The sequence below is a fragment of the Oncorhynchus tshawytscha genome, linkage group LG04 (genome assembly GCF_018296145.1).
Source record: "Oncorhynchus tshawytscha isolate Ot180627B linkage group LG04, Otsh_v2.0, whole genome shotgun sequence".
Lineage (NCBI taxonomy): Eukaryota > Metazoa > Chordata > Actinopteri > Salmoniformes > Salmonidae > Oncorhynchus > Oncorhynchus tshawytscha.
The window spans coordinates 62,504,742-62,648,920 of NC_056432.1; the positions used below are offsets into that span (position 1 = coordinate 62,504,742).

Consider the following 144,179-nt stretch of genomic DNA (forward strand, 5'->3'; position numbering starts at 1 on the left):
TTATTTATTTATCTTGCTCCTTTGCACCCCAGTATCTCTACTTGCACATTCATCTTCTGCACATCTACCATTCCAGTGTTTAATTGCTATATTGTAATTACTTTGCCACCATGGCCTAATTATTGCCTTACTACCTCCCTTATCCTACCTCATTTGCAGACACTGTCTATAGACTTTTTGTACTGTATTATTGACTGTATGTTTGTTTATTCCATATGTACCTCTGTGTTGTTGTATGTGTCGAACTGCTTTGCTTTATCTTGGCCAGGTCGCAGTTGTAAATGAGAACTTGTTCTCAACTAGCCTAACTGGTTAAATAAAGGTGAAATAAAAAATAAAATACAAATCTTGATGATCAAATATATTTAAATAACAATGCCCTCTATGTTCAAATGTGATATGATTCTAATGGGATTATAAATGAATACATTTGATATCAAATGATAAGCAGATGGTACATCTTCTAATTGTGTTTGCATAATGTCTTCCCCTACTGATCCTTACAAATTCCCCATCAACGCAATTGTTAAAGCTTTTTAATTCCCAGAGATGCTGAGGCTGCTTGGTGCTCTCTACTTGTGGCATCCTCTCTCTAATCAAGTTTGTAATCAAGGCCAGCCACACAGGCGGCCAGTAATTCATTCTGTTCTGAAGAGGCATGAACTGTGAGTGTCCCACAACGAAGGTTGAGGGGGCAACTGCCACCTCCCTGCTGTGGCATAAATATGTTGGTCAAACTCCTTAAGCAGTGCAGACGTCTGTCAGGGGCAAAGAACTGTCATAATTATCCGCCTTTAATCCGGTGTTGAAAACACAACTGGCCTGCTGGGGCAACATTCCCTGCCTCTCTTTCATCACATCTATTGTGAGTCTGGCCCTGCTGCAATCTTTGACTGGTGCTTGTGATGACTAAGACACTGAGTGCCAATGACCCTCTAGCTCTCCTTCAGATCATATTGAGAAATATAGTTTTTGGTTGGATGCTGATACCAGACTTTGATACTGCCATTTATGCCCATTAGGAATCCCGAGGGAGAGGAGGCTGAGAAACTTTAGCAATAGGGAGCTACCACAAAAGTCATATTCTGGTCACACTGCAACAAACCTCACAAGAGGACCATGGGGCCAGCAGGATTTATGAATACAACGTATAGAGTGGACTGACCTGTAAAAAGGTAAAAAGGTATAAATTAGTTCCTCTTGATTGGCGACAGGAAAAGGCGGGTTGGAAGCTGCTCGTATCAGAGGAACAGTTGAGGCATTACACAGAGATCTGTCATCTCTAAAAGCAGCCAGCATGAAGAGGGAATCAGAATGGGTTTTGGGGACATTTTGTTCCAACAGGTACACAACAGAAAATCCATTGGCCCCACTGCACCAAGAACATTATATTCCAGAAGATATGAGAATTACAGCATGATGCTTTGGACTGAGATTTTTACAAAAACCTCTCCACTCTGACTAGGTTCTGCGGAATAAGCCTGGCTTTCTGCTGTGCCCCTTAATTGAGTCTCCATTCTCTCCCACAGCTGCAGTGTGCTTGGCACTTACAAAACTGCCACTGAAGCCATTCACAAAGGGCCTGCACTCTAAGCAGATGCAAATACCAATTTTCCAAATTAAAGTTTCATACGACTAGACGATTTGAATTCCATTAACGGCGTCACAACAAAAGGGAGGCCCAGAAAGGAAATTAGTGTACAGTGGGGCATGTCATTCAGGTTCAAGTCCAGGTTCTGGCTGGGCCACTCAAGGACATTCAGAGACTTGTCCCGAAGCTACTCCTGTGTTGTCTTGGCTGTGTGCCTAGGGTCGTTGTCCTGTTGGAAGGTGAACCTTTGCCCCCAGTCTGAGGTCCTGAGTTCTCTGGAGCAGGTTTTTTATCAACGATCTCTCTGTACTTTGCTCCGTACATCTTTTCCTCGATCCTGACTAGTCTCCCAGTCCCTGCCGCTGAAAAACATCCCCACAGCATGATGCTGCCACCACCATGCTTCAACGTAGGGATGGTGCCAGCTTTCCTCCAGACATGACGCTTGGCATTCAGGCCAAAGAGTTAAATCTTGGTTTCATCAGACCAGAGAATCTTGTTTGTCATGGTCTGAGAGTCTTTAGGTCCCTTTTTGGCAAACTCCAAGCGGGCTGTCATGTGCTTTATACTGAGGAGTGGCTTCCGTCTGGCCACTCCACCATAAAGGCCTGATTGGTGGAGTGCTGCAGAGATGGCGGTCCTTCTGGAAGGTTCTCCCATCTCCACAGAGGAACTCTGGAGCTCTTTCAGAGTGAACATCAGGTTCTTGGTCACCTCCCTGACCAAGTCCCTTCTCTCCCGATTGCTCAGTTTGGCCGGGCGGCCAGCTCTAGGAAGAGTCTTGGTGGTTCCAAACTTCTTCCATTTAAGAAGGATGGGGGCCACTGTGTTCTTGGGAACATTAAATTCTGCCTAATTGTTTTTGTACCATTCCCCAGATTTGTGCCTAGAAACAATACGGTCTCGGAGCTCTAGCACAATTCCTTCAACCTCGTGGCTTGGTTTTTGCTCTGACATGCACTTTCCACTGTGGGACCTTATATAGACAGATGTGTGTCTTTCCAAATCATGTCCAATCAATTGAATTTACCACAGGTATACTCTAATCAAGTTGTAGAAACATCTCAAGGATGATCAATGGAAACAGGAATCAGAAAGCACCTGAGCTCAATTTCAAGTCTCATAGCAAAGGGTCTGAATACTTATGTAAATAAGGTATTTCTGTTTTTTATTTGTAATAAATGAGCAAACATTTCTAAAACCCTGTTTCGCTTTTACATTATGGGGTACTGTGTGTAGATTCATTTTTATTGAATCCATTTTAGAATAAGACTGTAACGTAACAAAATGTGGAAAAAGTCAAGGGGTCTGAATACTTTCAGAATGCAGTGTCTATAGAAAAAGACATTGCAAAATCATGCGTCAATGAATCATTGTGGTGCTGAATATGTTATCTTTGCTTTACTGTGAATCCATTACTTTACAAAATAATGACACCATATCGTTCAAGCACTGAATCACTCGTTAGAGGGGAGGAAATAATGGCTTGCACCAGCACATTTGCATCCCTACGAGGCATAAAGTCAAAGTCTCAATGTCCCACTGAACTCACGCTAGCATCAGAGATCAATAGCCTTCTCAACATTACAATATAATATTGTATATCCATCTTCCATGATGCCCCCCATTGAGCGGCTGTTGAGATGTTTCAGTGCTTATTACCGTTTTCAGGCCTGCAGGGGTGAAATCATTTTTAGGCCTGAGGGGTGACATTTCTCTCATGCTTTCATGTTCCAGAGGAATACAGGGGGAGAGGGATCAGGCCCTGTCTGATATGCACACAGCAGGAGCAACTGGGCACACTGAGTTCCCTCCAGAAGGAGCCACTGTGCATGATGGGGTCAGTTCTAAGACCACTGATGGAAGGACTGGGCTAAATGCTTTCACCATGGTCCCTACCCAAACAGTTGTAGCCTGTTTCAAGTAGGCTTCTCACTCAGGGACACCTAAATGCACACAGCAAATATTGATTTCTGTGCCATTGTGCAATTAAGTATGTTGCTGTGCATGCAAGGATAATGTGTATTCTAAGCGACTTTGATTATAATAATAATGATGACGATGAGGATGAAAATGGGAATGTGTTTCAGCACCTTATTGTTTTGTTTGGCCGTCTGTTTGTCTACTTCACTGTGTCCTCACATAGCGTACCTGTGATGATCAATCGAAATGTAGTAATTGGGTTGTCCAGTGTTCCTCCCTTTGGATAGAGAATAGACTTAATCTACGAGCAACAAGCAGGACACTGTTATGAGATAAACGTGTTCATTTTCTAACACTAACCTCTCCGGTCGAACTGATGAAGTAGTGTGAACAAACACTTATAATACACCTTGTCATTTAGGTCCCAGTGTCTCTATCTTGTGGCTTAATTAAGTATTGCTAGTGATCTCTCATGCTCAGTGCTTCATCCATTGGAAACAAAGTTGAATGTTCAATTTGCAGGGAGAGACACTATAAAAAAAATAGGTCAATCATTTATTTGGATACAGAAACCATTAGGTGTCAACAATTACCATAAGCAAAATGGGGATACTTTTATCACAAGTTCATGACATACCAACTGATTCCACTTTTCAACATGAGGAGTGCTTTCTCCAAGCCAGTCAGTCTGATTGTCAGTAATGGTGGCAATATTTAATATGCGGTCATCTCTAGGATACGTTTACTAGGCCTACTCTTAGTATGTGACAGGTTGTAGATGACAAGAATGCATGTGACAATAAATAAGTATTTGACAAGAATGTAAACGTCACATTTCGCTATATAAATTGTAGCCTAGGTTTAATATTTTCCTTGATTGGAAAACAGTAAAGTCAAACTTGAATCATTGTATGACTTCTTGGACTGTACAGCAGCCTACCTTTATGTCAAAATAGGAAAATATTGAAACAATTACAGTTAATAATTGCTGCGACATTGTAAACGAGCAATTACTATCTATTAATTATTAGCACAATTGAAAACGTTCACAATAAAACCCTCCCACATTCTAATCTAAATGGATAATTGTGGAAATGAATGCACAGTAGCCTATTACACAATTTCACTATCGTATCTCATTGGACAGCGGTTGAACGTATGTTCCACACGCTTTCTGTCGGTCGGTGAAATCGCGACTGGTGTGGATTTGCAAATTAAGCGAAATAGGGAACGTTCGTCACCAAGGCAATCAACTTTACTTTCCAACAACTGAGATATTTTTTAAATCTTTGACCTACCTATTTGGATTAAATCATAGCCTTCTGCGTGTGAAGACACAGTGCGGTTATTGGCTCCGTTGCCCGCGTTTGCAGAACGAATTGCAACGTTGTGGAGTTGTTGTAATTTATCCAGGTTGCTCTCAAGTGACGCGCATAGCACATTCTATGATTTTGGTGGGCGACAGTCGCACTTGTCCTCTGGTATACTGAATTTCGTTGGCTGTATGGAGGGATGTCGGGATGGCTTGCACCAGGAGAACCAAAACTTTGGTGTCTACATGCGTGATCTTGAGTGGCATGACCAACATCGTGTGTCTCCTCTATGTTGGATGGGTCACTAATTATATCGCGAATGTTTACATCAAAGTCCCTATGCCTGTCCCAGAGAAAAAGTTAGAAGGCGACAAGAAGGGGGAAACCCTACGGATCATAGAACGACTTGATCGACTTGAGAATGTGGTCAACCAGCACATACAAGGTAAAGTAACCACTATATTGAACAAGTATCCTTTAATTGGCATTTGATAGATTCTGAGTTGCATATGTTTAATTGCATTGAATGCATGGTTTGTGATTTATTCATGATATAGGCTCGTTCACAGGTCGATATCTCCAAACGCAGCAAATAATGACATTGTTGATTTATAACATAAGATGACCATAACATTGTCCTTTTTGAATAATGTGACCGCCATTTGTCACCTCCTTACTTCGAATGGTCTGCCTGTCTGGACCATGTGACAGAAAGGGAAAAGGACAATGAGATCATTGCAAAGGCCATTGATACTCTGGGGGCAAAATTCCTAGTAGTCTATGGATTATAATTTGAACAGTGTTGGTGACCATAATAGCTTCTCCCACCATGTGAAATATACATATAATAAATGTATAGCTGCAGTTATACCCAACCTTACTGTTCAGTTTGCTGTCTCTCACATGCTGAAGCTTAAAACCTTTTTCAAAACCCAAGTACGTCTCCTTATACATTTTGGCACAATTGTCTATTTTTTTGCATCTGCTCATCAGGTTTATTATGAAACTCTTGAAGTTTGTTTTTCTGTTAGGCCAATAGTAGAAAACGGTCTAATTCTCTGACTGTCTCAAGACTGTCTACAGTTTGTAGTGTAGAATGTGAAAACTAGCCCAGCATACTGAATGTATCTGCTACAATGTCATCTATTTTGAGCTATAAACTCAATGTCAAATGTACTGGGACTACATTTTGAAGGATGTTATGTCAATGTAATACGGCACACACAGTATAAACTGTACCCAAACAGACGTTGGTCTGTCTTCCCCAGACATAGCATTGGAGACACTGTTGAACTTGCAACAAGTGAATTTCCACAGACAATTATTTTTATACTGTACTTTATAGTATTATCTCACAAGCTCAAATACAACAGAATGGTGCCATTAATTCAGTTAATCTAATGGGGAAGCTGATATAACATTTTTTTTTTTTGTAGACCATATTGAATATCCTTTTGACTTTGGATTACTCTTGTGTTCTAGGGAATGTCTGGAATTCCCTTCTCAAATTCCTTCAGGCTTTGCCCCTCGCTACAGCATTACTCCATACTCCTACTGTAATTCTCTCCCTCCCTTTCTGTGTCATGATTTGAGCTTTACTATTGTCAACTTGAGAATAATGTTACCCAGGCTCTGATTTGAAGCGAGGACAGGTAGAGTATGAGTTACAGGGAGGCACCCATCCCTAGGTCACGGGCAGAGGTGGACTTCACTGAGCTGTGAGGCACCGTACATAGTCAAGCCTGGCTGGTCAGTTGAGTAAACATTCTTTGTGGTGCCAAGACTACGTTTCACTGTTTGGCACTGACAGAGAGCAGCCTGTTGAACAGCGCTCTGTACGTTTTCTGTGTAAGAGTGTCTGCCTAACTGTCCTATCTCCTCAGGAAATGTTTTGACTATTTGTGTTACTCAAAAGGGGAAATTAGGTCAGATTGTAAAGATCAATTCAATGTGGTATAGAACACGGCTGGAAGGACAGAATGCCCTCTGTCTATAGCACTATACTGTATGGATGGATGGAGGGTGGACTGATAAAACATTCACTGTAACTCAGCTGTACATACATTCCAAATCAACATGCATCATCAATCAGCCAATTAGAGGTGGGCCTCAGGTTTGAGAGAGGTTTGAAGACACGGCTTGGGCAGGCATAAAATATTTTGATTCATTTTGTAGAGTAGTAAACTAGGAAGACTACTACTCAGAACACATCTAGAGTTCTGTTTATCTTGCCAATGTAAGTGCCAAGAATGAAAACATTTCTAGTTTGCGTAGCTGACAAGTCCACACACGCCCACCATAAGTGCTGTTACTGCACTCTATGGCTTTCCTCGTACTCCCAAAAGGCTTCATACTGTTAATGCATGTGTGTGAGGGTGCTGCTGTACTAAACGGACAACAACTTACACAGTCCTCTATTAATAAATGCGCTGCCATGACACTTGTTTACCCTGAACAAATGACTATCGTTCTAAACCATTTAGTATGTGACAACCAAATATGGACGGAGTGTTCTTGTACAGAGACATAGAAATGTGTCTTGCACTGTATAACACTGGGCATCATTCAGGCATCAACCACTCCGAATGATGGTGTTTGTCTTGTAAGTGTGAAGTGTCTTTCCTCCTGCAGTGTGTTTACCTGGCTTTTTATGTGCATACCAGCGCTCACATTTTGAGCCACTCCGAGTGCTCCTCTACACAGGTAACTGCGAATTCACCCGAGAGGTCTTCTTGAGTCATCAAAAACTGAATATGAATTTAGACATGACAGAACTCCAAAGGAGTTTTCTTCCATAGAGTACTGCTGTGCCTCAGACTTTTAATTTTTTTTTACTATAGATCTCCCCTCTGAACATGAGGAAAGAAAAGACAGAGTATGGGTCTTATTTAATGGTGATTGTTTTTGTGAGAAGGCAGTGGTCCTCTGGTTGATTTAACCTCAGGGGCTGTATATTACCCCTGGGGATAACTAATTATATGGTGCTGATTCAGTGGGAGATGATGATGATGTTGATGCCTCAATCAAATCAACCTGTCAAATCAATTGAAAAGCCTTCTAAATCATAATGAGTGTCTACTCTTGAGAAGAGGAGTGGGAGAGTGTGTGTGTGTTATACACTTCTTGCTGGAGGGCCAGTAATACATGTTGTATAATGGAACAAGAAATGTATATCCGATGGTATTATCTTTTTGCATGGTTTTGGCTACAGAGCACTTATCTGCCTTGTTGCTTCCACTAAAATATCACTCCACATAATCTGCCATGCCAAGTCAGTTTTCCCCTATATCCTTTCAATGAAATATTGAATGACACATAACTACTGCAAGAGGCTGTAGGCGTTGACCAAGTGTCATAATAATACATAATGGTTTACTTGCTGAATATAGGTTCAATATGGATGGCAAACAAGTGGTTCTCTTGATCTAACATTGGCGCTGAACCGGTCGTGTTCCACTGATCTGCTGACGGTTGGGAAGCTGCCCAAAATATTAATCAAATTATTGGCGATGCCAGGTTACTTTTAGATATTTAGTTAAGTACCCTGCTTCCTTTCACTGACAGTCTTTATGTAGCCTACTCTTCAGAGACCAATGAATATCCTCATTTCAGAGCAGAATGCAGATATGCTGTAACCCTTTTCCCTCAAAGGGAAGTGGAGATACAGTATCTCATTCTCCCATACTTCCTTTTTTTGTCTCAGAATTCCTCTTAGCAACTCTCACAACTCCCTTAGCAGGTTGTGGATTGGTAGAATGTGGGTGTCAGGGTAACATTAGTGCCACGATAATCAAGTAGACATGTTGTCATTTCTCTACAGCGTGTCTGTTCTTTACAGAGCACAGCCTCAATGTATGTAGTGGTTTTGGGATTGTAAACTTACTGGAATGACAAAGATCTACCAATCCTAAGTGAATGTGGTGTCAGTGAAAGTGTGCTGAAGCAGAGCTGAAGTGTGACAGTGGGGAAAGGGAGTCTCCAGAATGTTGATTTCCTTTACCGGTAATGGAACGATTTATTGAATTACAGTTAAACAAATGCACAGGAGGACGATTGCTAATGAAAACAATTAATTACCATGAATCCAGAGGGCAAAAGCATCATGAAGAAAATCTGAATAAATTAGAAATTGTAACCTCCCTTGCAAGTATTTCAGTTCAGAGTTTCCCCTGACAATTTACTCTAAACAGGAAAATATCTATGGCACTTCTTCAAGGCTACTGTTCCTTGTTTATTTGAATTAAATGATAAAATAGTATCTTCATGTAATTGTTGTTAGTCACTACTCTGATTCTGAGGTAGGTTCATGTCTCATTGCTGGAGAAGTGTAAGGAAGGGGTTATTTTTACGGTTTACTCCGTATCTGCTATAATATCTAGAAAGCAACGTCCAGATAATTCAGGACAGCGTTTAGAAGTGTCTCACTGAAACAAAAGCGTTTGACAGCCCTCTCTGGCTTTACCTTGATTAAGATGGTCCCAATGCAGACTCTTCCTCCTCTATACCCCACCATCATCCAAAGCAATTTGTCTCAGTCCCTCATTTCTGCCCGGTCTATTTGCTAAGTGCACACATGGGCATAAAGACAGCTTGTGTTCCACCAGACAGGCTTTTTAGGGAAGGCTCATCTCCATGTGGCGAAACGAGGAAGGTGACAGTAACTTAGACAAATTGGAGTGCTTTGTTTTTACATGCTAGATTGTCTACCCATATTCATCTGCCATCCTATATACTTCATAATTCATGCCTCTAAGTAAGAAAGCAACCTTTTGGTTTGAGCAAAAAATACCGTATTATTTCTGGAGTTCTACAGTCGTTCTAGTTTTCTAATACCCTATTAGTCTTTGTTGTATTAATTTATGAGTAGGAATGTTTTCTCATAGAGCAGGAAACATACCAGGATGTACTACACAGGGGAAATGCACAAACACATTTTCTTATTTAGGAATTCGTATTTTATTTTACCTTTTATTTAACCAGGTAGGCAAGTTGAGAACAAGTATAGAAACTCCCTGACAAGCATGAAGGAAGGGTTGGCACAGTGGTGCAAATCGAGGTCATGCGGAGCACAGTACAGTCTGGCTGCATTCAAAAACGGGTCTGGAGATATTTACATATGTAGGATCTTTAATTTGAGCCATTTCGCTACAGCAGGAAAATAATCCTGCAGCAACAGGAAATGTGAAGTATTATGTGGATTATCATGAATGGACATCTTTCTAGGGGTTGATGCAAATTTTCAAAGGGAATAAAGGGAAATTCCAAACTTCAGAATCCTTTTTAAACCTTAAATACACTACACGTTTTACATTTTCTGCATTTCAGGAAGGTTCTCCTGCAACACAGTGATCAAATTAAGATCCTGTATCTGTAATGAAGATATTATTCCGTAGGTAGTGTCTGCAGGTTAAGACATTTAAGGTAGGGTATTGCTGGAGTTTATTGGCAAAGAGGAAAAGAAGAGTTGTTCTTTATTGCATGCCTAATTTCTGAGCCTCTCCCTTGTGAATCAGCAGACTACAGATGTAGGATCTTAATTTGATCACCCTGTTGCAGGTGAACTTTCAAATGTAGTGTATTTGAGGTTTAAAAGGGCTTCTGAAGTTTGACATTTTCACATAGACATTTGACTGAATTTACCCTTATGAAAAATGTATCAACCTCTACAAAAATGTCTTAATTATAATCCACATTTCCTGTTGCTGCAGGATATTTTAACCACTGTAGCAAACTGGCTCAAATTTAAGATCCTACATCTGTATCCTGCTGAATGTTGGTGTAAACTGTGGATTGATAACCCAGAGACTGAAGGAAGAGATGACAGGAAGGAGGATGCGCGGAAGGAGGATGCGCGGAAGGAGGATGCGCGGAAGGAGGATGCGCGGAAGGAGGATGCGCAGCAGGAGGCTGCGTCACCAGTGACCTGCCCGGGGATTCATCGCTGTTAACCCTAATTGGGATGTTAATCAAAACGCGTATGTCTCATCATGTCCCCTGCTCACTGGCTCCCAGGGCTCATAAAACAACAATAATAATCCATCACTGATCCAGAAGTGAACCGAATGGACCTAACTAACTGTTATACTGTGGGTCATTGTGTGTTATTCTATGATAGTTATTCATTGGCACATGTGTAGCTGTGAGACTATTGAGGTTGTTGCTATGTCGTTTTTGAACAGTCAGTGAGTGAAACAACTCCCTCCTGCGTCAGTCTTCTTATTACGGAGTGTACTGAGTATAAGTTAGAAAGCCTCTCCACTAACTATTGAGTGTATGACGCAGCCAATTACAGAGAAGCCACTTTTTTGCTCCCATATCTTGGGCAGGGGATTCTAATTAGCGGCAATGGGACCTAATTGCTGGTTAATTAGAGGGAATGAGGAACCTGTGAGTAGCTGTGAGTATCGGCCCAATCAGCCAGAGTTGAACATTCCCTGATCCTGACAGAAATTAGCGCTCCACTGCAGACAGGCATTTGTGCTGATGTATTGCAAGAGAGTGCTACTAAGGCATCTCATACCCACAGGATGTTGAAAATCAGCCTCAATTATCACCATGTCTCATTTGATCATTTTTACCCTGGAACTAAATTACTTAGTGCTGCTAAATTCTCCTGTTATCTAATTGTTTTTCAGTATTCCTCACAAAACACCTGAAGGCAACACCCACACCACACAGGTTTATTTTCAGATGTTTATTAAAATCGCTATAGCAATTAGCATCTGGCCACTTTTGTCCACTGGGCTGAAACACGTCCTGTTATTCATAATAGTTATTACCAATCCATATAATCACAGTCTGCCCTGTGCGCATTAAAGACGTGCCTCATTCATGCTGTTGTGTTTTCTTATAGTGCACATTATTCCTACCAATAATAGACTACACATTACTATCATTATATTGAACATGTTCCAAGTAGGGCTGTGGGGGTCATGACATTTTGTCAGTCGGTGATTGTCAAGCAAATAACTGCCGGTCTCACGGCAATTTACTGTTAATTAACATAAACACGTTTAGCATCTCCTGGCTTCCACGCATAGCCTACAAGCCACTGATGCAACCTTTGGAACATCTACATTTTAAAAAGTTGAATCAATCCATTTAATATAGCCTACACATCACAATAAATCCATGATTTAATTTTAGCCCGGTCTAAAGAAACATGATATGAAGAAAATGTAGTCTTTCAGAAGAACAGTACAGCACTCTGAGTTGTCATATATTAGCCATATACCATATGGCTGTGGGCTACACTAGTTCATTTAGCAGACAAGAGTTGCTTAGATTCCACAGTATTTTTATACTATGGAGAATACAATTGAACATAGCTGAATAAAAATGAAAGGATATTTTCTCCAAATGCTTTCCAAAGAAGTGCACGCTATTCTGTGTTAACAAAGAAACAGGTCCTGATATCTGATTAATATTGAGTTATTTATGTAACTTTAGTTGTGATATAAACGTTGGGCTATATGTTTAGATTTAGGCATGAGCTCTGATTTGTTTGTTCTGCAGGCTGCACAAACTTCGTCAATCACTCATTCACAATTTGACAAGCATTTGATAATATTCTCAACAGCCCATTGTTCCAATAGCAGTGTTTTGTCTTGTCCCATGTATATATCATTTCGTCATATACATTTCGTAAATATTTTTAATCTCAATTTCCATCTATGGACTGAACATACTCTCCTGCAACCCGCCTCACCCAATGTGGTACGGATCTGCTATTTTTTTTTTTTTAAATACTTTAGAACCGGAACCCCCATCAGAAGCTAGCCAGCTAACTAGCTAGTAGTCAGTTAGCCACTGCTAGTGGTCATCACCGTTAACTCTGACATCAGCCAGCCTCAGTCCGGTCAATTCCTGCCAGTCTGCACAGTGTGATATCAACCCAGAGCATATCGGATTGCTTTTTCTCTACTATCGCTCCGGATTCCTACTGCAAGCTCTGGACCTTTACACCGGATCATCGCAGCTAGCTAGCTCCTATCAGAGTGGCTACACCTGGCTGACGTCTCTGTCCCGAAGCAAGCACCAGTTAGCCTAGAGCTAGCCTCAACTAGGCCCATCTCCCGGCTAGCCGAAGAGGTCCATCAGCCAATTCTTGGGCTACAATACCTCTTTTGCCAATTTGCCTGGACCCCGTTGCTGCCGACACGGAGCCCAATCCATCATGACTGGTCCACCAACGTAACCGTCCGAGGTGGTTTCAACAGGCTCTTCCGTTGCGACGTCCCCTGTTTTGGTTAGTGATTGTCTTCTTTCACTGTAGAGCCTCCAGCCCTGCTCAATATGCCTTAGCTAGTCCTTCTGTTCCACCCCCCCACACATGCGGTGACCACCTGGCTTATATGGTGCCTCCTAGAGACACAACCTCTCTCATCACTCAATGCCTATGTTTACCTCCACTGTACTCGCATCCTACCATACCCTTGTCTGTACATTATGCCTTGAATCTATTCTTGCGTGCCCAGAAATCTGCTCCTTTTATTCTCTGTTCCGAACGCACTAGACGACCAGTTCTTATAGCTTTTAGCCGTACCCTTATCCTACTCCTCCTCTGTTCCTCTGGTGATGTAGAGGTTAACCCAGCCCCCAGCACCACTCCCATTCCCCAGGCACTCTCATTTGTTGACTTCTGTAATCGTAAAAGCCTTGGTTTCATGTATGTTAACAGTAGAAGCCTCATCCCTAAGTTTGTTTTATTCACTGCTTCAGCACACTCCGCCAACCCGGATGTCCTAGCCGTGTCTGAATCCTGGCTTAGGAAGGCCACCAAAAATCCTGATATTTCCATCCCTATAACATTTTCTGACAAGATAGAACTGCCAAAGGGGGCTGAGTTGCAATCTACTGCAGAGAGAGCCTGCAGAGTTCTGTCATACTATCCAGGTCAGTGGCCAAACAATTTGAGCTTCTACTTTTTAAAAATCCACCTTTCCAGAAACAAGTCTCTCACTGTTGCCGCTTGTTATAGGCCCCTTTCAGCCCCCAGCTGTACCCTGGACACCATATGTGAAATGATTGCCGCCCCCCCCCCTGTCTATCTTCAGAGTTTGTACTGTTAGGTGACATAAACTGGGACATGCTTAACACCTCGGCCATCCTACAATCAAGCTAGATGCCCAAAATGATCAAGGAACCTACCAGGTACAACCCTACATCTGTAACTATGGGCACCCTCTTAGATATCATCCTGACCAACTTGCCCTCTTAATACACCTCTGCTGTCTTCAACCAGGATCTCAGCGATCACGATCTCATTGCCTGCATGCGTCAACCGCTCCCTAAAACACTTCAGCGAGCAGGCCTTTCTAATCGACCTAGCCCCGGGTATCCTGGAAGGATATTGACCTCATCCCATCAGTAGAGGATGCCTGGTTACTCTTTTAAATGTGCTTTCCTCACCATCTTAAATAAGCATGCCCCATTCAAAAAATGTAGAGCTAAGAACAGCATTTTATTGATCACCTACCAACCAGTAAGAATTCCGGCTCTCACAGACCTGTTAGTTTTTCTTTCAAATGCAAATTAATTACTTAAACCATACAATGTGATTTTCTGGATTTTTGTTTTAGATTCCATCTCTCACAGTTGAAGTGTACCTATGATAAAAATTACAGACCTCTACATGCTTTAAGTAGGAAAACTTGCAAAATTGGCAGTGTATTATCAAATACTTGTTCTCCCCACTGTGTGTGTGTGTGTGTGTGTGTGTGTGTGTGTGTGTGTGTGTGTGTGTGTATATATATATGTGTATGTCAGGAAAGTAAAGGATAGCTTTTTCAAACAGAAATTTGCATCCTGTAGCACTAATTACAAAATGTTTTGAGACACTAAAGTCCATGGAGAATAAGAGCACCTCCTCCCAGCTGCCCAATGCACTGAGGACAGGAAACATTGTCACCACTGATAAATCTACGATAATCGATAATTTCAATAAGCATTTTTCTACAGCTGGCCATGCTTTCCACCTGGCTACCCCTACCCCATCCAACACCTCTGCACCATCTGCAGCAACTTGCCCAAGCCTCCCCCTGCTTTTCCTTCACCAAGATCCAGACAGCTGATGTTCTGAAAGAGCTGCAAAATTAGGATCCCTACAAATCAGTTGGGCTAGACAATCTGGACCCTCTCTTTCAAAAATGTCTGCTGAAATTGTTGCAACCCCTACTACTAGCCTCTCGTATCGTCTGAGATCCCCAAAGCTGCCGCGGTCACACCCCCCTTCAAAGGGGGAGACACTCTAGACCCAAACTGTTATAGACCTATATCAATCCTGCCCTTTTAACTTGGCTTTTGAAGATTTTAGAAAGGCAGATCACCGACCATTTCGAATCCCACCGTACCTTCTCCACTATGCAATCTGGTTTCCGAGCTGCTCATGGGTGCACCTGAGCCACGCTCAAGGTCCTAAATGATATCATAACCGCCATCAATAAAAGACAGTACTTTGCAGCCGTCTTCATCGTCTTGGCCAAGGCTTTCGACTCTGTCAATCACCGCATTCTTAGCCTTGGCTTCTCAAATGACTGCCTCGCCTGGTACACCAACTACTTCTCAGAGTTCAGTGTGTCAAATTGTAGGGCCTGTTGTCCAGACCTCTGGCAGTTTCTATGGGGGTGCCACAGGGGTCAATTCTCGGGCCGACTCTTTTCTCTGTATATGTCAATGATGTCGCTCTTGCTGCTGGTGATTCTTGATCCACCTCTACACAGACGACATCATTCTGTATACATCTGGCCCTTCTTTGGACACTGTGCTAACAAACCTTCAAACGAGCTTCAATGCCATACAACACTCCTTCCGTGGCCTCCAACTGCTTTTCAATGCAAGTAAAACTAAGTGCATGCTCTTCAACCGATTGCTGTACGCGCCCGCCCGAATAGCATCACTACTCTGGATGGTTCTGACTTAGAATATGTGGACAACTACAAATTCTTAGGTGTCTGGCTAGACTGTAAACTCTCCTTCCAGACTCGCATTAAGCATCTCCAATCCAAAATTAAATCTAGAATCGGCTTCCTATTTCGCAACAAACCTTCCTTCACTCATGCTGCCAAACATACCCTCGTAAAACTGACTATCCTACCGATCCTTGACTTCGGCGATGTAATTTACAAAATATCCTCCCACCGTCTACTCAGCAAATTGGATGCAGTCTATCACAGTGCCATTCGTTTTGTCACCAAAGCCCCATATACTACCCACCACTGTGACCTGTATGCTCTAGTTGCCAAACCCACTGGCTCCAGGTCGTCTAAGTCTTTGCTAGGTAAAGCCCCGCGCCTTATCTCAGCACACTGGTCAGCATAGCAACATCCACCCGTAGGACGCGTTCCAGCAGGTATATTTCACTGGTCATCCCCAAAGCCAACACTTCATTTGGTCGCCTTTCCTTCCAGTTCTCTGCTGCCAATGACTGGAATGAATTGCAAAAATCGCTGAAGCTGGAGTCTTATATCTCCCTCTCTAACTTTAAGCATCAGCTGTCAGAGCAGTTTACCGATCACCGTGCCTGTACACAGCCACTGTAAATAGCACACCCAACTACCTCATCCTGATATTGTTACTTATCCTCTTGCTCTTTTCCACCCCAGTATCTCTACTTGCACATCATCATCTGCACATCTATCACTCCAGTATTAATGCTATATTGTAATTATTTTGCCTCTATGGCCTATTTATTGCCTTTTACCTCCCTACTCTTCTACATTTTGTCAGGTAGCCTAGTGGTTAGAGCGTTGAACTAGTAACTGAAAGGTTGCAAGATCAAGTCCCCGAGCTGACAAGGTAAAACTCTGTCGTTTTGCCCCTGAACAAGGCACTGTTCCTAGGCCGTCATTGAAAATAAGAATTTGTAATTAACTGACTTGCCTAGTTAAATAATGGTAAAATAAAATTTGCACACACTGTACATAGATTTTTCTATTGTGTTATTGACTGTACGTTTGTTTGTTTAACTCTGTGGTATTTTTGTTGCACTGCTTTGCTTTATCTTGGCCAGGTCACAGTTGTAAACTGGCCTACCTGGTTAAATAAAGGTGAAATAAAAAAATTAATTTCCCAATGGCATCCCCCTTGTGTGGCCATAATGCCACCTAAAAAATCCATGCCTTTTGCATTGGCCGTTGTGCTCTTGGGATGAATATAACAATTATAATTCCCTCCTCCTGGCTGTGGCACTCTAAAACGCCTCTTACTCACATGGCTCTCTCGGATATCTAAATTCTTATTAACCAATGCCCTTCACGTGATCAGGTCCGACTCCGGGATGCTGGCCTTCTAGGCAGAGTTCCTCTGTCCAGTGTCTGTGTTCTTTTGCCCATCTTAATCTTTTCATTTTATTGGCCAGTCTGAGATATGGCTTTTTCTTTTCAACTCCCAATCCTCTTTCTATTCTGGTTAGAGCTGGTTTGCACTGTTCTGTGAGGGGAGTAGTACACAGCATTGTACAAGATCTTCAGTTTCTTGGCAATTTCTCGCATGGAATAGCCTTAATTTCTCAGAACAAGAATAGACTGACAAATTTCAGAAGAAAGGTCTTTGTTTCTGGCCATTTTGAGCCTGTAATCGAACCCACAAATCCTGATGCTCCAGGCCAGTTTTATTGCTTCTTTAATCAGAACAGTTTTTAGCTGTGCTAACATAATTGCAAAAGGGTTTTCTAATGAACAATTAGCCTTTTAAAATGAAACATGGATTAGCTAACACAACGTGCCATTGGAACACAGGAGAGATGGTTGCTGATATTGCGCCTCTGTATGCCTATGTAGATATTCCATAAAAAATCTGCCGTATTAAAGTTTATTTGTCACGTGCGCCGAATACAACACCTTACAGTGAAATGCTTACTTACAGGCTCTAACCAATAGTGCAAAAGAGGTATTAGGTGAACAATAGGTAAGTATAGAAATAAAAACTACAGTAAAAAGTCAGTGAAAAACCGTAGCGAGGCTACATACACTGGTTAGTCAGGCTGATTTGAGGTAGTATGTACATGTAGATATGGTTAAAGTGACTATGCATATATGATGAACAGAGAGTAGCAGTAGCGTAAAGAGGGGTTGGTAGGTGGTGGGACACAATGCAGATAGCCCAGTTAGCCAATGTGCGGGAGCACTGCTTGGTCGGGCCAATTGAGGTAGTATGTACATGAATGTATAGTTAAAGTGACTGTGCATATATGATAAATCCGAGAGAAGCAGCAGCATAAAAGAGGGGTTGGGCAGGGCACACAATGCAAATAGTCCGGGTAGCTATTTGATTACCTGTTCAGGAGTCTTATGGCTTGGGGGTAAAAACTATTGAAGCCTTTTTGTCCTAGACATGGCACTCTGGTACCGCTTGCCATGCGGTAGTAGAGAGAACAGTCTATGACTGGGGTGGCTGGGGTCTTTGACAATTTTTAGGGCCTTCCTCTGACACCGCCTGGTGTAGAGGTCCTGGATGGCAGGCAGCTTAGCCCCAGTGATGTACTGGGCCGTACGCACTACCCTATGTAGTGCCTTGCGGTCGGAGGCCGATCAATTGCCGTACCAAGCAGTGATGCAACCAGTCATGCTCTCGATGTTGCAGCTGTAGAGCCGTTTGAGGATCTGAGGACCCATGACAAATCTTTTTAGTTTCCTGAGGGGGAATAGGCTTGGTCGTGCCCTCTTCACGACTGTCTTGGTGTGTTTGGACCATTCAAGTTTGTTGGTGATGTGAATACCAAGAATCTTGAAGCGCTCAACCTGCTCCACTACAGCCCCGTCGATGAGAATGAGGGCGTGCTCGGTCCTCCTTTTCCTGTAGTCCACAATCATCTCCTTAGTCTTTGTTACGTTGAGGGATAGGTTGTTGTTCTGGCACCACTTGGTCAGGTCTCTGACCTCCTCCCTATAGGCTGTCTTGTTGTTGTCGGTGATCAGCCTATCACTGTTGTGTCATCTGCAAACATATTGATGGTGTTGGAGTCGTGGGTGAACAGGGAGTACAGGAGGGGACTGAGCACGCACCCCTATGGGGCTCCAGTGTTGAGGATCAGCGTGGCAGATGTGTTGCTACCTAACCTCACCACCTGGGGGTGACCCGTCAGGAAGTCCAGGATCCAGTTGCAGAGGGAGGTGTTTCGTCCCAGGATCCTTAGCTTAGTGATTAACTTTGAGGGCAATATGGTGTTGACTACAGCTCAGCATGCAATGAATGGTATTCTCACATTGATGTTCATTTTGTTCACGTGGGAAAGGGCAGTGTGGAGTGCAATAGAGTGCATCATCTGTGGATCTGTTTGGGCGGTATACAAATTGGAGTGGGTCTAGGGTTTCTGGGATAATGGTGTTTATGAGCCAGCCTTTCACTAGCACTTCATTGCTACGGATGTGAGTGCTATGGGTCTGTAGTCATTTAGGCAGGTTGCCTTTGTGTTCTTGGGCACAGGGACTATGGTGGTCTGCTTGAAACATGTTGGTATTACAGACTCAATCAGGGATATGTTGAAAATGTCAGTGAAGACTCCTGCCAGTTGGTCAGCACATGCCTGGAGCACACGTCCTGGTAATCCGTGTGGCCCCGCAGCCTTGTGTATGTTGACCTGTTTTAAAGGTCTTACTCACCTCTGCTACTGAGAGCGTGATCACAGTCGTCCGGAACAGCTGATACTCTCATGCGTGTCTCAGTGTTGCTTGCCTCGACGCGAGCATAGAAGTGATTTAGCTCGTCTGGTAGGCTCGTGTCACTGGGCAGCTCGCAGTTGTGCTTCCGTTTATAGTTTGCAAGCCCTGCCACATAAGATGAGCATCGGAGTCTGTGTGGTATGATTCAATCTTAGCCCTGTTTTGACGCTTTGCCTGTTTGATGGTTCAGGGCATAGCAGGATTTCTTGAAAGCTTCCGGGTTAGTGGCAGCTCTGCCCTTTTTTAGTTCTGTGCAAATGTTGCCTGTAATCCATGGCTTCTGGTTGGGGTATGTACAGTCACTGTGGGGATGACGTCCTCGATGCACTTATTGATAAAGTCAGTGACTGATGTGGTGTACTCCTCAATGCCATTGGAAGAATCCCGGAACATGTTCCAGTCTGTGATAGCAAAACAGTCCTGTAGTTTATCATCTGCTTCATCTGACCACTTTTTTTTTTTAGACCGAGTCACAGGTGCTTCCTGATTTTAATTTTTGATTGTAAGCAGGAATCAGGAGGACGGAGTTGTGGCCGGATTTACCAAATGGAGGGAGAGCTTTGTACGCGTCTGTGTATGGAGTACATGTGATCTAGAATGTTCCTCCCTCTGATTGGACATTTAACAGGTTGATGGAAATTAGGTAGAACTGATTTAAGTTTCCCTGCATTAAAGTCTCCGGCCACTAGGAGCGCCACATTTGGGTGAGTGGTTTCCTGTTAGCTTATTTCCTTCATTTGCTGACTGAGTGAGGTCTTAGTGCCAGCATCTGTCTGTGGTGGTAAATAAACAGCCACTAAAAGTATAGCTGAAAACTCTCTAGGCAAGTAGTGTGGGCTGCAATTTATATCAATATACTTCAGGTGAGCAAAATCTAGAAACTTCCTCAGATTTCGTGCACCAGCTGTTATTTACAAATGTGCACAGACCGCCCCGCCTCGAGTGTGCTGTTCTATCTTGCCGGTACAGCGTATATACCACTAGCTGAATATCCATGTCGTAATTCAGCCACGATTCTGTGAAACAGGATGTTAGTTTTTTATGTCCCGTTGGTAGGATATTCGTAATCGTACCTCATCAAATTTATTGTACAATGATTGCATGTTGGCGAGTAATATTGATGGTAACGGCAGCTTTCCTACTCACCTTCTGCGGGTCCACTCGAGGCATCCCACTCTGTCTCCTGTACCTGCGTTTCTGCCTCTTGCAAATTTTAATTTTAATTTAATTTATTTCACCTTTATTTAACCAGGTAGGCAAGTTGAGAACAAGTTCTCATTTACAATTGTGACCTGGCCAAGATAAAGCAAAGCAGTTCGACACACAACGACACAGAGTTACACATGGAGTAAAACAAACATACAGTCAATAATACAGTATAAACAAGTCTATATACGATGTGAGCAAATGAGGTGAGATAAGGGAGGTAAAGGCAAAAAAAAGGGCATGGTGGCAAAGTAAATACAATATAGCAAGTAAAACACGAATGGTAGATTTGCAGAAGATGAATGTGCAAAGTAGAAATACAAATAATGGGGTGCAAAGGAGCAAAATAAATTAATTAAATACAGTAGGGAAAGAGGTAGTTGTTTGGGTTAAATTATAGGTGGGCTATGTACAGGTGCAGTAATATGTGAGCTGCTCTGACAGTTGGTGCTTAAAGCTAGTGAGGGAGATAAGTGTTTCCAGTTCCAGAGATTTTTGTAGTTCGTTCCAGTCATTGGCAGCAGAGAACTGGAAGGAGAGGCGGCCAAAGAAAGAATTGGGTTTTGGGGGTGAATAGAGAGAGATACCTGCTGGAGCGTGTGCTACAGGTGGGAGATGCTATGGTGACCAGCGAGCTGAGATAAGGGGGGACTTTACCCAGCAGGGTCTTGTAGGTGACATGGAGCCAGTGGGTTTGGCGACGAGTATGAAGCGAGGGCCAGCCAACGAGAGCGTACAGGTCGCAATTGTGGGTAGTATATGGGGCTTTGGTGACAAAACGGATTGCACTGTGATAGACTGCATCCAATTTGTTGAGTAGGGTATTGGAGGCTATTTTGTAAATGACATCGCCAAAGTCGAGGATTGGTAGGATGGTCAGTTTTACAAGGGTATGTTTGGCAGCATGAGTGAAGGATGCTTTGTTGCGAAATAGGAAGCCAATTCTAGATTTAACTTTGGATTGGAGATGTTTGATATGGGTCTGGAAGGAGAGTTTACAGTCTAACCAGACACCCAAGTATTTGTAGTTGTCCACGTATTCTAAGTCAGAGCCGTCCAGAGTAGTGATGTTGGACAGGCGGGCAAATAACGGGGATGTTGGCCCTGTCCTGTGCCTCTTGCTTGTTGAAGAAAAAATCTTTGTCTAATCCGAGGTGAGTGATCGCTGTCCTGAAATCCAGAAGCTCTTTTTTTGCCGTAAGATACGGTTGCAGAAACATTATGTACAAAATAAGTTACAAATAACATGAAAACAAAACATAATAGCACGATTGATTGGGCGCCTGTAAAACTGCTACCATTTCTTCCGACGCCATTTTACTACAATAGTCATTTACAACATCTACACTGTATTTCTGATTAATTTGATGTTATTTTAATGGACAAAAATGTGCTTTTCTTTCAAAAACAAGGACATTTTTAAGTGACCGATCCTGATTTGTTTTGAAGCCAGAGCAACGTGCACGGTTCCGTTGAAGCCCATTGAGTGTACCTGCTGTTGTTGTTTTTTGTTGTAAACCACAGATGACTCAAAAGACTGACTTTGAACAGATGTTATTATGAGGGGGAAATCATCCATGCCTGCACGATCAAACCTCTCCATTCTGGCCAGTGGGCGGAGGGCAGCGGTTTAGTCATCTCTGTCTCATAGATTGACTCATCTCGTAAGGAAGAACCGAGCTGTAGAAGCTAACAGAGACTCAAATTCAGCGTAGCTCACTCAAGAGACTATTGTCTTGAAACAAAACATTGGATTAGGTTTAATATTCGTGTTTTAAAGATTTTTAAAGCAGTTTCCTAGGAACGGTTCAGGTAGGCTTCAAGGCAAGCTCCTAATCTGCTCTGCTCAGAAAGAAGACGCAATGATATGTAAACTTTCCCACTGTGTTAACTTTGCCACCTGTGTCGGTATGTTTCGCCTCTGGCATTACCATGCGTCTTGTAACCTTTTGAATCGAGATAAAATTGCTTCAAAGAATATCGACCACTCTCATTATCCCATCCTGTTTTGATTACTTCATTCACCTTACATCAAAGATAAACCCTAATTATTTTAACTTTAAGTTGTGACATTAGCACGAAAGAGCCTTAAATTCTTATTTTAAGAGAATGATAATCTATTTAGCTTTCAAGTTCAACTCACTCTTCCTCTTCTCTCCAGTTGAAATTGAAAGCCCTTGTGACATTGGCATTTGCGTACGTCAGATGTGAGGACAGATAGCAGCCTGTTCCTCTGCTGTTTCAGTAAACTCTTACACTTGGGGTGTTGGTGTCAGATGCCTCATGTTGAAGAGCACAGACCACAGGGCTGGAGGAGGAGAGCCCTTTATACGTCTGTTTTCACAGGTAACCAATACAGAGACGACTCTGTTACTGTAGGACGTGATGCTAGGTGAAGTTATCAGGCCCTGTTGCTCAGAGCTTGCACCTGAATTGCATCAGTGTCACAGGGGACATCTTCCACATTTGACTACAGCAGGTGCATCAGGCAGAAACCATTTGGGGGTATTTATCATACACAATATTCAGGAGTATCAAATGTTTTCTGTTTTAAATGTTGTCTGAAAAGGTCTCTTCAACTTGTCAACTTAACACTGGTTAAGTCCTATCCACCTTTCTAGAGATGTCACTGCAGGCCATACCTCAAGGAATGCCCAGCGAGATGAGTGGTGTTCTGAAACATGTTGTCTCTACTCCTGAAATAGTCTGACATTTTACTTGTTCCAATAAATGCGTCTGGCACACAGGCATCACACATGTGTTTCTCAATCAGCATGAGGTTTTGCACATTTGAGAGGTATGGATCTGTAAACCTCATTACTGATATCTTTAGCATGTGTGGTTTCTATATTATACATCCTTATGAAACCTGCTTCTGCTGGCATTCTTTTTGAGCTGCTATTCTTTCTATTGATTTTGAATCTCTCCTATGTTCATCAAGGCCATCTGCCTCTATAGAAAAGTAGCCTACGCCAGTCAGAGGTTGAAGTGGAGCCAGAAACTTTGGTCAGAAGAGGAGTTTATGCCTGGAGTGCTCTGCTCTGCTCTGCCAGCCTCTCTCCTCTGCCTCTCTGTTCCGCCTCCTCACTGCACAAGTGCAAGCCATCAAATATTCACTGCTGCCTTTAGAATGCAAAGTGTAAAAATAGATCCAATATGTTTTAAGGTGGTGATACTGGAAGGAATGAGTCCTGAATTGTGTGCGGAACTCTAATGAACTCCGGCTGAGCATTCCAACAGCGGTAGTGTTTGCTCGCTGCAGTCTGATTCTGTTGGACCCACAAAAGGCTCCTTTAAATGGTAGTGGTGCATTCATCAAAGAGGATAGCCTGAAGTGTAAGATGTGCATCTGCTAGTACTTTGCGCACACATGACATGACCCCTCAGACCTCAGGTCTCAGGTTCAGGTTCAGCCTCATTAGCTACTCCCGCTCTCTATCTGTTATTTAATAAATTCCCTAAACTGCAATTATTCAGATAAATATCTATGTGAAGACAAATAGCACGGTGTGGAGAAGGTTAGAGGAATGTTAACAACAAACCTGATGCAGGTATTACATTCTAAAGTTAGTTCCACAACAGTGTATTGTATTTACTTATTACAGGTTTGTCAACTCTGACGAGAATTTCCCATTTGTAGAAAGGATAGTACTGTACTGCTCTGTAATAAAATAACAATTTGTCAGTTACATCTGCCACAGAGGGACAAGAGTGAGCCTTGGAGATGAAAGTGCTAAAAACAAATTAGCTCCCTACTTTAAAAATGAGATGGGAGAACAAGCTATGAAGGAAAATACTGGAGTTTTGGTGCAGATTCGGCCAACTAGTGCAAAAATAATATTGCGACATATTCAAACTGATATGATACAATATATTGTAAAAAATAATATCCTGACATGCTTTAATCCTTAACTGTATACATGTTTTCGCTATCTCTAGTAATAACTCTACAGCAGGCATGCTGCACAATGCAAATAATGCCTATTTAGTACCCAGATATTCATTCTTCGGTCACAGCGTTGAATGTCTTCATGCTATGGTTGGAGAATATTGTCCAGCCACCAGCAGCTTGAGAAGAATAGAAAAGAGAATGGTCTTGATTTGAAAGGCTATAGGGCATTGTGTTTTACTTCTGAGCTCTAGATGGATACTTCTGAGCTGCCTTTCATAAAAACCCAGTTTGAAGCTTTGGAAAACAGATATTCTGACAAAACGTGATAGGAGTAATATAGCCACCAGGCAGCGCTTTGTCAGTCTGGCACAGAGGGCAATGGCAGCCGTCAGCGGCCAACCACTCTGTCTGACCTAAGGGGTTAGCGAAGCAGCACAGCGAAAACCTTCCCTCTCATGTGCTTTAGTGGATTTCTGCAGGGTGGTGATAAGGAGTGGACTGTTTAATTTTTTCCCCCCTCACTGCAGACAGTTTCGAGTCAATTAAATCTCTCATAGCACTTTTTAGAATTTTAAGTTAGGGAAATTGTTTGGTTCAGAATTTGCAACCCCAGTTGTGATAGAACATGTTGTAAAATGATAGCTGGGTCTATTGTCATAAACCCCTCCAACAGTAAGGTTAGCATGGATGTGCTTTACTCTGATTACAGAATTATTGAACATCTAAGCATTTCTTCCTCTCACTGTGCTGCATATGCCAGGAGACTGCAATTTTCTTTGAATTAGAGCTACAGTTTAAACTTAATCTTATTGCATCTGAGTATCAGTGTTACTGCCAATTTCACATCCCCTAGTCAATTTCAATTCATCAAGTTCACCTCACATGGGAGTTTTACTCCATTTTAATGATTTGAAGGTAACATTTCCTTCTGTAAATATTTTGAAGAATGATGGCTCTAGTGTTTTCTATGCCAGGAGACAGAAACAGCATAGACGTGCGTGATGTAGAATGCTTTATTCTCCAAAATGCAGAGACTTCCAGGGACTACATACTATCGAAAGTTTCTTCAATTAATTAAAATGTAAACCATAGGTGATGTCAACAATTGAAATGTCTTTTCTTCCATGGTTATCTATTGCTTTCTTGAGACGTAGTAGGCTGTGTATGAATATAAGTTTGTTGTTTTCATAACTGTTAACACTCAAACTCTTCAGCACTCCCATAATCTAATGCCCCGTTCATGTGCTAGTCGTAACGCGTCCAACCAGTTAGCAAGTAGAACTTCCGACTAGCACATGAACGCGGCATTAACTGGTGGTCCATGCAGCTGCCGTTCACTGTTGTGATTCACTTTAAAGAATGTGTTTGTCTGAGAGAAACTTTGCTCAGGAGATAGGTCAAACCCTCCAGCTTTGAGATGAAAAAAAGTTGTCTGCTGTAGCAAGGTTGGTGAAATGGTAATTATCACAAATGAGAACGCTTTTACCTTTCCATAAATATTTAGAGAGGAAAAACATCCATGAAAAAAATATAAGACATCTGAATGCGCATCTTTGTAGCCTCATTGAGTAGCCTTCCACCCCAGGCAAACAAAGCGTAACGTTGTTTGTCTGGTACATACAATGCAGATTCAGCCAAGCACTTCTCCCTCTGAGAGGAGCCTTAAAGCTCCCTGCTGGATGTCTGTCTCTGCAGCACACAGACTGAGCACACTCAGCAGCACTGAGCCCCCCCAGTCAGTCAGGCCCTGTTTAAAGAACAGTCTCATCCAGTCACCCCTAGCCTCCTCCCCCTTTATTCCTGCTTCAGCCACTTCCTCCTTGCTCCAGCCTTCCCCAGTCTCCTCCAGCCTCCTTCGGTGTCCTGCTCCTTCTGGTTAGAGAGCTAATAGCTTCTGGAAGAGGGGATCTGGGCCTCATTGAGAAGGACGGGCCTTTTCATTTGGGGGAAGTGTAAGTGCTGTGTCCATTGGTCCTGTCACGGCGTTTCCATAGTCACCAGAAAGTTCATTAACCTCTTTGGAATATGTGGGTAGCGTCCCACCTCGCCAACAGCCAGTGAAAGTGCAGGGCGCCAAATTCAAAACAACAAAAATCTCAGTTAAAATTCCTCAAGCATACAAGTATTTTACACCATTTTAAAGATAGAATTCTCATTAATCCAGCCACAGTGTCTGATTTCAAAAATGCTTTACAGCGAAAGCACCACAAACGATTGTTAGGTCACCACCAACTCACAGAAACATTTTTCCAGACATTTTTCCAGCCAAAGAGAGGAGGCACAAATAGAGATCAAATTAATCACTAACCTTTGATCTTCATCAGATTACACTCATAGGACTTCATGTTACACAATACGTGTGTTTTTGTTTGATAAAATTCATATTTATATCAAAAAATCTCATTTTACATTGGTGCATTACGTTCAGTTCTAAAACATGCGGTGATTGTGCAGAGAGCCACATCTATTTACAGAAATACTCATTATAAATGTTGATGAAAATACAAGTGTTATTATACATGGAATTAGAAATGTACTACTCCTTAATGCAACCGCTGTGTCAGATTTCAATTTTTTTTTTACAGAAAAAGCAAACCATGCAATAATCTGAGTACAGCGTTCAGACAAGCAGCCAAAAAGATATCCGCCATATTGGGTAGTCAACATTAGTCATAAATAGCATTTATAAATATTCACTTAAGAGTGTTTTCTATCCAATACTACTAATTATATGCATATATTAGCAACTGGGACAGAGTAGCAGGCAGTTTACTCTGGGCAGCTTATTCATCCATGCTACTCAATACTGCCCCCTGTCACCAAGAAGTTAGTGGCTCTGTGGTAGAGGAGCGGGCAGGTTCAGTTGGAGAGGGGTAACCATTTTAAATTCTGCTTTCCTTATGCCCATATTACTCCCTCTGAGAGAGTGGGAGGAGGTGGAGACAGGACTCAAGAGAGCTGTTTATTTTCAGACTGCATGCACCCTTATGGGTGCACCCTTATGGGAGACTTCTTGGGCTCTGGGGCTTGTTTTCCACCTTCAATGGCTGACACATTCAGCCTGCTGGTTCAGTTAAGGAGGCTCTGCTATTAAACAACATCAACACTACTACCTCAGGCTATCATTCCACCCATCCCATCTCTCCTTGATGCAGCAAACCTGTTCACAACGGCAGCAGAACAGAGGAGGCTGGTTCAGTAGAGCTGGGTTAGCAGAATATAATGCCAGACAAATCACACGCTTACTGTACTTCCATCAACTCTGTGCTTTGGTGAAGCAGGGTGGTGTACGTGTGATCCTAGCCTCTGCCATCTAGGAACGTATGTTCCTAGCCAAAAGCCAAGCACCAAGAGAGCAGCAGTTCGTCTGATTTGAAGTAATTGCAAAAGGCGCAGTCTGGACTGACCTGTACCAGATTCCCATCAACATTCCCTCAGTAAAAATCTGAGCTCTCCCAACTTGAATAATTAATTGAAAACCTGGAATAACTGATGTTATGTTGATGAGAGATCCCAGTGATTGGGCCTGCAATCCAAATCCATGTGGACCTAGTGTTCTAGTATATAGGCCAGTGAAGTCTGTTTTTAGTTGCAGTGAGAAACGACTCCAGCTCAGGAGCACATCACAAGTGGTTGGTGTGACATCTGTAGAATGGCTGTTTTAAAGACAGCAGTCTGTTAATGAAATATTTTAACACAGCAGATAGAAACCTTTCAGTTGTCTCAAGTTCCTTTACACTTTACCTACTGGTGTCTAAATGAGTCTTCTCCAGTTCCTTTTTTACTTTATCTACTGGTGTCTTCATGGATTGGTACAGGTAAAGGAATAGGTCATGGTGGAGCATGACTTGAATTCTAGATATGTGTTTTTTGTTCTTTCTGTTCAAAGTTTTCTTTATAAAATATTATGTCTCATTTGCTTGATACAATAATTAAGATTTAGATATGGTTTAGATTAGAGGTCGGAATGGCCGATTTTAAATAGGGCCAATTTCAAGTTTTCATAACAATTGGTAATCAGCATTGTTGGATACCGATTATGGCCGATTACATTGCACTCAACAAGGAGACTGCATGGCAGGCTGACCACCTGTTACGCGAGTGCAGCAAGGAGCCTAGCTAGCATTGATTGTTTTTTTAATAAAAAGATAAGTTTACTCTTAACTAGTGATTATGTTAACTACACATGGTTGATATTACTAGTTTAACTAGCTTGTCCTGCATTGCAAATAATCATTGTGGTGCCTGTTCATTTCTCATCGAATCACAGCCTACTTCGCCAAACGGGTGATGATTTAACAAGCGCATTCACGAAAAAAGCACTGTCGTTGCACCAATGTATACCTAACCATAAACATCAATGCCTTTCTTAAAATCAATACACAAGTATATATTTTTAAACCTGCATATTTAGTTAAAATAAATTAATGTTAGCAGGCAATATTAACTAGGTTGTGCAATGGAACAGCAATATTTAGACTTATGGATGCCACCTATTCAATAAAATACTGAACAGTTCTGTATTTCACTGAAAGAATAAATGTTATGTTTTTTGAAATGTTAGTTTCTGGATTTTACTATGTTAATGACCTAAGGCTTGTATTTCTGTGTGTTCATTATGTTATAATTAAGTCTATGATTTGATAGAGCAGTCTGACTGAGTGGTGGTAGGCAGCATCAGGCTCGTAAGCATTCATTCAAACAGCACTTTTCTGCTTTTGCCTGCAGCTTTTCGCAATGCTTGAAACACAGCGCTGTTTATGACTTCAAGTTTATCAACTCCCGAGAATAGGCTGGCAATACTAAAGTGCCTATAAGAACATCCAATAGTCAAAGGTATATGAAATACAAATGGTATAGAGAGAAATAGTCCTATAACTACAACCTAAAACTTCTTAACTGGGAATATTGAAGACTCATGTTAAATGGAACCACCAGCTTTCATATGTTCTCATGTTCTGAGCAAAGAACTTAAACTTTAGCTTTTTTACATGGCACATACAGTTGAAGTCGGAAGTTTACATACACTTAGGTTGGAGTCATTAACTCATTATTCAATCACTCCACACATTTTTTGTTAAACTATAGTTTTGGCAAGTCGTTTAGGACATCTACTTTGCATGACACAAGTAATTTTTCCAACAATTGTTTACACACAAATGATTTCACTTAAAATTCACTATCACAATTCCAGTGGGTCAGAAGTTTACATACACTAAGCTGACTGTGCCTTTAAACACCTTGGAAAATTCAAAAAAATGACGTAATGGCTTTAGAATCTTCTGATAGGCTAATTGACATCATATGAGTGTACCTGTGGATGTATTTCAAGGCCTACCTTCAAACTCAGTGCCTCTTTGCTTGACATCATGGGAAAATCAAAAGAAATCAGCCAAGACTTCAGAAAAATATTGTAGACCTCCACATGTCTGGTTCATCCTTGGGAGCAATTTCCAAATGCCTGAAGGTACCATGTTCATCTGTACAAACAATAGTACGCAAGTATAAACGCCATGGGACCACGCAGCCATCATACCGCTCAGGAAGGAGACACGTTCTGTCTCCTAGAGATGAACGTACTTGGGTGCAAAAAGTGCAAATCAATCCCAGAACAACAGCAAAGGACCTTGTGAAGATGCTGGAGGAAACTGGTACAAAATTATCTATATCCAAAGTAAAACAAGTCCTATATCGACATAACCTGAAAGGCCGCTCAGCAAGGAAGAAGCCACTGCTCTAAAACCGCCATAAAATAGCCAGACTACGGTTTGCAACTGCACATTGGGACAAAGATCGTACTTTTTGGAGAAATGTCCTCTGGTCTGATGGAACAAAAATATAACTGTTTGGCCATAATGACCATTTATGTTTGGAGGAAAAAGGGGAGGCTTGCAAGCTGAAGAACACCATCCCAACCGTGAAGCACGGGGGTGGCAGCATCATGCTGTGGGGGTGCTTTGCTGCAGGAGAGACTGGTGCACTTCACAAAATAGATGGCATCATAAGGTAGGGAAATGATGTGGATATATTGAAGCAACATCTCAAGACATCAGTCATGAAGTTAAAGCTTGGTTGCAAATGGGTCTTCCAAATAGACAATAATGCCAAGCATAATTCCAAAGTTGTGGCAAAATGGCTTAACGACAACAAAGTCGAGGTATTGGAGTGGCCATCACAAAGCCCTGACCTCCATCCTATAGAGAACTTGTGGGCAGAACTGAAAAAATGTTTTTACGAGCAAGGAGGCCTACAAACCTGACTCAGTTACACCAGCTCCTTCACGAGGAATGGGCCAAAATTCACCCAACTTATTGTGGAAGTCTACCCAAAACGTTTGACCCAAGTTAAACAATTTAAAGGAAATGCCACCAAGTACTAATTGAGTGTATGTAAACTTCTGACCCACTGGGAATGTGATGAAAGAAATAAAAGCTGAAATGAATCGTTCTCTCTATTTCACATTCTTAAAATAAAGTGGTGCTCCTAACTGACCTAAGACAAGGAATTTTTACTAGGATTAAATATCAGGAATTGTGAAACTGAGTTTAAATGTATCTGGCTAAGGTTTATGTGAATTTCCGACTTGAACTGTATTGCACTTTTACTTACTTCTCCAACACTATTTTTGCATTATTTAAACCAAATTGAACATGTTTCGTAATTTTTTAGACTAAATTAACTTTTTATGTAAAGTGTTCATAAAGTATTGTTGTAATTGTCATTATTACAAATAAATATATAACAATCGTCCGATTTAATCGTTATCGGCTTTTTTTGGTTCTCCAATAATTGGAATCAGTATCGGCATTGAAAAATCTATCAATCGACCTCTAGTTTAGATATCATAGCAGACCTGCAGACACATTATTTGAACAATGTCACTCTCGCAAAAAGTTGTCTTGCTCTTAGATGAACTTTTCTTAAGCAGGATCCTTTGCAAAATATTTGTATTATCTTAACTCTGTGATATAAATATCTAACTTATTAACCTGCAGGGCTTTGATCCAAGTTAGTGGAAATTCATGTTCAGTAATGGATCAAGCACCATAATTCTGTACTTATAATAGATTTTGACCACATAACTCTCTATTATCATCAGACAGATCTTGGCAGCTTTAGCCGCCTTGATCTCATTTCATTTGGCTCAGCCAAGTATTTATTTCCTGAATCTTGTGATCCAATCTAAAAGTTAGGAGGAGAAATGTTATGGGCATGAAAGTCATTTTCTGCCTCTTTCCAGCTTCAGAGTCTTATTACCATATTGGAAAATATTCAAAAGGTTTAGGGAGGCGAATCTCTCGCTCTCGCTTGCTCTCTCGTGCATTAAAAACATTCAAGTATGCTTTGTTATTGGGTGTCTTTATCCTCTTATCCTCCCAGCATTATATTACTTTGATTAATTGGCTATTATTGAAACTTTGATTAAAAGTTGTGACATTCAGATTTATGTTCTCAATTTTGAAAACGTGTTTTGATTTCCATTATAATACTTAATTTGTGGCAGAGGAGAAACATTTTTGATGAGGTTTAGGTGGTGAGCAATCAAGGCAAGTAATAGCTTACTGGAAATCAATGTAGTCAAACATTAAGGTGCACATACTAGAACTTAATTTGATACAAAGTAAATGTGAGCCATGTTGACTTTTTATAGGTCTTTCATTGAGGAATATTGTGTGTCCCTAGAGCTTATTGTATGTCATTGGTGTATTTGCTCTAGCCCTGCCAAACTTCTTAGCTGAGTGATGCGCTGTGAGTCAGACTGTCTGGCAACTGAGGACATTAAATCCGTTAGATGATTCCCAATAGGCTAGTATAGATCTGAGCAAATGAGACACAGGATCATTTACATAAGAAATTAGACTTTTGGGGGATATGCCTGTCCCATAAAGTTAGCAGTGTTTCTTGATACCCCTCTAGGTTTGCAGTTTTGTGTTGGAAATGAGTTTAAAGTGTAACCACACCTCCATGCTAATTTACACTCACTAAAGCATGCTCAGTGCTCTCCATCTGTGACCATGTGACATTTAATCAAATGAATGACTCAAGGAGATATAAATAGCACCAGTGCAACAGATTTTTAACAACGCCCACACACATTATCCCACACTATCCATATTTCATTTACATTTTCAATGTACTTCTTTTAAATGTTCTTTTATATTTCGTAGGTAGTAGTTTGTACCATACTCAACTCCTCGTCTCTCAGAAAACAAGATTAGACATAGATTTTGGGGTTCTAAACTTGAGGCCGGCCCTCTGAAACTGCTGAACATTTCTGAGGGTGTATGAAGGTTTTGTATCAATTTAAAACTGGTCAAATGGTGAAGAAATAGTTGACTGATTATTTCCTGAAGAATGCATCTGTCGCTGTATTTCCTGGTCTTTGTCCTAGAATAAACATGTATCGATCTGAAATACATTTCTTTGTTTGAAAAAATATCACCCGTTGTTGATTTCTATACAAACATTGATCAAGGGTTTTTACTGAAAAAATCTTTGCTTAAGTGGCTGCTCTACCATCGAAAACAGACGAGAGGCAATCATCAATGGTACTTGAGACATGTACTGTAAAGATGCCTGTGATGCCTCATCTTTTCGGTAAGAAGAAGCACAGTATTTTCATATTGATTCCTGACTGTCTTTGCATGCCTTTGGCAACTACTGTTGTTCAGCCACTGTAATGTGTTGCTGTGAAATGTTTTGATTTGTTTCCTGCAGTGGTGAGTTTGTTTCTGAGCAGAGGCCATACCCTACACTGAAAATAGAAACCCTTCATGAGAAATCATGCTCAGAGCGCTGTGCAGATGAGACTCACAAAGCAAAAACAGAATCTCTTTTAAAAATCTCCCCTCTTCAGAGAGTGAGCACTAATCCACAGGCGCCAAGTGTAGTGGGAGTCAGATCAACATGATAGGAGGCAACAGGAGACGCAACTCCACTGACTGGTTTAATAGAGTGACACATCTAACATCTAGTCTCTCAAAGACTGCTGTCTACTTCATTGAAGAGACTGGAAAAATGTACACAAACATAAGAAACCAATGTTTTTGTGCTGTTTTTTTTTAACATGTACTTTGCATTGGGGAGAGAAATGTCCCCTTCTGATCTGTTTATTTTTACATTATTTTTCATTTTGTAGCCTGGAATTGTTAGAATAGGTCATATCTATCATCCGTGAACCACCCATTGGTTTCCTAAGGGATGTCCGGGATGGAAATGTGAGTGCCTTCCTGAAGGGCCTTGTGATTGTAATACTTTAATGAGCAGAAAGTAAGAAGGAGCAGGGTAAACAATAGTTTGTGGGGAGCAGAGACAACCCTACATCCAAACTCTGCCAGTGTGTATTTCCCCCCTCAGGAATAAACCCAGAGAGTAGGCCTACTCCCCACCACATCGGAAGAAATGGTGCCGAAAGAAATAGCCGCAGTTTTACTGGCGCCCAACCAATTGTGCTATTATGTGGGGTGGGGGGGTGGGAGGGGGAACAGTGTGTGAAAACCTTGTGAAGACTTACAGAAAACGTTTGACCTCTGTCATTGTCAACAAAAGGTATATAACAAAGTATTGAGAAACTTTTGTTATTGACCAAATACTTTTTGTCCACCATAATTTGCAAATAAATTAATAAAAAATCCTATGTGATTTTATGGATTTTTTTTGTCATTTTGTCTGTCATAGTTGAAGTGTACCTATGATGATAAATTACAGGCTTCATCTTTTTAAGTGGGAGAACTTGCACAATTGGTGGCTGACTAAATACTTTTTTGCCCCACTGTACATACTACCACAATTGGCCCGACCAACCAGTGCCCCCCGCACATTGGCTATCTGCATTGTGTCCCACCACCCGCCAACCCTTTTATTTATGCTACTGCTACTCTCTGTTTATCATGTATGCATAGTCACTTTAACCATATCTACATATACATACTACCTCAATCAGCCCAACTAACCGGTGCCTGTATGTAGCCTCACTACTTTTATATCCTCGTTACTGTATGTAGCCTCACTACTTTTATATCCTCGTTACTGTATGTAGCCTCACTACTTTTATATCCTCGTTACTGTATGTAGCCTCACTACTTTTATATCCTCGTTACTGTATGTAGCCTCACTACTTTTATATCCTCGTTACTGCATGTAGCCTCGTTACTGCATGTAGCCTCGCTACTGTTATTTTTCACCTTTTTACACTTTTTATTTCTTTACATTATTCACCTAATACCTTTTTTGCACTGTTGGTTAGAGCCTGTAAGTAAGCATTTCACTAATGTCTACACCTGTTTATTTCAGCGCACGTGAAAAACTTTGATTTGATTCTTCCTCCCCTACTCTCAGAGAAAGAACAATGTCAGGAAGATGTGTCAGCTGCTGATGTGTTCTAATGAGAGTGTGCCCCTTTTACAGACCCAGTCAGAGAACTTCATCAGTCTCCACTGGGGCCCAGTATGACAGAGTACACAGCCTCCCAACCTGTGAGCACGTTAATTGGCTATTTGCTGTAGAAATGTGCTTTCAAGCTAGCGGGCTCTGGCACCAACCAAACTACAGTCGTTGAGAGAGAAGTGATACAGTATGTCACGGCACTGAGCTGAGCCGTGTGGAGTTGGAGTGTAAGCTAATTGTGCATTTATTTTCACAGGAGAAGTCTTGTTCTGTGAAGATGTGAGTGGTAAAGGGCTTTGACTGTTGAAGAGGGGGGTTGATAGCTGGATTGGAGTTATGTAACCTTGTAGCATGAATAGATGATGAGCGGTAGAAGTAGCGGCTTGGTACACACAGGGAATAACAACAGTACTCCACCTCCTTATCCCACACATACTAGAGTTTTCCATGTCAATACATGATTATGCAGTACATTAAATTAGCAGCACCATTGGTTCTTTATTTAAGCATCAATTTAGCATGTCGAAGGTAATGTTTGTGTTCTGGTCCACGTTTTTTTTGGTAATAATTCCTGGCAGTGTGCATAAGCCAAAGTATTCCATCTGTCTGTCCACACGGTATGCTGACGCTGTTCAATGGGCCAGGTGCCCCTCTTGTTTCAGTAGCACACTAGTGTCTTTTCAACACCCCAGCTCACCTGAACACCTGCACAGCCAAACACTCATATTAAATGAAAAATCCACCAAATAACACGAATTCCTTTAATTGAGAGTGTTATTTAACATTTAATATGTACACATGTTTAATTTTGGTATTACAATAAGGTTGGTAGCAACATGGAAAATGGTTTTGGGAATCTGTTGTAGCTTAAGTTGACTACAAAATCCACAAATCAAATCACATTTTATACATCAGGTGTAGTCCTTACTGTCAAATGCTTAATTACAAGCCCTTAACCAACAATGCAGTTCAAGAAAGAGTTAAAATATTTACAAAATAAACTAAAGTAAAAAAGAAAAGTAACACTATACAATAACGAGGCTATATACAGGGGGCACTGGTCCCGAATCAATGTGTGGGGGTACAGGTTATTCAAGATAATTCGTCCATGTAGGTAGGGATAAAGTAACTATGCATAGATAATAAACAGTGAGTAGCAGTAGTGTAAAAACAAAGGAGGGGGGTGTCAATGTAAATAGTCTGGGTGGCCATTTAATTATTCAGCAGTTTTATGGCTTGGGGGTAGAAGCTGTTATGCAGCCTTTTGGACCTAGACTTGGCGCTCTGGTACCACCTGCCGTGTGCTAGCAGAGAGAACAATCAATGTAGCGCCTTACCGTCTGATGCCGAGCAGTTGGTCAGGATGCTCTCGATTGTACAGCTGTAGAACTTTTTTGGACGATCTGAGGTCCCATGCCAAACATTTTCAGTCTGCTGAGGGGGAAAAGGTGCTGGAGTTGTGCTTGGCCATGCAGTCGTGGGTGAGCAGGGAGTACATGAGGGGACTAAGCACGCACCTCCAGTGTTGAGGATCAGCGTGGCAGATGTGTTGTTACTTACCCTTACCACCTGAGAAGTCCAGGATCCAGTTGCGGAGGGAAGTGTTTAGTCCCAGGGTCCTTCGCTTAATGATGAGCATTGTGGGCACTATGGTGTTGAACACTGAGCTGTAGGTGTTCCTTTTGTCCAGGTGGGAAAGGGCAGTGTGGAGGAGTGCGATTTGAAATTGTGTCATCTGTTGGGGCGGTATGTGAATGGAGTGGATCTAGGTTTTCCGGGATGATGGTGTTGATGTGAGTCATGACCAGCCTTTCAAACGTGAGTGCTACAGGGTGTTAGTCATTTAGGCAGGTTCTTTGCTTTCGTGGGCACATGGACTATGGTGGTCTGCTTGAAACATGTAGGTATTAGACTCGGTCAAGGAGAGGTTAAAAATGTCAGTGAAGTCACTTGCCAGTGTGTGCGCACATCCTCTGAGTACACGTCTTGGTAATCCATCTGTCCCCGCGGCCTTGTGAATGTTGACATGTTTTAAAGGTCTTGCTCACATCAGCTACGGAGAGTGTGATCATACAGTCGTCTGGAACAGCTGGTGCTCTCATGCATGCTTCAGTGTTTCTTCCCCCGAAGCCAGCATAAAAGGCATTTAGCTCATCTGGTAGGCTCGCTTCGCTGGGCAGCTCGCAGCTGGATTTGCCTTTGTAGTCCGTAATAGTTTGCAAGCCCTGCCACATCCGACAAGTGTCAGAGCCGGTGTAGTAGGAATTCAATCTTAGTCCTATATTAACGCTTTGCCTGTATGAGGGTTTGTCTGTTTGATGGGTTGTCTGAGAGCATAGCGGGATTTCTTATAAGCGTCCGGATTAGTGTCCCTCTCCTCTGTGTGTAGAGTAAAGCAATGCAATGCTCTCTCTATGGACTGGCTGGTGGCTAGCTAGTTAGCAAACTACACACAATAATACCAAAGACAATATCAGCATGTAACGTAGCTAGTTAGCTGTAAAATTGCCAAAACAAATTACACTATCAATTTAGTCTACAATCGCATCATGTTCAACCTGCAGATCGATGTGCCTCACAGAGGTGGGTCAACATGTGCAGCAGCAGATATACTTTTGAGAAGATGGGAAACGTTGCCCATGCTATGTCAATGAGCAGCACGGTGCATTCTGGGTAATTCTGGGACAAGGAGCGCTCTCCTTCAAGGAGTGAATGGGAGTCTATTGGGCGCTAGCTCATAAACCCAACATTAGCACGAATTTTGGCAACAAGAAGTACATTATAAATATTTTCAGAGATGTGAAATTAATTTGTAATCTGTATAATCGTGTAGTTTTGGAATCATGCCATAAGGGACTTTGGAGGAAAATAGGCACATTTCTCGACATATACACTGACTTTGAGAAGGGATTGTGTGACCATTAGCTTAGCAACTGCGTGACACAGCATAACAACATGAGCACAATTGGTTGACAGTATGCTGGGTGGGGCATTATAAGGTCCATCATTCAATGGATCCCTGTCTATAATATCCCTGGCAACGGCAACATGCAATGCACCCTGGTCTAAAGAGGCAGACAAATAGGGAAAATGCCCTAAGCCCTCCATTAAATTACACATTTCTCGAGGTTGGAATATCGCAGAAATATGACCAATGGGTCATTCGAGAGAAGACATCCTCCAATTATGGCATCGGCTCGTGTTGAAATCTGAGGTGCGAAAACGTTTATCATAATCTAAAAGTCGTATTCCTATTAAGTTCTAGTGTGATAAACTCGCTCTCACTACAGTGTCTCGTCATACCGGATGGATTTCTGGGTAATAAAGTTACACACAAGGGCAATTTATGAGGGCCTAATGTGTGTACTGACGGTGTACATTTTCCTTCTTTTTTCTCGACAGGTAAAGATTTACAGTGTTTTTGTCAACACAACTTCGCCTCAGTGAGTTACATTGTGTGCAGGGCCTCACGTTGAAGGTGTCAAAGACAAACGGTTCCTGGTTGAAATATGTTCCCCCTGCGAGGCCACCGGGAGTTGTAATGTGATTTCTTCACTTTATCTCTCTTCATCATCTTCAGAGTACTCTTATCACAGTGATTTCATCAGATAGGATACTGTTAGTGTTTTGTGGGGAAAATGTAATTGAAAATGATGGCTTGATATGATAGCGTTAAAATATAATAATGATTTAATTGGGTTGGAAAGGGGGTTCATGTAAACCTTCAGTGTGTTTTCTTCCTTCTGTCTCTGCTGACCTCCCCTCACTCTGCTCGAGAGCAGCTTTAATCCATCATCATGTATATCATCTGATAGTGTTTGATATGGTGTCTCGTGGTACAGCAGCACAGATGAGAGCTGTTGAGTCTTAATTGCCTATTATACCCCAGACGAGACATTCATCTCACTGAACAACTGGGGGGAACAGTGATCGGCAGGCAAGAGCGGAGCTCTGGTGCAATATCTTATTGTTCTGAAATCCCTGTTTTCCCATAATACAGCAGAAATCCTCCCTCCGTACGGTTCGCCCTGGGTTGATTCTGTGTGTTCTGTCATGGAGGTTAGCATAGGGAACACGTTTTGCTTCAGCGTACAGACCTGCTCACTGTATCTAACTTTGTCTCCCTCTGCGGTGGACCTCCTTTTGTAAACCTTCCCCTCGCCTCTCGTTGCCATAATCCCTTCGCTATATTGTGCCGTTTGCCTTCCTGAACCAGGAATAAAGGCACTTTGTGTGTCCTGTTTCCCTCTTCATGTTGTCTCTCAGCCTTCCTCCTCTGTGGATGTGCCACAGTAAGCACATGGCCCTAACTGACTTGTCCCGATGTACACACAATGGAGCGCACTGACTGACTCACTTCACCAGGCTGGGCTGCTGCTGATAAGGTCTGGGCCTATGTTGCTGCTCTCTGTGTCTGGACCAGAGCCATCACAGTTTAAAGCAAAACCCCGCTGGGTCCCCCTTCCTGAGCCCTTCAGAACCCACCACATACACACAGACACACACTCCCACCCACAGAGAAACAAGCCAGGAGCGAGAGACCGGCAGGGTGTTTCTCTTCCTTTACAGGAGTTGCAGTTGTAGGCTACTTAAATGGAACCGCTCAGTATTTGCGATTTGCTATCAACATCATTGAGCCACCATCAGTCTACTTGTTAAAATGTAAATTCTGAAAACGCTTACTTGTATCTGTTTGTCCTGTACAACTGTGGTCCTTCCACTGTGTGCTTTAAATTCATGCCTTTAATAACTTTTATTGAGTACAACCACCAACTTCTTCCTCATTTGTGTTACTCATCACAGTGTGAATGCGCTTGGTAACTCAATGTTGTTGCTAGCAAATCGTGCGACATGCTATCAAAACTCAGCATTCCATAGCTAGACATGTATTGACATGCATCCTCCTTTCCTTCTACTCTCCCTCTTCTCCTACTGAAACATCAGTTTATCTGCTTCGTGTCATGTTTTTGAGATATACATTTCTTCTGCCTTCTACATTTTTTAACGTCTTGTTTTGATGCCAGAGTGCTATGAGTTGTTGAACTGTGATTGGGAACCGGCCGTGACCGGGAGGTCCGTGGGGCGACGCACAATTGGCCTAGCGTCATCTGGGTTTGGCCGGTAGGGAAATCCTTGTCTCATCGCGCACCAGCGGCGACTCTGGCGGGCCGGTCGCAGTGCGCGCTAACCAAGGTTGCTAGGTGCACGGTCCTCCGACAATTTGGTGTGGCTGGCTTCCGGGTTGGGTGGCGCTGTGTTAAGAAGTAGTGCGGCTTGGTTGGGTTGTGTATCGGAGGACGCATGACTTTCAACCTTCGTCTCTCCCGAGCCCGTACAGGAGTTGTAGCGATGAGACAAGATAGTAGCTACTAAACAATTGGATACCACGAAATTGGTGAGAAAAAGGGGTAAAAAAAGTGGGATAATATGACTAGCAATAAGCGTTTAGAAATATATGAATTCATTACACAGACTTGGTTCATAGTATCAAACTCAGTAACACTATCTTTTGTCTTTGAGGCGCTCATCACTGAATTGCTGTCCCATTTTTTTATTTTTTTTGTCAGAGCACTGAGCATGCAGTAGTTGAGTTCATCTACTGTGTTCAATGGGCATGAGAGGCTGCCTACATGTTTTAGGGGTTTCTGAGTTCTTGTCCCAACAAAAGAGCCTTTGGGATGACACACTGCCCAGACTAAGCCAGTACAAGTTGCCTAGGTTACCCTGTCTGCAAAACATCAACCCCCTTACCCAGCCGGGTCTCTAGGCTTCACTCCTGAGGAGAGTGTCTCAGAAGGCCTAATTAATCACCAACACAAGTGGTCACATGAATGAGCCTGGAGGCATGTTTGCTGGGATTGGCAGACTTTTAGAACCTCATCCCTGTCTGAGCCTAATCACGGTGTTCTTCTCCCATCAAGAATGGAGGCATTCCCTTGTTCATCAAAGCAAGCGAAATGTTCAATGCTGCATGTTTAACTTACGGTACACAGCTCCAGGCATTATAGTGCCCTCATCTAATATTGGCACCCTTGGTAAATAATAGCAAAACCTTTTTTTTATCCTCTTGGTCTTTCATTCAAAATATTCACAACAAATCTAACCTTTTTAATTAGTCAAATAATTGAAAGACAGAACATTCTTATCATAAAACAAATATTTTTCTCACTTTTGAAATATTTCCAAAAATTTCTATTTTGGTCTCATTTGACCATAGAACCGGGCCCATTGAAAGTTCCAGTAACGTTTGGTAAACTGTAGGCGCTTGGGTTTGTTTGACAGCACAGGCTTTTTATGGCAACCCTCCCAAACAACTTGTGGTTATGTAGGTAGCGTCAGAGACCTTCTGACCCCAAGACCCAACTAACTTCTACAATTATCCAGCTGCGATCCTTTTAGATTTTTTTGGGGCAACTCAAACCATCCTCCTCACTGTGTGTGGGTGGGGTCAATATAGACACACGTCCTCTTCCAGGCCGATTGTTAACATCTCCAATTGCTTTAAACTTCTTAATTATTGCCCTGATAGTGGACATTTTCAACCGTTTTCTTATAGCCATTTCCTGATTTGTGCAGCACCACAACCTTTGGTCTCACATCATTACTGTTCTCGGACCTTTCCCATAGTGATGAATGACTATGGGAACTTGGCCTGTGTGTCAACTTTATTTACACTACCGGTCAAAAGTTTGGACACACCTACTCATTCAAGGGTTTTTATTTATTTGTACTATTTCTTTTACATTGTAGAAGTGGTGAACACATCAAAACTATGAAACAACACAATGCCAAGTGTGCAAAGCTACTTGAAGAATCTAAAATATATTTTTATTTGTTTAACACTTTTGGTTACTACAGGATACCATTTGTGTTATTTCATAGTTTTGATGTCTTCAAGATTATTCTACAATGTAGAAAATAGTAAAAAATAAAGGAAAACCCTTGAATGAGTAGGTGTTCTAAAACCTTTTACAGGTAGTATATACCCCAATGACAGAGGGGGCGAGGGAAGAATGAATGAATTTTAAATGGACCGCCTGGAAATTTGTCATTTGTTCGTCCCACAGTTGTGTTTTCAGTCATCATGGAACCGCTGGTGTGTGTGTGTGCTTTGTATGCGCTACAGTCAATTATGATTACATTTCATATCTTGGCTAGAAGCCAACGCATCCGCAGACATCGAACACTATCCGACGATATCAAGTAAATCGAAAATTACAATGTATTACTGTTGATGGCAGGGAAAGTTGTATGAGCTAGCTAACATACAAAAAAATAAACATTACTTTTACAAAGTGTTTGCCATCGTGCATTCGTAGCAATTTCTAACTTTTTAAAAATGTATTTTTTACTTAACACTTGTATGTTGATTGTTTAATAATTAAAAGAAATTGGTAGACTTTTCTTAGCGAATGTACAATTATTGCAAATTGAATTATGGGCCGTTTCTGGCCCTGGAGTGAACAGAATTGTACACTCGCACACTTGATCTCAAACTAGGGCTGAGGGGCTTACATGCTGACCAACCCAGACGTGTGTGTGTGTGAACCATCGCACGCACGTTGATCTTGTTCACCCACACCAGAAGCGATCAGGGCACGCAGGTTGAAATATCAAAACAAACTCTGAACCAATTATATGAATTTGGGTAAGGTCAAAAAGCAATAAACATTTATGGCAATTTAGCTAGCTAGCTAATTTGTCCTGGCATAGAAATATTGTCTTATTTTAGCTAAAATGCACAAGGTCCTCTTCTCCGACAATTAATCCACAGATAAAACGGTAAACCGAATTAGTTTTTCGTCATCTCTCCTCCTTCCTTCAGGCTTCTTTTTCTTCTTTGGACTTTATATGGGGGTTGGCAACCAACTTCACAGCATTACTACAACCTACTGGAGTATGTTCCTAAGTTAATCTTTCAATCACCCACGTGGGTATATTCTCCTGAAAACCAATGAGGAGATGGCACGTGGGTATATGCTCCTAAAAACCAATGAGGATATGGGAGAGGCCGGACCTGCAGGCGTTGGGCGTCAGAAATAGAACCAATTTCTGTTTTAGTGCCTGGCCACGCAGATGCTCGCTGAGGCGCACGAGCAGTGTGGGTGCAATAATTTGAATAACATGTATGTGTACATTTTATTTTGCAATGCTCGCACACGCAACGCGAGCAGTGTCATCAACATGATGTGTTGCCAACTTCCCTTGCTTGGCTAATTGTTTGGACTGACAGCAAAGATGGCCACGGGGATTCCACCAAGGGCATAAGGCCAGGGTAAGTGGAGGAGGGGTGTGTCTTTTATGAGTTTGAAACGCAGTTAATAACTAGGTTGTTTGTTTCATAGGAAAGTCCAATGCCGCTCTGCACACTGACTCAAGTAATACGATTAAATGCTATACTTTCACTATAGCAGGCTAGCAAGGGCAGAGATGCTGCACTGATTTTATAAGGCAGCACTGTGTTCCTGATGGAGACCTTTACCTACAGATAGACAGACCATTGGAGGTACTGTTTTCTGTCTCTGGAAGTATACCATTCAATCTGAGGTAAACAATAATCAACCATCTGCTATGTTTATTTTGAGTTTTCGATAATTCATTAAAAGCACATTTCCTTCTGAATTTGTTGGATGTATAACTTTAGCATTACTTGTTAATGTTTATCTATTCTTGGTTTGGAAAACACATTTGATACCTGGAAAATAAATGGAAGTGTTTTTTTTCCCCCACTGTCAAGCTTAATTTTTGTTTTAACCAGTAACAGTGGGTTTCTGTGAAAGGGTAATGGTTCATTGTCACGCAGTCATCAAACAGATTCTCATAGTGCTGCTGTTTCAAGTCTAATTCTCACCCCATTTTTTTTTAAATGACCTCATGTTAGGGGAAATGTAATTTGTCTTGTCAAAGCAATTCTTTTAGCCTGCTGAGTTCATCTGGAAATAGCTGGAGGCAATCTAGATTCATTGGCCCCTTGACATTTTGTTTGGTTTCATGTTCTCATCTTTTTCTTTACAGTATGTTGTTACCCAGGTTTCTGAAGAAAGAAAACACTGTATAATAGTTAAATTTGCATATGAATTACCTTGTTTTTCTTCATGTAGTGCATCCTATCACATGCCCACATCTAACAGACCAGTTTTCATTCAGCCCAGGGACCTCCCTGACCCCTCAGTCTCAGCGTCCTGACCGGTGCTTCTGGAGCTGCTCTCCCTTACTGTTACAATGGCCGTGCACACTCTGCCTTGTTTTGTGTAGAGAAACCAATGACTACTCAGTGACATTCCCACCTCACCCTGTGTTACAAGGTATTGGCTAAACCCCTTAAACAAAGACTGTCCTCCTGCTAAACTTGAGCACCACTGTGGTCACCATGTGAGATGTGTATTTGACAAGAAATGGGAGACCTTGTAGGCTTAAGGTCATCACAGCAGCCAAAACAAAATGAACAGATTGAAAACCTACAGCTCTTCAGCTTGATTTTCTGCAGTTTTCTCTAGGATCATTCTGGATCCATTGAAAGCTCCTAGATAGACACACTACACTGAACCATCGTAACAACCTTTTCCACTGATCCCCTTTAAAGTAATTTATGATGTAGCGACATTCAAGATTTGCACAAATGTATTGAGTCTTTTTTTTTTTCCTTGTCTTCACAGCGATTCATAAATGTCATCGAGCTGTACAACAATGTCACATTCAAATCACACTGCAGCGTTCAGCATTACATTGCTTTCAGATGTATCCTTCTGTCCTCACTCTAATGTAGAATCCCTCCACACTGGGATTTAAAGGAACGGGTGCATTAAATGACAGCCCTGGGGCACTCGCAGTGTGGCTGTGAGAGTCATAGAGGAAGACGCAGGATCTATTTAAATTCAATTGGATTCCAGGAGTAAACACTGTAATCACACGTACCAACACCGAGTCTGTTTGACAGCTTTAATGTTTCACTTTATCACGCTCACTGGAGCCTTCATTTTTGTCGACTTGGTTAAATGTGTCTTTTGGTTTACAAACCCCTAGCCCGTGGCTGCGTTCTGCGAGGGCTCATCACAATGCTTGACTACATCTTTCTCAGTGACCATGGAAATCTATCTTGAAAAGCTGTATAAATGGATACAGTCTATTTTCTATCATTGTATACGAATATAATACTATACAATTATTTACTCAACATTCGGAACTGTATATTGATATGAGTATTGTTACTGCTTTCTAAGGTGTGATAGCTGTGTCGACATAAGCAGTGTAACATCAATTCATTTATTAATGTAAGAGCTCTACTAAGTGTTCGAAGGGCAGTTACACCTTGTTATTGAAGCATTCCTCTCACCCTCAGTAACAGGCAGGGTCTATATGTGGCTGGCTTATACAAATATTATATTTTTTTTTTCTCTCTCTCTCTGGCACCCACAGAAACCCCCCTGAAAGGAGAGGATGTTCTAGGAGACAAATCGTTTTCTGACTCGTCCCTGTTTGCCCACTGGGGTCAGGAGCTGAGCGCTGACAGCCGCAGGGTGGCCCTGAAGATGTTTCAGTACTACGGTTACAACGGCTACCTCAGCGACCGCCTCTCCCTGGACAGAGCCATCCCAGACCTCAGACCTGATGGGTACGCTGAACTATCTGAATAGAGCACAGAAAACCACTGAGAATATCACCCACTTAAACTTCTGCTGTCCCCCATCCAAGTCATACCAGTAGCCCAGGGGCTAACAGGACCTTCATATCCAGACTGTCTGATTTCACTATGGTCTGACTATAACACACTAGTTGTGATCGTTTTGGATACAGACTATACGGAAGAGCACACATTAGTCCCCACTTGTTTGACTGTAGAGAGCATAAAAAACAAAGCTGCCTAGTGGGTTTTCATGTTGAGAATATGCCTCTGCATTTGACTCAAGCCTTCACTGTTTTGACAGGCAACAGAGGAGGAAAGTGTTACTTCAAAACAGCGGGGTGCAATTTTATCTCCCATGATTACCAACTCTTGTCTACCCAGTAGGAGCATAAAAGACCCTCACTCCCCCTCTCTGTCTATCTGTGGTTCTCACACTATAAAGTTACATTGTGAAAAGTGTCATCTTATCCCATTGTTTGCTTCACAGATGCTTTTATCTGGATCACACTGAAATACACATTGTATTGTTGCTGTCACATCTGCTGTTGCATTTGGAGGTCTGCCAGGGACATTAACATAACAACCACCTCAACATTGAGACTACAAATTGCCGAAGTGTCTGAGAAACAGACAAATCTTTTTAATATAGCTAGAATGTTATTGCTATGAATGTCCACTTCTCTAAATCAGGTCCCTTCTTTCCACACTCTGCTCACAATAGGTCTGTTTTCTCCCCAGGTGTAAAAACATCACGTATCCATCTAACCTCCCTCAAGTTAGCATTGTGTTTATCTTTGTGAACGAGGCCTTGTCCGTCATCCTGCGTTCCATCCACTCTGCCATGCACAGGACCCCCTCCCACCTCCTCAAAGAGATCATCCTGGTTGATGACAACAGTGACAACGGTGAGCATCATTAGACTATAGAACTGAAATGACCCATGATGAAAGTGTATTGCAACCAAGTGTTTCTGAAGCAGCTGTAGCTTGCCCATATTTTGTTTGATTGCCTTTTCCTTTGAGAACTTGAGCAGTGGTACTTTTCTTTCGCTCTGGGCCTTGGCTCTGTTGGCCTCCAGTTTCTGTGGGAATCTTCTAGTCTTAGTAATTACCCCTTTGTTTCCTGTAGACTATCTCTAATCTAGCTCTTTAATGTCCTTAATTATGGGCTGTGCTCACTGGATTTAAAGGATAGGTGAAAGAATACTAATTAGCAGGAAAAGCAGGGAGATCTGCCTGATGGTAGATTACCATCCAAAGAGGTAATTTAAGTATTTTGAATTGTATTATGGCCTCCCAGCTGTGTGAGTCCACTGGTTCTGAGCTCTGCCTCAAACTGTGCCTGGTTTTTAAAACACCAGCTGATCCGATGGAGTCTCACCACAAGCACAGTCTTTTAAAACAGTGCAGCCGTATCGATGAGCGGCCTGTGTCTGTTACTAATGACCATCACACAGACTGGTGTGGAGGGGAAGGCTGATTAAAGATGAAGCCAGCTGTGAGATGTAGGCAAACCTCCTGCTGTTGTAGAGTTTGTGCAGGACGACATCACTAAAAGTCAATAATGCCAGCTATCAGTTGGTGCAGACTGCTGATTGGAAAGAATGCTGTTGGGTGGGTCAGTGGGTTGGGTCAGCCAGAAGAACCTCATACTCTCCCTGCTGGGATAAGAACTAATTTAAAGATATCCCTCTTTCCTTTTCTCCCTTGTCTCTTTTCTCCTCTATCCTGCTGTGCACTCAACCTCCTGCACCCTTCTGCTAATCCATAGGTACCTGAGGCACACTTTATTGCCTCTGCGAGTTGACAGCCTCCTGGGACAGTCCATTATTACCTGGGTATGGGGGGTAGGCTGAGTGCCCCTGTCTGGAGATGCCATCTGTTGAAGTGAGGTGAAATTCCAAAGGTTGTTGCCATCCTCTCTCAGCTCAAGTGGATTACCGTGTCCCATGGAGTCTTTGATTTTATCACGTAATTGGGAGGCAGAGAGCAGCCCCTGAGGTCCCTCAGGAAAGCTAGTCACGCTGTAACATTTTACTAATGGCATTGCAACCTGTTTGCCAGATAATTCTGTCAGATTCACTCTGATAGATTTACCCTTATCATTATCGTCATGATTTCTAATCTTCTCTCTACTAAACGTTGTCAGCCTGTTGACCCCTGGTGCTGCCGAGGTCGTTTCAGGGGGTCACCATCTAGCTGCGGTCCTCCAGCACCAGGAGCATCATAATGGGAATCTCTGTCTGCAGAGCGAGTTCACCTCCACCCAGCATTAGCATGCAGGAGACACTGACCGTTGAGGGGAAGAAGGGCCAATTTGCCTGGCTGATTGGATGATGTACCCTGCCTGAGGAAGACATGTCTCCATGCCACAGGGACTCTGACAGGTGTCCAATCATCTGACTGATTGGAGGAAGGTTCAAGATTTCATTGGAAGCCATGCAGGATTTGGATTGGCTGCCAATGACTCCTCAGTGTTTCAACATTGAGCTACACACTACTGTATTTACGGATAATTGTTAACAGCAGAACTTATATTGTTTGGCATGTTGTCAGTCCTTAGTTGAACCTGTGATCTTGTGTATTTCTCTGTATTCAAATTAGCATGAGGTCATCTGACAGGGTTGTATCACAGAGTGAGTTTCTAAATGATTATCATTACGAACAGGCAATGAGAGGTACATCCTAACAGACAGAGTAGAATATCTATGAGGGTGTCATGCCTTGTTATCCAGCTACTCTCCATTGTAGGGAGAAAGGCCTTATATCACAGGGCAAGAGCAAGAAGCATGAAGGAGGATCCATCTTTGTCCATCTACTCTCTCTGTCGCTCTCTGGTCCCTCATCTTCCCTCAGACTCCATACATCAGTCCTCTCTCGCACTCGCACTCTCTCGCTTTCTTTTCTCTTTCCCTCGGTCTGGGCGGAGTGACGAGGATTTGTTCATGTATTACATTCACAGCCCTGACAGAGTTGCCAACCCAGGCTCATTTTGAGTGATGGATGGCAGCCTCTGTCTCGCCAACTCCCAGCTTTTAGCTACAGAACATACAGAAACTTTGACTCAACAACAAGGATTGGGTCCATCCCCCCCTGGATTATAAACTCCTCAACTGTGCCCAATTTAGAAAGACACATTTGGAATATAGGAAATGGCTTAACAGTGAGTTCCAAAAGTATTGGGAGAGTGACAAATGTGTGGTTGTTTTGGCTCTGTACTCCAGTACTTTGGATTTTAAATAATACAATGACTATAAGGTTAAAGTGTCTGCTTTTATTTGAGGGTATTTTCATCAGCATACTAAACAAGCTGACAGTCTGCACTTTAACCTCACGGTCATTTTATAATTTCAAATCCAAAGTGCTGGAGTACAGAGCCAAAGCAACAACAGTCAGTCCCAATACTTTTGGAGCTCACTGTATATCATCACCTATTCATTATGCTTCAGGCTTAGGATCTTAATTTGAGCCAGTTTGCTACAGCAGGAAAATAATCCTGCAGCAACAGGAAATGTGAATTATGATGTGTATTGTAATTAATTGATCTTTTGTAGGGGTTAATACATTTTTCGTAAGAGAAAAATCAAGTCTGAAATTGAGGTGGAAATTACAAACTTAGTAGACTTTTTAAACCTCAACACGTTTTAAAGGAAAGTTATCCTGCGACAGGGTGATCAAATTAAGATCCCACATCTGTACTGTGCATTTGCTTTTATAGCAACCTATTATGTCCATGATTCTGCAGTTGTCTTCATTAGCTTTTTCCACAAATTTACAAAACAGAATATTTATCAAAGGAACTTTGAATCTATATGAAAAACACTTTGCACTTGATGACTTCACAAATTGAGAGGATGTTGCCGTTTTGCGCAGCTGGGTACTCCCACAGCTCTAACTGTAGGACTGTGCCTATTACATTCAAACATGAGAATTTCATAGGGAGCTTCAGTTAGGGTATCAGTCATAAAAGATTGATATTCTTGGTCATCAGCCGTTCCCATGGTAATGAACCTGTAACTCCATGTGCTTTATTATGATTCATTAGAAACCATTACACTTCATCATTATTCTTCTCAATTCACACACATCTGAATCTCTTAATTATTAATTGTATAAAACAAATGACTTAAGGCGGCTGATGAAACATCATCAGCACGTGCCCATAAGGTGCCTATTGCTTTCCTGAGGAGACTGATAAAGGGAATGATCTGAACAGAGAATGTCATTTAGCTACTCCCCATTCCATCACTGAACTGATATGTGCCACTCTGAAAGCATTAACACAATTTGTGAAACATCTAGCAGCTTGTAACCAACGCTCATTTTCTGAAATGGAACAGCCCCACCATTCACAGCACGTCCAGTTGGGCTATTGAACTTTCCCCAAAGATCGATGAGGGACAAATTTTGCTCAAGGATAAACAAAACGCTAGTGCGCTCAGCCAAAAAGAACAACTATTTCAAGGGCAAGGTGTTGTGCTTCAAGGCAGCAAACAAGGTTCTCTCAGAACACAATCTACTTGACCTGAACTGGGACTGCATGGTGCTGGAGTGGTTATTAGAAATACATGTACCATTGTATTATAAAATAATCTAATTCAGTCATGTACTTTTTCAAATTCTGCTGCATGTATTATATTTGCTGAAAAATGTATCTTAGGTCTAGTAGAGATCTCATGTGCTTTTTTTATTCAGTGAGATTCTATAGTACCTGGATGGGTACTGGGATAGGTCCCAGTACCTGGATGGGTACTGGGATAGGTCCCAGTACCTGGGAAACCTAATGAGAATGTGTGGTGGTTGTTAGATGTTTTAGTGAATGTTAGGAGAACATTCCCAGGATATTTCATCAAAAACATTTTGAATGAATGCTTTTGGGATGTTATCATCCGAATGTTCCCAGTTTGCTGGATCGCTACAAATGCTTTCTCAAAGGTTCTTCTGTCGGTGGAGCGCAATCCCCATAGCGTTGTGTTGTAATGTGTGTACTGACTGAAAAGGGAACCACCCAGAAATTGTAGGCAGGGAGGCCTTCTGTCCCTTTCTCTGTGGATCCATTAGTGTTTACAGTAAGTCATTACTCCCAGGTGGACTGTTTAGTATGGTGAAATGTGTGATTATTGGATTATGGCTGCCAGCCATACACAGCACAGTAGTTGTAGTGCTTAGGGGTCCCTCTGTTCCTGGCCTGTAGTCATACCATCTGGTGAACATTGTGAGAGATGACTGATAGCACGTCAGATGCAACCAAGCAGGTGCCTGGTGGTGGTGTGCAGAGTCATTTACCACATATTTCGACTTTATAATGATGCAGCAGAATGCTGAGACTTGAACAAGGGCACGTTGGAAGAGTATCTTCATACTGTAGGCATTTCTCTGGAAGTTTACACAACACAGCTCATTAAAGTGTATTTAATATTCTTTGTAATTGACTGAAATTAATCTGCTGCTGGCATTTCATCTGCTGCTATTCCCCAATGTGTGATTACTCTGAATGTAAAGATTTCCTGTCCTGTAGAGTGAATTGTAATGTTTCAGGTTAAGTCAGTGGTACCTCAAAGTTGTGTGGCTGCACAGTTACATGCTATACATGACGTCAGAGCTCAGGGTCTTTACAACTCATTATGGGTTTTGAATGACTACCGTTCTGAATTTGAGCTCCGCGGACGACAAATGTTTTTCTTCTCATTAACAAAAGTTGAAGGAGAGGCAGCGTGACAACATTTCAGTTGACATATTATTTATATTCACTTTTCAATTCACATCAGCAACGGAATGTCATGTGCCGCAAGAGTGTTTTTTTACCGTAAATATTCCTCTGAACTATCCCAGTAGACTATAGCCACAACCAGTATGCTTCAACTATGCAAGCAAGTTTCATCTTAACCAGATTACACGTTTGAAAACTGGAACCAAACCACATTATACTCTTGAATAAGGCAACAAGCATGTGCAGACAATAAGTTGGGCCAGTAACCGAAAGGCTGCTGGTTCAACTCCTCGAGCCGGTAAGGTGGAAAATGCAAGGCAGTTAACCCCCAGCAAAAACAGCTCCCCCGGGCACCGATGATGTGGACGTTGGTTAAGGCAACTCTTCACAGATGAAAGCCGGTTCACACTGAGCACGTGACCGAGTCTGGAGATGTCGTGGAGAACGTTCTGCTGCATGCAACATCCTCCAGCATGACCGGTTTGGCAGTGGGTCAGTCATGGTGTGGGGTGGCATTTCTTTGGGGGGCTGCACAGCCCTCCATGTGCTCGCCAGAGGTAGCCTGACTGCCATTAGGTACCGAGATGAGATCCTCAGACCCCTTGTGAGACCATATGCTGGTGCGGTTGGCCCTGGGTTCCTCCTAATGCAAGACAATGCTAGACCTCATGTGACTGGAGCGTGTCAGCAGTTCCTGCAAGAGGAAGGCATTGATGCTATGGACTGGCCCGCTCCTGTTCCCCAGACCTGAATCCAATTGAGCACATCTGGGACATCATGTCTCGCTCCATCCACCAACGCCATGTTTCACCACAGACTGTCCAGGAGTTGGCGAATGCTTTAGTCCATGTCTGGGAGGAGATCCCTCTGGAGACCATCCGCCACCTCATCAGGAGCATGCCCAGGCGTTGTAGGGAGGTCATACAGGCACGAGGAGGCCACACACACTACTGAGCCTCATTTTGACTTGTTTTAAGGACATTACATCAAAGTTGGATCAGCCCGTAGTGTGGTTTTCCACTTTAATTTTGAGTGTGACTCCAAATCCAGACCTCCATGGGTTGATCAATTTGATTTCCATTGATCATTTTTCTGTGAGTTTGTTGTCATCACATTCAACTCTGTAAAGAAAAAAGTATTTAATAAGAATATCTCATTCATTCAGATCTAGGATGTGTTATTTTAATGTTCCCTTTATTTTTTTGAGCAGTGTATATATGACGTTACCGCTTCGTTTTCCCTGACCAGCCCAGATTTAGGCTATCTGCAGCTGGTGGTGTTCTAGGCTGTAGTTGATAAGCATGAGTTGGAAAATCATGAGGCATATCAATGCATTTCTTTTTTGGGGTGGTGGGTATGGGGTCCATATAAAACAGCTCATCGCAACTCCCCAGTGAATTTGCTTATATAGTTTACTCACGTTTACAGTCATAATTTGCTTTTATTTATTTGTATGTATGTATGTATGTATGTATGTATGTATGTATGTATGTATGTATCGTCACTAAAGTCCCGGGTTCGAATCAAGGCTGTATCACATCTGGCCCTGATTGGGAGTCCCATAGTGCGGCGCATGATTGGCCCACTGTCGTTCGGGTTTGGCCGGGGTAGGCTGTCTTTGTAAATAAGTATATGTTCTTAACTGACTTGCCTAGTTAAATAAAGCTTAAATTTAAAAAAAATTGAATAAAAAATGTCTCTGCTTGACACTCACCATTAAGGAGATTGGGGGTAAGGCCCTGCTATAGACTAGTGTGCTGTCCAAGGGGTTTACTTGTACATCAAGCTGCCTCATGCTACAGAAACAGGAGATGGCACATAGGAGCCTGTTCCAGCTTGCACAAGCCAAGGCTACTTAATTACTTTACTCCGGGACCTGTGATGCCACCTCTGAAATCACCACACAATGTTAAAAATGTATATATCCTTTTTGTATGATCTACTATTGACAGTATACATTTATTTTGGTGGTGGGTAGTTGGTAGTTTTACGTGGCTCAGTGCAGGTAAAAACTCTATCAGTCTCAAATATTAGGAAAATGTCTACATTTTAGCGGTTTCAAAAGTATTGCTCTAGGAGTGTTGGGCTGAACAAAGAAATTCTGAACAAAGAAACACTGCCTTGCTTCAAGGGGGGCAACTGTCAGGTGAGTGTTGTGCGTTCCCTCTGAAGGTAGATGTAGAATATTTGCAAGTTCACATGATTAAAAACAGTATAACCAAGGGTATTCTCTCAACCTCTAGAGAATCTGTCGAGGTGTGAAAAGGGTCAAAGTTGCCCCCACCACTCCTGCTAATAGGGCAACTTTTTTTGTAACTTTTTTGTTGTTTGAGTGATGGAAATGGTGTGTGCATATGAGGACTCAATGTATTTTGAAAGATGAGATTGAGGATTACAATAAATACTGCTTTGATGTCATACAAGCAAGCCAAATGTGCACTTCACATTTCCATATCATAAAACTCATGTAATATACAGGGGTTTATGATCAGTTGCAAGATGCCATGGCATTATACACTGGGCTGTCCTAAACAGAATGAGCCTATGTATGTTGTATTGTGAATACATTTTTTTCCACAGACCACACACAGAATGGAGTCATGCACTTATGACTCCATTCTATGTGCACACAAATGACCAATCTGCTTCTCTGAATTGCCTTGTGAACACTAAGATCATATTTTATAATTTAGCTAGTCATGCTGGCAATAGAACAAGCTTTCAAATTATGCCCACCCTAACTCAGCTTCTGATTTGTAATGGATCGTTTTTGAATTGAGTAAACAGCAGTATTTGTGTGATGGCGGGGATGCAGGTCTGTGTTCCAAACAAAACAACTACAAGTGTGCTTGCTCTAGTTCCTCAACGGCACATCTAGGAGAGCAATAAAAAGCACCTTGTAGTTGAAGACTCTTCTTTGAGGCATAAAAGTGCATTGAAATAACTTAGGAACTGTGCAGACTTTGGAGAGGTGTGTGGCCATTTTGAGACACCAGATAGACCTCTTACTCAAACCCTTGTAATTATGTTGCATCTACCCCAAATTTCCTATGAATATTCTTATCATATTACTGAATGTATCCAGAGTATTTACAGATTTTGTTATTGATAAATGCGGCAAAAAATCCAGTAAATAAAATCAACAGTGTAGTGTTTGGATTGAGTCTTGTGTCAGGTGAACTGTTGTGTCCTCACCTTTAGTGACTAACACTAATTTCCCCATAATCTCCAAATTGTTCACTTTTAATTGCTACCATGGTTATGCATACAGTATGCTTTCCATGTTTCTTCTGTAAGAAACATTTTAATTTAGCCCTATAGGCCAATACCCATGAGTGTTTTCCTCTAACCCCTTACAGTCTTTGGTTGACCTCTATGGCAACACTTCACAAGCCGTGGCACTATGCCACCATCTTTCTTTAGGCCTATTAGTTTCCATAAACCTACAGTTTGTGACTCAAGCCTAATGTTGAACTGATGATGTAGTGACTTGTTGGTTTGTCAAAAAGTTAAATACTCTACTGAGGCCAAAAGCACCAACTGTGCCCAATTCCTGCTTTTACTTTCACTCTTTTGCTAGAATTGCGGTTTGATTCTTCAGGATTGCAATATCCCCTCATGCACAGCGAGCCCTATGGAGCCCTACAACTGGAGGCAAGTTCTTTGGTCTAGTGATCAAAGCAGTGGAGCATGAGTGCTTTTGGCTGCCTCCCCCTACCCTTAAATACCCCAAGGTGGATAAGATGGAGTCTATTGGGTGTGGTGTAGGCTATGTATCATCAGTAGCCTTTCTTTCTTACCTCAGCAGAGATTGAGGAAACTCAAGGTTTAACACATTATTGTGTGCATATGTGTGTTTGCGTGTGTGTGTGCCTAATCATGTGTGTTTGCGTGCATTCATGCCTTGTGTCTGTGTGTGTCCTTTTCAGATGAGCTGAAGGAGAAGCTACAGGACTTTGTGTCTGAGACCAACAGCCAACGTCCCGGCTTCATCAAGGTGGTGCGTCATGATAAACAGGAGGGTCTGATCCGCTCCAGGGTGAGTGGGTGGAGGGCGGCCACCGCTCCGGTTGTGGCCCTGTTCGACGCCCACGTGGAGTTCAACATAGGCTGGTGAGTCACATGAGACACACACAGTACATTAACACACTTCCTTACACTGATTTGTGAAGCATATGGGTTCTCAGCTACAGCACTCTATGGCCATGCTCAAAGCCACATTTGATCGAAGACTCTTTAAAAAGATATATATAAAGAATGTTCACCTTTATTTAACCAGGTAGGCCAGTTGAGAAAAAGTTCTCATTTACAACTGCGACCAGGCCAAGACGAAGCAAACCAGTGCGACAAAAACAACAGAGTTACACATGGGATAAACAGTCGTACAGTCAATAACAAAATAGAAAAATCTGTATACAGTGTGTGGAAATGAAGTAAGGCAATAAATAGGCCAATAGTGCTGAAATAATTACAATTTAGCAATTTACACTGGAGTGATGTATGTGCAGATGAGGATGTGCAAGTAGAAATACTGGTGGGCAAAAGAGCAGAAAAACAAATATGGGGATGAGTTAGGTAGGTGGTTGGTTGGGCTATTTACAGATGGTCTGAGTACAGCTGCAGCGATCGGTGAGCTGCTCTGACATCTGACGCGTGAAGTTAGTTGGGGAGATATGTCTCCAACTTCAGTGATTTATTTTTTATTATTATTTTTATTTTATTTTTGCAATTCGTTCCAGTCATTTGCAGCAGAAAACTGTAAGGAAAGGCGGCCAAAGCAGTTGTTGGCTTTGGGGATGACCAGTGAAATATACCTGCTGGAGCGTGTGCTACGGGTGGGTGTTGCTATGGTGACCAGTGAGCTGAGATAAGGCAGAGCTTTACCTAGCAAAGACTTATAGATGACCTGAAGCCAGTGGGTTTGGCGACGAATATGTAACGAGGACCAGCCAACGAGAGCATACAGGTCGCAGTGGTGGGTAATATATGGGGCTTTGGTGACAAAACGGAGAGTGGGGCTATTTTGTAAATGACATCGCTGAAGTCAAGGATCGGTAGGATGGTCAGTTTTATGAGGGTATGTTTGGCAGCGTGTGTGGAGGAGGCGTTGTTGCGAAATAGGAAGCTGATTCTAGATTTAATTTTGGATTGGAGATGCTTAATGTGAGTCGAAGGAGAGTTTACAGTCTAGCCAGACACCTAGGTATTTATAGTTGTCCACATATTCTAAGTTGGAACAGTCCAGAGTAGTGATGCTAGTCGGGCAGGCGGGTGCAGGCAGCGATCGGTTGAAGAGCATGCATTTCATTTTACTTTTGCCTCCTGAGGTATAGCTAAGAGTTGCCAGTGTGGTGGCATGACATGTCTTTTTTTTTTAAATGTTATTTAACCAGGTAGGCTAGTTGAGAACAAGTTCTCATTTGCAACTGCGACCTGGCCAAGATAAAGCATAGCAGTGTGAACAGACAACACAGGGTTACACATGGAGTAAACAATTAACAAGTCAATAACACAGTAGGAAAAAAAGAGTCTATACACATTGTGTGCAAAAGGCATGAGGAGGTAGGCGAATAATTACAATTTTGCAGATTAACACTGGAGTGATAAATGATCAGATGGTCATGTACAGGTAGAGATATTGGTGTGCAAAAGAGCAGAAAAGTAAATAAATAAAAACAGTATGGGGATGAGGTAGATAAAAATGGGTGGGCTATTTACCGATAGACTATGTACAGCTGCAGCGATCGGTTAGCTGCTCAGATAGCAGATGTTTGAAGTTGGTGAGGGAGATAAGTCTCCAACTTCAGCGATTTTTGCAATTCGTTCCAGTCACAGGCAGCAGAGAACTGGAACGAAAGGCGGCCAAATGAGGTGTTGGCTTTAGGGATGATCAGTGAGATACACCTGCTGGAGCTCGTGCTACGGATGGGTGTTGCCATCGTGACCAGTGAACTGAGATAAGGCAGAGCTTTATCTAGCATGGACTTGTAGATGACCTGGAGCCAATGTCTATGATGACAGTGTGTGAGGCTTACTGTAGGCCCTACACATACTTCCCTGGGGTACAACGATCATTGCTCTGACAGAGTTCTCATACCGTCGAATTGTGGTCTCAACAGCCTGACCCAAATCTGTCAGGGCCGTTTGAACAGCATCCAAAATATTTCTGTTTTTAATCTGTGCTGATTCGGTATTAGACCTACATAGCACAAATGGCATCCCTCAGGAATGCTTTTACCTAGATGTGCACTTGCTACAGGCCGATTCATTGTTTCTGTCTGAATACTTGGCAGGTGTGCCTACGCACACGGTTTGTTCAGAATACAATAGATTCATTTTCCAAATCAGCTTCTACAAACTAATCTGTTTTTAGTGTCATACACTGCGGTGCAGTGAAATGTGTTGTTTTACAGGGCCAGCCACAGTAGTACAGCATCCCTGGAGCAAACTAGGGTTAAATGCCTTGCTCAAGGGCACATCAACAGATTGTTCACTTTCTTGGCTCAAGTATTGGAACCAGCAACCTTTGGTTTACTGGCCCAATGCTCTAACCGCTAGGCTACCTGCCACCCTGTCTCTACTTGTAACTATTGGTATGTAGCTAATCCAAGCCTTTACTGAGCATGATTGCACAACTATTGTATACTGTTTGCATTGTTTTTTGTGCTCATTTGGAGAAGTGAATCATTAACACATCTATGCTCTATTCTCACATTTCTGTTTTTCCCAGTGGCTTAAACTTTACATATATACATTTTAGTAATTTAGCAGACACTCCTATCCAGAGCGACTTATAATTAGTGCATTCATCTTAAACTAGCTGGGTGAGACAACCACATATTACAGTCATCGCAAATACATTTTTCCTCTAAAGTAGTTATCAGCAAAGTCAGTGATAGTAAGATAATACACATGTTTATATTTTACATTTTTGGACCCTTAGTTACAATGGACCCTGGATCTTTTTTAGGGGTTGTTACAGAAAGTTAATTGCAGAGTTTTTATATATTGCACATGGTCCTCATTTACATGTGTAGGGTAGGTAATTGAGCTTCTCATGTACTCAAACTTAATTGCATTCTACTATGTGTTTGAAGGGCTGAGCCTGTTCTCATGAGAATTCAGGAGGACAGAACACGCATAATCTCTCCGTCGTTTGATAACATCAAATACGACACGTTTGAGATTGAAGAGTACCCACTGTCTGCTCAGGGCTTCGACTGGGAGCTGTGGTGCCGCTACCTCAACCCACCCAAGTCCTGGTGGCACCAGGCCAACAACAGTGCTCCAATTAGGTGGGTAGAAATATGGGGACTTATGAATATATATTCTTTCAGCTCTTTTGTATGCAGGCAGAATGTGATGGTTGTGTTGTTTCATAACACCTGTTAAAACATGCAGTGTGTTTTCTGATTTACAAGGCAAATGCATACATACAGTATACATGCCAATTAAGTATCCAGGTATATTAGAATATACTATAAGTAATGGGAACACAATATTATTTTGATATATACATTTTATTTGGGGTAACAGTTTGTACAAATGAAAAAATACAGTATTTAAGTACAAGATACCGAGAGGATGACACATGAAAGCGTAAAAACACATTTCCTCTTGTAGGACAAAAACAGGATATAACACATTGAAATATACATTGATTGATTTAATTTGTTCATGCCTCCAAGTTATTATTTTTTTAGTTCAGCAAAGTATCCAGTAGGTCGACTAACACATGTAAATACATGTATCTATTGCATGTGTGATGTTGTAGGAGCCCTTCTCTGATTGGCTGCTTCGTGGTGGACAGGCTGTACTTTGAGGAGATTGGCCTGCTTGACGAGGGGATGGAGGTGTATGGGGGCGAGAACGTGGAGCTGGGTGTCAGGGTGAGTAATAACGCTGCAGGCACAGGGCATTGTTCATTTAGGTAATGGCTCTGATCCTGGAGAATTAACAACGATAATAATCCACACTGTTTTTGGCAGCCCTACCTTTTTATGTAAAGTGTCCTCTGGCTCAAAGCGTTGTGCGGTCTGTAATTAGAACACATTAACAATGTATAGTAAGAGGACAAGGAGGAGTTATACCACCCCAATCTCATTTACATTTTTCCTATTTCAGTCTTTAAAGGCCCCCTTATTTCCTAGCAAAGAAAAATGTCAGATTTAAATCAACACCTTTTATACACTTCAAAGACTGCTTTGGGTTGTGCCAGTTATATTTCTTCGTGTTTAATCTTACGTCATATTTCCAGACTGTCGAGCATACCTCCAGTCAAGTATATTCCCTGTATGTGTGAGTGATTGTCCATTCCCCTGCTCAGCTCTGTCTCCGAGGCAGACTCAGTGTGATCTCAGCAGTACAATGAGCAGATGGGGAAGAGGAGGCACGACTTCCCCAGGGAGGTCTAATAATAACCCTGCTATACTCACTGTACACATACCGCCACTAAAACCGCAATCAACTCCAACAATAACACCCAGAGACGGGACAAACAGTCTTCCTCCAGCTGTACCTTTTAGATGACAGTAGAGAGAGCGAGAGAGAGTTGATGCCAAAGTGGGGAAATATCCATCCTCTGTAATGACAGATGTAATCATCAGTCACTTTTTAGGAAAGAGGGAGATTAGTCCCATAAGTCATTTTCCTCCAAAAAATTACATGCTTTTAAGATTTGGGGCTTGATAATGGCCCCGCTGATTGCTTTCTGCTGAAAATGTTGGTGATTTTTATCACCTACATAATACATCAGTGTCCTGCATACTGCTATGTACAAACAGTTGATGAATAATTTCAGGTAACTACCTCTAAAAATAGAGACAAAGGAAATCTGTGCCTCCAGATGTGCTGCTTGAACCCCGTGCTGTTTTAATGGCTGGGGTCTGTATCTGGACTGAGTCCTATAGGAAGTGACCCCTGGTCCTTGGATGGAGGGTTAATGTGGTGTAGCTTGCAGCCCTTGTCTGTGTCCTGGATGTGTGGACTGATGGGAGGCATTGGTCTGACAGAAGGAGATGCAGTGAATTGAGAGCTGCAGGACTGGAGCCCATAGATTCCCTGGAACTGATCCCAGATCAGCAAGCGCACTGAGCTACATCAGGGCCGGCCTCATGCAGCATATTGGTCCTGCCTGCAGACCACCTGCCTGCACACACTCGGGCTGACAGCAGAACAGCGCTAAGGGACATTCACAGAGATACTCACACACAAGGCCAACACTGCTGCACAGTGCAGGTGACCTCTCTGGTCTAGGCTTGGACTTAATCTGTAGGGGGATGTCCTGAGTGTATCAGGATGACAGCTGCACCATGTTCACATTCTGTCACTGGAAGAAAATATACAAGGATCATGAAATGTCATATGAATGGCATTTACAATGAATGGTGTTCATTTATTTATTGTATGTGTCAGTCTTAATGTAATCGTCCCCTGTGTGCTGCTTTAGCTTGCAGAATGTGTTGAATGGAAATGGAGGAGCTAGAGGGCACGACATGTTTCTGTCCTTTCTGATGAAAAACCCAGCTGTAGACGGCGGCCAAATCTAGATTATTTTTCTGAAAGATAATCCCTCAAATTTAATTTGGTAATTAAACACAAAGTAGAAATGTACATTGTTGTGCTAGATGGTGAGAATTAGGGTTTAATATTTTCCCAATATTTTACAAATGTTCCATCCTGAGCATAAATCACTTTTCACCAGGGTAACCTGGATTTTCCCGCCAAAACCGGGAGTGTCATTCAAAAGCATTATAAAGTATATAAATTGGCCTATGTCTGGATTTGATTAGAGCTTTGATCGAAGAATTCAAGCCTGAGCCATTAAATCAATTTTATGAGCCCTACATTAAAGACATTTAATAAGCCCAAATGAGTGTGCCGTTCAGTTTCTTGGCAATTTCTCGCATGGAATAGCCATCATTTCTCAGAACAAGAATAGACTGACAAGTTTCAGAAGAAAGTTCTTTGTCACTGCACAAATGCTGATGCTCCACTCTTCTAAAGAAGGGCAATTTTATTGCTTCTTTAATTAGAACAGTTTTCAGCTGTGCTAACAATTCACAATTAGCCTTTTAAAATGATAAACTCTGATAAGCTAACACAACGTGCCATTGGAACACGGGAGTGATGGTTGCTGATAATGGTCCTATGTATGTCTATGTAGATATTCCATAAATTATCTGCTGTTTCCAGCTACAATAGTCACTTACAACATTAACAATATCTACACTGTATTTCTGATCAATTGTACAGTGGGGCAAAAAAGTATTTAGACAGCCACCAATTGTGCAAGTTCTCCCACTTAAAAAGATGAGAGGCCTGTAATTTTCATCAGGTACACTTCAACTATGACAGACAAAATGGAGAAAAAAAATCCAGAAAATCACATTGTAGGATTTTTTTATGAATTTATTTGCAAATTATGGTGGACAATAAGTATTTGGTCAATAACAAAGGTTTATCTCAATACTTTGTCATTGCCAACAAAGGGTATATAACAGAGGTCAAATGTTTTCTCTAAGTCTTCACAAGGTTTTCACACACTGTTGCTGGTATTTTGGCCCCATTCCTCCATGCAGATCTCCTCTAGAGCAGTGATGTTTTGGGGCTGTTGCTGGGCAACACAGACTTTCAACTCCCTCCAAAGATGTTCTATGGGTTTGAGATCTGGAGACTGGCTAGGCCACTCCAGGACCTTGAAATGCTTCTTACGAAGCCACTCCTTCGTTGCCTGGGCAGTGTGTTTGGGATCATTGTCATGCTGAAAGACCCAGCCACGTTTCATCTTCATTGCCCTTGCTGATGGAAGGAGGTTTTCACTCAAAATCTCACGATACATGGCCCCATTCATTCTTTCCTTTACACGGATCAGTGGTCCTGGTCCCTTTGCAGAAAAACAGCCCCAAAGCATGATGTTTCCACCCCCATGCTTCACAGTAGGTATGGTGTTCTTTGGATGCAACTCGGCATTCTTTGTCCTCCAAACACGACAAGTTGAGTTTTACCAAAAAGTTATATTTTTGTTTCATCTGACCATATGACATTCTCCCAATCTTCTTCTGGATCATCCAAATGCACTCTAGCAAACTTCAGATGGGCCTGGACATGTACTGGCTTAAGCAGTGGGACACGTCTGGCACTGCAGGATTTGAGTCCCTGGCGGCGTAGTGTGTTACTGATGGTAGGCTTTGTTACTTTGGTCCCAGCTCTCTGCAGGTCATTCACTAGGTCCCCCCGTGTGGTTCTGGGATTTTTGCTCACTGTTCTTGTGATCATTTTGACCCCACGGGGTAAGATCTTGCGTGGAGCCCCAGATCGAGGGAGATTATCAGTGGTCTTGTATGTCTTCCATTTCCTAATAATTGCTCCCACAGTTGATTTCTTCGAACCAAGCTGCTTACCTGTTGCAGATTCAGTCTTCCCAGCCTGGTGCAGGTCTCCAATTTTGTTTCTGGTATCCTTTGATAGCTCTTTGGTCTTGGCCATAGTGGAGTTTGGAGTGTGACTGTTTGAGGTTGTGGACAGGTGTCTTTTATACTGATAACAAGTTCAAACAGGTGCCATTAATACTGGTAATGAGTGGAGGGCAGAGGAGCCTCTTAAAGAAGAAGTTACAGGTCTGTGAGAGCCAGAATTCTTGCTTGTTTGTAGGTGACCAAATACTTATTTTCCACCATAATTTGCAAATGAATTCATTAATAATCCTGCAATGTGATTTTCTGGATTTTTTTTCTCGTTTTGTCTGTCATAGTTGAAGTGTACCTATGATGAAAATTACAGGCCTCATCTTTTTAAGCGGGAGAACTTGCACAATTTGGTGGCTGACTAAATACTTTTTTGCCCCACTGTATATACCTTGCATAATATTTCCCCTTAATGTTATTAGTCTACCTCCTCTTTCTCTCTATTTTTGCTTCATTCCTTCCTCACTTCTAACAGTTACATGAAATAAGTTTCGTTGTTCTTCATCATTCTATTGACAGAATTAGATGCAGAAGGCTTTCACTTCTCTTCACAAAGATTGAATGATTATGAGTCTGAATAAATAACTCCTATAACCTACCGCCATATTGTGTTCACTCTTCTGGCTGCTATATTTAACATTCAGCAAACGAGCTTCTGTCCCTCTTTGAATAGTCTATTGGTATAAGAAAAGCTAATCCAGCAAACTATTCTAATCTAGATTTTCCTGTATGGAACTCCAAGAGCTAAGGAGCATTTTTTAAGGAGAGACCAGCGAGCACAGGTACGTGTGTATCGTGCAAGAGACTGACGCTATAAGTTAGAAGCTTATTATGCATAACCCATCATTAATTAGCTAAATATAAGGCTAATACTACATTGAATGTATTACCCGAAGATGTAGGCTATGACATCTTCAGAAAGTATTCAGACCCCATGATTTTTTTTCCACGTTTTGTTAGGTTACAGCTTTATTCTAAAATTGATTTTTTTTTTTATCCTCATCAATCTACACACAGTACTCCATAATGACAAAGCAAAAATAGATTTTTAGAAATGTTTGCTAATTTAAAAAATATATAAATGAAATATCACATTTCCGTAAGTATTCAGACCCTTTACGCAGTACTTTGTTGAAGCACCTAGGCAGGGATTACAGCCTAGAGTCTTCTTGGGTATGACTCTTCAAGCTTGGCACACCTGTATTTGGGGAGTTTCTCCTATTATTCTCTGCAGATCCTTTCAAGCTCTGTCAGGTTGGATGGGGAGCGTCACTGCACAGCTATTTTCAGGTCTCTTCAGAGATGTTCAAGTCCGGGCTCTGGCTGGGCCACTCAAGGACATTCAGAGACTTGTCCTGAAGCCACTCCTGTGTTGCTTTGGCTGTGTGCTTAGGGTCGTTGTCCTGTTGGAAGCTGAACCTTTGCTCTGGAACAGGTTTTCATCAAGGATCTCTCTGTACTTGGACTCCATTCATCTTTCCCTTGATCCTGACTAGTCTCCCAGTCCCTGCCACTGAAAAACATCCCCACAGCATAATGCTACCACCACCATGCTTCACCGTAGGGATGGTGCCAAGTTTCCTCCAGATGTGACACTTGGTATTCAGGCCAAAGAGTTCAATCTTGGTTTCATCAGACCAGGTAATCTTGTTTCTCATGGTCTGAGATTCTTTAGGTCCCTTTTGGCAAACTCTAAGCGGGCTGTCATGTGGCTTCCGCCTGGCCATTCTTCCATAAAGACCTGATTGGTGGAGTGCTGTGGCGATGGTTGTCCTTCTTGAAGGTTCTCCCAACTCCACAGAGATATTCTGGAGCTCTGTCAGCGTGACCATCGGGTTCTTGGTCCCCTCCCTGACCAAGGCCCTTGTCCCCCAATTGCTCAGTTTGGCCATGTGGCCAGCTCTAGAAAGACTCTTAGGGGTTCCAAACTTCTTCCATTTAAAAAGGATGGATGCCACTGTGTTCTTGGGGACCTTCAATGCTGCAGACATTTTTTTTGGTGCCCTTTCCAGATCTGTGCCTCGACACAATCCTGTCTCGGAGCTTTACGGACAATTCCTTCGACCGCATGCCTTGGCTTTTCAACTGGGGGACCTTATACAGACAGGTGTGTGCCTTTCCAAATCATGTCCAATCAATTTAATTTGCTACAGTGGACTCCAATCAAGTTGTAGAAACATCTCAAGGATGATCAATGGAAACAGCATTGCTGCACGTGAGGTCAATTTCAAGTCTCATAGAAAAGGGTCTGAATACTTGTGTAAATTAGGTATTTGTTTTATTATTACTTTGCAAAACAAATCTAAAAACCTGTTTTCACTTTGTCGTTATGGGGTATTGTGTGTAGATTAATGAGAAACCTGTATTTATCCATTTTAGAATAAGGTTGTCTTAAACAAAATGTGTAAATAGTCAAAGGGTCTGAATACTTTCCTGATGCACTGTAGATATAGTATATATACATATATCTATCTAACAGAATTAGCTACTATATTTTGGATGTGATTTGAAGCCTGGTGTAGATGTGTAAATTAGACACGCATTCACTCTCTATATTGCTGTAGCATAGACTATGCAGCAGCAACTGTAGGCCTTCCTGTCATAAGAAAAAAAGTTATGATGAAATGATAGGTCTACACACATTGTGAGATGCGCTGTCTGTCCACACCTTGAGTGTTGATTTACCATGCAGAGGCCGTAGAGAAACCAGGTTTAGACATTGCATATAATTTAACAGTTCCATTTTTCATGCTGTTCACATGAATTATTTATTATAATTCACTGGTAACCGGGTTCCCCCCCATTCAACCCCATTGAGAATGTATGGCTTTGCATACATATTCTTTAACACCTGCACATTTAGGAAAATCAACACATGCTGCACAGAATGAATATTAATGTAGCCTATGTGTCACACAGAGGTAATTTACTGAACATCAGGTAAAAGACTGTTTTGCTATATTAGTTATTGTAGGCAGGAAATATTCCATAGATTCCAAAGGCACTTACACGCTGTATGTTGTGAACTGCTCCGTTCAACATCCTATTCACAATGTTGACGCAATAAGCCAATGGCTGGAAAACTGTCATAACACACCCTCTGTGTATACACAGCTCCTGTATCATGAAATGCAATCTTGACATGTAGGAGAGAGAATGAGTGTGTTGTGAAATGGTTTTCCTGAAGGTTCACCTGAGGTCATGTGTCTGTAATCTGTCTGTCTGAGGTCATCTCTCTGTATCTGGCGTGTCCATACTCAGCACAATGCCGTAAGGGCTGAGGGATCAGAGGATGATAATGATGATGAGAGCAGTTTTTGAGGACCTTTACTTCACCTCTCCAATCAAAGAGTGATGAAGAGTTCTGTCTGTAGTGTATTAACACCAGTTCACTCAGGTCAGGGGAAAAGATCGACATACATGTACGTGACTTTTTCACAGATGCCTGTTTTGCACCTTCACTTTGTTTAGTATAATCTCCAGATGGGGCAATGGGACTCTGGGTGTTGACATTGCCAGTTGGTTAGTTTGCCATGGAGAAATGAGCACAGCAAACAGAGGCGAGGAGGTGACTCTGGAAAGCAAGACTGAACGCCTCTGTGAGAGAAAGTGACACAGTGCCTCGTCCTTGGAAATAGATCACAGCACAGCAGTCACAGACATCAATTACATGACTTGCGTCATTGAGCTGTATCACTCCTATAACACTGTAGTCTGACTGTTGTGGTCTGTAACTGTGTGTTCTGTGTGCACTTGTTTCTCTCTCTGTGTGTGTGTGTCCTGTTTCGTATCCCCTGATAGACGACTTAGAGATTTCTGTGGCTGTCCCTGAGTGCTATAAGTAGACATAGGAAGGTAAACTCCTTGCAGACAGCGGGAGCCGATCTGCTCTCCATGCCAGTTCATGCAGTGCTGTGGGCAGCAATGTAGGAAATGATAACATTATGGAATGAGCATTACCTTTCCAGAAAATCTATCAGAACTCTGGAACAACATCTGAGCTTTGAAGTACATGTTTGCACATAGGACCTGATAAGAGGAGATGTGGAATGAATGTCGGTGTTCAGGAATTCTCAGGATGGAATGTTAGCCCGGTTAGATGTCAGTTAGTGCTGTGCTGTGGATGGAGACGAGAGGCTATGAGCTCTTCAGGGCCAGAGATAAAAACAGGCAAAGCACAGAGCCACAGGGGACAAAGAGCAGAACGTTTTATCACAACACATTGAATCACAGCATTACGTCTAAGAAAGAACAGGAGATATAGGAATGTTGTTACTGACATACTGAATTCTCCCTCTCCCTTTTTCTCATTCGCAAACTCTCTCTCTCTCTCGCTTCCTCTTCCCCTCTCTCTCACTCCTAGCAGCCATTAATGACGTTAAGCATAAGGCACTGGGACTCCAAATGTCATCACATATCAGCAATTAAAACTGTTAGACCACTAAGTCAGACACAGCATGTCAGATGTCAGTGAAGACATGGTGCTCCTTTTTGATGAGGCTTCTGGCACCCTCAACACCTCACAGTACTATCTGGATGAAGGAGTCTCCAGGTTCTCCTCTTCCTGGATGCATTTGACAGGCTTTTTGGATCAGGTGGAGAGGTGGAGCTCATGTAGCCCTGTCAGCCTCAGAGTAAGAGGCTTCTGATCTGTCTTTCTACTGGAGCACCCTCTGGAGCTCTAGGTCTGCTCTGGGTCTTTTCCTGCCCGGCAACATAATTAACCAAGCTTTGCTCTGTCTTTTTATGTGTAATACCAGGTGTGGCAGTGTGGGGGCAGTGTGGAAGTCCTGCCCTGTGCCCGCATCGCCCATATAGAGCGTGCCCACAAGCCCTACACTGAGGACCTGACGTCTCACGTGAGACGGAACGCCCTGAGGGTTGCGGAGGTCTGGATGGACGAGTTTAAGAGCCATGTGTATATGGCCTGGAACATCCCTCAGGAGGTGAGAGTTTGTCAGCTGCTAACTGAACCAGGGCTACTGAACCATGTCTAATGGAGGGTGGGCAAGAGGTCAGGGTGGGAATATTGTCTCGCTAGTGGGGATTTGTAAATAAAGAGTGTATAGTGTAATATGTTAGTGTACAGGTTTAGGATCTTCATTTGATCACCCTGTTGCAGGAGAACGTTCCTACAATGCAGGACATTTGAAACTTGTAGAGTATTTGAGGTTAAAGGCTTCTGACGTTTGTAAATTCCACTTTGAAATGTCAGACTTAATTTTCCCTTATGAAAAATGTGTCAGCCCCTAAAAGAAATGTGCATTAATTATAATCTACATAATTAAAATTTTCTGTTGCAGCAGGATCATTTTTCTGCTGTAGCAAACTGGCTCAAATTAAGATCCTACACCTGTATTGTGAAAATAACTGTTACTAAAGTTATTTTTGTAGATCCCACTTGTATATGGCATTGTGTGTGTATATATATACAGTTGAGGTTAACATACACCTTAGCCAAATACATTTAAACTCAGTTTCACAATTCCTGACATTTAATCCTAGTAAAAATTCCCTGTTTTAGGTCAGTTAGGATCACCACTTTATTTTGAGAATGAAATGTCGGAATAATAGTAGAGTTATTTATTTAACCTTTTATTTCTTTCATCACATTCCCAGTGGGTCAGAAGATTACATACACTCAATTAGTAGCATGGCCTTTAAATTGTTTAACTTGGGTCAAACATTTTGTGTAGCCATCCACAAGCTTCCCACAATAAGTTGAATTTTGATCCATTCCTGCTGACAGAGCTGGTGTAACTGAGTCAGGTTTGTAGGCCTCCTTGCTCTCACATGCTTTTTCAGTTCTGCCCACACATTTTCTATAGGATTGAGGTCAGGGCTTTGTGATGGCCACTCCAATACCTTGACTTTGTTGTCCTTAAGCCATTTTGCCACAACTTTGGAAGTATGGTTTGGGTCATTGTCCATTTGAAAGACCCATTTGTGACCAAGCTTTAACTTCCTGACTGATGTCTTGAGATGTTGCTTCAATATATCCACATAATTTACCCTACCTCATGATGCCATCTATTCTATGAAGTGCACCAGTCCGTCCTGCAGCAAAAGCACCTCTACAACATGATGCTGCCACCCCCTTGCTTCAGGGTTGGGATGGTGTTCTTCGGCTTGCAAGCCTCCCCATTTGTCCTCCAACAATGGTCATTATGTCCAAACAGTATTATTTTTGTTTTGTCAGACCAGAGGACATTTCTCCAAAAAGTACGATATTTGCCCCCATGTGCAGTTGCAAACCGTAGTCTGGCTTTTTTATGGCGGTTTTGAAGCAGCTTCTTTCTTGCTGAGTGGCCTTTCAGGTTATGTCGATATAGGACTCGTTTTACTGTGGATATAGATACTTTTGTATCCATTTCCTCCAGCATCTTCACAAGGTCCTTTGCTGCTGTTCTGGGATCGATTTGCACTTTTCGCACCAAAATACGTTCTTCTCTAGGAGACAGAACGTATCTCCTTCCTGAGCAGTATGACTGCTGTGTGGTCCCATGGTGTTTGTACTTGCGTACTGTTTGTACAGATGAACGTGGTAGCTTCAGGCATTTGGAAATTGCACCCAAGGATGAACCAGACTTGTGGACGTCTACAATTTTTTTCTGAGGTCTTCGCTGATTTCTTTTTGATTTTCCCATGATGTCAAGCAAAGAGGCACTGAGTTTGAAGGTAGGCCTTGAAATGCATTCACAGGTACAACTTCAATTGACTCAAATGATGTCAATTAGCCTATCAGAAGCTTCTAAAGCCATGACATAATTTTCTGGAATTTTCCAAGCTGTTTAACTTACAGTAAATTGACTGTGCCTATATGTAAACTTCTGACCCACTGGAATTGTGATACAGTGAATTTTAAGTGAAATAATCTGTCTGTAAACAATTGTTGGAAAAATGACTTGTCGTGCACAAAGTAGATGTCCTAACCGACTTGCCAAAACTATAGTTTGTTAACAAGACATTTGGAGTGGTTGAAAAACAGGTTTTAATGACTGCCACCTAGGTGTATGTAGACTTCCGACTTCAACTGTGTGTGTGTGTGTGTGTATCCCATACATACATACACACACACACACAACTAATATATAAATATTAGCAGAGATGCCTGGTGTTTCTTTGAACAAAGGCTGCGTTGATTAGATGCTTTATAGTTTTCCTATTTGCACTCAATACTCACAATTATGTAAAAACTCCTTTCAAATAGATGAGCATCAGCAGGCAAATCTCTAAATTGATATCGATACACTGAGTTCTGCTATTCTACTCAACCAGCTTGGAGGGAAATTTGGCCTCGGGATTAGCCTCATGAATTTATTATGTCCAAACGTATTAGAAACCTATTCCATTTCAAGTCACAGCTGTTGCTGTTTTGTCTATTAGACTCTCGTTAGTCCGTTTATTGTATCTCAGAAGGATGCAAGTTTCCTCAATTGCAGTTGATGTTGGATCTATCAGGTCTGCTTCAGCTTTTAAGTTTGTCAGTGAGGCAGCAATTAAGATAATTGGGTTAGAGTGGACATGAGCGGCAGCTTGCTGCAGAAGGAAGGCTGGGCCAGAGCGTGGCTGTTGCAGCGTGAGGACTGAGGAAATGGCAGATGATGTTAAATGATGTCAGTCACTGACTCCTGCGGTTCTATATACAAGGAACATGAAAGGCTCACAGGAGTTATGTCACATTGCCTCTCTGAAATCAGTGAAACTGGGAATGTGATTCCTCTTTCCACCTAAGAGCTTGGCACATACAATCTTTCCTATGCATGATATCTTTATGAATTTGTATCTTTACAGCAATCAAGGTCTAACTGTTTATCGCTGTGATTGTGTGTGTAGGACTCAGGAATAGACATTGGGGATATCTCTGAGAGGAAGGCCCTTAGGAAGAGGCTCCAGTGTAAGACGTTTCGGTGGTACCTGGTCAACATCTACCCAGAGATGAGGATGTACACAGACACCATTGCATATGGAGTGGTAAGCAACATGCCCTCAGCATCTCAATTCTTTTGCAATGTCAAGTAAAGCCTCCACAGAAAAAAACATGCGGTCCTGCCTGAACAAATAATCATAATCCATTGAGTTACGATTTGGATGACTGCAGTTAGGAATACATTAATTTCACAGAGATTCATTTCTGTGGCAGCTTGGCTCTAAAACACGTGGACATGCCTACCATAGCCTCCAGTCTTTGTGTGTACTGCCAGGGTTGGCACGCTTAAGCTTGGGCAATGTGGGCATGATGTGGAAAAGGTGCAGGAACTCAGACTCCGGGAGAAGACAGAGGACTTGCTGGAGATTATACAGTACACAGACCTGCCCAAGTGCTAAAGCTTTATTTTTCCAGTCTACGCAGAGGAATCTGTACACTGTGTATGCACATAGAGTAAAGTCTATTGTTTACACACGCATACAGTAAGAGACAAACCATTGTATAGTATGCACATACACTGAGTATACAAAACATTAAGAACACCTGCTCTTTCCATGACATAGACTGACCAGGTGAAAGCTATGATCCCTTATTGATGTCACGTGTTAAATCCACTTCAATCAGTGCAGATGAACAGGATGAGACTGGTAAAATAAAGATTTTTAAGCCTTGAGATGGATTGTGTCTGCATGCCATTCAGAGGATGAATGGGCAAGACAAAATATTTAAGTGCCTTTTAACGGTGTATGGTAGTAGGTGCCATGTTCACCGGCTTGTGTCAAGAACTGCAACACTGCTGGATTTTTGACGCTCAAAGGTGTCCTGTGTGTATCAAGAATGTTCCACCACCCAAAGGTTATACCATTGAGTATGCACATATTGTTGTGCAGTGGTGGGGCTGGTGAGCAGAGCTTGTTTTATGTCACCTCCTCTCACAGAGATCTGCCTGTGTGGAATTCTCAGCAATGCTAGACAAATGTTTCTGAATTTGTATTCTGGCCATGAGGGCACGCTGGCAGTATTTATATTAGCAATTCATGTTCAACACAAACCGCTTTATTTCTGTGGGGTCACAGTGCATTAGTGCAATATGCCTGAATCTACAGTGACACACCCAAAAAGCAGTCTCATTGGAGTACGGTCTTCATTTCATGGTTGGTTTCTTTCTCTGTATTTCCATATTATTATGAAAGGTAGTAAGACACAGAGAGGAAAATAGGTCAGCCTTATTAAAATTTATTCAAGTAGTAAGTGGGTTCAAAAATAGAATGTCCTCATTACTCTGCATTTGCTAGGTGCATTTTATGAACTTGTCAATCATTTTTGTCAGAATTCATTATCTAGAATGCAGACTTTGTTTAGCACAGCATTTGAGGTCAAAGGTCATGCTACACCCCACACTGACAAGCAGCCTCAGGTTTTATTCACTCATGCATGAACCTTGCACGTTATAGTTTTTTCATTTCATGGAACCTGAGTGGAATGGTTAGATGTTGTCTGTCAGACTTTATTCCATCATGTTCAGTCCCTGACGATTATCCCAGGTGCTGCCTGGCATTTTAATGATCAGCTGACAGAATGAGACATATCCTGTGCCAGTGGGGAGTTGACAGGCACAGTCTCTGACTGTGTCCTTGTAATGTCATATCCGTACCTAATCCTGTCCTCACGGAGAGCAAGGCAAACGCATCTTAATCCGCCCAGCCACCAATCCCTGCCTCCAGAGTACCTCCCCTCTCCTCACAAAAACCTGTTGACTGTATCTGTAAAATAAATACTGCTACATATTGAAATAACTGTGTAAACACCAGGCTTCATGTTTGGATTACAAGTTCCATTTATGTTCTATGTCATGTTGTTCTGCAAAGAACAGAAAATAGTTCCCTCCATGTGTTGTTTTGAAGTTATACCAGAAACCTGCTCTCTGGTTTGATTGAATAGGGAGCTGTGATGGCAGGAATATTTTAATCGTTTCAAGGTCTCATCGATTCTCTGTCACACAGCTAACCTCTCCCTGAACTAGCCGATTGAGTGACATGTCAAATTATGACTCCCTTTGTGATCATTTCCTCCCTCAGCTGAAGAACTCTCTGAAGAGTGACCTGTGTCTGGACCAGGGACCGGACACCGACAACATCCCCATCCTGTACCTCTGTCATGGGATGACACCTCAGGTTAGATCCCCCTCGAGCCCTCTTCAGCCCACATCACTACATCATCATATCTGTCTCTGTGTCAAATCTCCCACGTGTATAGCCCGCCTTTTTTTATCCCTCTTTTTGACCCTTTCTTATCTTGCATAAGGCTTATCAGTGAAATTCAGTCCACGACTCTGCTACAGTACGATTGGTCCCTTTTTTAAAGAGCTATTATTGTATGAAACATGTGTCTGGTCTCTTTTATGGCTTAGTAAGGGCAGCACCTGTGATCTACCAGCTGACCAGCAGGACTCCACTTATCATTCACCACACTGCTAAGGGCCCCCACATCCACCATGGGCTTTATATCTGAACTTCATTCAATCTGAGAGAGAGAGAGTATAAATAAATAATCCAAAAGTGTTTATAAAAGGTATACTTTCCCGGTCTCCAGGCAGGCATTAGCAGTTCATTCCAGGAAGCCGCTACAGTGCTGTTGAGATGGAGAGCATCCCCTGACACTGTTTCTATCTGGGTCAGGCTGGCAGAATGATACAGCCCTATTTCAGCACAACTGCTGTCTCTGCACTATCTCACCTCTAACAATTTCCATAATGTTGTGAAAACTGAGAAACCATGGCTTATGTAAATGTTAAAACAAAAATTGAAACTCAAATAACTTTCTACAACGGCTACCTAGTTGTATATTTTTCTGCCATAAATATGCACAGCAGTAATTTCTTATTAGAGCTTTTGTTCTATTGTTTCTGAATTGACTTCTCTCAAGTTTGCAGAAGGTGAGATTTTAGGCCAGGGTGAGTGTTTATACTTGCACATACTAAAGTTGGCTAGCACCAACCTTAGCCCAGGCCAACTGTAGCTGGTCCTGTTCCGGAGCAGGGTTAGCATCGACTTTTCGGGGCTAGCCCCAGAATAGCCAGCCAAAATAGCCAGTGTGAAACAGGGTCAAGAACAATTCCTCGAATGCTCACTGTCCAATCACAAAAGATGCACGGTCACTTAATTTACATATTCTTGTGATGATGCCTCTAATGCATTCTACACATCATTTAGTAAATTCATACTATTTCAACCTTCCATCTGAGGGAAAAATATATATATATTTGGTTGCTATGGCTAAGGAATGGTTGCTATGCAGGCTGGTTAATGTCTTCTCACTTAGCCAACTAAAGCTACAAACTCTACAGCTGGAAGGGCAGCATATGCTTAATTTTCTTCGCCTTTTTATATGTTTTGTATTGACATTTAATTTGATATATCCATGATAATAATATTGTTGCATAATTTGGCCTGGATCATCAAAGTTTTGTTAGTGCACAGCATTCTCTGTGTAGACCTACAGGGGCAAGATCGAATTTCAAAATTAAAACATTGTTTCCGAGGTTAGACAGGCAGACAGCAAGGTTTATACAAACCATCACTGTTGGAAATCAAATGATCGACAAGAAGCAAGAGGAAATCATGTGCTAATAAATGTCTTATTGCTTATAACATTGGTCGCGTGTCATAGATATAATGTTGGTTGCATGTTGTGTTTGTCCGTTAGCCCAGGGCTTTGGAATACAAGTGTGAATCCTTAGCCCGGGGCTCAAGCTTAGCCCAGGGTTAACAAATGCTTGTGTGAACACATGCTAAATTAGCCCAGGGCCAGACTAGCCTGTGGTTTAGCTAGCCAGGGGCTAAGAACAATGCCTTGAGATTTTTATGTGATCCTTAACCAGACTAGAATTTGTATTTTCTAATGATCCCCAGTTGGTATTCACGTAACGTGGTCGAGGGGAATTCCTTATTGTTATTTTCTATTGACCCCCCCCCATTGTAAGAGAGGCAACTTCGTAATCTATTTTTATTTATTTTCTGTTATACATGAATAACAAAACATGCTGAAAAGCTGCTGTATTGCTCAATGTACATGTAGCCAGGTCAAAAATCACAATTTATGGTTCGTAGTTCTCCCACGTAGGGAAATGGAGCCTGTGAGAAGAGCCCTGTGGCTTCAGGCTATTCGGTGTGGGAGAGTGGGAAATGTAGGGACGCGGTGTCCAAGTAGGCTACACGTAGCAGTGTGTGTAAAAAAACATTTAATCACAGGTAAGACATTTAACTTGTTAAGTACAGTCTGCTTGTTAATTCCACTCACTATTTGTAGCTGTATGGTTTGTTTGTGGTGTTGGTCTTGGCTAGCTTAATGTTTCGGTTGGTAGCCAGCTACAGTAGCTAGCTAGCACTAGTGGCTGCAAGCACCGTCATTAAAACGGGCTTGAGAGAAGTAGCGAGTACTTTTTCTAAGTAGTGAGAACACTAGGGAGCAGGCAATATTTAAAAGTAATCTTTAGACATGGTGTACTTTTCTTAAATGTTGTCCGTTTTAGTCAGTTACAAAACTACAACAAAACCAATTGTTTGAATAAGGTCAAGTTTTTGCCATGAGCCAATGGGATCCAAATGAGATTAAAGCATTTGCATCACACAAAAACAGTACATCATACAGCACATTATTACACCACTACACTTAGGTTGGAGTCATTAAAACTAGTTTTTAGACCACTCCACAAATGTCTTGTGAACAAACTATAGTTTTGCCAAGTCGGATAGGCAAGTCTACTTTGTGCATGACACAAGTAATCTTTCCAACAATTGTTTACAGACCGATTATTTCACTTATAATTCACTATCACAATTCCAGTGGGTCAGAAGTTTACATACACTGAGTTGACTGTGCCTTTTAAACAGCTTGGAAAATTCCAGAAAATTATTTAATGGCTTTAGAAGCTTCTGAAAAGGGTAATTGACATCATTTGAGTCAATTGGAGGTATACTTGTGGATGTATTTCAAGGCCTACCTTCAAACTCCGTGCCTCTTTGCTTGACATAATGGGAAGATCAAAAGAAATCAGCCAAGACCTCAGAAATAAAATTGTAGACCTCATATGTCTGGTTCATCCTTGGGAGCAATTTCTAAATGCCTGAAGATACCACATTCATCTGTACAAACAATAGTACACAAGTAATAACACCATGGGACCATGCAGCCATCATACCGCTCAGGAAGGAGATGTGTTCTGTCTCCTAGAGATGAACGCACTTGGGTGTGAAAAGTGCAAATCAATCCCAGAACAACAGCAAAGGACCTTGTGAAGATGCTGGAGGAAATAGGTACAAAAGTATCTATATCCACAGTAAAACGAGTCCTATATCGACATAACCTGAAAGGCCGCTCGGCAAGGAAGAAGCCTCAGCTCCAAAACCGCCATTAAAAAAAGCCAGAATACAGTTTGCAACTGCACATGGGGACAAAGATCACACTTTTTTTCTGGTCTGATGAAACAAAAATAATAGAACATTTTGGCCATAATGACCATTGTTATGTTTGGCGGGAAAAGGGGGATGCTTGCAAGCCGAAGAACACCATCCCAACCGTGAAGCACGGGGGTGGCAGCATCATGTTGTGGGGATTCTTTGCTGCAGGAGGGACTGGTGCACTTCACAAAATAGATGGCATCACGAGGAAGGGAAATTATGAGATATATTGAAGCAACATCTCAAGACATCAGTCAGGAAGTTAAAACTTGGTCGCGAATGGGTCTTCCAAATGGATAATGACCCCAATTATACTAGCAAAGTTGTGGCAAAATGGCTGAAGATTATCAAAGTTAAGCTATTGGAGTGGCCATAACAAAGCCCTGACCTCGATCCTATAGAATATTTGTGGACAGAACTGAAAAAGCGTGTGCGAGCAAGAAAGCCTACAAACCTGACTGTTACACCAGCTCTGTCAGGAGGAATGGGCCAAAATTCATCCAACTTATTGTGGGAATCTTGTGGATGACTACCCGAAACGTTTGACCTAAGTTAAACAATTTAAAGGCAATGCAACTGATTGAGTGTATGTAAACTTCTGACCCACTGGGAATGTGATGAAATAAAGAAATAGTTCTCTATACTATTTCTGACATTTCACATTCTTAAAATAAAGTGTTGGTCCTGACTGACCTAAGACAGGGACATTTTACTAGGATTAAATGTCTGGAATTCTGAAAAACTGAGTTTAAATGGATTTGGCTAAGGTGTATGTAAACTTCCGACTTCAACTGTATGTACGGTCACTGGGAATGACGTCATCGATACACTTATTGATGAAGCTGTTGACTGAGGTGGTATACTCCTCAATGCTATTGGATGAATCCCAGAACTTATTCCAGTCTGTGCTAGCAAAACAGTCCTGTAGTGTGGCATCCACTTTTGTATTGAGCAAGTCACTGGTACTTCCTGCTTTAGTTTTTGTTTGTAAGCAGGAATCAGGAGGATAGAATTATGGTCAGATTTAACAAATGAAGGGTGTGGGAGAGTTTTGTGTGTGTGGAGTAAAATCCTCTACAAATTAGGTAAAACGGATTTAAGTTAGCCTGCATTTAAGTCCCCAGCCACTAGGAGTGCCACTTCTGAATGAGCATTTTCTTGTTTGCTTATGGCCTTATACAGCTCTTTGAGTGCGGTCTTAGTACCAGCATCAGTTTGTGGTGGTAAATAGACGGCTACGAAAAATATCGATAAACTCTCTTGGTAGATAGTACAGCTTATCATGAGGTACCCTACCTCAGGCGAGCAATACCTCGAGACTTCCATAATATTAAACATAGTGCACTAGCTGTTATTGACAAGTAGACACACACCACCAACCCTCGTCTTACCGGACGTAGTTGTTCTGTCCTGTCGATGCACAGAACCCAGCCAACTGTATATTATCCCTGTTGTCGTTCAGCCTCGACTCTGTGAAACATGAGATATTGCAGTTTTTAATGTCCCGTTGGTAGGATAGTCTCGAACGGAGCTCATCCAATTTATTCTCCAGTGATTGCACTTTGGCCAATAGAACAGATGGTAGAGGTGGGTTATCCACTCACCAACACATTCTCATAAGGCACCCCGATTACCGCCCCTTGTACCTCCGTCTTTTCTTCACGCAAATTACTGGGATTTGGGCCTGGTCTCGGAGAAAGTGTATCCTTCACTTCGGATTCATTAAAGAAAAAATCTTCGTCCAGTTTGTGTAATCACTGTTCTTATCTGAAGCTCTTTTTGGTCATAAGAGATGGTAGCAGCAACATTATGTATGAAAGTTTCAAACAATGTGAAAAAACAAACAAAATAGCACAGTTGGTTAATGGCCTGTAAAACAGCAGCCATCCCCTCCAACGCCATTCTCTAAAAGTCTTTCATACATTGGTCAGTTATGCATGGATGTGTAGGATTAGAGTTTGTTGGCATGACATGCCTAATTTTGCTGATCTTGCCAGTGAAAAAAATAATTGAAGTGGTTGGCAATATCAGTGGGTTTTTGTGATGATTGGGCCGTCTGATTCAATGAATGGTTTGCCTTTTTGCCCAAAATTGTATTTAAGGTGCTCCAAAGCTTTTTTACTATCATCCTTTTATCTTTATTTCATGGTACAGTTTGTTCATTTTAGTCACACGATTTCTCAATTTACAGTACGTTTGCCAATTTGGCAATTGCTTATGTCTCTTCCCTGTCAACCATACCATTTTTAAATTCCTCATCAATTTATGGGTATTTAGCAGTTTTTACAGTCATTTCTTAATGGGTGCATGCTTATTAGTAACTGGAATAAACAATTTCATAAATTATTAAAGTTCAGTGTCTGGTTGGTCCTCATTAAAAGACACCGACCAGTGAATATTATTTACATCTTCAACATAAGATCAGTACAAAACCTCTTGTATGATCTCTTAAACACTATATTATGCCCACATTTTGGTGTTCTTAGATAGGGCTACTATGATCACTACATCCAGTTTAGAGCAGATTTCTGTAAATACCCTGGTAGGTTGACTGACAGCCTGAACCAGGTTGCAGGCACTGGTTACCGTTTTGAAGCTTTTTTTTTGAGTGGACTGCTTGATGAAAGTCAGTATTTAGGTCACCCAAAAAATATATCTCTGATATCTCACACATTATCCAGATACTGACCGTTTGTGATCTATGGTAACTTCCCACTAGAATAGGCATTAGGTGAGGCAAGTGAACCTGTAGCCATATTACTTCAACAGCATTTGAAATGAGATTCTCTCTAAGTTTTAAAGGAACATGACTCTAAATATAAACAGCAACACCTCCCCCATTGGTATTCCTGCCTCTAATGTATATTTTATAGCCAAGTATTGCTACCACTGTATCATCAAAGGAATTAGCTACGTAGTACAGTATGGTAATGTGGGTTATTCAATGCTTTTCTGTGTTGTGTTATTGTTTTTATTGCTTTACTGGGAGGTTTATCAGAGGTAGACATGACAGTGATATTTATATTTGAGCTGAGAGTGCAGGTGAACTACTCACAGTGGGCTTCCTACTAGAGCAAACCGTATCAGTGCTAACAGTATAACTCCGTTTTCATAAGCGCATGATTACTGCTGACAATTGCTGTCCGATTGACGGAGGCATTCAGGGGAGTTAGAGGAACAAATTAGGTTACTTACATTATGACTGATAACTCTCTTGGGAAACTGTACATTTGCAGCAGCACTACGACATCTCAGCAACACAATGGTAGGGATTATTTAAGCAGGGCTTGGGTCACTGATAAATCATTGTCTCAACGCAGCCTTGAAATGGGAGGACAGGGTCCAAGCACCAAGATGATTTGGATGGACAGTATATTCTGTTTCCAAAAGGTGTCAACGTTATCTATAAAAGTTATGCCAACAGAACTACAGTAATCTTTTAGCCAGATGTGTAGTAAAAAGTGGTCTAATCCTTGAAAGTGAAGCCTAAAAGTTGCATCCATTATCATCCTTGCCTATTCAAACATCTCCATGGTAAACCGTTCACACTCATTGCACCTGTATTGATGTTTACGCTGGTTTGCAAATTAAAGCTCTGGGGGAATCTCCTGTGATCTCTTACAAGAAAGACAGTCAGAGCTGATCTTTCCCAAGATGCCTTGCACACTTTTCTTAACAAATAACTTCAGAGAAAACATGACACCAAATCTCACATCCCGAGAGCAGGCTAATTTAAGAACTCATTAATGTTAGAAATCTGTTCAGATGTCTCTGAATAGTTGTCGGGTTACAGTGCTGTTACTCCTTTTAGAATCCGGTTTCATTTCACACCACTACTGATGCCGTTTTCTTCCTGCTTTACCTCCCACTGATGGTGAGGGACTGAATGATAGTTTTCATTTTTTTGTTATTTTCCCTTTTTAAAAACTTTTTTTTTAACGAACTTATACATACGATCATCAACTTACAGGCGCACACAAACAATGGCGCCATCTTTTCTATCGAGATCCACATGCCCATACCTCCATCCCTAGTACCTGCATTATTGTTTGCCAAATGGCCTTAAATTGTACCAATTAGTTTTTTCTTGGTCACCCATGCTATTTCAATAATAAAAGTTTATTTTTTTCCATTGTGTCAAAGATGGCAGATTGATTGATTGACTTCCACGTTTATAGTATACATTTTTTCAAGATGAGTGATGATAAAGTAATCGTCCAGTAAAAAACCTGAAGGCCCGCACACTGTTTCTGCTCCCAATTCACCGCTTAGACAGTTTCGATCCGAAACTGATCTTCGTCAGGTCAAACAGACTGAGTGCTCACATCCAAAAATATACACATTTCACCTCACATGACCGTTACGCACATGATGCATGGTTGGTGTGGAAACCATTTTAAATTCACTTTTGCGCAGTCATCACAATTAATCACATAGGTACTGTACATAAAGTATTATATACATACAAAAGGGTCCAAGTTCAAACCTAGGCAACAGTAATGAGATTACATTGGAAACTGTTACCAGCGCATTTAACCATTACACGTGGAACGAGCAGTGGCCATAGATATAATTAGTGACCTATTTCTAAAACAACTTGTGTACCTCTAATAATTTAATATCAGTAGTTACAAGAAAATCTATGTACAAAATGACCAAGTTGAGACCAATATGCCAGAACAAATCAATGTGACATATTCATGTAAGTAATGGTCTAATACATAACTCTTGGTTCAGACCTTTAGGAGACATGGCCGACAAATAGTGAATCCAATACAATTCTCTTCATAGTAATAGATTATCACAATCCCCCCTCCCCCCCCCTAAGAGTTTTAACATGTTCGATACCAATGTATCTCAGAGAGCACTCCATGAAATCCACAGCCACAGTGTTTCTCTGATCAAGAGTCCTGATATTACTATTGTGTTCTGCTATCCCTGTTTCAAATTTTTGGTGGAACACATAATGTTGCCCTTAATCTTAATGGCCTTGGCCATGATATGTGATTGAACATTGCATTGTTCGTAAAGTTACACTGGGTACATCGGCCACATCTGTAATTACCATCCAGCACATTGTCTAGGAAGGTGCTACGTGGCACCGGTGGAAGATCAGACGTCACCACCATTTGACTGATGTTGAGGAGGGGTCGAAAGACTACCTGCGGGGGTTCTAAAAAGCGTATTTTCCAGTTGCGAATCAGGGCTGAAGATGTGCCAGTGTTTTTTTTTAATGATATGGTCAAACTGTTTGCCAAGTGGGGAGTATTGAAGGAAACTCTGAACTCGTTGGTCAAGGCGGGCAGGGTGGTTTGGGTGTGAGGATTCTGGGTCATTCTGGGTCCTTTTTTTTAATAATCCCTTGCGCCATGCAGCCATTCTTCTGGGTAACCCTGCTGTCTGAAAAGCTCATCCAGACAGTCTGCTTATTTATCATAGTCACTCTGTGTACTACAGATCCTGCGTATGCAAATGTATTGGATGATAGGGTTGTCAGCACTCAATCTGTTTGACCTGACGAAGATCTGTTTTGCATCAAAATGTAGACAAAGTGGTGAATTATTTGAAACTATCTACATTTGTCAGTGCAAAATTATTTTTGAATTCTGTCATGTAAATAAATGTATTTCCTGTTACCAAGTCATTTACGGTTTCTCTGCCTTTAGTTTTCCATGTGGGCCTATTTTTCGATGAATTCTGAAAAGCTATACAAGGATTGTTCTATAAGGTTGTGTTTCTAGAGTGATATTGGTTCTTGTAGAATGTTTAATTTTCTTCCATATCATTATAGTGCTCTTAACTATGAAGTTGTTCATGTTCTTAGCTTTATCCTTGGAAAATAGACATGTGAAAAGATTCTGGGGGTGAGCATGTGCATCTTCAATATGTACACTTTGTTCCTCTTTAGTGCATTTAACTATATGTGGCAAGTACAAGCCTTGGGTGGCAGGTTGATACAATCCCGAGTCCGGAAGGTTTAAACCACCCTCGGACTTAGGAAGAGGTAACACTTTAATTTTTATTCTACGACCGAGTATGCTTTTTTTTAAAGAATGTCGGTGGTGGGGTAATTGGTATTACCAAAAAATAAATACGAAAACTTTGGCAGCAAAGTTGTATTCTACCTGTAAGATTGATGGGATAGTTTTCAAGCATACAGTGTGTTTATGACAACTGTAAACCCCTCTTAATGTAACCCTGTGCTACCTACCACCTTCATCCCCACCCCTATCCAGCTGTGATGTCCTCCCTCCCCTCCAGCTGTTACATTCCCCCGCCTCTCCCAGGGTTCTAGCTACCCAACATGTCTAGCTAACCCACATGTGCAGACAAGCGTCCTCATCCCTCATATGCACTGCGATGGAGTCAGAGCACAGATGTAGCTGCCATCTGTAGCACACACAACTAACTCTGCTGCTCCGCTCAGTTCAAACAGATGCTTTTTCCTGCCACTGGTGTTTTACAGCCTGTTGGCTAAATATGGGCACTCAAGTGCCCTTGGAAAATACGGTCTGGAAGACCGCATCAGAGAGTGTAATTAGAAGTGTTTGGGCTAGCTGGTCGATTTGAACTGTTGATGGAGAGCGCTCCTCTCCATAAACAATAAGCCATTTCCCACACTGCGATTTCCTGCCCTGTGCTCCAGTCCAGTGAGGTTAGCTACATGAATAGACATGCCATATGGGTGATGTAAGTCCTAGTGAAAAGCCTAAAACAAATCAACATTTTGTGAAATGCTTGAATGCCTTCCAGCTCTGTTGCTTATGTATGTGCTGCCTCTTCTGTCATTCCAGAATGTGTACTACACCAGCACTCAGCAGTTACATGTAGGGGTGCTCAGTCCCACCATCGATGACGATGACAACAAGTGCCTGGTGGATGTGAACAGCCGACCGCGCCTCATCGAGTGTAGCTACGCCACAGCCAAGCGCATGAAGCTCCACTGGCTATTTACTCAGGTAAGAAACCATACAGACCTGACCAACACACTCAGACTGCTCACTGAATATAGACCAGCAAGTGATCAAAAATGGCAGGTCAATGATCTAAATTAATACTTTGTTGCAAGGGAGTTGGATCATTAGTAAATGTGGCACAAGTGGAGGTAGATATCTTGGGTACATTTTAGGGTGTAATATTCACAGAAGTCCATGGCTCTGTGCTCAGTGTGGTTGGTTTGGTCTCATTAAGGAGTGTCACAGATATAACAGAGTTTTACGGTCCATAGACCTCTCCACATTCCTCCAAACCATTTAGACGTGAACAGTAAATACATCATAATGACTCTCTCTGTCTTCATTATTGGACTGGCTCACTGAGCACAGTGGCCTGTAATGAGGGCCACATCAACATGGCCTGAAGAGTACTGAAGGTGCAATTAAAACCGTTCTGATCATGTTCAGTGTCGTCATAATGTATGCACTCAAAATATCCACTCAATAGTGGGGTGCTAACCTTGAATTCAACTTCTGGGAATTGTGTTTACAGATAAAGATGTTTTTTTTCTCCATTGGTGGATCACTTATTTATTTTGGGTGGATGCCCGCACAAGTTACAAACTTGTAGGTTCTGTACCTTATCCCCCCAAAACATTATAAGGAGTGAGACATTGAAAACATACTATACAGTAGTATGTACTGTATGTCAAATGCCTGGATTGGTTGAATCTCTAGCACTAAAACGCCTAAAAGTCAAGGTATTGTCAATATTGGATTCAACCTATTTGCTTCTATAGTTTTGACATTAATGTGATATCTTGTGAACTCACTGAGAAGGAAATCCTGTTGTATGTTCCGTTCAAAGGTTTTCATTGAAATGCTGCTAAGCACAGTTTTACATCTTAATGTAATTTTTCTTTGATTATGTTGGAGCGATCATTGTTGATGGAACTGTGTCAAATTCTTAGTTAGAATGTACCGACCTGGTTTCACTGAAGTATAGGTAGCTCTGCGATGTAAAATGACTTATGTGACACGTGAGACAAAGCATTTATCTACATGACTCTTCTGTAGGTGGTTTCTTGGTTTAGCATTGTATAATTCAAGAAGGAATGGAGTCAGACACCATGCATTATTGATCACATTTCTGCTAGACATAGTGTGAAATGTGTTTTACCTCGAAAGGAAGTAGGATGCATCGATACAACTCAAGCATAGGGTTGTACGGTGCTGTAGCGAGGAGGAATGTTCCCATTCTAGCTTAAGCGTTACCACACTTAAATTCTACGAGATGGAGAAGAGCAGCAATCAATGCCTCTCTCTGTGGTTGAATGTGCCTGACAATTGTGTGACTTCTCTTCGCTTTAGAGCCTTATAGTGGAAATTCAACAAGTGAAATAATTGTGATGTATCTTGGGAAGCAGAAGAAAAGAATGGAGACACAGAGTGTTTAGGTGTAAAGAGCCCTGCTTGGGAGACAGTCTTAACACGCTGATTAAACACATCTAATTAGCTTTCTGTTCATCCTCAGTGCTTTCACTGACTCGATGACAAGTGCTTCTGTTTTCTACTATCCTTTGTGCTTTTCTACTACATGGTGTATATTCTGCCTCTCATGTTGGCCTACCCACTGTAAATACGTCCTCCTTATGCAACACACAAACGCATGCTCACAGACTCCCAAACTGTTCACTCAAAAATAATCAATTAGATGAAAGAACACAGGAGAGTTGGTTAACCTTTCACCCCTGCTTGTGAACCCAGGACCATTATCATTTTGACTCGCTGGTTCACTCTCTATAGCAAATCAATATGTTGGTTTTGCAGCAGCCCACGGGATCAAGCACAGGGAGCAAATAGGACTGGTCCTCTGCCAGTACAGAATTCAACCTCAGGCCTCGTATTGTAATGCAGCCTCTCTTGGAGAGAACGCAGGCTTTTTACGCACCCTTAAGGTTATAATGGTTATTGGTGTTTAAAATCTTTTGATGTTGACTTCCCAGATAGAGAAAGGCTGAGAAATGCTGATATTTGTTGCTGTGTGAAATTGTTCTGAAGTGTTCAGTGACTCACTGGAATTCAACTGCCTCAGAAAATATTTGCTATTTAGCCAAGTATAGCCAAAACATCAGGTCAAGAACATTATGCCGAAGACCTGGGGTAACTTGGCAGGCTTCCTGCTGCAAGATGGTAATCTTGCAAATATGAGTAGAATCAGGATTAAATTATGAATATTTTCTGTATATAAATGCGTGTTTTAGCAGTTTGGTAGACACCTCGTAAATATTTCAGGAAGTGCCTCTGGCAAAGTATGATAATGACAGAATGAAAAATGAATTTATTATTGTTTTATATTTTGAAACAACTTCAGATGTCTAAACACAGTCTTAACAATTGATGAGCTGAAATAAATACAGCAGCAATGATAAGAAAAATGTACATGTACAACTTTTTTCATATGGGACTTTTTGGTTCTACTGCATTGTGTAGCTCAATTTGTTTTCTTTGTCATATCTTATTTGCAGGTAATGTTGTTTTCCTTGGACTCATTCCAGGCTATATGCACCATGTGGCCAATGAGGTGTATCTAATGTTTTTTTAATTTGGTTGAACATATGGAATCCACCATGTTATATTTCATGCTACTGTACATCTGACAACCAGTACTACACGTGGAGATGTTGATTACTGATGAAAGACTATTAGTGAATATGTAAACTGTATCCGTCCCCCATGTATTTGACAGAATGCACTCAAGCAGATAATTGTTTCATTCCATAGCTTTTAGGCATGCAAGACCTGACAAGCACTCTTAACTAAACAGACAGTATTCTATTATAATGAAAACCTATCATATCCTGAATCAGAGTGACATCAACTAGACTCTGTCATTTTGATTAATTCACTTTCAAATTAACCTGACCAAATCCTCAGTGTGCTGTATGTGCAACAAAACATTCATGACAAGTTGACAATGAGATTGCTTAGAGGTGGTTGTTGACTCTGCGTATAAATATTAATCCCTCATAAAATGTCCTCTTAACTATTAATTGGTAAGTGCAAATCTTAAGGATGTGTATTGGTCTGAATTTCTGAACCTTAACATGCCCTAGCCTCTTTCTTATTAGAGCATATAATCTTGAACCAAAACGAAAGCCCATTTTAAAACGGTTGCCTTTCCAGTTTGAGTCATCCTTCTTCCAGACTGAGATGTGACGGGAGATTTTCTGGCCCTGAAGTTACACATAGATAGGGAATTTATCTGATCTGTACAGTTACTCCCATCGCACTGGTCCCAACAGTTGAGTCCAACCCAAAGCTTTAAGGCCTCCAATACATGTGAGAGACTCTCCGCTCTAACAGATGGCAAAGAGAGATGAGATGGAGAGACACTTCGACGCACACGATTCCTTAGGTGACAAAGATTGAGTGACCAAGTGTAAGGTTTTTTTTCTCAGGTGACGTGTGAAAATGTTTTCTTCTCATCTAATGCTGTCTTCTGTTATCACATAATCTTGTCATTCCTACTGAGTGCTACTGAGTATAATGGTAGATAGCATCAGCATGCTCATGAAGCTAGAACACTCTATCTGGGAAGGCCCCAGTGCTGGCGTCAAAGGGAAATCTGTACAAAACAGAGCTGCGGGTGCTTGTTAAGCTATACACATCAACCCCATCCATTAATTCATAGCACTGTGGGGGTTAAGGTGACACAGCAATCAATGACATGCACACCAATGATGCTGTCGCATCCCACTGTAATTTGATCTACTTGTTTTTCCTTTCAGGGAGGTTCCGTTCAGAACAGGAAATCAAAGCGATGCCTTGAGCTGGTGGCCAGCCATGACAACGAGTTCGGGTACCAGCTGGCCCTTCAGAAATGCACGGGACAGAAATGGTCCATCACCAACACACTGCCTGGCAGTGCCCTATGATGGGCCCCTCTGGGAGAACACTGGATATACTGTAGCACACTGGACTGGGTGGGGTGCTTATTCTGTTGCTCCTATGGACTTTCTGTTGTGGATAAAGGAGAATGGTGTATGGTTAATGACAGGCATTGGAGGACCATGATGTCTTTTCTTCTACAGTTGACATCACATGATAAATGTTAAACATTTTCTTTCTCCTATGGATCAGCCATAGATGGTTGATATTGTGCATTATGAGATACTACAATGTTATGAAACATATTTTGTTAAGAGTGTAGTTGGTTTTCTGTTGACTTGAAGGTTGTACTGGGTTCTATATGTTCATTGTTGTACTTGGTAAATAACTGCTACCGTGTAGCAAGCATTATGAAAAGTTCTCTGCTGTTTTCTTTTCTTCTAGTGTCTCAGGTTTGTAGGATAAGTTTATTATGCGATTAAGCTGTACAGTTTTGGGGAATTGCCAACATGTTGGAATATATATATATATATATGGAAATAATATACTATTTTCTAAGTGTAAATATTCAAAATATTTATAATATATGCCAGTAAAAGTACTGATGCTATATGAATGTGTTGCAGTGTTTTTTTCCAATGGTACAATGTTGTGTGCCCTTTCCATGTAAACTGCCACCAGCTGTTCTGTATGTGCGTCTGTCCCATGTGACACAAGGCAAATGTCATGTAATCAAAATGAATGCGTGTCTTTCCCCTTATGCTCATGCCTTTAAGGTTATAGCTCTCTCAACATACAGAAGTGAATCATTATGTTCACTTTTTTAATGGATGCGGATTACACATTCTATTAATGATCACATACAGATGTAGAATCTTTGATCACTCTTTTGTTGTTGAGCAGCAGGAACTTGTAGTGTATTCGAGGTTTAAAAAGTCTTCTGCAGTGTCACATTTCCACTTTAAAATGTCAGACTTGATTTGCCCTAATGAAAAATGATCCTCATAATAATTCACATTTCCTGTTGTTGCAGGATTATTTTCAAAATAATATCCTACATCTGTATACTCTTATGGTTTTGTGCAATAATGTATCAAAAACATTTTGCGAGCACCCACACACACATACTATACACACAGGGAGAAAATTGGAGAAATTACATCTTGTCAGTTTCTCACAGTGATATCAGTAGAAGCAGACAGCAGTCTAGAATCAGGGCTTGTTTCTGTCGAAGCCTTTCTATTCTGACTGTTGTGTGTACCCGGGGAGGAGAGGAGTGGCACATTCCGTTTTCAACATGCCAGTCCTCATTAACATCCACATTCATGCCGGGCCAGGGGAGGCGTGCCATTAAATATACATGTAAACCCACTTTCATCAGAGCTTCCTTCGCCAACATTTAAATCAGGAAAATATTTTTTTTGCGTTCTCAAATTCAAAATGGAATTGATTTTCCAAAGGTTGCGAACTGATATGCACAAACCTCGTGGAAAACCATATTCATCAACTCAAATTTTGCCACAGTTGTATTGCTCTAAATTCATAAAATAATGCAGAACCACACAGTGAACTCTTCAAACAAATCTCACGTTCAGTGAGATATTCAAATCTTTGAATCTCAGCGTGACATTGAGTTATTTATGACACTAGAGCTCTTCTTGTTAACGCATAGAGTAGGTGGCCTTTTTGCATAATGTTAATCGTGAATCTTTAAAACCTTTCTGATGAGCATAATGATGAGAGCACCTGCTTTGAAATGTCCTCTTTAGACTGACAGTAAAAGCATTATGATTCACATACTGTGAGAAATGTAAGTGTGACTTATTACATGATGACAACATGGACCTGTTCAATCAATCCCAGTAACAGTGATTCTAAGATGCCTGAAAAAGCATGTGCATCATATGAGAAATAGTATTACATTTTATATACACTGCTCAAAAAAATAAAGGGATCACTAAAATAACACATCCTAGATATGAATGAGATGTTCTTATTAAATACTTTTTTCTTTACATAGTTGAATGTGCTGACAACAAAATCACACAAATTATCAATGGAAATCAAATTTATCAACCCATGGAGGTCTGGATTTGGAGTCCCACTCAAAATTAAAGTGGAAAACCACACTACAGGCTGATCCAACTTTGATGTAATGTCCTTAAAACAAGTCAAAATTAGGCTCAGTAGTGGGTGTGGCCTCCACGTGCCTGTATGACCTCCCTACAACACCTGGGCATGCTCCTGATGAGGTGGCAAATGCTCTCCTGAGGGATCTCCTCCCAGACCTGGACTAAAGCATCCGCCAACTCCTGGACAGTCTGTGGTGTAACGTGGCGTTGGTGGATGGAGCGAGACATGATGTCCCAGATGTGCTCAATTGGATTCAGGTCTGGGGAACGGGCGGGCCTGTCCATAGCATCAATGCCTTCCTCTTGCAGGAACTGCTGACACACTCCAGCCACATGTGGTCTAGCATTGTCTTGCATTAGGAGGAACCCAGGGCCAACCGTACCAGCATATGGTCTCACAGGGGGTCTGAGGATCACATCTCGGTACCTAATGACAGTCAGGCTACCTCTGACGAGCACATGGAGGGCTATGCGGCCCCCCAAAGAAATGCCACCCCACACCATGACTGACCCACCGCCAAACCGGTCATGCTGGAGGATGTTGCAGGCAGCAGAACGTTCTCCACGGCGTCTCCAGACTGTCACGTCTGTCACATGTGCTCAGTGTGAACCTGCTTTCATCTGTGAAGAGCACAGGGCGCCAGTGGCGAATTTGTCAATCTTGGTGTTCTCTGGCAAATGCCAAACGTCCTGCACGGTGTTGGGCTGTAAGCACAACCCCCACCTGTGGACGTCGGGCCCTCATACCACCCTCATGGAGTCTGTTTCTGACCGTTTGAGCAGACATGTACATTTGTGGCCTGCTGGAGGTCATTTTGCAGGGCTCTGGCAGTGCTCCTCCTGCTCCTCCTTGCACAAAGGCGGAGGTAGCGGTCCTGCTGCTGGGTTGTTGGCCTCCTCCATGTCTCCTGATGTACTGGCCTGTCTCCTGGTAGCGCCTCCATGCTCTGGACACTACGCTGACAGACACAGCAAACCTTCTTGCCACAGCTCGCATTGATGAGCCATCCTGGATGAGCTGCACTACCTGAGCCATTTGTGTGGGTTGTAGACTCCGTCTCATGCTACCACTAGAGTGAAAGCACCGCCAGCATTCAAAAGTGACCGAAACATCAGCCAGGAAGCATTGGAACTGAGAAGTGGTCTGTGGTTATCACCTGCAGAACCACTCCTTTATTGGGGGTGTCTTGCTAATTGCCTATAATTTCCACCTGTTGTCTATTCCATTTGCACAACAGCATGTGAAATTTATTGTCAATAAGTGTTACTTCCTAAGTGGACAGTTTGATTTCACAGAAGTGTAATTGACTTGGAGTTACATTGTGTTGTAAATGTTCCCTTTATTTTTTTGAGCAGTGTATATTTTTTTGCAGACATTGTACAAACTTTACATAAAGATACTGATTTCATTCCTGGATATGTCACTGAGTAATGACCATCTTGCTTTGAGAACTGAACATTTTTTCCAATATCTGAAATTCTGATTCTATGAATGGCATCGCTTCTTGTTTTTTGTTTTTTTCATCTGAAAACCAGAGCTTTCTGAGAAATCTAGAATTCCTAACCCAGTAAAGCAGTGGTGTCTTTGGTCTGTGACGGTCCCATTACCCTTACCCACATTTATAATTCAGGTTTCTGCCTCTTGGGAGAAAGGCAATGAGAGAGCGCACCGCGATAATCATGCACACTTGCAGTTACAGCTGCCTCTGACACAGCCGCAATAAAAAAGAGTGAGAAGAGATATATTCTTGGCACAAAACAAGCCCACTGTGATCGCGGGAATCAGAAAAGGTTTGGGTAGCAAATGGAGGGAGTCGGCACCTTGTCTGAATTGAGAATGAATAAATGTCCCACAGGACTCACTGGAGGAGAGAGTTTATCAGTTGTGGATCCTGCAGGTAAGATACATGTGGCTAAGTGAAGCAGAAGAGCCACCGCAGGAGGGCCCAGGGGATATGAGAGACATATTGGAACTGGGGCTGGCGATGGGGAGCCAACTTTCAATTGAAAATTCAATTAAATCTTGCTCAAAGTAAAGTCATTTGTCATCTCTATATTGCATATATATTTCAAGCCTGCTGAGCTGTAAAAGAGACCGATTTATAGTCATAGCTTTACACTGGTTTAGTGTGAACCTACATCCAACACATAGGGGTGGCAGCATAGCCTAGTGGTTAGAGCATTGGACTAGTAACCGAAAGGTTGCGAGATCGAATCCCTGAGCTGACAAGGTGCAAATCTGTCATTCTGCCCCTGAACAAGGCAAGATAACCCAGTGTTCAGGCAGTCATTGAAAATAAGAATTTGTTCTTAACTGACTTGCATAGTAAAATATCCCTGTTGTTTTCCAAATCTAAAGTGCATTTTATCCACACCATCTCTTTGAGGATGCTTAATTTAAGTCACCTTATTTTCAGATCCCAAGACGTCACACCAGAGGTGAACATACAAACACGACAAATCTACATGTCCTGCTGATACAAGATTAATCTCTGACCTTTTAATACTATCCTTGAATGCCTTGAGCTATGCACAGGAACTGACTGACAAACATATCTGCATATATTGTGGTCTGTGTGTACCTTGTCAGCTCGGGGATTTGAACTTGCATCCTTCCGGTTACTAGTCCAACACTCTAACCACTAGGCTACCCTGCAGCAACCACAATAGCATGCAGTACCATCAGCTTTTTTTAGGTAGGCCCCTTGTACATCTCAGACCAAACTCAAACCATATCTGAAGTGAATTGAAGCCTTGTAACTCATCCATAAACTACTCTGAAAGTATTATTTTAGTCCTTTCCCATTTCCTCCCTGTTTTCACAGGGCTCATTTCGATTGGACATCCACTAGTGCAACTTCAAAGCTCCTCCAAAGCAAATGTCAGGTGGACTGTCTGTCAGTAGATCGATACATGTTATTGAAGCAGTCGGTGTTCGCTTCTCTGCTCCAGATAGAGCAATGAAGCTGAATAGTCCGGCTTTCTGCATTTGTCAAACTTCTGGATCCTCACACAGAGGCAGAAGGAGCCTTGATAAATCATAAGGCTCATTTCCTGGGCCTCACTTTCTTGATGCTTATGGATTACAGCAGTATGCTGGATGACAGTGTACATTTACACAAGGCACACATACAGTATGTCTGTACACCTCAATTACTGCCTAAGAACATTTGGTTGTATGACGGCGCCTGCAGTGACGGATTGTGCCGTTGCCCAATGGAATGGTGTTTGAATAAAGAGTTCCAATCCTCTAAATAAAGGTTGTCTCATCTTTTTATATACCACTGCGTTTTGCTTTTGTTCTTTTGCCACGTCTTACTGTATACATTTCTATAGTTATTATACCAGCCCTCCAATTGCACCAAACCCTCCTGTGGACTGTTGTGAAATTACTTTTCTCTTGTATATAACCACACCCTCTGTTAAGCTCTGCGTGAGTAAATCAAGCTGAAAATTACACAGGTATCTTGGCGTCATGAAGCAGACAGATTTGGAGCAAGTCTGCAAATGAATTCATTACATACTGAGAGGAGGGAGAACCTTTTGGAGAGTCAGCGTTTCTCTGTTCAGCATGAGCTCATCACTTGGAGAGACTATCCTGGGAGGCAATATAAAGAGTGAGTGGATCTTTATTGAAATAAATAGACATGCACACAGCTCAGAAAACCTCTCAACACAACCAAATATCAATTGCAATTAGTGTGTAGGAATATTTCATGCAAAATACCTTGAGATTTTGGTGCTGTACTGAATGTTTGATCTTAAAAAGTGCAATCAAATATGCTGACTTATATTCAAAATTAATCATAGATTGCCTGTTAGGCAAACAGCACCTTTCAAGTTGGAGTTCAATATTTCAATGGTGTTTACTTTACAGGGATAAAGACCCATTTTATGACCACCTGGTGGTGAACTTCTCTCGGCGGTGCACACAATACAATAAACCCTAATCCTCTGTATATTGCAGTAGGAAACCCATCAATACTTCTGAATGGCCTTGTGACTCAGCTTCATAAAATACATTGCTTATGGCATTGAAACACATCATGTGCTTCCTGGCGATACGTATTGGGTTTAGAGTCCTAGTTTGTACAATGATTTATAAACGTCTGAGTCATTTAGAATTTTCAGGGTTTTAATGTGAACCTCATCCTTGAAGTCTGCAAAAACAGAAGCACGACCAGAAGCTTTCTGTTCCCCTGCCGTTCCTAGTTTAGTTAATATAGTTTTGATCAACATCTCAGCTCAACTTTGTTTTCCGTGCGCTTTACCGGTCTGTGTAATTAAATCATCTACATATGAGAGGTGAACTTCTCCTTTATAGGCAAGGTTGATCTTTTATGTAGGCTACTGATCTTCCTCTAAAGTAAAAGTTCATGCAATTACAATATTTATTTCTTTATCTACGTCTCTGCCTTTGCATGATCAGTAATCTTCTCACTTGAGCTGTAATTCTTACACTTAGCGACACTTTGACGTGACCTCATTTATGAGCAGGTTAGCGTTTTTAGCGTTCATCATGAATCTTGTTTTGGAAGCAGTTCTGCAGAGTGGTCACTACAGCCACAATGTCATAAAATCTGATTTTAAACCTAACCCTAACCACTCTACTAACCCTAATGCCTAACCCTAACCTTAAATTAGGTACAAAATAACATTTTAGCAGCTGGCCCATCTAGCGGAAATCGCTCAGTTCTGCCTCCAGGGCAAGACTCATGGATAGATGATAACTGAAAGCAATACACTGCAACTTTGAAGAAATCCATTAGTTTATACATTCAGAGTGCAGGGGAGGTCTAGCCCCCATTAAAAGACTGACAGTTCTCAGTGGTGGTGGTGGTGGTGGGGGGGGGGGGCAGATAGGGGGACAGGTCAGCTCAATCACTGGGGCAGTGTTTTCATACAGCTGAGCTAAGGTTTGCTTTAATTGGAAAATGAACAGGGATATGTCAGGAATACATTTGTCAGCACATCCCCATGCTTGTGTCAAGTAGGGATCACATAACAGTGACATGGGGTGAATGGATACAAACAGAAGGCAACACTAAATGAGGCCTCCTACTAGGCTGGCCTTCTGAGGCTGACCAGACCGGGCACCAAAAGATTTAAACAGAGGTTAGACACTTGGCCCACAATATAAATGGTCTGCCTTGTACTGTATGTGTGATATGATTTGATTTAGGTTTCATCTTGGGCAGATATTGCAACCTGAGTAATCATGCTCACTCTGTACGCTAGACACAGGACCAAACCTCACCACGGCATTAATCACATTCATATTGTGGTTTGTATTGTCAAACAATATGAACATTTCCACAGAGACAGATGCCTCAGTAGGAGCCAGGAGGTGTGTGGTATGAGTAAGTGTATACTGTATATGTGTATTTTCACATGTCACCCCAGGTTCTCTTTCATCCCTTCTCCTTACTTTCGATGATTGTCTGATGGCTGCGATACAAAACACAATAGGGGAAACTGGGGCATAGAGGAAGGAGCGTTACCTTTGTATTAATATGCTGATAGAACTATGTGTGATAACAAGCTCCATGCCTCATAGATGCTGCAGTATTACCCTCTGTGGTGCAGGTTTTATCCTCCTCATCCCACTAATGAAACCTGGCTGCAGAACTGATTAGGCTGCCTGCAGACAAACCTGCCCTCTGACACATTGTTTCAGATTAGCAGTTTCCCAGGGAGCAAATTGCCCACAAGCCTGGAGATGATAGCTTTTGATATGACAAAAAAGGTTCAGGTCTTAAACTATTTGTTGCCCATTGTTACCCATAAATACAATTAGATTATAGAATATAATAGCTATTGAGATTGTCAGTGTGTGAGATTGTGTTTTATTACCTCCGCTAAACTAAACATACAGTATATATTGTAAATGTACTGCTGCACTCAGAGTTAACAATGCAATTGTATTGATTATGAAAAAGATTTATGGTTTGATACTGTTAAAGAAACCAATAATTGCACTCTCTAAGGGATAAACATTCATTTACAGACATGCTGATCATATTAGTGTTGAGTTTGTTGGGTAGAAGAAAGGAGTTAGAGTCTCTAGGTCAAAACCATACAAACACTAGGCATAGATTTAATATGCCTCTCACTCCTCCTTCCCCACTGAAACCATTTGACCTGAGTAGCATGAAACAAGAGGCATTCACATTGAGCAGCTGTGATGTTGTTTCCTTGGCCGGAACAAGGGATGCGACAGATGCTGAGATAGTTTGATATGCTAATGATATCTGTCAGGAGAAAACTGTAAGCAGAGGAGGGTGTTTGATACTGCACAACAGTGGGCAAGGTCACACACACACACACATACACACACACACACACACACACACACACACACACACACACACACACACACACACACACACACACACACACACCAATGTGCAAGTACAAAATATTGATCCATGCCAGCACTCTACCCAGAGAGACAAAAAATGTGTGAGACAGAAAGAACAAGATGGGGGAGAGCGAGAGAGAGAGAGGAGAAAATAAGAAGTCATTACTGTAATTAATTTGGGACGATGTGCTCATATCAGCGCTAAGACACAGTAATGGAAGCCCTTGAAGTTAGGACTGTGGAATGACCACACAAGGAGTGCCAGCCAGGGAAGGATGAAGTGCAAGGCCAAGTGCTGTGAGGTCATTCAGAGTGGTGCTCACAGTGACAGCCTGATGAAGTCAGACTATCAACTTTCTGAGTGCTCCAGCAGTATATCAAACATATTGATCATTGAGCCACGTATTGAGCTGCACATTGTGCCCTTGCCACATCTCATGAGAGAGCTCGTTTGGATGGGCCAGGATTATTTCCTTGCCTTTTTTAGTATTGTGAGATAGATATAGTGACAGGCATCACCAGCCTTGACAAACAAAGTGTGTGTGTGTGTGTGTGTGTGTGTGTGTGTGTGTGTGTGTGTGTGTGTGTGTGTGTGTGTGTGTGTGTGTGTGTGCGTGTGTGTGTGCATGAAGTGGCTGTTTGAAGAGGCAGACAGACACGGTGGTCCCTCTGCGTCTGCCTCCTACACCGCCTGTCTGTCTACAGGAATGGTGCACCCAGAGAATTAGGCCACTGCCAGGGGGATGACAGCTCAGTGACACACCACTCCAACAGCATAACACCACATCTGAAAATGTCTTATTCTGTCAAGCAATCTGTGTGTTGTACTTGAATGAACTCTAATATACGATATATGGGCGTGACTTTTGGAATGTTTTGAGTTGAGTAATAATCAAGGTACTGTAACAGACACATCTCAGGGGTTTTCTTTTTTTAAATGGTATTTTTCTTTTAATTTTTTTAACATTTTACCCCTTTTTCTCCCCAATTTCATGGTATCCAATTTAGTAGCTACTATCTTGTCTCATCGCTACAACTCCCGTACGGGCTCGGTAGAGACGAAGGTTGAAAGTCATGCCTCCTCCGATACACAACCCAACCAAGCCGCACTGCTTCTTAACACAGAAGGTGCGGCATCTCTTGAAGACAGAATACGTCTCCTTCCTGAGCAGTATGACAGCTGCGTGGTCCCTTGGTGTTTATACTTGCGTACTATTGTTTGTACAGATGAACGTGGTAGCTTCAGTTATTTGGAAATTGCTTCCAAGGATGAACCAGACTTGTGGAGGTCTACAACTATTTTTCTGAGGTCTTGGCTGATTTATTTTGATTTCCCATGATGTCAAGCAAAGAGACACTTAGTTTGAAGGTAAGACCTTGAAACACATCCGCAGGTACACCTTCAATTGACTCAAATTATGTCAATTAGCCTATCAGAAGATTCTAAAGCCATGACATCATTTTCTGGAATTTTCCAAGCTGTTTAAAGGCACAGTCAACTTAGTGTATGTAAACTTCTGACCCACTGGAATTGTGATACAGTGAATTATAAGTGAAATAATCTGTCTGTAAACAATTGTTGGGAAAAACGACTTGTGTCATGCACAAAGTAGATGTCCTAACTGACTTGCCAAAACTATAGTTTGTTTGCAAGAAATTTGGGGAGTGGTTGGAAAACGAGTTTTAATGACTCCAACCTAAGCGTATGTAAACTTCCAACTTCAACTGTAGGCTTCTTTATGGAAGATTATGTGCATAAAACAGAATGCAAATGATTTAGTATTCCCTCCAAGTAGGTACCTGAACAATCAGAGCAATGATTGCCAAGGGACCATAGATTGCTATCCAGCATAGCAGGCACCCAGGAGACCAAGCTTGCTTGGTGCATCTAAACACTGGATACCAGTTTTCTGCGTTAGAGAGTTACATTGTATTTCAAATATTATTACGAGAAGCAGGAGTTCTTGGTTTTGGGTTTTCATCATTGATTATTTGGAGAATCAGGATTGGGCGAAGACAGTGCTTAAACTGGTGCAGTGATTTTTAAGCCTGTGTGTGGTTAATAAATGCTTCCCACTAAATGTCACAGCCACACAGCCAAGTCAAAATTGGCTATATCGTAAAAATTCATGAAAACAAACATTTCCATTTTGACCATGATAAATACGGATGAAATTAGCGGAAGTAGGGGTTTGGCCGAGAGTTTCCGTTTGCGAGGGAGGAGACTTCGCTTCCTTCCTTAACACAAAGGTAATCCCAATTGTTAACGGCATTCCCCCCAGAAGTAAAACTGGAAATGACAAACTTTTGCCAGAGAATATTAGGTTCATTCTAATTCTCCTCTCATGTTTATATTTTCATGAACATGTTTCTCCCCCCTGTTGCCTGAGTAATAAAGAGATCACAATATTCCCCCATCTCACAATGCTGGGGTAACATAGACATCACTAGCTTAAATCCAATTATAATGAAGAATACACAGACTGTGTAATGGCAAATGTGTAAAAATAGTAATCTAGTGGCTAACTCCTGTGTCTAGTGGCCATCAGCTGACATTTCAGGGATGCATTAAAATAAAAAATGGAATAAAGCAATTTCTTGGTAGATATGTTGAAATTCATATTCCCAATTCGATGTGGAAAACATTTGAGATTTTACCTAATTCCTTATCTAATGAAGTCAATTACAAATCTGCACACTCTGATTCAGGCACCTTACTCACAGTCAGAGACATCTATAACACTTTAAACATGTATCCAGTTTGGTGAAGTACTATGTAAGAGAAACAAGGCTTTAAGACAATTTTACCACCCCTCTTTCCTCTGGTTCAATTTGCTTTGCCCAGTTCCTATTGATTTTGTTTCCTCAAGATTGAGACTGATGGGCTCTAAAGTTACATTCAAATGAGATTCCAGAGGAGAAGTGTGGAAAGTTTTGCAGACTCATTCCCTGGGTGGCTTGTCTCTCACTTTCTTCTGAGCTCTGTGCAGTCACTGTATAATTAATTTTGCTCAGTGCGTTAGTCACTAGGAAACAATTTACTGCGGCTTAGGCTTTTTTCAACAACAAATAAGTGACTTTTCTCGTGTCATTAAATATATGGTTTCAGATAGTATTTTGAGTGACGCCTGGATAATAAAAAAAAAAATACATTGCAGTAGGGAACTAATGTTTTAAGCAAATGTGAATTGAAAAGGAAGCATATAATGACAAGGCTCATGCTGTTAAACTGAAGAAGAGTAGAGGAGGGATGAATAGTGTTAAAGTGTTAAAATGAAAGTGTTAAAATACACTTTAGTCTACCCTAATATAGGATACTCTGTGCACTTAGTGATACTGTGTGTATGTACCTAACTCTACTCAAAAGAAAACCCCAGGCCTCCCGAGTGGCGCAGTGGTTAAGGATGCTGTACTGCAGCGCCAGCTGTGCCACCAGAGATTCTGGGTTCGCGCCCAGGCTCTGTTGTGACCGGGAGGTCCGTGGGGCAACACACAATTGGCCTAGCGTCGTCTGGGTTAGGGAGGGTCTGGCCAGTAGGGAAATCCTTGTCTCATTGCACACCAGTGACTCATGTGGCGGGCTGGGCGCAGTGCGCGCTAACCAAGGTTGCCAGGTGCACGGTGTTTCCTCTGACACATTGGTGCGGCTGGCTTTGCTAAAACTTCTTATGGCTGGGGGCAGTATTGAATAGCTTGGATGAATTCAATACTGCCCCCAGTAATAAGAAGTTTTAACTTCCTGACTGATGTCTTGAGGTGTTGCTTCAATATATACACATATTTTTTTCCCTCATGATGCCATCTATTTTGTGAGGTGCACCAGTCCCTCATGCAGCCTAGCACCTCCACAACATGATGCTGCCACCCCCGTGCCTCACGGTTGGGATGGTGTTCTTCAGCTTGCAAGCCACCCCCTTGCTAATATATGCATATTATTAGTAGATTTGGTATTAGTAGACACTCTGAAGTTTCTAAAACTGTTTGATTGATGTCTGTGAGTATAACAGAACTCATATGGCAGGCAAAAACCTGAGAAAAATCCAACCAGGATGTGGGAAATCTGAGGTTTGTAGTTTTTCAACTCATTGCCTATCGAATATACAGTGTCTATGGGGTCATATTGCACTTCCTACGGCTTCCACTAGATGTCAACAGTCTTTAGAACCTTGTTTGATGCTTCTACTGTGAAGGAGGGGGGAATGGGAGCTGAATGAGTCAGTGGTCTGGCAGAGTGTCATGAGCTGGTCACGCGCATTCACGTGAGAGTTAGCTTGCGTTCCATTGCATTTCTGAAGACAAAGGAATTCTCCGGTTGGAACACCATTGAAAATGTATGATAAAAACATCCTAAAGATTGATTCTCTACATCGTTTGACATGTTTCTACGAACTGTAATATGACTTTTCTTCTGAACTTTCGCCTGGACCTGCCTGTGCGTCATGAGTTTGGATTTGTGAACTGAACGCGCTAACAAAAGGAGATATTTGGACAGAAATGATGGACTTTATCGAACAAATCAAACATTTATTGTGGAACTGGGATTCCTGGGATTGCATGCTGATGAAGATCATCAAAGGTATGTGAATATTTATAACACTATTTCTGACTTCTGTTGACTCCAACATGGTGGATATCTGTATGGCTTGATTTCTTGTCTGAGCGCCGTACTCAGATTATTGCATGGTTTATGTTTTCCGTAAAGTTTTTAAAAAATCTGACACAGAGGTTGCATTAAGGAGAAGTATATCTCTAATTCTGTGCATAACTCTTGTATCTTATATTAAAGTTTATGATGACTGTTTCTGTAAATTGATGTGGCTCTCTGCAAAATCACTGCATGTTTTGGAAGCAAAACATTACTGAACGTAACGCGCCAATGTAAACTGAGATTTTTGGATAAAAATATGTACTTTATCGAACAAAACATACATGTATTGTGTAACATGAAGTCCTATGAGTGTCATCTGATGAAGATCCTCAAAGGTTAATGATTAATTTTATCTATATTTCTGCTTTTTGTGACTCCTCTCTTTGGCTGGAAAAATTGCTGTGTTTTTCTGTGACAAAGGTGCAGACCTAACATAATCGTTTGGTGTGCTCTCGCTGTAAAGCCTTTTTGAAATCGGACACTGTGGTGGGATTAACAACAGGTTTATCTTTAAAATGGTGTAAAATACTTCTGTTTTTGGAATTTGAATTATGAGATATCTGTTGTTTTGAATTTGGCGCCCTGCACTTTCACTGGCTGTTGTCATATCGATCCCTTTAACTTGTTATGGCTGTAATCCCGATATCGGGATAAGTGTCATCAACAACCGCTGAATAGCATAGCGCTACATACAATAAATATTACTATAAATATTTATATTCATGAAATCACAAGTGCAATATAGGAAAACACAGATTAGCCTTTTGTTAATCCACCTGTCATGTCAGATTTTGAAATTATGCTTTACAGCGAAAGCAATCCAAGCATTTGTGTAAATTTATCAATCACACGATAAACATTAAGTACACTTAGCATCAGGTAGCTCGGTCACGAAAATCAGAAAAGCAATCAAATTAATCGTTTACCTTTGATGATCTTCGGATGTTTTCACTCACGAGACTCCCAGTTACACAACAAATGTTCCATTTGTTCTATAAAGATTATTTTTAGATCCAAAATACCTCCGTTTGTTTGTCGCGTTATGTTCAGATATCCACAGGAAAGAGCGGTCACGACAACACAGGCAAAAATTTGTTTCCATAATGTCCACAGAAACATGTCAAAGGTTTTTTATAATCAACCCTTAAAATATATAATCGATAATATATCAACCGCAAATGTCTTTCACAGTAGGAGAGGGAAAAGCAATACCTATCCAAATTCTGTTGCGCGAGCAAAACTCATGTGACCACTTGACGCGATGTTTATCGTTCTGGCTTATTTTTCAAAATAAAAGCCTGAAAATGTTGACATCTTGAGGAAGAGATAGGAAAATAAATCTGGTTCATATCCCTTTAAATCCAGCAGGGAGGCTATGGAACATGGAGTTTTCAAAATAGAAGCCACTTCCTGTTTTGTTTTTCCTCAGGGTTTCGCCTGCAATATCAGTTCTGTTATAATCAAGGCATTGGAGTGGCCATCACAAAGCCCTGACCTCAATCCCATAGAATATTTGTGCGCTGAACTGAAAAAGTGTGTGCGAGCAAGGAGGCCTATAAACCTGATTCAGTTACACCAGCTCTGTCAGGGGGAATGGGACAAAATTCACCCAACTTTTTGTGGGAAGCTTGTGGAAGGCTAACCGAAACGTTTGACCGAAGTTAAACAATTTGAAGGCAATGCTACCAAATACTACTTGAGTGTATGTAATCTTCTGACACACTGGGAATGTGATGAAAGAAATAAAAGCTGAAATAAATAATTGTCTCTACTATTATTCTGACATTTCACATTCTTAAAATAAAGTGGGGATCCTAACTGACAGGGACTTTTTACTAGGATTAAATGGCATAAATTGTGAAAAACTGAGTTTAAATGCATTTGGCAAAGGTGTACGTAAACTTCCGACATCAAGTCTATATGTTTTCCTCAATGGAATCAGTTGTTAAAAAGTAACAACTTGTAAGCCCCCCACCAATAAAGACATGGAACAGAGCATCTTCCCATATGCGTAAAATGTACCTTCTTTTGACATAGAAAGCGCATACATTTGGAGGGGAGAGTAGCATTCTGATTCCAATAATGAGTACATGTCAGTAGCTATCACAATATAAAAGTGACTTTGTCCTTGATGAGACAGTCGGAAAGGTGAGAGAGTTTGATTTTACCCAGAAATACAGTTCGTTATAGCTGTGGATCAGCCTATCGTAAACAATCTAATGTAATAAACATATGCATGCACTTGACTGCTAGTGCAGTTTTGCAAGGGACAAGGACAAGATTAGATGCCGCTATGGGACTGAAGGACAACTCGCCCCCAAAAGACAATCAGTCATCCGTAATAGTCACACCTCCGTGGCAGTCAGATAACGAGGGAGAGGAGCATGGCTGGGTAGAGTTCACATGAGGATGAAAGCTCTCTGACAGGACAGAGATAGTGGTCAATAGAGGGGTTGCAGTGATAACAGTGGGCATGTGGCCACAGGAGTGTTTTCTTTGTGTTGCAACTGCTCTGATTGACTTTTATAGTTGTTGTGAGGCTCAATACAATGCTGAATAGCAGCATCTCGTGAATGTCTCACTGTGATACAAATAATTTCTGTTCAATGACAAACAATATTGGTAACCAGGGGTGAAACTTTGGTTTTAGAAGTCGGGGGGACATATCCTGTTGGAGGGATATATCCTGTCGGGGGTTCTGGTGGTCCTCCCTCAGAATGTTTTAGGCATCTAAAGCTAATTTCCTGCATTTTTGTAAGATTTAATATGACCATTTTGGGGTCATTTTGGTGTTACTTTTTGTTGTAAATAACAATGTTTCTAAACACTTCTATCCTGAATGTCTCCTTTACCCAAATCCAGATAGCAGATGTTCTGAAAGAGCTGCAAAACCTGGACCCGTACAAATCAGCTGGGCTTGACAATCTGGACCCTCTATTTCTGAAACTATCCGCCGCCATTGTCGCAACCCCTATTACCAGCCTGTTCAACCTCTCTTTCATATCGTCTGAGATCCCCAAGGATTGGAAAGCTGCCGCGGTCATCCCCTTCTTCAAAGGGGGAGACACCCTGGACGCAAAATGTTACAGACCTATATCCATCCTTCCCTGCCTATCTAGGTCTTCGAAAGCCAAGTCAACAAACAGATCACTGACCATCTCGAATCCCACCGTACCTTCTCCGCTGTGCAATCTGGTTTCCGAGCCGGTCACGGGTGCACCACAGCCATGCTCAAGGTACTAAACGATATCATAACCGCCATCGATTAAAGACAGTACTGTGCAGCCGTCTTCATCGACCTGGCCAAGGCTTTCGAGTCTGTCAATCACTATATTCTTATCGGCAGACTCAGTAGCCTCGGTTTTTCTAATGACTGCCTTGCCTGGTTCACCAACTACTTTGCAGACAGAGTTCAGTGTGTCAAATCGGAGGGCATGTTGTCCGGTCCTCTGGCAGTCTCTATGGGGGTGCCACAGGGTTCAATTCTCGGGCCGACTATTTTCTCTGTATATATCAATGATGTTGCTCTTGCTGCGGGCGATTCCCTGATCCACCTCTACGCAGACGACACCATTCTGTATACTTCTGGCCCTTCCTTGGACACTGTGCTATCTAACCTCCAAACAAGCTTCAATGCAATACAACACTCCTTCCGTGGCCTCCAACTGCTCTTAAACGCTAGTAAAACCAAATGCATGCTTTTCAACCGTTCGCTGCCTGCACCCGCACGCCCGACTAGCATCACCACCCTGGATGGTTCCGACCTAGAATATGTGGACATCTATAAGTACCTAGGTGTCTGGCTAGACTGTAAACTCTCCTTCCAGACTCATATCAAACATCTCCAATCTAAAATCAAATCTAGAGTTGGCTTTCTATTTCGCAACAAAGCCTCCTTCACTCACACCGCCAAACTTACCCTAGTAAAACTGACTATCATACCGATCCTCGACTTCGGCGATGTCATCTACAAAATAGCTTCCAATGCTCTACTCAGCAAACTGGATGCAGTTTATCACAGTGCCATCCATTTTGTTACTAAAGCACCTTATACCACCCACCACTGCGACCTGTATGCTCTAGTCGGCTGGCCCTCGTTACATATTCGTCGCCAGACCCACTGGCTCCAGGTCATCTACAAGTCCATGCTAGGTAAAGCTCCGCCTTACCTCAGTTCACTAGTCACGATGGCAACACACACCCGTTGCACGCGCTCCACCAGGTGTATCTCACTGATCATCCCTAAAGCCAACACCTCATTTGCCCGCCTTTCTTCCAGTTCTCTGCTGCCTGTGACTGGAACGAATTGCAAAAATCATTGAAGTTGGAAACTTTTATCTCCCTCACCAACTTTAAACATCTGCTATCTGAGCAGCTAAACGATCGCTGCAGCTTTACATAGTCCATCGGTAAATAGCCCACCCAATTTGCCTACCTCATCCCCATACTGTTTTTATTTATTTACTTTTCTGCTCTTTTGCACACCAGTATCTCTACCTGCACATGACCATCTGACCATTTATCACTCCAGGGTTAATCTTCTAAATTGTAATTATTCGCCTACCTCCTCATGCCTTTTGAACACAATGTATATAGACTCTTTCTTTTTTCTACTGTGTTATTGACTTGTTTATTGTTTACTCCATGTGTAACTCTGTGTTGTTGTCTGTTCACACTGCTATGCTTTATCTTGGCCAGGTCGCAGTTGTAAATGAGAACTTGTTCTCAACTAGCCTACCTGGTTAAATACAAAAACAAAAACAAATTAATTGTGAATAATGATGAGTGAGTAAGTTATTTATTTATTTAATACTTAACCTTTATTTAGCTAGGCAAGTCAGTTTAGAACACATTCTTATTGAATTTGTGAGAGGTTATCATGTCTTAGGGGTATGATATTTGTGCGTCTCGAACTTTCTCACTCATCATTATTAATCTTTCAGGATTATCCGTAATCATGGTAGCGTCCACATTAATGTAGAAGTGTTCATTTACAATAAAAGTGACTCCAAAATGACACTAAACATTATTTACTATTAATTTGTATTGGGCACAAAATAATCTGAAACAAAATAAACAGTAAATGCATAGAACACGTGTAGAGTCACAAGCTTGATGTAGTCATTGCGTGGTATGAACTTTAATACACATACAGGTGAATTTGTCCGAATACTTTTGCTACCCTAAAAAGTGCTGTCATTTCTAAACAGTTCACCCGATATGAATGAAAATACCCTCAAATGAAAGCTGACAGTCTGCACTTTAACATCATAGTCATTCTTTGATTTCAATCCTTCACTGTCCCAATAATTACAGAGGGCACTGTAATTCATACCATAGACCTAATAGTACTGTAGAGATTATTTTACACTCCATCCTGCACCCTTTTTATTTATTTTATCTTTATTTAACTAGGCAAGTCAGTTAAGAACAAATTCTTATATTCAATGACAGCCTAGGAACAGTGGGTTATGCCTTGTTCAGGGACAGAACAACAGATTTTTACCTTGTCAGCTCAGGGAATCAATCTTGCAACCTTTCGGTTACTAGTCCAAAGCTCTAACCACTAGGCTACCCCACCCTAAGGGGTCCACCACACTACAGCACCCCAACCCAACACACCCACTCAGCTTTAGGATCTTAGTGAGTGAAACATTCATTATTGGTTTCAGGTGTGTTAGGCCAAGGGCAGAGTGGCAACCAACAGTATGACAAACCAACAGTATGACAGACCCCCAGGGCCATGACTGAGGAGCCCAGCAGCTAGGGATTGCCTAAATAGGTATCTCACCTGACGTGGGCATGTTTTCAATGCAGACTATTTTTGTCATACAGTATTCCATATAAGGCATCCAGACCTTATGAATGTTGCCATTTCTGCCATCCATTGTGACATTGTGGGAGGATAATCAACCTTCCAATTGATGGCAATGCATTTCTTAGCCGCTATAAATGCTAGGTTACACAGTTTCTTCTAATGACAGTCTCCAGTATCAACATTTCCAAACAAACAGATACAGGGAGAAGGGAGACTCTGTAGATATGCTGAGATAAAACAACATACCCTTTGCCAGAATTCAGCCAGCCTTCACAAGAGCATAACATGCAAATATGTCCCTTTTCTGTTTTACACCTCCAGCAGAGGAATAACATTTCTGAGTGCATGATATTCAGTTTCACTGGCATATAGTATGTTCTATGGGTGGTCTTAAACTGCAGTAATGTATGTCTGTGATTATATGAACATGACTTGGCATTCTAACATATCTGCATCCATTCATCATCATTAATAGCTTCTACCAGGTCTTCTTTACATGTTTATTTGACATGTTTTGTGTTATTGATAAAAGTCTCTATCAACCCTTGATACAGTTTGGAAACTTTAGAGGTTTGTCAGACTGCCTTAAAATAGTTTCAATCTTTGAAGCTTCTGTCTTCTCCCGTGTTTTCTGCACAGAGAGAATAAAGTGATGCAGCTGCAAAAGTTCACCTCAGCGCCGTCACAGACTGGTCTTCCCTGGTTGCCTGACCCTGCTAAGAACCCTGTCACCATCTGATCCTGCTCAAATGAGGCATGACAAAAATTACTTTGGTGTACATTTATACATTATATTATCCAGGAATAGAATCAATGGTTCAACAATTGAAATGACCATTATTCCCAGATTCCAGACTGTAGCCTACCCATCAACTCAAGATGGAACTCTGTATCCATTCACTGATTGTTATAATATACTGCAAAATTCTGCTCCATAGACTGGTCTTCACTGGCTGTCTGACCCGGCTGGGAATACCTGTCATCATCTGATCCTGCTAAGACATGATGAGCATAGTGTTGTGTACTAACTGTGCACCATGACAGTGAAGCCTGTAGAGCTGTTTAGACCGTGTCAGTGTGAAAAGTAGGGAATTAGCTAGGGAAACTGACAGATCAATAACATTACATTGCTATACCGACCCCCCCAAAAACACACATTGCGCTGTCAAAAACCATCTGAATATCGGTCTTCAATCATTTGGCCGCTGGTTTCATCGTTTGATTCAGGTCGAGTGTTATTGAGGCATAAATAATAGCTAACGTTAGCCAACTTCTGGCTAGCTCTAAGGGTATATCAACTGGCAAAAAGAGCCAAGTAAATTTACTTCTGTCGAAATGGGACAAACAAAGTCTACAAAACATTTCCATACACACAACAGCTGTTAGATACTCCTACCTGACAGATAGCTAGAGGCTGGAGCTGAACTGGCTGTGCTCGCTAGCTATCTCGTTCATTCACTTCAGACAGAACTTCAGTCAAAAGGGATGAAACCCGACCGCTCTGCGGTGTCCGCATGGTCCTAAAGCACACCGATGCCGCTTTTTGTATCATAGTTCAATGATAAAACTGGGGGGTGACAAAAATACAATTTCAGAATGTGGGTGGGGGTCATGTCTCCCCTGTCCCCAGTGAAGGTTGCGCCCCTGTTGGCAACAATTGTTTGTTTCACACTGCCTGCATGGTTTTTTTACTTTGTTTTACCTTATTACTTTGAAAAGCAAGAGATAAATAGACATTGTAGTTCAAGAATATCACCGGCCCAGCCTGACAGGAGCTGTAATCACAGTCTCAGAGTACAGAGACAACGGAACACCACACAGAGCGAGGGGTACTTGACCAAAACTTGTTTTACTTCCTCTGTTTAGAAAAGGTTGACACTGAACATTCAGCAGACCAATTGCCTTTGTGTTCTCAGTCTCATACTTTCTGTGTTAACACCACCTGTGATTTATTAGAATGTTTTTCTCACCAAGCGATGTTTGACTGGAACTTCAGCTCTCCTGTCTCGACAGTGAGTTATGGTACTAAAGGAAATAATTAAGCAAGCGCCTCTCCTCTACTTCTCATTCCCGGATATTGGATCGGCACAGCCCAACCACAGTGAACATCAAAGGAGCCTTTTCCAGCAGGCAGGGAGTGGAACCGTCTCAGTATCTGAAGATGTGGGTTTGATTTGATTGTCAGAGCCTCCTCATCTCTTTGATTATCCATTACTCAAGCTGTGTTTGGCCTTTATGACTCAACCAATTAATTATGACATGAAATCATTTGACACAGAGCTGTCATAGCCTTAAAGGAATAGTATGGGGAGTAAACATTTCTGATATGTATATTTCATTATAGCTCTACCTGAGATGAATTCCGTCAAACTGAAAGTAGTCTTACCAGACTTTCCCTTGATTTAGTTTTTATGTTTTTGTAACTTCTTGAATCATCAGGAAGTTACAGTCGTTGTTTGGTATTGTGGGGTAGAAAAATGTGAATTTGACTTCACATTTACGATGTGAGACAGGTCAGGTCACCTGTAGTGATGTAGTCACTTTGCTGAATTAGAGAGAGAGATGATTGAAAAGAATGGAGGAATTAACAAGAAAGCATCAAATGATTTATTTGTATATCTCTTTATTATCCAGAAAGGTGAGAGTAGGGTCAAACAGTGTTCTTTTTCTATTAATTCATTACTGAGATTAGATATGAAATGTCAATTTAATTAACTCAAGTTTATTACTGAAGATTTGTTTACTTTACAGTCATTAAACGGCAGAGGACATCAGGTTTAACCGAAAGAGCTTATGAGTATGCTCGTCATCAGCAAGGACTAGAGAGTCTTTTAGGATAAAAAGGAAAAGAAATCGAGCTAAATTGCTTAGTTTTCCTCTGAGTATTTGGCAAACATTGCTATCTGAGGTGGTGCCTTTACAGCAAGGTCGGAGGGTCCTCCTGCCTACTAATTCAAACTCTGATCTTTGAGACGAGAAGGGGATCAAAATAGACTAATTAGGAAATGTAATACATTATTAGAAAGTTTATGTTTTGAGAGACAGAGAGACAGTTCTGCTTGCCAAGTCTTTGAGATGCTGTGTGAATTCATGCAGAAGAGAGATTGGGAAACAACGTAGTCTTAGTGCTTACTGATTCTGGATAATTACGATGAATAAACTTCAGCTCATTCAGATAACCTTGATAAACATGCGTGCCCAACATTGTAAATCTCTGTGTGTCATGATCAATACTGAATATAGATATAACTATTTAAAGCTGGGATCCACAAAAGGGGAAACAGTGGCACTGGTCGCTTCAGGCGCACATGTTATTGTTTTTGTTATGTTGACTAAACAGAGGTGAGGAGCATCCTAATGGAAGTGAACAGCATGTTTTAAAAACTCTGTACATATTCTGCTGTTCTATTGCGCTTGTAATAGATGTCTGAGAGGGAAAAAACTGTGTTTGTTGTTTGCAATAACTTCTTTATTATCCCAAACAGACATGGCAGTTTCACAATTAAGGATTCCAGCATTAACTCTGGCTCAGTGAATTGAAACGGCACAGTGTGAGAAAATATATTTTTTAAGAAAATGATTGAATGATTATGGAATCAATATAATTGTACCCTTTTTGAGATGTATCAGGTGGTAGTCAATTACTGGGCAGGGCAACCGACCTATGAAAGTGGTCTTGGGTAATGGTATGGGAATAGTTACATGCTGATTTATCAAATTACTCAAAATGAAATGCAAGCTATTTCAATTCAGAGTATATTCTGGTATCAGCAGTATTGAGGATTCTTATCTGTATAGTGTGGTAGATTAATATTCTGTAATTGGGGGAAGCGACCATGGAGGATGAGACCATCAACTCAGAAGTGAGAGAGAGAAAGGGAGGAAAAGTGAAATAGGGCATTGAACAAAAGCCTTTTTCAGCCTTAGCCTGAAATCTCATCGCTGTTGGAAAATTTCTGTCCCCATCAAGATTAGTTCAGCCTGAGTGGTTTAGTCCCTTACTGAAATAGAGTGCCTTCAGAAAGTGTTCACAAACTTGGACTTTTTCCACATTTTGTTGTGTTACGGCCTGAATTAAAAATGTATTCAATTGAGATTTTGTGTCACTGGCCTACACATAATGTCAAAGTGGATTTGAAAAGCTGAAATGTCTTGAGTTAATATGTATTAATCCCTTTGTTATGACAAGCCTAAATACGTTCAGGAGTAAGAATGTGCTTAACAAGTCACATAATAAGTTGCATGAACTCACACTGTGCATAATAATAGTGTTTAACATGATTTTTGACAACCTCATCTCTGCACCCCATACAAACAACGATCTGTAAGGTGGCTCAGTCAAGCAGTGAATTTCAAACACAGATTCAACCGCTTTCAATGCCTTGCAAAGAAGGGCACCGATCAGTAGATGGAAGAAAAAAAAAGCAGACATTGAATATTCCATTAATTACAATTTGGAATGGTGTATCAATACACCCAGTCACTACAAAGATACAGGTGTCCTTCCTAACTAATTTACCAGGGAGGAAGGATACCACTCAGGGATTTCACCATGAGGCCAATGGTGACTTTAAAACAGTTACAGTGTTTAATGGCTGTGATAGGAAAAAACTGAGGATGGATCAACAACCTTGTAGTTACTCCACAATACTATCCTAAATTATAGAGTGAAAAGAAGAAAGCCTGTACAGAATAAAATTATTCCAAAACATGCATCCTGTTCATCCTGTTCCTGTGCAATAAGGCACTAAAGTAAAACTGCAGAAATTAACTTTATGTCCTGAATACAAAGCGTTATGTTTGAGGCAAATCCAACACAGCACATGACTGAGTACCACTCTTTAATATGTTCAAGCATGTTGATGGCTGCATCATCTTATGGGTATGCTTGTCATCGGCAAGGACTAGGGAGTCTCTTAGGATAAAAATAAACAGAATTGAGCTAAGCACAGGCAAAATCATAGAGGAAAACCTGGTTCAGTCTGCTTTCCAACTGACACTAGGAGACAAATTTACCTAAAATGACCTAAAAAAATAACCTAAAATGCAAGGCCAAATATACACTGGAGTTGCTTACCAAATAAAGGTTTACATTTTTTTTTTAAACAGGATGACATTGAATGTTCAACAACCAATGATCAACAACCAATTTGACTGAAATAGATAAATGTTTTAAATAACAATGTGCAAATATTGTACAATCCAGGTGTGCAAAGCTCTTAGAGACTAACCAGGAAAGACTCACAGCTGTAATCACTGTCAAAGGTAATTCTAAGGGACATATTCAAATTTACTGGGGAGGGTTGTAAAATGTACTTAGGTTTTTGCTTTGCGGAGGGTTGTGTGGTTTTGGGGGGGCACTGGGTAGGGTAGTGTGTTTTTACCCTGGTTTACATTTGCTCTTCTGCTCGTATTTTCCCTATAAACAATGGCCTGTCTTACTTTTGATATTACCCAAATATAGTTTAGAAACTTTTGTGAAGGTTTGGTATGGTTTGGCTATTATTAAGCTTTAGCTATTGCAGGACTATGATTTATTTATTTTTATTTATTTTTTGCCCTTTTTCTCCCCAACTTTGTGGTATCCAATTGGTAGTTACAATATTGTCCCATCGCTGCAACTCCCGCATGGACTCGGGAGAGGCGAAGGTCGAGAGCCGTGCGTCCTCCGAAACACAACCCAACCAAGCCGCCGCACTGCTTCTTGACACAATGCCCGCTTAACCCAGAAGCCAGCTGCACCAATGTGTCGGGGGAAACACTGTGCACCTGACTACCGTGTTAACGTGCACTGCGCCCGGCCCGCCACAGGAGTCGCTAGTGCGCAATGGGACAAGAACATCCATGCTGGCCAAACCCTCGCCTAACCCGGATGATGCTGAGCCAATTGTATGCGTCCCATGGGTCTCCCGGTCCCAGCAGGCTGCGACAGATCCTGGACTCGAACCCAGGATCTCTAGTGGCACAGCTACAGTAGCACTGCGATGATGTGAAGGCAGTGCAACAGTTGACTCCGACAGTTGAACTTGAGGTGGCTGTATCAGGCCTACCAGAGTGATTCCTATAATCTAACAATATAATGCTTATATTCATACAAAATATTCAAATCGAAAATGTAAGAATTACCCTCCCTCTGTACGTCTATATCTGTATAGCAGACGCAGTAGTCCTCTGACATAAAGAAGTGCATGTCAATGCCATAGCATGCCACCTGTATATCTCTATCTCTCTGGGGTTAGGCTGAGCTTCTCTTTGTTTATATACAGTGCATTCGGTGGACACCTAAGCCTTTGCATGCAATGCCCTGATACATTTAGTACTCTAATCTCTGACATCTTAACCGTGAGATGGACAGTAGGAAAGTAGCTTAACCCCCCCCAAAAAAAAGGTGCACGTGACAAATAAACTTTGATTTGACATCATTTGAAAAAAAAATGGCTAACAAGTTTAGCATATGCTACACATCATTTTGTAATATTAGAAAGGCTATTTTTAAGGACATGTAAATGTTGCTTAATTGGCCAACATCCCTTATTTATTGACGCCGCTGGCTGTGCCAGGTTGGCTCTGAATGCATGTGGATGGCCGTTAAATTTCTTAAATGTCCAGTACATTAAAATCTTACCTGTCATGTTGTCAAGCAGCAAATTTTCCTAAAGGAAACTCTGAAGTTACATTTAGTTTTAATAATAAAAATATATATATTTACATGAAAATCTGTCACCAATTGGATGGAAACCTAGCTATAGACATCCTAAAAACACTGGCAAGTGTGCAAGTCCAGTGTAACTTTTATTGGTTCACCAGCAGCCCCAAACGTATAAAGAATAAGCTACCAGAAAAACATGATTGTAAGAATTTGACTTAACCTTCCTCCTCATACTCATCTAAAGGTTGAGCATTTCTTATCTCTATCAATGTAATGTGTCTGTATCTATGTAAATGTTTATGTATTCATGTAAAAAAAAGGGGACCACAATGGAAATAAGTCTCTGACTTTATTGTGCAATCCTTGTCACTTTAAAAAATCTTTGTATATACAGTTGAAGTCTGAAGTTTACATAACACCTTAGCCAAATACATTTAAACTCAGTTTTTCACAATTCCTGACATTTAATCCTAGTAAAAAAATCCCTTTCTTAGGTCAGTTAGGATCACCACTTTATTTTAAGAATGTGAAATGTCAGAATAATAGTAGAGAGAATTATTTATTTTATTTCTTTCATCACATTCCCAGTGGGTCAGAAGTTTACATACACTCAATTAGTATTTGGTAGCATTTTCTTTAAATTGTTTAACTTGGGTCAAACTCTAGGAGACGGAACGCGTCTCCTTCCCGAGTGGTATGATGGATGCGTGGTCCCATGGTGTTTATACTTGCATACTATTGTTTGTATTAGATGAACGTAGTACCTTCAGGCGTTTGGAAATTGCTCACAGGGATGAAACAGACTTGTGGAGGTCTACAATTTTTTTTCTGAGGTTGTGGCTGATTTCTTTAGATTTTCCCATGATGTCAAGCAAAGACGCACTGAGTTTGAAGGTAGGCCTTGAAATACATCCACAGGTACATCTTCAATTGACTCAAATGATGTCAATTAGCCTGTCAGAATCAAATCAAATCAAAGTTTATTTGTCACGTGCGCCAAATACAAGGTGTAGACCTTACAGTGAAATGCTTACTTACAGGCTCTAACCAACAGTGCAAAAAGGTATTAGGTGAACAATAGGTAAGTAAAGAAATAAAAACTACAGTAAAAAGACAGTGAAAAATAACAGTAGCGAGGCTACATACAGACACCGGTTAGTCGGGCTGATTGAGGTAGTATGTACATGTAGATATGGTTAAAGTGACTATGCATATATGATAAACAGAGAGTAGTAGTAGCGTAAAAGAGGGGTTGGCGGGTGGCGGGATGCAATGCAGATGGCCCGGTTAGGCAAAGTGCGGGGGCACTGGTTGGTCGGGCCAATTGAGGTAGTATGTACATGAATGTATAGTTAAAGTGACTATGCATATATTATTAACAAAGAGTAGCAGCAGTGTAAAAGAGGGGTTGGGGGGGGCACACAATGCAAATAGTCCAGGTAGCCATTTGAATACCTGCCTGTCTTATGGCTTGGGGGTAAAAACTGTTGAGAAGCCTTTTTGTCCTAGACTTGGCAATCCGGTACTGCTTGCCATATGGTAGTAGAGAGAACAGTCTATGACTGGGGTGGCTGGGGTCTTTGACCATTTTTAGGGCCTTCCTCTGACACCGCCTGGTGTAGAGGTCCTGGATGGCAGACAGCTTAGCCTGCCAAGCTTCTAAAGCCATGACATCATTTCTGGAATTTTCCAAACTGTTTAATGCACAGTCAACTTAGTGTAGGTTAACTGCTGACCCACTGGAACTGTGATACAGTGAATTATAAGTGAAATAATCTGTCTGTAAACAATTGTTGGAAAAAGTACCTGTGTCATACACAAAGTAGATGTCCTAACCAACTTGCCAAAACTATAGCTTGTTAACAAGAAATTTGTGGAGTGGTTAAAAAACGAGTTTTAGTGACTCTAACCTCAGTGTAACGACCGTTGGTGGAAGAAGGTGAGGACCAAGATGCAGCGTGGTAAGTGTTCATCATTATTTTAATAAACTGAACACTAAATACAACAAGGAACAAAAGAAACAACCGAAACAGCTCCGTCAGGTGCAAAACACACTAAACAGAAAATAACCACCCACAAACAAGAGTGGGAAAACAGGCTACCTAAGTATGGTTCTCAATCAGAGACAACGATTGACAGCTGCCTCTTATTGGGAACCATACCAGGCCAAACACATAGAAATACCAAACGTAGAACAAAAACATCGAATGCCCACCCCAACTTACGCCCTGACCAACCTAAAATGGAAACATACAAAAGGAACTAAGGTCAGGACGTGACACTAAGTGTATGTAAACTTCTGACTTCAACTGTATGTAAATGCTGTGTTTCTATATTTAATTTAGAAAACTTTCTAAAAACATGTTTTCACTTTGTCATTATGGAGAATTGTGTGTAGATGGGTGAGAAAAATATATATTTCATCAATTTTGAATTCAGCCTGTAACCCAGCAAAATATGCAATAAGTCAATGGGTACGAATACTTTCTGGAGACACTGTATAATCATCAGGAAACAGAGCATGTCACAGTCTTTGCCAGTTCAGCAGCAGAGTTCACTGTAAATCAAATCACTGTTGATCAATTGGCTTGGTTCACTCAGAACATACCTGTTGTTGTATCCTTTCCAGATGCTGAGGTGATCACTAAAGCCATGGAGCATGCTGGGAGATTACAGTGTCTGTAATCCAGAGAATGAGGGTGCATTTGGCTTGGCACACTTGTCCATGTGAGAACAATCATAGCCCTTTCCTGCAGTCAAATGGCCTAGTGGCCTCATATTTTTCATAATTTCATAATGAATAAACATTTATTTTTTACACTGACAATCTGGTGTTTCTATGTCAAACAATTTCAGTCTTCTGTGATGTATATAAAGTGAAATATTGGCATGCAAACTGAAAATTGAATAGATTTCAACTCTATTTGACATGGTACAGGTATCTTATTTTAATTAAGCCCGTAACCATGTGTGTGAGGTGTATACTTTTGTTTCCAAGTTGATCTATTTAAGACTACCAATAAACACTCTGTGTGACCCTGATTTTGCCCACTGCGGTTAATATCCTAGTTCTTTTCCAAGGCACAACCTCCTTATGGTAAACATATTCAATCATAAAATATGTATTGCATTCATACTCATTAAATTACACATTTTCAACAAATTTAGTTGGACTTAATTTAGCTTACATCAACATCGTGTAATTATTAATTTGAAAGATTGTAAGGAAAATATTATTTATAACATAGGGGCAAGTTGAGCAGTCCTTTTTTCTAGGAAAACATACAGTACCAGTCAAAAGTTTGGACACACCTACTGATTAAAGGGTTTTCTTTATTTTGACTATTTTCTACATTGTAGAATAATTGTGAAGACATCAAAACTATGAAATAATATAGAATCATGTAGTAAACAAAAAAGTGTTAAACAAATCTAAATAGATTTTAGATTTTAGATTCTTCAAAATAACCTCCCTTTGCCTTGATGACATCTTTGCACACACTTGGAATTCTCTCAGCCAGCTTCACCTGGAATGCTTTTCCAACAGTCATGAAGGAGTTCCCACATATGCTGAGCACTTGTTTTCCTTCACTCTGTGGTCCAACTCATCCCAAACCATCTCAAGTGGTGATTGCGGAGGCCAGGTTATCTGATGCAGCACTCCATCACTCTCCTTCTTGGTCAAATAGCCCTTACACAGCCTGAGGTGTGTTGGGTCATTGTCCTGTTGAAAAACAAAATATAGTCACACTCAGCACAAACCAGATGGAATGGCATATTGTTGCAGAATGTTGTGGTAGCCATGCTGGTTAAGTGCGCCTTGAATTTACTAGCAAAGCCTCCCCACACATCACACCTCCTCCTCCATGCTTCACAGTGGAAACCACACATGTGGAGATCATCCGTTCACCTAGTCTGCGTCTCACAAAGACACGGCGGTTGGAACCCAAAATCTCAAATTTAGACTCCAGACCAAAGGACAAATTTCCACCGGTCTAATGTCAGTTGCTTGTGTTTCTTGGCTCAAGCAAGATTCTTCTTCTTATTGATGTCATTTAGTAGTGGTTTCTTTGCAGCAATTCGACCATGAAGGCCTGATTCACGCAGTCTCCTCTGAACAGTTGATGTTGAGATGTGTCTGTTACTTGAACTCTGTGAAGCAATTTCTGAGGCTGGTAACTCTAATGAACTTATCCTCTGCAGCAGAGGTAACTCTGGGTCTTCCTTTCCTGTGGCGGTCCTCATGAGAGCCAGTTTCATCATAGCTCTTGATGGTTTTTGAGACTGTACTTGAAGAAACCTTCAAAGTTCTTGACATTTTCCGTATTGACTGACCTTCATGTCTTAAAGTGATGATGGACTGTCGTTTCTCTTTGCTTATTTGATCGGTTCTTGACAAAAAATGGACTCAGTCTTTTGTCAAATAGGGCTATCTTCTCTATACCACCCTTTCCTTGTCACAACACAAATGATTGGATCAAACGCATTAACTTTTAACAAGGCACACCTGTTAATTGAAATGCATTCTAGGAGACAGTGGCGGATTTAGGTATGGGCAGTCGCACCATTTTTTTTGTTGGAATAGTGACATTTGTGCGATCACTTTTCTATAGCTCATTTGCACGCCTCGTCAATTATATCATGTCACCGTGTGGGACTGTGGGTCGGAGTGGGTGCCCTGATTCTAGTTTGTGAGCTAGGCAGGGTACTGCCTGGGAAGCTCCCATTCAGAAGTACGAGATAGGTAAAGGGGCGGGGGTAGGTTGACCTCAGGTCTCCCCACTGGATGCCCGAGGTAGGGGGAGCGGGGGAATCTATCAAATAGCGCACCTCTAACTTTGTACAGTACTAATGAAATTAGTAAAATCAGTCACACTACGAAATGCTACCAAATAAACCACAATTCATTCAGAATTCTGTGAATATATAGTTTCACAGACATATTGTTTGCATTTTTTTTCCAGTTTGTGTGAAATTGTTACGAATAATATAAAACCAGTCTGCACACCACCAAGGTGAATTGGTTTAGCATTGACTCCTGGTTGACAGTGTTGGGGGAACGGTAATGTATTGATGCTCGAGTGCCAAATCAACACAAATGGATAAGAAAAGGTCTAAGCCATCAGGTGCCCAGTTTAGGAAAAAGAGGAAAGAAGAAGAGGAGAAACACACAAAAGATTAAGGTATGTAGCTACATCATCTCTTTATGAGTATAATATTATGCATGTCATGAAATAGGCTAGTATAACAGTTGTGTTTGTTAGCCTATGTTGCTATGTTGCTTGCTATGCTATTACACATAGGGCAACAATATTCAGTTTTCTGTCCAACTAGCGTACATAACGTTGGATATGATTTCACACAGTTTCATCATGATGATGTGTGTAGCCTGCAGCAAAACGATTACAACCTAACTAGCACATTATTGATTTGGTTAACTTTCATTGAGGTGACATCATAAAAGTTTTCTGTGATCGTATTGACTAGGTCCTAAGCTCAGTAGGGGGAATTTCCAATGCTGTAGGCTAACTTAAAAGATGTCTATCTTATGCTGATATTTTGTATCTTTTGGGATATATTGAGTCTTTTGGGGTGTCTTATGCCTAGAATTAGTCCAGGGGGTTGTATGGTTCCTTTGGTTCCAATTCTGAAAGTTTGATCAATTGTGCATAATGACATGTATATTTAATTGTGCAACAAATGTATTTAGGGTGTCAGACTCATATACTGTATTTCAATGCAAATTCAGGGGCACTAATGAAATATTTTGGAGCACCCTCTGGCACTGACCAGGACGAGGCGCCATCTACCTCCTCAGCCACACGGGCCTCTTCAGAAATGATCTCGGAGCCTCAGGATGAGGAGCCATCACCTCCTCAGCCACACAGGTGTCTTCACAAATGTTGTCTGAGCCTGAGGATGAAGATGAAGACCCATTTGCTTCCACTTCTCCCCAGCAGGATTCTTCAGGTGTGTTTGTAACATAACATAAACATAAACAAAATAAATGATTTCCCTTTTGCAAAGTTCTAAGTATCCATATTGTGGGTAACAATGATGATTTTATTATTACTGGGTGTGTACGTGGGATAATCCCCCACTATAAATGCTGTGAATAACGTGTGTAAACGGATGCCCATGTGCTCTCCATTAGAAATGCCTGTAGCAGCATCCCCACTAAATCCTGATGCTGAGGATGAACCACTGTCTACAGACCCTGCTGCTGAGGATGAACCACTGTCTACAGACCCTGCTGCTGAGGATGAACCACTGTCTATAGACCCTGCTGCCGAGGATGAACCACTGTCTACAGATCCTGCTGCTGAGGATGAACCACTGTCTACAGACCCTGCTGCTGAGGATGAACCACTGTCTACAGACCCTGCTGCTGAGGATGAACCACTGTCTACAGACCCTGCTGCTGAGGATGAACCACTGTCTACAGGTTCTGCTGCTGAGGATGAACCACTGTCTATAGACCCTGCTGCTGAGGATGAACCACTGTCTACAGACCCTGCTGCTGAGGATGAACCACTGTCTACAGACCCTGCTGCTGAGGATGAACCACTGTCTACAGACCCTGCTGCTGAGGATGAACCACTGTCTACAGACCCTGCTGCTGAGGATGAACCACTGTCTACAGACCCTGCTGCTGAGGATGAACCACTGTCTATAGACCCTGCTGCCGAGGATGAACCACTGTCTACAGATCCTGCTGCTGAGGATGAACCACTGTCTACAGACCCTGCTGCTGAGGATGAACCACTGTCTACAGACCCTGCTGCTGAGGATGAACCACTGTCTACAGACCCTGCTGCTGAGGATGAACCACTGTCTACAGGTTCTGCTGCTGAGGATGAACCACTGTCTATAGACCCTGCTGCTGAGGATGAACCACTGTCTACAGACCCTGCTGCTGAGGATGAACCACTGTCTACAGACCCTGCTGCTGAGGATGAACCACTGTCTACAGACCCTGCTGCTGAGGATGAACCACTGTCTACAGACCCTGCTGCTGAGGATGAACCACTGTCTACAGACCCTGCTGCTGAGGATGAACCACTGTCTACAGACCCTGCTGCTGAGGATGAACCACTGTCTACAGACCCTGCTGCTGAGGATGAACCACTGTCTACAGACCCTGCTGCTGAGGATGAACCACTGTCTATAGACCCTGCTGCTGAGGATGAACCACTGTCTACAGACCCTGCTGCTGAGGATGAACCACTGTCTACAGACCCTGCTGCTGAGGATGAACCACTGTCTACAGACCCTGCTGCTGAGGATGAACCACTGTCTACAGACCCTGCTGCTGAGGATGAACCACTGTCTACAGACCCTGCTACTGAGGATGAACCACTGTCTATAGACCCTGCTGCCGAGGATGAACCACTGTCTACAGATCCTGCTGCTGAGGATGAACCACTGTCTACAGACCCTGCTGCTGAGGATGAACCACTGTCTACAGACCCTGCTGCTGAGGATGAACCACTGTCTACAGACCCTGCTGCTGAGGATGAACCACTGTCTACAGGTTCTGCTGCTGAGGATGAACCACTGTCTATAGACCCTGCTGCTGAGGATGAACCACTGTCTACAGACCCTGCTGCTGAGGATGAACCACTGTCTACAGACCCTGCTGCTGAGGATGAACCACTGTCTACAGACCCTGCTGCTGAGGATGAACCACTGTCTATAGACCCTGCTGCTGAGGATGAACCACTGTCTACAGACCCTGCTGCTGAGGATGAACCACTGTCTACAGACCCTGCTGCTGAGGATGAACCACTGTCTACAGACCCTGCTGCTGAGGATGAACCACTGTCTACAGACCCTGCTGCTGAGGATGAACCACTGTCTACAGACCCTGCTGCTGAGGATGAACCACTGTCTATAGACCCTGCTGCTGAGGATGGACCACTGTCTACAGACCCTGCTGCTGAGGATGAACCACTGTCTACGGACCCTGCTGCTGAGGATGAACCACTGTCTACAGACCCTGCTGCTGAGGATGAACCCCTGTCTACAGACCCTGCTGACTGGCCTTCAGTTCTGACTGACATAATTCGGACACAACTAGTTTGCAGAGGACAAAGTGACAAAGTGGTACCACCTAACTTTGTTTTCCCAAGGAATGAGAGTGATGGAAGAAGTTGCCACCACCCATATTTCAGGAAGACCTTGGTGAGTGGTGAAAAAATCCCTAGAAGTTGATCGATGTATTCTGAAAGAAACAACAGCCTCTTCTGCTTCTGCTGCAAACTCTTTTCTAAGAAGAAAATTCATTTAGCAAACTCAGGACTGACAGACTGGAAACATGCACGTTCTTTGCTGACTTCACAGGACATCAAAACTGCATGAAAACATGAAAAGAACTGGCAATGAGGATTAAAAATGGGACACAATTGATAAGCATGAGATGGCACTTATTGAGGCTGAAAGGATAAGATGGAGAGAGGTGTTGACACGTCTGACTGCTATTGTGCAGTCTATGGCAATTAGAAATCTGCACTAAGGGAACGCACAGAAACACTTTACTCTCCATCAAATGGAAATTTCCTCAGAGGTTTAACTGATGGCACAATTTGATTCAGTCATGAAAGAGCACCTTAACCGTGTCCAAAAAGGGACCTCGAGTCACACCACCAGCTACCTTGGCCACCAAATACAGAATGAACTCATTGATTTGTTGAGCAGCAAGGTCATTTCAATAATGGTGAGTGACATCAAGCTGCCAAAATTCTTCTTTATCATTCTAGATTGCACCTCAGATGTCAGCCGCACCGAACAGCTGCCAGTTTTATTAGGATTGTGTCACTGAAGAAGGAGCCCCACATAAAGGAACATTTGATGGGATTTCTGGAGGCAGAGGAGTCAACAGGCCAACATTAGGCATCCCTGATTCTCAAAAGATTAGAAAAATTCATTTTGAGAACTGCAGAGGACAGTCTTATGATAACGGGGCCAACATGAGTGGCAAAAACAAAGGTGTCCAAGCCAGACTCCTGGAAAGGAATCCAAGAGCTCTATTTGTGCCATGTCGGGCTCACCCATTGAACCTGGTTGTGGCTGATGCTGATAAAAGTTATGTTGATGCCACAGGTTACTTTGGCATCTTACACAAACTGTACACCTTGTTCTCAGGTTCCACACAGGAATGGGCCATCCAGAAAAAACATGTGGACATCACTTTGAAGATGTAAAGTTAAGAGTGTCGAGCAACTGATGGATCAGGCATCAGCGGTGAGAAAAAGGCACTGATTGAGGTGAGGGATCAGACTAAAGACCGTGTGACAAAGATTGAGACCCAGTCCTTGTCAGGGGAGGTGGGATCATACTGCTTCAGCACCTGTACAGTCATGTGGTATGACATCTGGAGCCAGATCCAAGCTGATGCAGTCTCCCAGTATGCATGTGGATGTTGCAGTCAGTCTTCTCAGAAAGACAGAGAGAGGTCTCAGCAACTACAGGCCAGCAGGCTTTATGACTGCACAAACAGCCCATCAGGAAAGATTATCCGCATTGGAAAATGTGGCAGAGATGTTTGGAGTGCTATCAACCTTCCAATGTCTCTCAAATGAGGAGGTGACAAAACAATGTGAGGCCTTTAGTATGACACTGCACTATAAAGAACACTCAGACTTGGATGACAGAGAGCTTTCACAGGAACTGAAGAACTTGCCTGATTTGCCATCGAAGACCATGACCCTGCTGGGCAGATTTCTTATGATGATGTAATTGATGACTTTGCATCAAGGAAGGCAAGAAAGGTCAGGGTTTAGATGACAGTTGTGCAATTTAGTTTGTATGTTTCTTGTTTGAAGTGCAATAGTGTAATAATCAGGTTCTTCTCTTCTTTATACGTGTGTTATTCTATTTGTGTATTTGTGTGATTCAGGATCTGTGCAATTTAGTTTTATTTGTGTGTATTTTGTTTTTTGTTAGCAATAGTGTAATAATAAAAATTAAAAAGTATTTGTATTTATATACTACAATTTGTTTGTATTTGTCTATGTTGCTTCTTTTTGACATTTATGAGTCTTATTTTTGTATATATTTTAGATTTATATGTGGGCGGGGGGTGCTAAAGCGGGGGGGGTCGCCCAGGGTGCCATGCAAGCTAGAACCGCCACTGCCAGGAGACTATCTCATGAAGCTGGTTGAGAGAATACCAGGAGTGTGCAAAGCTGTCTTCAAGGCAAAGGGTGGCTACTTTGAAGAATATCATATATAAAATATATTTTGACTTGTTTAACCCTTTTTTGGTTACTACATGATAATATATGTGTTATTTAATAGTTTTGATGTCTTCACAATTATTCTACAATGTAGAAAATAGTACAAATCAAGAAAAACCCTTGAATGAATAGATGTGTCCAAATGTTTTAATGGTACTGTATGTGAACTGCACTGTTGAAAATCTTGGTAGTCATGACTCACTTCATGGAGGTCAATAACATGATCAGGCTGTCAGAGCTAAATCCCATTACACCTTACACCTGTGGAGAGGATGAAATACTGAGGAGACGGAGTCATTTAAGGCCTGATACATAAAGTGCTCAAGGATGTGGTAAATGTCATGGGCTGTGGCTGTAACACAGGGTAAATCTTTCTCTCTCCAGCCTCCTCACAGATTGAGATGCTTGGGGAATTAAACGAACACAGAGACTGCAGAGTATGTATAGAATGTGAAACCTTGGACTATATAACACAGGTCTACTTTTACAAAAAGAATGCCATTACCTCTATTCAACCGTTTCATGAAAATAGGCAGTAGCCTTCCTTGAAATCTATAAGCCCTAAACATTTGATAGTGCATCTTATTTTTCGTTCTTGTGCAGGTTCTAAAGTTATAGTTTACTGCTGCTGTTATTGGGTGATTTTTGATAAATGGCTTCATTACTTTTCCTGCGGTCTAGAGGAGATGTTTTGTAATGGAACAGTGCAACTTGTTTGTCCTTTCAGAGTGTTTGTGTCAGTAAAGCCTTCGCCACCCAAGGCAGGCAGAGAGCATGATTTCATTGAATGATTTCTCTGACAGAGGATGATGGAACACAACTTCTGTTGTTCTGAATCCTTGTAAAGAGGTGACTGGGGGAACGGTGTGTTTCACTATAGACTGGATAGGTGAGTAATTATGCTGTTGTGGGAAACTGGGAATACACCCACACCTCCAGAGGTGTCATGCTCATAGAAGGCACAGGGGAAGGTGCCCCCTCAGATTTGTCCTGTTTAAACAATATATATTGAATTTTTTTGTTAAATTTGTTGTTGTTTCTCTGTAATACTACTAGCCACTAGCAATTTTAGGAAGTTGGTTTTAGAACTGTATGTTTCACTATAGACTGGATAGGTGAGTAATTATGCTGTTGTGGGAAACTGGGAATACACCCACACCTCCAGAGGCGTCATGGCCATAGAAGGCTCAGGGGAAGGTGCCCCTCATATTTGTCCTGTTTAAACAATATATATTGCATTTTTTTGTTACATTTGTTGTTGTTTCTCTGTAATACTACTAGCCACTAGCAATTTTATGAAGTTGGTTTTAGCTAGCCCAGATAGGTTCCCAATCTCCCAACCTCATAACTAGCTACCCCAGAAGCCATTTCCTGGCTATAAAACATGTTTGAGTAGCATGCTTTTCTAACTATCTTTGCTGGCATGCAATTACTACATGTACTGAATAAGACTCACATTCCTTTAAAAAATGTTACCCAGATTTTAGCAGAGATGCAGGGAAGCATATTTAGTTTATTTAAAAGAATAACCACTTAGGGCCTCCCGGGTGGCGCAGTGGTTAAGGGCGCTGTACTGCAGCGCCAGCTGTGCCATCGGAGACTCTGGGTTTGCGCCCAGGCTCTGTCGTAACCGACCGGGAGGTCCATGGGGCGACGCACAATTGGCCTAGCGTCGTCCGGGTTAGGGAGGGCTTGGCCGGTAGGGATGTCCCTGTCTCATCATGCACCAGCGACTCCTGTGGCGGGCTGGGCGCAGTGCGCGCTAACCAAGGTTGCACGGTGTTTCCTCCGACACATTGGTGCGGCTGGCTTCCGGGTTGGATGCGCACTGTGTTAAGAAGCAGTGCGGCTTGGTTGGGTTGTGTATCAGAGGACACATGACTTTCAACCTTTTAGTAGCTACTAAAAACAATTGGATACCACATAATTGGGGAGAAAAAGGGGTGAAATTTAAATTAAATAAAAATGTAAAAAGAATAACCACTTAAAATAACCACCAGTCTTAGATATGCTTAAATATGCAGAAAAATATACATATTTTTTTACAAGAAATTAAGCATCATGATTATGGCTCTGGATTGCAGGAAAAAGCTGTCAATGCCACTAGAGTATTTGATATGGGCTCTCTCTTTAAAAAAATATACTATATCTTTTCTCTCCTTTCCATTTTCTCCATCCCTCTTCAAACCTAACATTTTAACCTCCGTCCATGGAAACCCTTCAGAGCAAGAGGTTCCGCCTCGCCTCTAATCTCAAAATGTGCCAGCAGCCAGCAAATTCCTCCTGCAGACAGGCTGGCTCATCAGGTGGGGAGCCCTGGATGTGTGAGCGGAGTAGGAATCAACCACAGGGCTCACCACAGGGCTCACCACAGGAATCAACCACAGGGCTCACCACAGGAATCAACCACAGGGCTCACCACAGGAATCGCCACAGGAATCAACCACAGGGCTCACCACAGGAATCAACCACAGGGCTCACCACAGGAATCAACCACAGGGCTCACCACAGGAATCACCACAGGAATCAACCACAGGGCTCACCACAGGAATCAACCACAGGGCTCACCACAGGAATCAACCACAGGGCTCACCAGAGGAATCAGCCACAGGACGATGACTCTGGCGGTCCCTGAACCCCCACACAATTTGTAGATCTCACGTCCGCCATTGCTGTGTCTCAGCAGATCCGGGTAGGTGTATGTGCATGGAATGTTAACCGGTTGGTGCTGGGTCAGGACTCCCACTGTCCATCAACTTTGACCCTGTGACATCCACAGCTCCATACAGGAGAACATGTTTGGAGAATTCCCTGCTCATTGTAGGAGAGCCAATTAGATGCCCTGCAAGGTTACCCAGAAAATAAACATCCAATACCAGAGACACATGCTGTATGCTGGGCTGAGCTGATAGGAAACTCCCTGGAGATTTACCTTCAGGAACCACTCAGTGTGGATGGTTCTATTGGCTAGGTTTAGCCACTTCAGACAGCTGAAATTCATTTATTAAGGACCAAAATTGGGGGGCTGGTTCATATGAATAATTCAGCACAGCTAGCCTTTGTTCTGAATGTAATTCATGTTATTCATGCTGAGGGTTGAGTCAATTAGTTGAGTCAATGGGGCAGCAGGGTAGCATAGTGGTTAGTGTGTTGTGTTGGACTAGTAACCAAAAGGTTGCAAGTTCAAATCCCCGAGCTGACAAGGTACAAATCTGTCGTTCTGCCCCTGAACAGGCAGTAAACCCACTGTTCCTAGGTCATCATTGAAAATAAGAATGTGTTCTTAACTGACTTGCCTAGTTAAATAAAAATAAATAATAATAATAATTAAATGTGCATTCTAAAGAGTTTTTTTCCTACTCTTCCTTTGCTAATGGATGATTTCAGATCTCCTTGACCCATACACCATAGACCGTAATTTAGAGCTTACTGTAACACTCTGAAATGAGCATGTGAGCATGTACAAGTGTCTGCATGGTCATTTATGAGGCGAGAGAAAGGCGACGGCGATTCCATACAGTACAGATTTGAGAGGGGGTGGGCAGGGTCCTTCAACTTACCCCATAACTGTATTTTGGATACAAGGTTTGGTTTGGAGTATGAGACCCAATATTAAGAGGGTGGGTCATGCTGTCAGGCGGTTGATAGGCCGTTACTGTGGAGGCTGGACCTCCATCTCTCAGAGTACAGCTTGTCAGAGAGCCCGCCTATCAATCATCAACCAGTGTGCCTCAGTTCTCCACAGGCATACCACACTGCAACACATCATCCTGGAAGAACCACACTGGAGTCACCCGGGCAGAGCAGACTCCCAGAGGTGCAGAAATAAACCAGTTTCTCCACAGAACTTTCTTTCTCACAGCCGCAAATGTGTACTTGAAGAGTACACACACTTTGATGTGCCCGTTGCAATCCATTGCCTATATCTGTTACACTTTACCAGCTCTGCAACATTGTAGAACAGGGAAAATAGTAACGTTCAGAAATTCATATGAAAACCAATAGGCTGTGACATAGCTGAAATAGTTCAGTAGTTATAGGACCACTTCAGTACATTGGCTACTGACCAGACTGTAAGACTGCTAATTCATTGGAGGGATCAGAAAATTTCTAGAGGCGGGATGAGATCATAAATCTTGAAGCAACATAATGCCTGAACTCCTAATTGAAACCAGCCGGGGCCACTTTCCTCGCCTGCAGAAATCCCATTACTGGACACCGATTGATCACCAGCACCTCCCCATTACATTGACAGAGGGCTCCAACGTTATGCTGTAAGCATGTGGGATGGGGTTAAGACAGGATCCTAGATTTTGACAAAAAGGCATTGCGACAGGTAGGATTTTAAATCTTGTTGAAATAAGATGTATTATTGTCAAATAATGGAACTTGCCAATGAATTTGATTCCACTAAACTGTGTGGAAGCATACTGACCTCTTGTGGCTAAAGAATGGAGTTACTTATTTTATGTATAGTGTTGTGGGCAATATAAAACAACAGAACAGCACAGCAATTAAAATCGCTAGTCTCTTTCCCTGCCCTCCTTTTCCTCCACACGTCCTGGGTAGTGATTCAAATGCAGGAAAAAGACTTTTAATCCACAGTCTCTCTGCTAACCTCTCACAGCTCAGAGGACTTTCCTCTATCTCTGGAATCTTTGTTCCTGCTTTGACTCCCTGTGGAGCAGTTCATTTTGAATGACGTTCCAGCTCTGGCACAGGGATCAGACAACAAAGAGACATGCAATGGCATAGAGGTTCACCTGTAAAAGACAGGTCTGATGTCCTCATACAAAAGCAGCAATAAAGAGTTTCACCCTCTCCTCAGTACTGCCACAGGATGCGATTGAGACCATGACAAGGGCAAGGCGAAATGTACTAGTCATTTCAGTTAGAGAAGAATCCCAACTGTAGAAACGTGCATGCAACTCAATTTTCACTAAAGCCATTCAATGAGAAACTTTCATGAAAGATTGATTGTGCCAAGTTAAATAACGGTTAAATAAAATAAAAAAAATATAATAACTTCTCTGACTTTCTCTGACTTTCTCTCACGCCAAAGATCTTTGGCTTGTCTCTTAAATTTTTTTTTTTTTTTAAATAAAAAATAAAAGAATTATCAACACTAATTAGCTACTTTAGTTATCAGAATGTTAATGGTTTTTTAAAAATTGTCCCATCAAATTAAATTTGTATCTAAACATTTTGCAAAAACATTTGAGCAATGCTTTTCCATTCTCCTGCCTCAATGACTCATGTTTCCTTTTCATTAATGCCTAGTTCCATAATGGAGACTGTGTTCTGATCTCAAGCAGAGATCATTGGGAATTCCCTTTTGTCCATGCAAATGTACATCCATACTGATGGCACATTAAAATGGTAACTATAATCAATATTTTTGGATATGTAATTCCTCTTTAAATATCTTTCCATAATTTTTGGACAATCTACTGAAGGAAGCTGAAAACTTATTTTGAAAAAATATCCTGTCCATGGCTACAGGTTGGCTATTGTGGGGAATGCTGGACAGATTGAAACCTTTTTCAGATGTTGCAGAGGCGTTTGAGATGTTTGCACACACACCTATAAAAACGTGCATTGGTCTATCATGAGCACACAGCAGCAGCCTCCATTTCCTTTCAGATGATAAACTATCAATTCAAAAGCAATAAAAGTGTCACTCAAGGTCTGAGTCATTTTGCTGGTGGATATTTACTGTCCCTCATACTGTAGTATCACCTCTCATTGTGTTTTCCTCATCTAAAATATATGTTGTTTTCTCATTGCAATTGCATGAGAATCATCATGTCAACAGACATAATGAATCACAAATATTAACAGTCTTAATGCTTCTCCATGTTTGACATTTACGGTGGTAGTGCACTGTTATATTTATGTTTTGAAAGGCATTGGTGCTGTTTAGAGAAACTGTTAGCATAGACAGGGGAGGACAAAATGCAAACTTTGAGCCATTTCTCTAGTTGACATTTAAGTTCATTTGCTAGTTCTTGGAGTATATGTAGGCTATCATGCACTCTGTGAACAAGAACCCAGAGATCCCAATGTGATTCTCTTAACACCTGTGCAAAGCAGTCAGACAGAACATGGCAAATGTACACTGTGATGGATATGTAGGAACATGTCTACATTGTGTATCAGACAATTCAGTGAGCAAAACAGTTACACACTGAAGGAAGGAGGGCAGGCTTGACATGATGTTGGCTGGCCCCAGAGAGCTTTGATATACACGCCTTTGAAACTTGTATAGCTCGTGGCTGATCAAAGCATTCTAACATGTTCAAATGTGATACATCGTTTTATCACTAAATCGTTGTATTTTATCACTGCAGTTTCAGTAAACCTTGTGTTTGTCTTGGTATAATGATTAAATATGCTGTAGACCATCTAAATATATCCTATTTTGTCAAATTATAAATACAAGTTTAGTGACCTCATTTCTCGAAAAATAGAGATCCATTTATAGATTTCAGGGAAAGCGAGGATAGCTGGTATGGCTTCGCATAGCCTTGGAATGATAATGTATCCATCCTTAGTGAAAACAATATACCGTACACAAACAGTTAAATATAGATTCCTTTTGTTCTACTTATCTGGTTAAAAGATACAAATTGAAAGGAACCCTGCGTGATTTTCATAAGTGTTGCTGTCATTGTAACATGGTGTGACCCAAGTTAATGGTTTGTAAGCAATTCTTCACCTTAACCCCTGTCGAGTCCCCCTGCACACCACTGCAGGGGCATACCATTAGTAGGATGGTTCACATTGTGCCCACATGAGGTAGTGAGAGCAAGTTTGTCGGGTATACCACACGTGTCCAAGCCTATCCTTTCCAGCAGAGCACACAGGTGGAGAGCACTTTAAGCTGTTTACATGCAAGATGTATAGGATTTATGGACAAACGACTCACTCAGCCTTAGTTAACATTATTGGTCCCCGCCTCCTCCTCTTATTCCTTCTCCTCCTCCTCTACCGCTCACATCACACCACACCGCCCTAAGTTAAGTTTTGTTGTACCCATCCAAGTTTAGAGAGCTGGCTAGACTAAATGACCAATTTAAAAAATGTTAGCTGACATGGGCTAATTGAGTGACTGTCAGTGACTGACATAACAAGAGAAAATTGTCTGATGCACAACAAAATTCTAAATTGCACCTTGTGTATTCTATTATTCTACTATACTAACTCTCAACATTAGTTTTTTAATTTGAGACCCGACAGAGTTCTTTTAAAAATATAAATACAATTTGGGGGGGGGGGTCCCACTACCGGCCGTGGGGCCTGAAGCGTGACAGCCATCACATAAATCAACCTTTGACCTTTGAGCAGGATGCTGAACGTTTATCTATTCAACAACACCAAACAGTGACTGGAATCATGAGGGGTGGAGCAGGTGTCCTATTACAATTAGTATTCCTATTAAACATAGTATGTTATGAGCATATATAACAAGACATTGTAAGAGATCCACCCAAGGCTACTGTAAAGAGGTCATCTTGTGACAGCTAGATATTGTTCCTTTTTGTGGGACCTCCTCCTTCTGGTCCTTCTGTCATGGCATAGCCATTCCTCTTCCACATTTAGAAAACCTATCTCATGGTTACCTAATGTGTCCTGTGAAAGTGTGACAAGGTTATCCACCACCCATAGATCATGTAAGGCACAGGTAGGCCCAACTAAAGTTGAAAATAAAAGAGAGCCGCACACTCTAGGAGCTCAGATGCAAAAATGTAATTACCAACGTTTTGACAGCCAAGCTGTCTTCATCAGGGTAATCAGCCCAACTAAAGACATCAATATAACAGTGGTGTTCTATGTAGCTAAATACAGTTGAAGTCCGAAGTTTACCTTTGCCAAATACATTTAAACTCGGTTTTTCACAATTTCTGACATTTAATCCTAGTAAAAATACCCCGTTTTAGGTCAGTTAGGATCACCACTTTAATTTAAGAATGTGAAATGTCAGAATAATAGTAGAGAGAATGATTTATTTCAGCTTTTATTTCTTTCATCACATTCCCAGTGGGTCAGAAGATTACATACACTCAATTAGTATTTGGTAGCATTGCCTTTAAATTGTTTAACTTGGGTCAAACGTTTTGGGTAGACTTCCACAAGCTTCCCACAATAAGTTGGGTGAATTTTGGCCCATTCCTCTCGACAGAGCTGGTGTAACTGAATCAGGTTTGTAGGCCTCCTTGCATGCACACGCTTTTTCAGTTCTTCCCACACATTTTCTATAGGATTGAGGTCAGAGCTTTGTGATGGCCACACCCAATACCTTGACTTTGTTGTCCTTAAGCCATTTTGCCACAACTTTGGAAGTATGCTTTGGGTCATTGTCCATTTGGAAGACCCATTTGCGACCAAGCTTTAATTTCATGACTGATGTCTTGAGATGTTGCTTCAATATATCCACATATTTTTCCCTACCTCATGATGCCATCTATTTTGTGAAGTGCACCAGTCCCTCATGCAGCAAAGCCACCCCACAACATGATGCTGCCACCCCCGTGCTTCACGGTTGGGATGGTGTTCTTCAGCTTGCAAGCCTCTCCTTTTTTCCTCCAAACATAATGATGGTCATTAAGGCCAAACAGTTCTATTTTCGTTTCATCAGACCAGGGGACATTCCTCCAAAAAGTACGATCTTTGTCCCCATGTGCAGTTGCAAACCGTAGCCTGGCTTTTTAATGGCGGTTTTGGAGCAGTGGCTTCTTCCTTGCTGAGCGGCCTTTCAGGTTATGTCGATATAGGACTCGTTTTACTGTGGATATAGATACTTTTGAACCTGTTTCCTCCAGCATCTTCACAAGGTCCTTTGCTGTTGTTCTGAGATTGATTTGCACTTTTCGCGCCAAAGTACGTTCATCTCTAGGAGACAGAACGCATCTCCTTCCTGAGCGGTATGACGGCTGAGTGGTCCCATGGTGTTTATACTTGCGTACTATTGTTACAGATGAACGTGGTACCTTCAGACATTTGGAAATTGCTCCCAAGGACGAACCAGACTTGTGGAGGTGTACAATTTTATTTCTGAGGTCTTGGCTGATTTCTTTTGGTTTTCCCATGATGTCAAGCAAAGAGGCACTGAGTTTGAAGGTAGTCCTTGAAATACATCCAAAGGTACACCTCCAATTGACTCAAATGATGTCAATTAGCCTATCAGAAGCTTCTAAAGCCATGACATCATTTTCTGGAATTTCTGGAATTTTCCAACTTGGTGTATGTAAACTTCTGACTCACTGGAATTGTGATACAGTGAATTATAAGTGAAATAATATGTCTGTAAACAATTGTTGGAAAAATTACTTGTGTCATGCACAAAGTACATGTCCTAATCAACTTACCAAAACTATAGTTGTTAACAAGAAATTTGTGGAGTGGTTGAAAAACAACTTTTAATGACTCCAACCTAAGTGTGTGTAAACTTCCGACTTTAACAGTATCTTGTGCTGATAATATATTATAAATGTATATAGAAATGTTTTTCTAACAGATTTTGTTTTGTTACAGCCTGAATTCAAAATGGATTAAATAGATTTTTGTTCTCACTCATCTGCACACAATAACCCATAATGACAAAGTGAAAACATATTTTTCAAAATCTTGGCAGTGTCTGGTGGAAAGCAAACTGAAACAAGTTTCCCTCTGGGATTTTGCCTGTGCTTAGCTCCATTCCATTTATTTTTCATCCTGAAAAATTCCCCATTCCTTAACGATTACAAGCGTACCACAATGCTTGAGAATATGTAGAGTCGTAAACAATAATGTGTTGTATTGGATTTGCCAAAAACATAACACTTTGTATTCAGAACAAAAAGTGAATTGCTTTGCCACGTTTATGAGGTATTACTTTAGTGATTTATTAGCAAACAGGATACATGTTTTGGGATACTTTTATTCTGTATAGGCTTCCTTCTTTTCAATTCGCTTAGAATTGTGGGCTACGCTACAGGACAGTTTTGCTAGCACAGACTGGAATATATTCCGGGATTCTTCCAATGGCATTGAGGAGTACACCACATCAGTCACTGGCTTTATCAATAAGTGCATCGAGGACATCGTCTCCACAGTGACTGTACGTACATACCCCAACCACAAGCCATGGATTACAGGCAACATTTGCACTAAACTAAAGGGTAGAGCCGACGCTTTCAAGGAGCGGGACTCTAGCCCGGAAGCTTATAAGAAATCCTGCTATGCCCTCCGACAAACCATCAAACAGGCAAAGCGTCAATACAGGGCTAAGATCGAACCGTACTACACCGGCTCCGATGCCTGTCAGATGTGGCAGGGCCTGCAAACTATTACAGACTACAAAGGGAAGCACAGCCAAGAGATGCCTAGTGACACAGGCCTACCAGACGAGGCAAGTAACACTGAAACATGCATGAGAGCTCTCTCTCCTCAGCCGATGTGAGTAAGACCTTTAAACAGGTAAACATTCACAAGGCAGCAGGGCCAGACGAATTACCAGGACGTGTACTCCGAGCATGCGCTGACCAACTGGCAATAGTCTTCACTGACATTTTTAACCTTTCCCTGTCTGAGTCTGTAATACCAACATGTTTCAAGCAGATCACCACAGTCCCTGTTTCCAAGAACACTAAGGTAACCTGCCTAAATCACTACCGACCTGTAGAACTCACATCTGTAGCCATGAAATACTTTGAAAGGCTGGATGGCTCACAACAACACCATTATCCCAGAAACCCTAAACCCACTCCAATTCACATACCACACCAACAGATCCACAGATGATGCAATCTCTATTGCACTTCACACTGCCCTTTCCTACCTGGACAAAAGGAACACCTATGTGAGAATGCTAATCCTTTATCCTCAACACCGGGACCCCTCAGGGGTGTGTGCTCAGTCCCCTCCTGAACTCCCTGTTCACTCATGACTGCACAGCCAGGCACGACTCCGACACCATCATTACGTTTGCTGAAGACACAACAGTGGTAGGACTGATCACGGACAACGATGAGACAGCTTATAGGGAGGAGGTCAGAGACCTGACCGTGTAGAGCAAGGTCAACAACCTCTCCCTCAATGCAATGATTGTGGACTATAGGAAAAGGAGGACCAAGCACGCACCCATTGTTAAACAATATTTTTTGCATACAGAGTGAGTCCAGGCAACTTATTATGTGACTTGCAAATGTTAACTCCTGAACTTATTTAGGCTTGCCATAACAAAGGGGTTAAATACTTATTGACTCAAGACATTTCAGATTTCAGAAGTTTTTTACATTTTTAAGCATGATTCCACTTTGATGTTATGATGTATTATGTATAGGCCAGTGACAAAACAAATCTAAATTGTATCTATTTTAAATACAGGCTGTAACACAACAAAAAGTATAAAAAGTCAAGGTGTGTGAATACTTTCTGGACACACTGTATAATAGCTTGCTGCAAGATAAATTAACCTGATGCTGTGAATACCAAGAGTAAACGCAAGTGGATGCTATGCTCTTTCACCCTCACATTGCTACCTTTACAGGAAGTGTGTAGTGAGTGACGGAACACTCTTGATGGGTCTGAAGTCAGAGTGCAAATTTTGACGTCACAGCCTGGGCACATCTCTCTAAGCACATTTAGCTTTCTAATGTGTTGAAATACCAACGACTGTCTCCAAGGAAATGTTCTCCTCGCCAAAGTTACCAATAAATAGTCTGTGGATGGGTTCCATTGAGCCTTTGCTTTTGTGGTGGTCCAACAGCACTTTTTCACTTCAAGGCCTCATATACCCTTTACATGCTTGAAATAAATAAACAGCCTTGTTTCTATATTTATATGACAGCCAGAGACAGTAACTCTAAGTAATTTGAGGATAGCAAAGCTCTGTTACGCACAGCAAAAAAAAATAAAGACATCAATATCAAAAACTTTCATCACATCCCAGGTTTCTGCAGTTAGTAGATGAATAGATAGAGATTTAATTGAAGTAGACCCTCTTGTTCAGTGTCATGTCATGGACAACCATGGAATAGGTTCAAAAGCAGTGTGATCAGCAGGGCCCTTGGCAGACGACTGAAAGCTGAATTAGTGGTGAGTGTTGGTGGAGGTGTCGTCATGCAGATGCCTGCACTGAAGGGGTGACATCAACATCAATAATGAAAGTGTCTCATCAATGACCAGGGGAGGGCTACTGTATAAAAAGGAGAGAGAGATACTCTAAGCACTTATAAAAGACTGATCAACCAGCTAGACTGGCCCCTCCAAAGCATTACAGAAAAACATATCTAAACTTTGTGGAATACACTCAGGCAGAAACTGGTAAGTAAAAGTTTGCAATAAATGTTGTAATCTGGTATTGACAATCTAAGATACATTTAATAACTGACTTAACGTTATGTTAAATGTGTAGCATTGTTTTACCACAGAGTTAAAGAGATAGACATGTTACTGACCTTTATGGAAAACAGATTACTAGTAATGAGTTAAACAAGTTCATAGGAGATTGCTGAGACGTGTTCTTAATTTTTCAGGCAATCAATATGCTTTCCATCAAATCTTTGGGCAAAATTGTTTTAATAATTGTCCTCTGCAGTTTACACACAGAGGCGAGACCAATGAGGTAAGTTGACCAACTTATCTGTCAAAATGCAATGTTGTGTATTGCGTTTCATACCATGGTTTATTCTTCAATGGCATTTCATTGCTTTTTTGTATCCTGTATTCTAAATCATCTCAATCTAAGCGGGTTGCAATGGTCATTCTCTGACCAACAGAAAGAGGTCCATCAGTGAGGTCCAGCTCATGCACAACGTGGGAGTACACAAGCAGGTGGGGGAGAGACAAGACTGGCTTCAGCTGAAGTTAAAGGATATAATTGCAGCTTCACACGCCAAAGCACAACAACATGGACAATCAGGGAAGATCCGGAGTCTGCTTCCTGATGATCTCACAGGACTGGGCCTGTATACAAGTTAAGCCTCAGTACTGAGGGTTTGTCTTCTCTTCAGTCTTACAGAAGTGTTACCTCGTTTAAAAAAAAACAGTTCAAATCTCACAATGAAACAAAGTTTTCACTGTAAATGTCATTTTAGTTTTAGACATTTTAAAAATTATTATTCTAATTCTTTTTTTATTAATGTAATTACTATTTATTTATTTATTTATATTTTATATATATTTCCTGGTTTTACTGCATTTGAATAAACAATACATTTGGTTTATGACCACTACCTGGACTAAAGCACACAGAACAGTATATTTTTTATATTGCTTTCCCACCTTATGTGTCAAATTACCGTTAACAGTGTCAAAAAAAATGTTTGCTAATGTCTTTGATATGTCCATCTCTTTGACATTGCTTTATTTCAGTGTAAAGCACTGCTTACTTTAAATAATGTTCACAATGAGGACCATCTTGGTTACTGTTTGTACCGTTATAATCATAATGACATCACTGTTTACTACTCTCACAGATGCTTTGTCATTTCAAAATAAGAATTCATGAAAAGCACAAAATGTAAAAAAATAAATAAAATAAAAACATTTCTATATGAATATCATGTGAGATCATTTTTATATGCATTAATAAATAGAATATTTGCAAAACAATTGTGCAGGTCTACATTTTGTGGGGTGGAAGCAGAGTTGCAGGGACTCAGGGACCCCCTGAATGAAACAAAGTCAAACTTTGGGGGGTCTCTAAATAATGCTAATTATATATTAATTTTATGCTGTTTGTACTGCTATAGTAGTAAATATTAAAATAAAAGCTTATTCCAAATTAAATTAACACCCCCACCTCTGTGTCATGGTTGAAACAAATTTCTTCCATGTATCTGAGCTAGCCATCCTGGGACAGTCCCGTGTCTCAGCTCCTTTCAGGTGTCCCAGCTTTTATTTCTACAAAAACAATGTCCTGTTACGGTATAATTCACACCCTTGGTGGAAGTAAGACAAGGAGTTGAGACACTGGAGGAAGAAGAAGAGTCTCTCCCTTCTCATGTAAAGTTAGACTTTGTGAGATACCCTAGCTTATGTGCACAAACCCCTTCAGTGTCACGAATGCAAAAGATTGTCATGTGTCACGTGTATGCCGAAGGGAAGAATATTGTATGCCAGTGGAGGTTACAGTGGCTTGCGAAAGTATTCACCCCCCTTGGCATTTTTCCTATTTTGTTGCCTTACAACCTGTAATTAAAATATATTTTTTTATTCAGCCCCTCCAAAGTCAATACTTTGTAGAGCCACCTTTTGCAGTAATTACAGCTGCAGGTATCTTGGGGTATGTCTCTATAATCTAGTCACTGCTGCAGCTCCTTCAAGTTGGATGGGTTCTGCTGGTGTACCGCAATCTTTAAGTCATACCACAGATTCTCAATTGGATTGAGGTCTGGGCTTTGACTAGGCCATTCCAAGACGCATAAATGTTTCCCCTTAAACCACTTGAGTGTTGCTTTAGCAGTATACTTAGTGTCATTGTCCTGCTGGAAGGTGAACCTCTGTCCCAGTCTCAAATCTCTGGAAGGCTGAAACAGTTTTCCCTCAAGACATTCCCTGTATTTAGCGCCATCCATCATTCCTTCAATGCTGACCAGTTTCCCAGTCCCTGCCAATGAAAAACATCTCCACAGCATGATGCTGCCACTATGGTGTTCTCGGGGTGATGAGATGTGTTGGGTTTGCGCCAGACATAGCATTTTCCTTGATGGCCAAAAAGCTCAATTTTAGTCTCATCTGACCAGAGTACCTTCTTCCCTATGTTTGCGGAGTCTCCCACATGCCTTTTGGCGAACACCAAACATGTTTGCTTATTTTTTTCTGGCCACTATTCCATAAAGCCCAGTTCTGTGGAGTGTATGGCTTAAAATGGTCTTATGGACAGATATTTCAATCTCCCCTGTGGAGCTTTGCAGCTCCTTCAGGATTATCTTTGGTCTCTTTGTTGCCTCTCTGATTTGTTGCCTCAGTATTTCTCAAGTGGTGTCAGAAGTTCCAGAAAAACCAGCCACAGTGAGGAGTGCGTGCATGCTATAAGATGGAGAAAGGTGACGTGACGCTCGAGTTGGTGAACACTGCTTATGACTGGTTCTGGTGGATGAGCACAGAGAATGCCCTGTTTGAAGGGTCCTCTATCCGGTCATCAGGGCCTCTATCCGTGAATTTCTACAGGCCTGGCAGCACTGGGCAGAGCTTACCTGGCCGACTCACCGTTGGAGCAGCTCTTCAAGGTGCAAAGGTTTCTACTGGAGGTGATGGGGGAGGCCTGTGTCCGGGAAAGGAGCTGTGCGACTGTGATACCCACACCCCTAAGATAAGGTGTGCATGTGACTGTGGCCATGACTGGGAAGTCTGCCCTGGTGGCAAGGCCTTGTGTTATCACTGCAACAAGCACAGGCACGTACTGGCTACCTGCGTGTTCCACCAGCCGTGGAGGTCCGCGGCGTCGGCTGATTCGCCACCTGTTGTAGAGGCCCCACACTCAAGCACTGTTACCGACGAGGAACTGTCCACTCTGTTCTGCGGTGCGCTCCTGGAGGAGAGTCTGAGCTTTCCCTGTCTGCTGGTGAGGTCCCTGATCTATCTGTCCTTGATCTTCTGCTCCCTGCTAAGGGGGGAGTCCGAACTGCAGGCTGGGGTGCCAGAAACTACATCAGAGCTGCAGGTTTCTGATGCTGTTGATAAGCTGGTGGCTAGCCAGCTGCCCATGACCAATACTGCTGAGCTGATGGATGGCGGTGGGGCGGAGTCTCTGCCGGTTGCTGGTAAGAGTGGAGAGCCTCTCACACGCTATCTGCTGAGACTGATAATACTGAGTTGTGCCCTAGGCCTGAAGCTGGGGAGGGGTCTGACCCTGCCCTTGGTTCTGCTGGGTTACTGGCAGTCAAAACTGAACATTTCTTTCCTGATTCACCTGACTCCCTTTGTCTACAAAAGGTGACTATGCCAAGAAGGGTGGACACACCCTCAACAACCAAGCAGGTCAGTGAAGACTCGGGAGTGAAGCTGGTGGTCAATATGTTCAAGATTAATAATCATACAGAGTGCAAGTTCTCATTGTTTCAGGTGATGTTGTTCATTCGTGTTTACCTGTGTAGGACTACTGCAATGCAATGTCAGGACTCTGGTCAGGTAAAATCCCAGCAAGCTCCGATTATGGTTCCTGTTTCTGTATCATTCAGCTTGGTTATGTAAATCCCCTGTTTTTGTGTTTAAATGCTTTTGACAGCCTTCTTTTCAAGGGAGGTTATAAACCTATCATGGTTTAGTGCTTTTTCTCCGCACTGCGTGCGTCAGGGAGAATGGGGAGTAAACGTGACACTTGTCATTATGTTATACGTCACAAAATCTAAATTCTTGCCTGATTATGTATGTCCAGACATTGATTAACACCTGTTTATTAGGCGAAGCACATTTATTGACTGTTAGTGATGTGGGAAAATGTATCATGTGAATATATTACCTGAATGTGTTTGCATGTCATTGGCATACCTTTTATTGAAGTTGATTAACAATTAGGTAATTGGTAGGGTTTGTGATGCGTTCTGGGTAATGGGTGTTGCTACAATAAACATGTCTTGGCTTTGTTTGGGAGACAAGACCGACAGGTAACAGGTTGGCATGTTTTGAAGCCTGGGTTTTCATTTATTAGGTCTACTAGCTATATCCACTTGCAAGTAAAAAGCCTCACATAGGCAAAAAAAAGCACATCTTCCTCGTATGCCTCCTCACTGTTAAAATCCTACCGCATAGTAAGCTTTAGTAGAGCCTGCACCAATGAATGGGTTTGTTTGGTGTTACATTAGACAGAGCAACCTTGGATCATAAATAACTACTCATTATTATTTGTTGATCAGTTGGTCACAATTTAACCATGACACATTACGGTTTTTCATCCTCTCGAACACGGCTAATGTTTCTCAGCAACTGAGGGATCATGTCATATTGCGTGTGAAAAAGGTGGACGTTGTATCATTAATTGCAATGTTCATAAACTGCACACCACAAATGGAAGGAATCTGAGAAAATTGGCATCATTGTGAGTGCAGCTGAACACTTTTTGGGACTCAGTGATTTTACAGCAGAGGCCTGCAGGGAATCCTGTTGAAGAATGTTCCACCATCACAGGCCCCCGAGCCTGTAGCGATGTGACTTGAATTGGATTGTGACTGAAGGAGTGAGATGGGGTTTTAATATGTCTACTTTTTTATATTATGTCTGGGTTTTTTCTGCAATGTTTTATTTTTTATTCTATTGTTCACTACCCGGTACAGTAGGTGGCGGCAATACATCTTATAGGATGTAGTCTGCCTCAAACCTCAGATAAGCAGTGTGTAGGAGGGAGATTCCTAGATTTTATAAGTGTGCAGGAGGACATGAGACAAAGGAATGTGTAGTATCTGTGTGTGTGTGTGTGTGTGTGTGTGTGTGTGTGTGTGTGTGTGTGTGTAAGTAAACTGTAGGGGTACCCATGGTGCTGGAGATCAGAACTGTGTCCGGTGAGAGAAAGGCAGGTTCAGGTTGCCAGGATCAGAGTAGTGCAGAAGGTGTTGTATGCTAAGGCAGTGAAGAGAGTAGTAGAGGAAGGTGGGTGTGGGATCCTAAGAGGATCCCTGTGAGTAGGCCAAGGCCAATTGAGTGATAGGAATAACGTGCTTCAGTAAGGTTGTTCTTATTGGCGTTCAAGGCCATGGTTGTCAATTGTACTGCAGGGATGGAATGTAAATCACAGATGATAGATGATGTGGTGGCAGCTACTGAGAAGTACTTGGGTGTAGGACATTTTACTGCCAAAGCGTTAATGTTTTTGAATTATAATGTCCCATCCTCCCAGGCTGCTGGCCTGAAGTAGGATCAGATGGGGCCAAAGTAGTGGACTAGTAGTGAGGTTTTAATGGGCGTAGGGTTAGTTGGAAGGGCAATTAATTTTTTTTCACAAAGTGTAATGAATTCATACTACAACAAGTACAGTAGGTGGCGGTATGCACTATTGATATTTGTTTGCGGACTGCCAAGAAGAAGAAGAAAAAAATGTGAAGAATTTTTTACAGACAAATCTCGCGAGAGCGTCTGAGTAGCAGGGACAACATCACTTTTGCCTTTTAGGGGAAAATGCCAAACCAAGATCCATTGTTTTACGAACGGATTGGACTGATCCTTTGAATTCCGTGTATATGTTTTGTATAGGCTATATGCTAGTAATGCGAGAATACTTATAATTTAAAAGGTAAGACTTATTTTGGTGAATGTAAGTGTTCTTATGTCTGAGCTTGCTAGCTAACGTTTGACAGCGAGCAAGCTAGTTTACTGGTAGTTCCTCTGCAAATATAGCTTTTTGTAGCTAACGTAACTATTGATTGATTATTTATCAATACCCTGAACTTAAGTAGCTAGCTAACGTGACATGAAACTAGCAAGGTTTTGTTTTGTCCAGTTAGCTGACGAGTCAATAGCCAACTGTTAGCACATCATGTTTGCTCAGGTTAGCCACTGCACCTATGTGAAACTAGCCACAATAAGGTTCAGCCACAATAGTGGAATTTTCTGCATGCCTTCAAAATAAAAGTCCCCAATTGACAGTGATGCAAACGGAAACAAATAGTGGTAATACAATTTATTAGTTATTTTGACAAAAAAAAGCAAAAGTTAATCGCACTGTGGATGTGTTAAGAGTTCAGAATTGCATTGGGGGCATACTAACATGCACGGTACAAGCCTTACCCCATTTCGTGAACCCAAGATCCATAGGTAAGGCTGTACATTGCAATATGAATGTTATATGGTCAATTCAAATTGTATTAGTCAAATATTCTGAATAATACAACAGGAAATGCTTACTTATGAACCCCTAACCAACAATGCAGTTAAAAAAAACCACATGAGAATAAGTAACAAGTAATTCAAGAGCAGCAGTAAAATAACAATAGCGAGACTATTTACAAGGGGGTACCGGTACAGAGTCAATGTGCAGGGGCACCGGTTAGTTGAGGTAATATGTACATGTAGGTAGAGATGATAACAACGGAGAGTAGCAGGGGTGTAAAAGAGGGGGGAGGGGCAATACAAAGAGTCGGGGTAACAATTTGATTAGGTGTTCAGGTGTCTTATGGCTTGGGGGTAGAATCTGTTTAGAAGACTCTTGGACCTGGACTTGGCGCTCCAGTACCGCTTGCCGTGCGGTAGCAGAGAGAACAGTCTATGACTAGGGTGTCTGGAGCTTGGCCCCAGTGATGTACTGGGCCATTCGCACTACCCTCTGTAGTGCCTTGCGGTCAGAGGCCGAGCAGTTGCCATACCAGGCAGTGTTGCAACCAGTCAGGATGCTCTCGATTATGCAGCTGTAGAACCTTTTGAGGATCTGAGGACCCAGGCCAAATCTTTTCAGTCTCCTGAGGGGAAATGGTTTTGTTGTGCCCTCTTCACAACTGTCTTGGTGTGCTTGGACCATGTTAGTTTTTTGGATATGTGGACACTAAGGAACTTGAAGCTCTCAACCTGCTCCACTGCAGGCCAGTCGATGAGAATGGGGGTGTCTTTTACCTGTAGTCCACAATCATCTCCTTTGTCTTGATCACGTTGAGGTAGAGGTTGTTGTCTTGGCACCACACGGCCAGGCCGTCTCATCGTTGTCGGTGATCAGGCCTACCACTTGTGTCATCGGCACACTTAATGATTGTGTTGGTTGTAACAGGGAATACAGGAGGGGACTGAGTACACACCCCTGAGGGGCCCCTGTGTTGAGGATCAGCATACCGGATGTTGTTACCTACCCTTACCACCTGGGGGCGGCCCTTCAGGAAGTCCAGGATCCAGTTGCAGAGTGAGGTGTTTAGTTCCAGAGTCCTTAGCTTAGTGATGAGCTTTGAGGGCTCTAAGGTGTTGAACACTGAGCTGTAGTCAATGATTAGCATTCTCACATAGGCATTCCTTTTGTCCAGGTGGGAAAGGGCAGTGTGGAGTGCAATAAAATTGCATCTGTGAATCTGTTGGTGCAGTATTGGAGTGGGTCTAGTGTTTCTGGGATAATGGTGTTGTTGTGAGCCATGACCATCCTTTCAAAGCACTTCATGGCTGAAGACTTGGGAGTGGTCTGCTTAGAACATGTTGATATTACAGATGTGGAGAGGGAGAGGTTGAAGATGTCAGTGAAGACACTTGCCTGTTGGTCAGCGCATGCTTGCAATACACATCCTGGTAATCCGTCTGGCCCTGCGGCCTTGTGAATGTTGACCTGTTTAAAGGTCTTACTCACATTGGCTGCGGATAGAGTGATCACACAGCCTTCCGGAACAGCTGGTGCTCTCATGCATGTTTCGTGTTATTTGCCTCGAAGCGAGCATAGAAGTAGTTTAGCTCGTCTGGTAGGCTTGTGTCACTGGGCAGCTTTTGGCTGTGCTGTCCTTTGTAGTCTAATGGTTTGCAAGCCCTGCCACATCCGATGAGCATCAGAGCTGGTGTAGTTAGATTCAATCTTAGTCCTGAATTGATGCTTTGCCTGCTTGATGGTTCGTCAGAGGGCATACGGGATTTCTTATACAGTAAGCGTCCAGATTAGTCTCCCGCCCCTTGAAAGCGATAGCTCTAGCCTTTAGCTCAGTGCGGATGTTGCCTGTAATCCATGGCATCTGGTTGGGGTATGTACGTACGGTCACTGTGGGGACAACGTCATAGATGCACTTATTGATGAAGCCGATGACTGATGTGGTATACTCCAATGCCATCGGAGGAATCCCAGAACATATTCCAGTCTGTGTTAGCAAAACAGTCCTGTAGCTAAGCATCTGCTTCATCTGACCACTTTTTTTATTGATCTAGTCACTGGTGCTTCCTGCTTTAATTTGTGCTTGTAAGCAGGAATCAGGAGGATAGAATTATGGTCAGATTTGCCAAATGGAGGGCGAGGGAGAGCTTTGTCTGGGTCTCTGTGTGTGGCGTAAAGTTGGTCCAGAGTGGGGGGGGGGTTCTCTGGTTACACATTTAACATGCTGATAGAAATTTGGTAAAACGGATTTAAGTTTCCCTGTATTAAAGTCCCCTGCCACTAGGAGCGCCGCTTCTGGGTGGGCATTTTCTTCTTTGCTTATGGCCTTATAGAGTTGGTTGAGAGCGGTCTTAGTGCCAACTTCGTTCTGTGGTGGTAGATAGATGGCTACGAATAACAGATGAAAATTTTTGGTAGATAGTGTGGTCTACAGATTATCATAAGTTACTCTACCTCAGACGAGCAAAATCTTGAGACTTTAATATTAGACATTGCGTACCAGCTGGTCTAAGGATAATGGTCTTGAACACTGAGCTGTCGTCAATAAACATCTTTCTTACATGGGTGTTCCTCTTGTCCAGATGGGAGAGGGCAGTGAGGAGT

At 41.8% G+C, this 144,179-nt stretch overlaps 1 protein-coding gene across 1 annotated transcript; it reads left to right on the forward strand.

The window, feature by feature from the left end:
* The first annotated feature begins 4,615 nt into the window (after positions 1–4,615).
* LOC112249148 (polypeptide N-acetylgalactosaminyltransferase 18) lies at positions 4,616–87,594 on the forward strand. Its single transcript, XM_024418825.1, has 11 exons — positions 4,616–5,272; positions 45,388–45,583; positions 46,334–46,500; positions 55,234–55,417; positions 58,402–58,599; positions 59,079–59,193; positions 67,530–67,715; positions 70,606–70,743; positions 72,778–72,873; positions 82,953–83,117; positions 86,885–87,594. Exons 1-11 carry the CDS (start codon positions 5,035–5,037, stop codon positions 87,029–87,031), a joined length of 1,830 nt encoding a protein of 609 aa, XP_024274593.1. The 5' UTR covers positions 4,616–5,034; the 3' UTR covers positions 87,032–87,594.
* Positions 87,595–144,179: the final 56,585 nt, after the last annotated feature.

Coding starts and splice junctions, on each gene's coding strand:
- LOC112249148 (XM_024418825.1), top strand. CDS start 5,035: ATGGCTTGCACCAGGAGAACCAAAACTTTGGTGTCTACATGCGTGATC. Junction 58,600..59,078: donor AACAACAGTGCTCCAATTAG/GTGGGTAGAAAT, acceptor GTGATGTTGTAG/GAGCCCTTCTCTGATTGGCT. Junction 59,194..67,529: donor ACGTGGAGCTGGGTGTCAGG/GTGAGTAATAAC, acceptor GTGTAATACCAG/GTGTGGCAGTGTGGGGGCAG.